This window comes from Vespa mandarinia, chromosome 18 (assembly GCF_050613455.1).
Source record: "Vespa mandarinia isolate Hongniang chromosome 18, ASM5061345v1, whole genome shotgun sequence".
In the NCBI taxonomy this organism is placed as follows: Eukaryota; Metazoa; Arthropoda; class Insecta; order Hymenoptera; family Vespidae; genus Vespa; species Vespa mandarinia.
The window spans coordinates 3,931,889-4,073,625 of NC_140827.1; the positions used below are offsets into that span (position 1 = coordinate 3,931,889).

Sequence of the window (141,737 nt, forward strand, 5' to 3'; positions counted from 1 at the left end):
GAAAAAAGATATATTACTTTCTTTCTTTCTATTCTTTTTCTAATTATTATGATTTGTTTTTTAATTCTATACGATGAAATCCGTAGTTACAGAGAACTGTGGTAAAGCCTGTACAGTTGCAACAATTACAACAATGTTTAGCCACTCAACATAAAGTGGCCGTTGCAGCTGCCAGCTCGCAAAACAGAACGCAAATTGAAAATCAGAGGAATTCTGCATCAACTCCCGGAGACGATGCTGTTTGAAAATGTTGCAAATATTAACATTTTCTCCTGTTACATTTAATAATTGAAGCCCACCTTAGAAGAAACATAATGAGGTGGTTATATGTGGTTAATACCATTTAGTTATAAATATAACTTCCACGTTACGTGTAGAATTACATCGATTAATTTCAATTTCTGTATTATCAGAATTTTATATGGGAAACTGTTCGTGCTTTACAAACAAGAAATTTATCAATCAGGCATCGCATAATATAATATATCTCGCCACAAAGAGTGCAATAATTTTTTTACTGCAAATACATTGATTTTCTCTCAAAATGTTGCTTTAAGGAAGGTTTCAATTATTGTATATATATATAACTTATACATACAATATATGATTCGTTTTATATTAAAAGGAAAAAAAAAGAAAAGAAAAGAAAAAAAAAAAAAAAAAAAAAGAAAAAATGCAATAAATATTTCATTTTTATTGATCTTTACCCTTTTTCATACCATTCTGCATTTACGATAAATAATAATTTTAACTCTAAAGTAAAAGTAACAACAGCAGTATGGTTTTGATTTCAATCGTAACATATGTATGCCTGAAAAAGATATCTAAATGCTATTGTTTATTATAGTACCATAACAAAATTGGTAACTGTTTGCATATATGATGTACGAAAAATCACATGATAAAAATAAGCTTGATCTGTTGTATACTTCGATCTATCATCCCACATGCTGTGCCTACATGTTATATTTTTCACTATAGAACTTTTACCGATTCCTTACAAACTTGTATATATAACAAACATAAAACGTTTTATTTAATTATGTGACGATACATAAAATTATAATGTAAATTAAATTATTTCTATATAAATAAGATATACATGGAAATATTTCAGTAACAACGAAGATTCGCAAAGATCTCTGTTAATTCTATATCTAGGAGGAAGCAGTCATAATTTCTATACATTAATAAAGTTGTAATATAGGATGCACAATATATGTATATATATTGTGTAAAATTCATTTAAGCAATGCAATTCTTATTTAATGAATTACATTAACATGAAATTTTGTATATTAAATATGCGTGCTGAAGAATTGGCAGTAAATCATTTGTAAAGAATCTATGATATATTCGATAAATAATATTAAAATACAGATATATATATGTATATATATATATATATATATATATATATATATATATATATATTCATATACATACATATATATGAATTTAAAGTATAATTCAAGTTTCAATGGATTTAATATTAATAAAAATTTGTGAATTGTACAGTGCAAAAAAAGAAAAAAAAGAAAAAAAAAGAGAAACAACTGATAGTATGAAAGTTTGAATTGTTTTTATGTAATAAACATTTTAATTAATCGTTTCCATGGAAATTATATTTTATTATAATAAGAAATTATTAACAACTAGTTATTTATGACCAAAATATAAAAAAATGTTCATCGAATTTGTAAACAAGGATAATTATGTAACATAATGTACATACTATATATTAAAAATATGTTACATAATAAAACAATCAAGAAAAGGTATTGAAGTCACAGCACTCGTTAGGCAGAATTTCCCCATTGGATTAATTAATGCACAATTGTAAATATATATTAATATAGTATCATTTACAATAAATAGTTATTCTTCATATTTCTAATGTAAGCCATAACCAACCGAAGAAGAAGTACTCCATTTAGTATAAATCTCTATGTAGTAAGAATAAAAACAAAAAAATGATTAATACAGAATGCTTCCTATAAAATAAGTAACGTTATAAATGAATAAAAAGCGTACAAATTTGTACAACTGAATAATAAAATGTTCCAGCAAATACCTTAAATATATATATATTTTTATAGTACCTGCATATTTCTCAATGCATGGCAATAAAAATTGCACGTGGTTTATATAGTTAATTATATATTAAAAAAATATTCTATACTATACGTACATATTCTATACTATATGTACACACATATATATACATATATATATGTATACATATATATATATATATATATATATATATATATATATATATATACACACACATACACACATTATTATACGTATTATCTATCACATGTGTTCTATAATAATATAATTTCTAAATATGCATAGTATATGAAAAATATATACAAAAGTAGAGAAAATAATGTAAAAAGTAAAAAATGATCCTTTCACAATTGCATACCATCATTCCTAAACTATGTCTTCAAGATTTTCTTATATTGAGAGTTTCCATAAAAAGAAATACAATTTAACTTTAATTAATTGTATTATATAGATTTTCTGTAATGAAAATTATTATATTGATACTTATATTAAAAATTTTTGTTTAATTCTACAATTAAATATATTGTTTTGTTATCACATCTAATACTCTTTATACATACTCTCATAAAAAGAAAATCTTTTATATATAAATCATATACGCGCGTGCGTGCATTCGCGCGCGCGTGTGTGTATATACATATATATATATATATATATATATATATATATATATACACATATTATATATATAGTAATTGTGTTCTAAATTCACAAGTATTCATGTGTAAAAGTTAAATTGTACATCTTGAATGTACAATCACATCTTGTGATGAGACTGATATATAACATTTCTTATACATAAATACTGAGAAACGATTTCTTTATAAATTTAAATAAAAAATAAAGTTCTTCGTCCCTACTTATCATGAATACAATACTCTTTGTGCATTATTGTAAATATTATTATATAGTTAGAATTCTAGTATATATCTATATAGTACATATAATTACAAAATATCTTTTTCCTATTGCAAAGAGATATCTAATGTTCAATTTTCCGAATAAATAATGGTAAAATTTGTAAGAACTAGATAGATATTTATGATTATATAATGTGAATAAACAATGCTTTTGAAAATCTTCGGTATCCCTAATTCTATATGCTTTGGAATATAATTTTGATTTGTTCAATACCTAATATAATTAGTAATTATTATAATATTTTTAAATTATTTAAAAAATTAGATATATTTTCTAGAAATATTAGGCAATATATATATATATATATACACACATATATATATATATAGATATTCAAATATTAAACGATATAATTATATTAATGTGTAAATCGATCTTCTTAATTTTATATAATAACAAAATTTAGTAGTTTAATTTATCAATAATTATTATAAAACTTCTGTTTAATAGCACCCAGACCCAGCTGTATGCAATCACAGATATTTCTTTGTAATATCACATAAATAGGCATGTGTGTTTCATTAAATCTTTAAATTAATTTCTATTGTGTGATAATAAAAACAATTAATTTATATCAATATTGAAAATAGAAGCTATAACGTTTAAAAGAAACGACATATGGCAAGCACAGTAATATAACTGTTATAGAAAACATTATCTAATTTTATATAAACATGACTTGAAAATATTTAAATATTAAAAAGATGTTAGATAAATTACAAATAAATCATTTAACTGTTAATATAATAAAATGTTCAACACCAATATTTCAGTCTACTCATGAGATCTGCGGAACACTTACTCAGTAAGTTTATAATAATAATAATAATATATCTCAGTTAGTAAATGATATTAATAACAAAATACTATAGAAATGTGCATTGCTGCAAATTATAATGTAACAAAACAGTTTTTCTTAAGAAAACCAAATAAACCTATATATAAAATATCGTTAAAAGAAAAAGTATACAGAAGTATCCAATATCCGTCTAAAGTATTGCACGTAATATTATATTGTAAATTGAGTTTTATATGATAAAAAAAAATATTTATCTTATATACTTAATGATGGTTGATCTACTTCTGGTCGACTATCAGGAGGATTGCATGGTTGTTGTTGTTGTTGTTGTTGTTGTTGTTGTTGTTCTTCTTCTTCTTCTTGTTTGCTCTTTTCCATTCCCCATTCGCTTTCAGGATCAGAAAAAATATTCGAATTGTCCAATATATCATCGTCTAAAGATATATCGGACAAATTCTCTAAGCTTTGTTGATTTGCTTCAGTGTAAAGAGATTCTGTTGTAACTGCAGTGAATACATCAAGTGTCTTAATGATTGTTAATTATTATAATAAATTTTTTATACATTAAAATATTTTAATTACCATCATTTAATGTATGCTGAGATAGCCAAGTAGGCTCATCCCAACCGTCAAATTGTAATTTTGTATTGGTCTCAATTTCATCAACAGATAATATTCCATGTGAGTCTGCGTCAGTTACATCAAATATTTCTGTTACCTGTACTTTATTATTTTCGTCCATGTAATAATATGCTATTACAGCTTCTTGATCCGTAGTTACCTATAATATTAACTATTTTCTCACATTCACTCAAAATTAATAAATTATTTATGTGAATTTAAATATTTTTAAATTATATACCTGTAATATATTTTCAAAAGTATCATCCACTATTCCAATATCTGACACATTTATAACACAATTTGTTTTATTATTACATTCTTTCCACGATTGTCTGTAAGAAAGTATTACTGAAGTGTAAAATAATATCTTAGAGAAGAAGAATCTAATATATATTTTTATTACGTCTAACTTTTAATTATTAATCAATTTAATAAATTAAAATAATAAAATAAAATAAAAGCCAGCAAATCAATATACAATTTGTAGAGTTAGTATAATGAATACTTACAATTCATTATACTGGAGTGTCAAATTTAAACTTTTTGGATTTTTACACAATGCATCATTGTTTTCTGTTGATTTAATATCATAAATATCTGTAAAATATATTGCATTATAAATATATGCTCTTATATACATTTTACATTTTTTTTTTACTTTGCATGATGCATAATGAAAATATAATAATTAACATTACTTACTAGATCCATATTCTGTAACAGCTAATTGACACTTGATTGTCTGAGGTATTGGTTGGTAATAGACATTGATTTGTGGAAATACATAAGTCAAATGTTCCAAGATATATCTACTCGCTTCAACAAGATTATTCCGTAATTTTGGAACATTTAATATAAATCTATAATTAAAATAATATTATATTATTCATTTCTATAGCTACGATATATACATATACTTGTGTCTGTGTGAATAATATAATAAGATGTAAAAAGGTTTATTCGAAAGTCAAGAATAAAAGTACAATTACTATAATAAAAAATATAGTAAGAATAACAAAGCATTAAACATGAGTATATTAGCATATTAGCTAAGGAGCATAAATATGAGTGTATGAATATATTAGCTGATTTAATAATACTACAAAAAAAATAGAAAAAGTATAAATAAAAGATATAAAAATTAGTACTTTTAATCCTTACCCTGAAGGTTTTAAATGTTTAGCACAATTCAATGCACATAAAGGTGTGCGAAGTACATTTCCAATTATTTTGTATTCCACATTATAAGTTTCTATTTTGTTACCAACCAAACTATTAAATCACATGCATAATGTTAGTAATAAAATCATGCAATATAGAACTCTTACATTCTAATAATTGCAATAATTAATAAAATGTTATTTAAAAAAATAGGAAACATTAGAAATGCAACATTAGAAAAATTAATGAAGCTGTATATACAAAATATAAAATTGATTTGTTAAGTAACATATACTTACTTCGTAAATGTTGCATACACTACATCTGCTGGCAATGTACAAGGTAAGCTAAGCAAGGAGAGTAACTTTATACTTCTATGTTTAAACAACCAATTAATAAGACCTTTATTTGCTGAATCTATGGCATCTTGAAATATAGTCAAAACGGTCTCTGGTAAATTAGCTACCAACGCTTCCTAAAATATATTATAATTTTTACTTGTCACGAATAAAAAAATCAGAGAATGAGTATACCAAAATAGACAATTAATATTTAACCTGTCTATGCATTTTACATTCTAAACATTCAGGATCATATTCGAAACTCTCATCTAGTGTCTCTGATACGACGAATGTAGATTGTACAGCAAGGCACCTAGTACAATTAATTAAGTTGTTGCGATGTAAAAATCTTAAAGCGTCATCAAATCCTTGTTTACACATATTGGATAAAATCTGAGAAAAGTATATACATACATATATACATATACTTAGAAATTTTTCTATACCAATTACAATTAATATTATGATTAAACTTTATCTTCTCACTTTTGGATTTGGTGGAAAAAGTATTCTAGCAAATCTACATATGTTTTGTTTTGAAAGTTCTATACTTGTATTTGCCACATTCACCTGAAAAGCGCAATAAAACGTTAATTTATATTTTTATATATTATATTTATTCTTATAAATGATATATAACTTACATGAAACAATTGAGATGATATATCTCTAGGACAAATATCACTTTCTCCGCAAAAAGGACTAACTGTAACAGTATTTTCATCAAGCGTAGGAAGATTATCACTGAAACCACCATCTATGTATCTGATTCCATGAAATCGTGGTGGCAATATACCAGAGAAAAAAGGAATAAATGAAGAGGCCAATAGAGCCTATATACAACGAGAACTTTCAGAATAAATATATGAGCATGTACCAAAAAACGTAATATTACACACTTTCAAATATTTTCTATTACCCTAAAATGTCTACCTGAAGTAAATCTTGTCTTGAGTTATAGTGCGAAACTATCACATTTTTTCCATCGTATACCCTGGTCAAAGAAATATGTAACTTTCCATTTACACGAATGTGTGCATCCTCTGGTAGAAACTAAAATGACAAAATTTATTTAATAAAATATAATGGTTTTCTTTTATACGTTATATAATATGAACATACTTTTTGTAAACTCTCCAACAATATATCATGTACATTAAATGATGGACTGAAAGCACCTAGTGTATGTTCTCTGGCTTCTCGTGCTACACGCAACACATTACTTGTAATTTCACCTGCAAAAATTGAGTCATAAAAATCCAACTTATAATATAAAAATAAAATTATTAATTCTATAGTAAGAAAGTATTCATATTTCAAACAATTACTCGAAATAATAAATATACCGATTTATGAAAAAAAGAATAAGATATCTATCAACATTCATACGATAATTCAAATTAATATCTTATAATTTCTTGATAAAATGTATTTATTCAGATAATATTAATGTTCTTTAGACTTGATATCAATTGATTTTTTAAAAAATAATTCTAAAAAATAATAATAATCTTTAAAAAATACACATATAAATTAGCAAATAAAATAAAAATGAAAAGAGATTACATACTATAATCTTATCAGATAAATTCTTTTATCCTAATCGTTTGTATCGTTTAATGTCTGAATTATTAACATTTAATAAAGAAGAACAAAGGAACAATTGGGAGAAATTTTATCTCTCTCAAGCACTTGATCTTTGTTCAATTTTATCATTATCTTTTTAATCAAATTTAAAATTAAAAATATAATAGATATATATGTGTACTACCTATGTCTCATTACGTTATATGATATAAAATTTAAAAATTTGAAAACAATTATATATACATGAAAGGATAATATTTATCCTGAATATTTGTGAATACAAATATATAATATTTGCTTTACTCAGTTTCTTTGTTACATGCAACTACGAATTGCGTGAGAGAATGAAAGAGAGAGATACAGAAAGATACGTACGTAGATTAATATAATAAATTATGTTTCACAAACAACCACGGGTTGAATTACATCATTTCAAAGTGATTTCATGGTCAAAGAAGAAAACAACTGTTGTTTACACACGAGATTATTCGAGATATAACAATTCGGCTTGCAATCGAAATGATAGAATTTTTATACATACAAATTTTTCGAAATTATAAATAATTATTTAGATTTTGAATATCATAAAATATGTTTATATGTACAAATACTGACATCGAAAATTAATATTATATAATTTTTTCAAATAAACATTAGCAGAGTCGTGATTTTTTTTTTTCATAGTGAACTAAAGATCAAGAAACTTTTGAGATCCAAAGTAAATATATGTAATCTCTATTATATCATCAGGATTAGATAAAGCAATTGGAAATAAATAGTAAGAGGTGTTGACAGTCTATCTCTAATTTGATCTCACTTGTATTGGAATTTCCTAGAAATTGAAGTCACTTATTAGGTAATTATTCATTGATAAATTCAATCTGTACATCATGTTCTATATGATATATATACACACACACACATACGCACATACATGCGTGTGTCTATATATATATATATATATATATATATGTATATATAGTTCTCATTAAACAATAGTATCAATAGCATTTATTGTAACTTCTTCGTTTACCATTACAAGCACCAATGTTACATCTTTCATAATATCTGGCTACCACCACAACTCTTATTTTGGAAAAATGTAATTGATAAATGGCCTTGCTACTACTTCCGATTATTCTATTCTAGGAATGTGATATAACCTACTTATTAGATACGTATATAGTGGTCAAGTTTATTAGATTTACAGATGAGTAATAAATAATTAAATATTAAAAGAAAGTCATTTAACATTACTGCGTTTTAAAGTTTATCACATTTATTCATACTGATTTGATCAACTACTATCAACTCATTTAATTCTACTCACGTTAATAATAATGATTTTCTTAAAAGAAAAAACAAAGAAGTATTATATTAAAAAGGAACACAATTTATGAAGCATATGTCATCATATCATTATATATATCTATAAATTATACAGTATTTGAATGAAAGCAATATATGAAAATTACTTTCTAAGAAATTAAGAATAACTTCTTGTAATCTCTCAAAGAGACATACAACAAAGGGATTTCTAAATAGACGTATTGCTCAATAGTATAAAGTATTAATGATTTAAGATATTTTATATCTATTAGATATATATACAAAGGAGTTCACTCACCGAGGGGTAAGTCACAAAGAAGACAGCAGGCAGCGATAGCACCAGCCGATGCTCCACTAATCTTATCCAGTAGCAAATGCGGTGCATATTTTTTAAAACATACTGCTACACCAACATGGTAAATACCAAGAAAACCACAGCCAGCGAAAGATAAATTCATGTTGTAAAATCTATTTAAATATTTACCCCCTATACAATTTTCTTTCATTGACTAATTTTATTCTAAACGGAAGACAAGTTGCTAATAAAAGGCACTGTGTTTATAAATATTTTTATTATTAGATTATATATAACACCACCAGCAAATGTAATAACTCGAATAAAATTGTAACAGCAAATGTAATAACTCGAAACGTCCTCACTACTGTGCGAACAACAGCTGTTTTCACGAAACACTGAGAGATAATCTTCAGAATGGATAACAAAAAAAAAAACATTACATACAAGTAAAGAGATATAACTTGTGTGATGACGTGATTCGTAAATGCGTAGGCTTATTCCTTATTGGTTGATGATAAGTGGTGTGGTGATCGCTCCACCCATCAATGCGTATGTGTTTTGTGTTAATGCGATTTTTTAAACGATTTTTTTATCAAAAATACAAGGATACATTTTAAATCTTTCCGCATCTGATTTCTCTATAAAATCTGCATTGCTCTAAATTAATATTATAAATCTGATTGACTTAAAAGGTCAAGAGGTTAAGCACTTAACCTCTATAAGTATGCTAAAATATATACAGAGATTTTATACATTATTGTATAAAAATTGACGTCATACTCTTTCGACACTCGTGAACGCGTAATATTGACAAATATTTTTCTGATTATATAATATTATAAATTATTTCGTTTTATTTTTTTTCTCAGCTAAATATTTGTCGATGTATAGTTTGAATTCTATGAGACGACGTAAAACGTTAATCGCACTGTTTATAAGTATAAACTTATTACGTAATTAGATCTGCGATCTTAATGAAGCTTTGTTTCAATCTATCTACATGTGCGCGCTTATATATGTAGATGTGTACGTGTACAAATACGTACGTATTTAATATAACGCAATAAATAAAAATAAAATATATATACAAAAAATATATATTTGAGAAAAATATTAGAAATTGCGTATATAAACGTTTGAATAAATCATGAATATAATAGATGAGAATAATTTGTTAAATATATTAAATACAAGTTTGGTGACTCGTAATTGGAATGATTTATATGACAGTCTTAATCCAAAGTCTTTCGGCATTATTAAATCCAGGTATATACAAATTTAAAATTATTATGTATATATTTATTTCTAAGTGAACTAATAAAAGATTATGTTTCAGGCAATTATTTAAAGTATTAGCAAAAATTGCTGAGATAATTGTGAACGAGGAAAATGATATACCCGATAAGCTTAAAATTATATTATTGAAATGTTTGGGCAATTCTTGTTTAAATGTCTACACGCATGCAGATTATGAATCGAATAATACAGAATATGGAAAATATTGTAAAAAATTGTATGCTAACTTAGCAGAAGATAGATTAAAATTTCAATATGAACTACAGGAAGAAAATATCTGCTTTCCATATAATGGTATTGCAGAGTGGACTGTAGATTATATTATTTTAAATTGTGATGTTGCATTGTCTGAAGAACAAATACAAGTGTTAAGATTATGTATACAGTTTTTATGTAATCTTTTTACGTTCGCTTGCAACAATAGAAATTTATTGCAATGTAAAAGGATAAAGAATTATTTAAATGGTACAACATTCCAAAATGCTATTATGTAAGTTTTTTTAATGACTTTTTTAAGAATACTAAAAATTTTCTATTTTTCTTCTGTACCAAAATTTAAATTGTTTCTAGAAAATTCATATGTTTTGAGGATATTTCAGTGGCCAGAGCAGCTTGTATGTTCATACATAATGCCTTGAAAAAATTTGGCCAAGATTATTTTACGTGGAATGATAAAATCTATGTATGTTCTCAATTGTTAAAGAAAGTTGAAGATTTACAATGTGCAAAGGATGCGTTGCTATGTCTGTTAAATCAAGAAAATGTATTTAAAAGCGTTTATGAAGATATCTCAATGGAAAATAAGTTACATTTACTTCAAATAATTCACGAAGAGGCTCAGAATGTGATTTATCGACATGAAAAAAGTGACACAGGATTTACTTTCTGTCAGAAGCTTATCGACTTTTTGTCAGATCGCTTTTGCAAAAGAAGTGATCTTATATTAAAAACAAAAGACACGTATTTAAATAATTTTGAGCCTATGGAAATAATTATCCTTCTTGACATATTAGGAGTGCTTACATCAGAGGCCACAGATGAACTTTACATCATACAGAATAATAGAAGTCTTCTTATAAATTGCTGCTGTAAGTATTGATATATTAAACAAATATTATAAGATCAACTTTTGATTCATTATTATTTTTATCTACAGATTTATTGAAATCTTTACATATGTGTGGTAAAGAATCAGAGAATTATTTTACATCTATACAAAGATTGAGTGACGTAGCACCATCTACACAAAAAAGAGAACATGATCTAGAACACCATCCTGCTTTTGGCTTTAAAGCAGGTTTAATAAGAATAATTGGGAACATGTCATACAAGAATAAAAAATGTCAAGATATTGTAAGTAATACTGGAAAAAGATTTTTTTCAATGTATGCATTCATCATCGATAAATATAGAATCTTCTTATCTTAGATTACGATGACGTTTATAAAATATCGAATCTTTTTTATCATATAATTGACAAATGATTTAAATTTCAGATCCGTGAAACAGACACTATTCCTTTACTTTTTGATTGTTGTAATATCGATGCCCGAAATCCATGTATCCTTTCGATAATCATTAATAGATTTTTATTTTTTTCATTCTTATATTCGATCTAATAATTTTATTTTCCTTGAATAATAATCTATTCAACAGTAATAATGCAGTGGATTATCTTAGCGATTCGTAACCTGTGCGAAGAAAATTTGGAAAATCAAGAAATTATTCGTAATTCTACGAAAATCGGTGTTATGGATAACACTATTTTAAAAGAAATGGGATTAACTCTACAGGATAACGAAAATGGAAAATCTATCGGAATCGTACCGTTATTATGAATCAATAAAAACTTATTAATATAATTGTCTCATTTGCATCATTTTATTCTTCATACATATCTCATTTGTTTTTATTAGTCAATTACCGATCGAGCAAGTTTATTATATTGATAAAACTTTTGTTATCGTGTGTTGATAAATAATAGTAGGTTTCTGTTTTACCGACCGAGCTGAATTTAGTACCAATGGTAAAGCTCTGTTTTATTGGCCGGATAGAAAATGTCGATAATAGTACGTTCTATATGTGCGAGATATAAATGAATATATATAATATGTATATGTGTATTTAGTTAAATCATCAGAAACAAACTTTCCCATAAGAATGACGCAAGGTCCTTTCTTGGCTATTAAAGCGTGAGTTAATTATATGACATCGTTCCGATCGTCGTTTAAGGAAAACGTTACAAGTAGAAATGCGAATTAATTGTTGATCAATGTTAAACTTCAAAAAGTAAAAGTATTCAGGAAGAGAGAGAAAAGAAGGACAACATTTTTGCAAGTGGGAAGTTCCAATATATCGTGGGTGATTTCCATTCAAAGTATATCCACATATGCTATTACTCATTACACGTCGATTATAAGCGGAAATTTCGAAAGCCTAGTGTGCAAAGTGATTTTCCTTTCCAATGAAATAGTTTCTGCTACAAGAGAGTTGTACAAAGTCACAACGCGAATTCCAATGTTGTACATGTTCTCTATACGTATGTATGGATCAGATAGTAAAACGTTAAATAAATACTTGGAGATAATTCTCACTGTGAGCGGGATAGGTTAATACTCGATGGCCAACTCCGCGATCGCTTGATTTCACCCAATGTAATAACACACTTCTGTCGTGTTATTCGAACAGAAGCTAACCGAACGTTCTAGATCATTTACGATCTCGAATCTACGAAGAAATATATCTTGGTATAAATTCCAATAAGAGATTTATACTTAAAGAAATAATGAAATATTTTATCAAAGGAATACTTTTAATTGGGGCCCAACATTATTGTTTTCATTAAATAATTCTGCTTGTTTAACATAAAATGAAAATGGATATGATCGTGTACTCGTGTAATAAACCTCTTTTTAAATTACTTTTCATTTTTCAATATGGTCCCCTCTCGAAACGATAAATCTAGAATACGGTGCAATTTGAGAAGTCATTAAGAGAAAATTTATTTGGCAATTATAATCGTTCTTTTAATTGGCCACACATTATTATTATTTGCGCCAAGATAGTGAACAAAAGATCTTAAAGAATAATAAAATCAATTTCTACGATTTTTAAGTACATAATTTTTGAAATATCCAAGTTCATATCTAATACCTAATACATAATGCATAATACATATACGTAGTACATACGTTTGTAGGTAAAACAAGTTCACTTTCGTATTAATAGGGGTTCTCGAATCGAACCTATGTCGGTACCTAATAAGTCTTGGATTCTTTTTTGTTTTTTATTTTTCAAAGAACGATCCAAGGTACGACGAGAGTGCCGACGCCTACGCGAAGCTTCTCTTTTGAGAGCCGACTTGGCAATATATTTCCTGTACTCTCTTTCTCTTTCTTACTTAGCGTATACCTATAGATCAGACCGACACCGATGCTTTATTCGAGCAAGTAAAAACAAATGAAATGAAAACTCTTGTTGTGCTTCTTATGTACTTAATCTTTTATCATACACAAGTACAAGACTATATTGATTCTTATCGTGATAGATAAATTCGCGATATTTTCGATAAAAATATATTACAATACTACTGTGTAATATATCTAGGATTAACTCTACGTTTATATTTACTTTGTGTTGGTGAGAGATCGATGATTTCGAATGATCGATAAATAGGTGGATCGATGATGGATAGTAAAGAGATCGAGAGAAAGAAGACGCATATATTGAGAGAGAAAGAGAGAGAAAGGCAGGGAGGGGGCTTTGTGCCTCTCTCGGTGCTTTTCCTTTTAACGACTGCCGCACACGGTGTAAGAGCCGTAAATGTTACGCCGAGCTCGAGATTTCTGTAATAGCCACTAAAAGCGAGCTTCGTATACCTTTATGGATGATCGTAAAGGTACGAGAGGAGAGATATTTGGAACGGGAAGAGTCGCAAGATGTTTGAAGAGACAGTCGAAGAACGAGAGGGAGAGAGAGAACGAGAGAGAGAGAGAGAGAGAGAGAGAGAGAGAGAGAGAGAAGATACTCTAATTATTTTCTATTTCTAATTCTCATTCCTCTGGAAAAGATCAATAATTCTCTTATAGTAAGAAAAAGATATAATAAAGAAATTTTCGAGTACACTCACATAACAAGGATGATATGATCTTCTAACATTTTTCATCAATTATTAGCTAATCTAAAACGTAAGGTTCTCTCTTACGATAAGGAAGATTACAAAGAAGAACTTGCTAATCAAAAATTCCCTAATCTAAATGATTTCATCCAACCATCCTCAATGATAAGAAAGGAATACAATAGAGGAGCACAATTTTCGAGTATCTACCCACATAATACAAGAATGATATACGATTAATCCTTTAGAACGATCTCCATTCGAAAACGGAAATCTGGATAATTTTACGTAGCGTTGGGCTCCGTTGCAAACTGGCATGCGGGTATTATCTTTACGACCTCTCAAACAGACTGAAAGAGACAGAGAGAGAGAGAGAGAGAGAGAGAGAGAGAGAGAGAGAGAGAGAGAGAGAGAGAGAGAGAGAGAGAGAGAGAGAGAGAGAAATGTCGTTGGAGGAAGGGGCAAACGCATGCGCGATATACCTTGAAGGAGACGGTGTTGCATCGAAAACCGGGGAACCTGTTATCAGAGAAACAGTGGCCGGGTACCCGGGACCAATTATCATGCAGGCCAGAGTTCTAAAGTCTTTTCCTTTCCTTCTTCTTCTTCTTCTTCTTCATTTTCTTCTACATCACGATCTTCACAATCTTCAGAGTTTTCAGAGTCTGAATCTTTCGTCGTTTCATTTCCGGCCAGTAAACGTTTCTCCGATAAAAATTACGAGACTGCTCGATGATTCCAAAGTGTTTTTCCCTGTTATCGTGTCGTTCACATGGCAATTAAAAAACTTTAACCAAGAAGGAAAAAGAAGATAAAACAAGAGATATGTCTTACTCTCTCAACGATCTGATTATTTATACAAGTATTCACTAAGCTTTTTTCTGTAATGTGTTTTGCTTCTACGATATATTATGTATATGCATATATTCACATAGGATCTCTCATTTTCATCTATTCGAATTATTCTAATTTATTGTTAACATTTACATGGGAAATCGATCGAATCTGTCATAGAGAGAAAGAGAGAGACAGAGAGAGAGAGAGAGAGAGAGAGAGAGAGAGAGAGAGAGAGAGAGAGAGATGCAAATGTTTAGTGTGAAGATCAAACTAATTTCTACTAAAGATATTTTCGTTATTTCTTTATCATTTCAAGATCAAGATTTTGAAGTTTAAAGATAGCCGATCGATATGGATCTTAATTATTTGTGAGAGAATTTGTGAATATGTCAAATCAAGTGTGTTATTTTAAACGAATTAGACGTGTAATCGTCTCTTTTAATCGAGATTGAAATATGTCAACGAGTTTTTTTTGGAATTATGAAGGAAATTCGACGATTGTTGTTACGGTAAGTTTACAATTACATACATATTATAAATAATATATGAATATAAGCATACGTATTATACATAGTATAATGTTATAACAGTAATATTATGTATAGTATTCTATGCTATACTAATGCTATAATACTAAGTATTATACTATGCATAATTCTATGCTATACTAAATATTGTACTATCTCTATGATATTACTATATTGATACTACATTTATACTATTACAAATTATATATTCCTAATTAGATATTTCTTTTTTTTACTATTATACATTGTATAATATTATATTGGGACACGTTGAAATATTTTTTTTTTAATATTTTGCAATCATTACAAGAGAAGAGAGAGGATTGATAATAATTTACGAAGATATTACACGGTAAACGATTCCCATTGGGACGGGGATACCTTTTTAATTTCTCGAGGTGACGTTTATCGTCGACTTCGCGTGGCGGCCCCGTTAAATCACGTATTTTTGCGTGCGAGCAAGACGGAGATGCAAGAAGGGAGAGAGTTAGTCTCGTTTCGTCATTTGCAGCCACACACTCGTTACTATACTCTCTCTCTTTCTTTCTCCCTCTCTCTCTCTCTCTCTTTCTCTCGCTTTCTCTCTCGTATGTTTCTTCTTCTCATCTAACTTAAGCTTCCCCCTTTCGAAAGAATCGCTATAACAATGGCTGCCCTTTAATTATCGAAAGGCCGCGGCACTTTAAAGAGAGATCCTTTGAGAGAACCCATCAACGGGACTTTTGCTTTTCGTTTGCCTCCTAAAAATCGCTTTTTCTCTCTCTCTCTCTCTCTCTCTCTCTCTCTCTCTCTCTCATGAAAAGAAAAATAATAACGATCAAAATATTAGATATATTTACAACATGATATGTGATTTAACTGTAACGATTTCATTCTAATGATTATAATAAGAATTGATTTATATATGAAGTATTAAAAAAAACAAAGAAATTTTTGCTAAAAACTGCTCAATTATTTAATTCTAATCAATGAGGATATATTTAGTGATAATAATAGGAATTCATTATAATTTATTTTATTGGATATTTCTGTATACATTAATTTAAAAGAAGAATGAAAATAAATTATGATTGCTTAATTCTAATTTATTGGGGTTTCGTACTAGAAAGAGAGGAAGGAAGGGAGAAGATGAAGGAGCGAAAAGGAGTTGTGAAATGGGCGTAACCGAAAGTGTGCGTAAGAAAGAGAAGAGAGAGGGAAAGATCAGCAGACCTGTTGCTCGTTGCTACCACCACCGAATGCTCTTGTACGACCCACGTTAGAAGGGAGTTGGTTTTAGCGCGACCAATGACTAAGATTCTATACTCTTCTCTTTATTACTCTATCTTACATAAATATAATAAATTTCTATACATTAATGTGCAATTAATGTGTAAATGTCTGTAGGAATAGTTTGAAATATCTACATCTCTAATTTCATCGAAAACTTAGGATAGGAGGAATATCCGTTCTAACATGATATTTGATTTTTCTAAGCATCCCTTGGTGTGTCAAGGTTCGCTCCGCCTCTTTTCGATCTCTCGTAATTCTCTTCCCAATTTCGTTCTCTCTTCACTTTTATTAGCGGTTTCTATTTCGAGCAGATGTTAGCCCGGTACAACGGTCCTTTCGGAGGAGAGCTAGTCAGTTACAGTCTCGTATTGTAGCGGTAAGATATAAAAGATTAGGGTAGGTTTCTTTTCCAGAGACCCTTTACCTTTTCTTCATTCTTTTCTTACGATATCTTTATATCTTATGATATCCACGAGAATTATAATTCTCAAGTACCTATATTTCTTATTTCGTTCTACTCGATGTTAAATATAATAATACATTATTTGGAAGAGGGGAAAAAAAAAGGAAGAAAGGTCTGGTTAGTATAGGAAAAATTCCAATTATATAAGACAGATCCTGTTGTATGTATCCTTCAGAATCAGGGCAACCTGGACTAAGATTATTTAAAAGAGGGTTTCTCTTCAATCCCTTTTTTCTAGTTTACTACACAAGGCTTAGAGAGAGGTGTTCTTTCAAAAGAATAGCAGCAGCATTCAGAATAACAGCAGCGGCAGCAGCAGCTCGTTCTCTCATCCAAGTACATATACATACATGTAAGCGCAATACATATGTATGTACTTTACTGGTGTACTTGACGAGCACACCTGCGCATCGACGAATTTGTCATAGCTATATGGAAAGCCTCGTTCGTCCATTATTACGACACAAAGGAATACCGGCCTTTTGTGCCATCTGGGAATTCGAAAAGCAGCTTTCCATGTTGGAATCGTCATTCGTACGCTTGCATATGCCGAGTATTCTCCCTCTTATTTTTTTTCTGTTTTTTTTTCTTTTTTTTTCTTTTTTTTTCTTTCTTTTTTTTTTTTTTTTAAGGGCAACGAGTTAACTATGAAACGTAGAGAGAAACCTATGTGCACAAACGTGTTTTCTTATCTCTCAATTAGCGTTTGTCTGTATTATGACAACTCACAGTGCGATCGCATGGATCTCGTTCCATCGGAACGAATTCGTTTCCGAGCATCCTTTCTCTCTTTCTCACTTACTCGCTCGCTCACTCACTCATTTTTTCTCCCTTTGTACTCGGAAATAGGAAATTCGTGGCATATATGTGAGTGCACTGAGCTATGATTCCTGTTCATTTTATTCTCTCGTTTCGTTCCTAAAAAGAATATAAAATCTCTCTACTTGTGTATTTTTTTATTCAAAAAATAGACGTTCGTCAGATGATGCAATCGAGATCTTTCTTTATACAATAATTAAATAATAACTTTAAACAACAATAGCTGTAATAAAAATGACCATTGATTAATAAAAAGAATAATAATTAAAACGAAACATATAAAAAATTTATTTGTAATTAGACGATGATCGATTTTTCTTTATACAATAATTAAACAATAATCAAAAATAATAGTAAATAATATCTGAATAATAATTTAAAAAATAATAACACTAAAATTGCTTTTTCATAGAGAGAGAGAGAGAGAAGAAAAACAAAATGATCAGGTTCGAAACCCTCGAAAAACCGAAAACATATGGCGCGTGCAATTATGGTGTAATAATATATAATTAATAAAATACTCTTCTTTGTATGTGTGGAAGGGAAGCCCACGTTCTCCCTTCGTTTTTATATTGCTCAGCAGGCGAAAAAAAAAATGAAAGAAAGGAGAACACCTTTCTCTCTATCTTCCACGGGGATCCATGTCTTTTAGAATAAAATTCTCATAATCGATATATAACACACAGAGTTTCTTGCATGGCCTAAGTTCATAAGGGTCAGAAAATTATCCTGAACTTATTCTCATAATACCACTACGATTCCTCGAAAAAGCTAATTGTGCTTCCACTTATATCGGGAGAAAAACTTTCCTATAATATCGATCTGACATTATTTTATTCTATACTTTTATTCAAATGTGGAATTCAAAAAATGGCATATAGGGGTCGTAATCCTTAATCTCATTGATAAAATTTTTACTTCAAGAAGAGCAGAAACATGGAGTGAAATGTTCATAACGCATTATAAATTTATTTCTCCTAATCATTCTTTACAATGTCATTTACAATCATAGCAAAATTCATTTACATCTAATATTACACAATAAGAAAAATTTTTTTACGGATTATTTTTCATACTCAACTTTTAAAAAGAACAAACATCGATCATACCACCTCGAATCCCTAATCAATTCTTATCTCTTGCTATAAGAAAAAATTCGCAAATATAGACGTAGGACGGGAGCGTTGGAGCATCAGGTAACTCTCAAACTAAAGCAACGAATAAGAGAGAGAGGGGTAGAGGGGGGGGGGAGAATGAAAGAGAGAGGGAAAGAGAACGAGAGAGAAATAGAAAGAGAGAGGGAGAGAGAAAGAAAGAGAAAGGGAGAAAGAGAGAGAGAGAGAGAGAGAGAGAGAGAAAGAAAGAGAGAGGGAGAAAGAGAGAGTAAGGAGGAGGAGGAGGAGGAGGAGGAGGAAGCATGAAGCGATACGACGTGAGATGAGAAGAAGAAGCAGCAGCTAAAGAAGAAGAGAAGAAGAGAAGAAGTATAAGAAGGAAAAAGGACTGACTGAGAAAGATAAAAGGAGATACGAGATGAGAGTATAAAGAGAGAGAGAGAGAGAGAGAGAGAGAGAGGACAAGTTGGAGGGAGAAGGAAAGAAAAGTAGAGGGAGATAGAGAGAGAGAGAGAGAGAGAGAGAGAGAGAGAGACAGATGTAGAGGTAGGATCGTAGAGGTAAGATCGTAGAGGCTGGGACCTGATCCCAAAGGTAGGAGGACTTGGGTTGGCGAGGCCAGTCCATCGCGGGCCCTCCTCTCGTCCGAACGTACTTTACTTTCTGACCGCTCATTCAAATTCCCATGTGACCAAGAGTCTTAATCATTGCTTAGATTTAAGCATTTGTTTTAGTGTTATTATACATCATAACATTTCTTTCAAACTAAAAAGGACGGAATGAAACGATCCTAATCAGGCATAAATATGAGTTTATTAGAGAAATCTGATATCAATAATACTTGAAATATTATACGTAAAGCTCAATTAGAGTTATGCTCGTGATATAGTTTTACAGCTCTCATCTGTTGTCACCGTGTTATATCTGCTGCTACTACTTGCTACTTGCTATTAACAGTAGTAGTAGCAGCGGTGGTGGTGGCATAGCTCGAAAGGTAGTGCCGCTGGCGCCGTTGGTGATGGTTACCTTGAACAACGACGCGGGTCACTTCGAACACCTTGCACAGTTACCCTCTGCTCCAGTTCGAGATCACATCAGAGTACTGACCGTTCTCTCTTTTACTTTTATTACATCAAGAAGAAATTTCTTTTAATGACGAGATTAAGACAGCCTGGCTATCTGTTTCCGTCTTTCTCTTTTTCTCTCCCTCCCTCTCTTTCTTCTCTCTCTCTTTCTCTTTCTCTCTCTGTCTTTTTTTATCTTTGTATTACCGAAATTGAAAGAGAGTGTACAAGTTAAGAGAGTGATCAAGTTTGACAAGTAAGAAAGAAACCTGTCTTGAAAAGAAGAAGAAGAAGAAGAAGAAGAAGAAGAAGAAGAAGAAGAAGAAGAAGAAAAAGTTTCGGTTGCAAAGAGATAAGACATCTGGTCGAACATACTATCAAGTTTTTAACATGAACAGAGACTATGTAATAACTTGGCCATGACATCGGATGATTAACGATGTATCACAAACTTAGCAAGGATATTGACAAGAAGAAGAAGAAGAAGGCTTGACGGATTATGACAGTAACTGAGATTACCGATTTTACGAGCGAATTCAGACGAAAATGAATGATAATCGTACTCGATCGTAAAAGGAAAAGCCGACGGTGGAAATATTTTGGAAGAATTTCTTAGAAATTCTTTTCGCAAAGAGAGGGGGAAGAAGGTGTTAAGGATCTCGAGACAATAGAAACCGGTAGCAAAGGAAGAAAAGAAAAAAGGACGAAGATTTAAGAAGATTCGACGAAACATTCGCGTTGAACTCGAGGGATTCAAGAAGGAAGAAGAACAAGAAAAAGATGTGCGGATCGATAAATCTTGAGTTCGTTTCTCTTAAATGGAGAACGAAAAGGACAATGAGAGAAAATTATTGCACAAGGATAAGTGTGAGAACGATGAGAGAGGACATACGTATCTTTAATCTTCTTCTTTAAGATTTTGATTTATAATAGACTAGACACACGGCTCTCTGATTATCTTTTGTATTAGCATCTATTTGCTAATAAAGATCTAACATATTCATCTTCGAGTAGATTAGAATGATAAAGAACAAAGAAGACATAGATAATCTCGAAATATTTATCGATAGAGTTCTCGAAAGTGTGTTGAAAAAAGAATGTAAAAAAAAAAAAAAAGGAAAGATTATGTTTCTTTTTTCTCCAAGCGATAATTCTTGATCGAAGATCGTTTTTAATTAAGTAACTTGACAGATAAACCAGAGCAATAGTCTTTTGGCACGCGAACGAAAAGAGGCTACCGACCTTGCTACAGCAACAGTTCAAACTGATGATTCTCTTTTCCATTTGGAATCATCCTCTTCTTCTTCCTCTTCTTCCTCTTCTTCTTCCTCTTCTTCCTCTTCTTCTTCTACCTCTTTTTCCTTCTCTTCTTTTATCTTTCCTCTGATCCTGTTCGTTCTTTTTTTTTTCTAAAAGGAGCTTAGTCACGAGAGACTAAACCTTTCTCTCGAGTATTTAACCTGGACAAATAAATACTCGTGAAGATCCTGTTAAGTTAGCAAACACTTGAGAAATGCCAAATGTGTTGCTGTTTAAGAAGTTTCACACTTTCGCCCTCTTTCGTCGAGTGAAATACATCATCGTCTTTGTTTGAAGATCGCCATGATCTTCTTCTTGATGTCCTTCGATCATCGACTTTGAATGGATCTTTGGAAAACGAAAAATCCACGAAGATTTTATGTTCTCTCCCTCCCTCTTTTCTCTCTCTCTCTCTCTCTCTCTTTTATATATATATATATATATTTATTTGAGATATATGTGAAAGATTGGAAAAAAACTTTTCTTGTGTGAAGAAATAATCAATCGTGAGAATATTGAATGTACTTAATTGAGAGAAGAAACATTTTTGGGATCCGTTGGAACATCCGATTTGAGTGATCGAGCAATCGTGAAAATTGATCGTGCTCTTATCCGTTCGACGAATTCTAGATAAAACAAAGTGATTGTGATGTAAGAGATGCGTCGTGGTGACGTCGCGGCAACCGCGATAGCCCTTCTAATTCTTGGGCAAATCCAGGAGCCACGGCAAACAAGGTGAGCCCATTCATTTGTAGATCATTCCAAAGTTCATAAATAAAAAGGGAAGGAGATTCAAAGAAGAATCATTGGAAATCTTTTTAATACCATATCGAAAATATTATCGAGAATAGTCGAATAAAATAATAAAGTAGATAATTTTGGAAGATCACTGAATTGGATATCTCTTGACCGTTTCAAAAATGTCAACGAAAAAACTTTGTCTCAACAGAATAAAAAAGATTGGGACGTATAGAGATTGTGAATGGGGTAGGCGTGATGAATATGGCTTATCGGAAAAATGATCTTCTCTTTGATCGAGAGAAAACGATTATCGATATAGGCGAGTCTCGACGGAGCCCCTCTATCAATGTCTACCTGAGTAGAATCCGCATAATATTCTGCACGTTCGAAGGGCATCGCCTTTTCGATCGAACTCGATTCGAGTCTGGAGATGAGCGATCTAGATTTCGCAAAGATCGCGCGTTTCGATTTTCTTCGGCCATTTATCTTCCGTTGTCTGGACACCGCATTTTTTTTTAACAACGAATGATTTAATAACGTTAAACAAAAATAAAAAAAAGAAAAAAGAAAAGAAAAAAAAAATGAATGAAAGATGAACGATCTAATTTTATGGGATCTCATTTTGATTTTCTTTCTTTTCACTGATTTATATATTTTCTGCATTTTTTAATATTAAAATAATTTAATGTTAAAAGAATAAGCAGGCATCCATATAATAATACATTAGTATATAGTATATTAGAAGGAAGGAATTGAACGAGAAAGATGAATGAAATAAATTCCTAAAGAAAGCAACGATCTCTCTAAGAAATTTATTATCTGTTAGTTAGAATATATTTCGCGATAAAGATCCAAGTTCTAACTTGGTGAAGAGAAGAGTCATCGACGTGTCCACGATCTTGTAGAGGCAAAGAGAGGAACGTGGTATTAAATTAAGATCCGACGGTGTAAAATAAGGTTGGAGCTTCTATAGGTTGAGCCCTCCCGCAGCGAGAAATGGTAATGCTCCGGTTAGGTTCATCGTTACCTTCGGTAGTCCTTTCTTTTTTCAGGTTTCTCCTTACCTGATATCCCCTCACGTGTGCCACCGTGTGTTCCTATACAAAGATATTTTATAGACAAATTTTTCAAAGGTCGTTGTCCAATGATCACACATGTCATTTATCCTGTTAGAAAATTCGACCGATTTCTATGCGAATGAGCAAAGCTTATCACAGTACTTCATGAAGAAAAAGCAGTAAACCTCTATCACAGACATGAGTTTCTCGTCTTGTTCATGAAATTCTCCTAAATACGAGGATACCGAAAGAAAGATGCGAGAAAGAATATACATATGTGCATAAAAGTCCCCGAGTAAAATAACGAGCTATAGCTTATTATTCTTGCTTCTTGAAAAAGAAGAAAGAAAGAAAGAAAGAAAGAAAGAAAGAAAGAAAGAAAAAAAGCATATGTGTCGAATTTACTGCTCGTATCTTATAATCGAACTAACGAGGAAATGTTTTATACATTTATCCGCGAAAACATAGGAATGGTCCAATGATGAAAAGATAAGAATCTATATATCGTTCGGATTACTATAGAAATATTCCAAGGATTTTACTCCTTTTTGTCTTTCTTATATTCTTCAAGATTTCCAAAGATGGGATTGGGTTGAGTACAAAACCGATGGTATGGTATTCAAGAGGAGAGATTCGAATGGAGGTTAAGAAGGAAGGAAAGAAGGAAGAAGGAAGGAAGAGAGAATGAAAGAAAAAAAGAGAAGAAAGGAAAGGAGACGAAACGTAGAAAAAGCATCGGCGAAGATCCAATTAAAATAACCAGTGGTCAAGAAACGTCGACCGAAAGCAGTATAATGAGAGGAGAGAAAGAAAGAGAGAGCGAGAAACAAAGGTCGATGGAAAGAAGCGTTCGAATAAGGGAAGAGAGCCTGCTTGGGAGTGCAGATAGAAGGAGAGAAAGAGAAAGAGAGAATGCAGAGAGAACACAAAGCACCATTAAAATATTTCAGAGTGGCCGAACCTCTCGTCTCTCGGAGAGACGATTGCAAGAGGTTTGAAAACTTGCCAAAATTGGTATAGCATATCGATGAGAGATATGTAAGAAAATAAGAGACGATGATATTTGGTTAACATATGTTCGAAAGGAAGGTAAATAAGGGATTCTAAATCGAATTTCTATAGTCGATCAGATTACATTTTTTTTTTTTTTTATAGTAAATATTTGTGGACCTATCTTATTAAGAAAAAACTCTAAGAAATCAACTCTAATTTTGCTTCGATTATAGATTGCATTTTACTTGATAAAAACATTTCTAAACAGAAATTTTATCCAATTATTAAAGATTTTACTAAATCTATTTATTAACATATTTTGTAAAAAGAAATTCAAAGAAGTCAAATTCTAATTCTAATTTCTGTTCAATTATATTGCATTTTATATAATTAAAAAAAGAAAAAAGAAATATCTAAATAGACATTTTTATATGGAAATTCTAAATAGAGTCGAATGATTAGATGTCTTTCTTCATAGTAACTTAGTGAAGAACTTATTATCGATCTGAAGAACATAATTTTCATCAAAGTACATCGTTCTCGTCTTGGCGCTAATATATACTCGATGAGACAGAGACGACGTAATTCAAATGCCCGTTGGGCCAAGATATCTACGTTCAACATTTACTGTAAAACTCGAATCTCAACGTCGTCGAGAAGGTGTTCTCTTCGTGTGGCATCGTCGATCTTTGATCGTTAAAGCACGAAGAAGAATAATAAGAAGAAACGATTTACGAGCTCGTATCTAGAAATTCATCGTCGCTGTTACTTCGTCGCCTAACGAAAGAATAAGAAAAATTCATTCGTGATCCACGATCCATGTCTTCATTATACGTTCTTAACGATTATTTTGAAGATTAATAAAGATCGACGAGATCCATCGTTGAGAGATACAATTCATTAATTATTATAATTAATTACAATACAAAACAAAAATATCACATTATAATTGTTGATACGAAATCTCAAATTTTAATAAAAAAATCATATGGAAAAAAAAAGAAAAAAGAAAAAAAACTATATCTATTCTATCTTATAATTCTAACTTATAAAGTATATAAAAAAATATTAATCAACAAAAAGAATTATAAGCTAATAAATAATCAATGTATAATGTATTATCAAATACTAGACGAAATATCGAGTTTAAGAATATACGATATTCGTTTGAGTTAGGGATGCAGTATGAAGAATGTCCTACTCGTCTAGGTAATCACTATAATCTTCCCTTCATTATAATTATCATCGTCTTATTACTTCCAAGAGCCGAGAGTGGATAGTTGAGAGCGCGTCAAATCTAATAAACTTTAATCCGTCATAATTACGTCGACAGCCGGTCATTATCGATTTCAGACAGAAATTGTACATTATTTTACGAAAACATAAGTTTATTGAGAGTACATAAAACTGAAAAATAAATAAATAAATATATATATATATATTTATGATTTTTCTTTCAAGAATAATAATTATATAAATATAAATGATAATATATTTACAAGAAAAAATTGGAAACACAATATATCTACAATTTTATCTATTTGAAATTCTAATGATAAATATTTGATCGAGAGAGAGAGAGAGAGAGAGAGAGAGAGAGAGAGAGAGAGAGAGAGAGAGAGAGAGAGAGAGAGATAAGATCTCTTCAAAACTTAAGTTAAACACGAACTAAGCAAAGAAACTATGACGTTAAAAGTGTCTCGTCAAAAGACATAACGGTGAGCGTAGGCTTGAAGTTTTTATCGTAACAATTAGTAACACCTGTGGATATATATATATACACAGAGAATAATAGTGTGTAGCAGTTGATCAGTAGCTTTGGAGAGTCTTAGAAAATGATTAAAATCCGTCTACGATAGTCGTTTAATATAATGATTTTTTTCTTGGAATCACGTTTAGTGAATCCATGAGAGAATTACGATGATGCAGCCAACATCCATGAAGATCGTTTCAAGGAAGAAAGAGAAGAAAGAAAGGAAGAAATAATAAAAGAAAGAGAAATAAATATCGAGATGGTGGCAGGTGTGAATACCTCTCACCGATTTCCAGTTCTTTCGACATCATTCACTGCAACTTTTCCAATAAAATAACGCATCCTCTAGGGACATAAAGTTTATCAATAAAACGGTTGGTATAAGGCCAAGTAAAATCTCGCCGGTTTTTTTTTCTCTCATCTCTTCTCTTCTCTTTTCTTTTCTTTTCTTTTCTTCCTTTTCAAACAGATCTTTTCGATTTTTGTTTTATAACTATGATACACTTCATGGGACTAAATCACATGGAAATGACTTTTTTATTATTCCAATTTTATTATTTTATTATATATAATTAATTAATTATTCGAATTAAAAGATAAAATCTCTAGAATTTTCATTAGAATTATGATATCATACTTGATGATAATGAAATCAGATATGGAAACGATTTCTCTTATTATGTATTCGTATTTCTTTTTTCTTCATATATTTTTTATTCATTCATTTAGAATTTTAAATTATTTATCGTTTAATTAATTATTCATATTAAAAAAAATATGTATCGACTTTGCGTTATATATTCAACTGGAATTATTTATCGTTTAGTTAGTATGCAATTTGCATTGACTTAACCATTCGAGAATATATTGTACAAAGTCGAGAGTCTCGTTTCTGCTACTACATAGTTTATTCGCTGTCCCACATATTATGCCAGCAAGGTATTCGTGTTGGAAGCAATCTTAATAAATAATCGATACCTATCATCGTGCATGCCGTTTGTTTCTCTCATTTCGATATTATATCCCTTCTGGGAAGTTTGCCAAATAAATTTAATCTTTAAGAAAGACGTGTAACGTCTTGGTCAGCTGTTAAAGTCATCTAAACGAGACGAGGATTGATGTCATTTCGATTCAAAACACACGATTTGTTAAAAATCTTCTTCACCAAATTTTTTTAACAATGTTAGTTACAATAATAATCATTAATTTAATGATAATAATAATAATAATAATAATAGTAATAATAATAAATTAATAGATCTTTGTAACAATAAAATAAGCACGTTGGAACACTGTACCAATTTTTTACATAGATACCTATACTAATCAACTTATTTTTCTAACTTTGTATAAATATCAAAAATATACGAGGAACAAAAATTATAATTTATATCAGAAAGATAAAATCAAAAGATAGAAAATTTCGATTTTATGTCATCAAGTTATCATGCTTTCGAGAAACACTTGGCAATTACAGATATTTTAGAGGCTGAGGGGTCTCCTTTACTTTTTCCCCTCGACGGATGATCGAAGATTACATTATGCAAATGGAAATATATCTGCGAGAACGTTGGCACGAGGTTAAAACGATCGTGAAGTTTCTTCGTGGGTGGGCCAACGGTGTAGATTTATTCACACGTGCTACCGTAAGATTTTCTTTTTCTCTCTCTCTCTTTCTCGTATCAACACACATACATTTTCTTTTGAGTGATACGAATTTAAACATGATTAAAATAAACAATCTATGTATGCATTAGGATAAAAATTCATTAAATTATTGCAGTACAAATTCAACCATAAAAATACAAATCGTATAACAAAAAAAGTACAAGCAAAAAAGAAAAAAGAGAGAAAGAGATAGATAAATACAAAGATAGAGAGACAGAGAGAGAGAGGGAGGGAGGGAGAGAGAGAGAGAGGCAGAGAAAAAGGAGAACCGGTACTATAACGTGTTTCTCTATGATATGATAATGTACTGTTCAGAGATTATGCATGTAGGTTCATGTATGATAATTTGGCGAGACAAAGCCACATTGTCGGGACATAAATTGAATCGCTGCCCCCTCTTCTTTCTATCTTTCTTTCTCTCCACCCACCCTCTCCCACTCTCTCTATCGAGAGAAACGCCCATCGGAGGAGAGGTACGTGATCATTGAGCTCTCTCTCTCTTCCGTTTCCTCCTTTCTATCACGTATATGTTACATATGTATATATATGTACTAAACTAGTATTTATATATATATATATCTCGTCTAGGCGACTCGATCTTTTTTTAAAAAAATTCCCTAGCCATAATAGCTCCTTCTTGTAACGGTCAACTACTCTCTTGACGTTCCTTCCTGCTACCATTGAGTCTGTTTATTTTTTTATTTTTTTTTTATTTAACTAATAAAAATGTTTATCAGTGCGAAATATCACTGTATATACATGCTGTAGATATATTTTAGAAATACATTGTAGTTCCCTTTTTTCTTTCCAGACGAGATATATCTTTTTAATAGTATATTTAAAAGATGTTGATTTTATAGTTATTCCTACTGAAATCTTAAAATATAGGTATACTGTTTACAAATGTTAAGATAAATTGTTAAAAAAAAAATATACGTATTTAATTTTTCTCTGGCACTTGAAGGGAGTATGAACTTCGAAAATTTTTTTTACTATAAATCTAGTGTTAAAATACAAGGACCTTGAGAGAAGCACCTTTCTAAGAGTACATTTTATGTGTGAGCTTCGTGTCCTTTTCTTAAAATTGAACGTGGGTCGTGTTTGTGCTTATTATTATCATCATCATTATTATTATTATTATTATTATTATTTGGGTATACAGGTGAGCGCTCCCAGGATATTCTCATATGATACTCTCGACTTAAAAATAATAATTTATAACCAACGCCCGCGCTAATCCACGAAATTATATTTCAACTACTTCGTTCGGGATTTGCTGGAGACTTCCAGAGAGAGAGAGAAAGAGAGAGAGAGAGGGAGAGAGAGAGAGAGAAGACTATCTTTAGGAACACGAAGCTCGTCTCGTATTTTTTGCGATTAGCCCCTCTTTCGCAAGTCACTTGATGCTAAGTTATGAATTTCTTAAGGAGGGGGAGGAACGCGATCGCAAGAGGAAAGCAATGTGTTAAGCGTGGGTGTATACGAATAGACTTCCCTGTTCTACGAGAAAGCTTCCTTCCTTTCATTTTGAATCAGTTCTTATATATTCTCGCGGAAAATTTCAAATAATATATCTACTTTGATATATAATCATACATCATTTATATTATATAGCTATGTACCATTTATATTATTCATATCATATAAAACATTATGGGTTTGTAAGAATTGTTTTTATAAAAGAAAAAAATATATATATATATATATTTTATGTATGTACATGCTAGAAGAAAAGATGCTACAATGTTAGTATAATCGAATAATCATAGGACACAAAAATAATGAACACGTAAAACACTTTCCCAGACATTTATAAGAAGAGATTTGTACGCAGGAACACAATTGGAAAACGGAAAAAAATTACAAGAAACTATGATCATCATAATCGGTGTACCGCAAAAAATAAGTAGAAAACCACAAGCATACGGTCGATGACGAATATCGCGTTTTATCCGAGAGAAAGAGAAAGAGAAAGAGAAAGAGAAAGAGAAAGAGAAAGAGAAAGAGAAAGAGAAAGAGAAAGAGAAAGAGATAGAGAGAGAAACAAAGAGAGGCATCGCAAGATTAACATAATTTCCGTGTTAACATTTAACCCGACCGGACACGAGTTTCGAAATTGACCAGAGACCGGACAGACTTCTTTCTCGCGTGGGAATCGGCCCGTTTTCATCATTCTGCCGAGAGAAAAGAACGTGTTTCGTTGGTCCAAGATACGCTCGTATTTCGCGAGCAGATAATATCGCGGAATTATACAAGAACCGCTTCGTATCTCTTCTTCTTCTTCCTTCGTTCGAAGATTCAGAAAGAGAAAGAGAGAAAGAAAAGCTTGTTTGGCTCGTTACTCATTGTAGATCGCAAGGAAAAGGAGTCTTGATCGAGTGTTCTTTTTTCTTTTAAGATCCTTTGTAGATATGTCAAGTTAATATCATCCAGAAGATAAAAAATAACTGTTTTGATCTTAGAAGGATCAACATTATTTCTGTAATTAAAAAAATGTCCAAATCTTCTTCCTTCCTTCAAAGAAAGATTCAAAAAGAGAGAAAGAGAAAAGCTTATTTGACTCGTCACTCATTATAAATTCCAAACAAAAGATTTGATGAGGAGATTTATTTTTAAAATCAATTGTAAATATCATAATATAATAGTAAGACTGACAAAGAAGATAGAAAAGAATAGATCTTAGCTTTATCTGAAGGATCAACGCTATCCTTATATACGTATAGTTAGAAAAAATTCTAATGTCGGTAAAGAATTCAAGTGAATTTCTAGAAAAAAAGGAAAAAGAAAAGAAAAAAGAGAGAAGAAGAGAGAGGGTATGGCTTTTTGAAAATTTACGAGAAACTCAATGAAATCTCTCACCTGGCGAACACGAAAATAGTCTTGAGGCACGGAACGTTTTCTCGTGTCCAGTGGCGTCGGTGTTGATCTTATCTGCGCAAATACCTCGAGGATCTCTCCCTCGATGGATCCTTTTAATTAGTCTCGGTTTGAGTATAAACGTCGTTTTCTCTAGGATCAGTTAAAGTCTCTCGCCATCTTTTACCCTTCACGATCTTTAGGATCTATCGATCACACAACTCTTTGTATTTTTTTTTCCCTTGCTTTTTTCGTTATCTTCCAAGTGTTAAAAGATTCATCGAAATTCCATTAGGTGTGCATCTAACGATTATTTGATCTTGACTGTAGATTTCGATATCACAGGACTGGTTTATCCTTTTATTTTATATTACTCTGTACATAAGTACTAATTACATCTCGACAAGGTGGTCTTGATCTTAAATCTATGATCTTGTTAATTGGACGTTCACTTACGATATTTATTAATCAACGATTCTTAATTGGTGAATTCTATCAATATCTACGAGAAAACGACTAAGAATTTGATATCAAGTAGATATGTTTCCAATTTTTATTTCATGTCGATATCATATGTTTTGACGATAAATCTATTACTTATAAAGTGGTACAAGATTGACCTATCAGAATAAAAAAAAGAAAAATGAGAACACTATAATTATCTCCAGAGAGAATTCAAAGATCATATATCCTAAGTAAACGTATATTAGAGAGAGAAGGAGAAGGAGAAAAAGGGAGAAATGAATTGAAAAATCGTCACGAATGTTGGTCTTGGTCTTATCGTTAACTCGTAAAATGAATGGGTGAGTATAGTATGATAATCCAATTAATTTGTTATCCACAGAAAGAGAAAGAGAGAGAGAGAGAGAGAGAGAGAGAGAGAGAAAGGGAGAGAGAAACCAAAAAAGAGAGAGAGCATGAATAGCTTATCCCAATAACAACGTTACATTATTAGCATTATCGTAAGAGAAAATAATTTCTCAAACGAACGGATATTTCTCTGTGGTTCACCGTAGCCTGTAGTACGGCGTTGTATATCGGCGATCCAGGAAACTCAAAGGATTCAATAATCGCGCCATAAATATGGGAATTAGATATAAAGCGATACAGTTTGCCTTGTACGCGTGTCCCTGCAAAGAGTAAGTAAGAAAGAGAGAAAGAAAGAAAGAAAGAAAGAAAGAAAGAAAGAAAGAAAGAAAGAAAGAAAGAGAGAGAGAGAGAGAGAGAGAGAGAGAGAGAGAGAGAGAGAAAAGCCGCAGGCCACTCGCTAAATAACGTGCCTAACCGAGAACGAGCCGGCCCACGTATGGAACGACGACGACAAGGTGGTTCGGAAGTGGCAGAGTAAGTGAGAAAGAGAGAAGGAAGAAAAAACGGGAGGGAGAGAGAGGGAGAGAGAGAGAGACCACTTAGTAAGTTCTTAATCCTTATCTATGCGTATCGCGCATATGCAATGCAAAGTGGATGGAGCATATTGGCCAGGGTGAGATCAACTCGGATACACCCGCGTGTGTATTTGCAATACGACTTATCATGAGCATGGATAAAGACGCTTTTTATATGAATAGAGAGAGGGGGAGGAAGGAGAGTAAAAAAGAGAGAAAAAGAGAAAGGTATCTTTTCGAAACGAGAAAATTCTCAATCGAATCGAGATATGGTATTAACCCTCTATATAACCTAATTTTTTAGTCTCTCGTTTCTAAAAAGAAAATTATATAACGTGAAACTTTAAGTATAATATTTATATATATAATCTATTTAAGTATTATTCATATATAAGAAATATTAATTATTAAATAATGTTGGGACAAATAAACGAACACATAGTGTGATGTCAAAGTTATATGAAATTATAAAGGGTTAAGAATTCGTTGTTTTTCTTTTTTCTTTTTTGTTATCGTATTTCTTACGAAAAAAATTACAAGGAAGGGAGTGTTAAAAGCTTTTTCACAGCTAAGGCATATCGAATTCTTTCAGAAGAAAGAAAAGATTTTTCAAACGTAAGAAAGGACGATAGTCATTTTGTAGCGAGGACCTATCCCAATGAATTTGGTCAACGTCTCTCTATGGCATTTTGGATTAGTCATGGTGTGTATCGAAAGTTTGAAACCCATTCGCCACGGGCAGTCCTGTTCTTAAAATCTCTCGTTGAAGAGTCACGCGAGCTGAACACGATGATGTCAGAAAGGTGAGAAGAGAGTATCTCTCTTCCTTTTCGAAAGAGAAATATAGATTAAATAGTTATATGAATTTAGAGAATTATTTAGAATATATACTTCAATTAAAAAAATATATCTATTTTTTCTCTCTAAATTTATGAACATTATAAATAATTCTTTAAGTAAATTCTCTATATATATTAAAATAAATATCTTAAATAGAATATTTTATACATATATATATATATATATATATATATATATATATATGTATATAACAAAAAAAATAAATTTATATGTGGCAAAATTTAAAGTGAAACAGAATACAAAACTAAAAGTGACAAGGGATTACGCAAGTAAGGAAAGAAATTCCAATCTGAAGGAATATCTCTCCGAGGTCTTTCGATTTTCATCCGGAACACGAGTTTGTACTTGGCCGTAATAAAGTATCGTAAGATAAAAACGAACGCGAACGATAAATCGTAGCCGGATACCCCGAATACCTGGATACCTTTCGATCTCGAGCGCACCTGTACGCCGTATATCTCGAACGTAGAGATTATTTTTATGCTTGGCTCGTTAAACAATAAACGCCTATGGTCTAACGTCCTTTTACACTCCCTCACTTACTCTCTCACCTTGTCTGTATATCCTTAAATTAAATGCAATTTGCGTTCCGTTCCTGTCGAATGATTCTTTTGGATATTTTCTTCTCCAACATAACAGATAAATATCTATAACAAGTACAGTAACAGGTGTTGTACCCAGAGAACAAATTATTATTTGATAAATACAAACGAGTTATAAAAAAAAAAATAAAAAAGAAAGAAAATAAGAAAAAACTCACGATTTGTAGAAAATTTAGTTAGAAAAGTTCTGACATTAGAAGTAAACCGAAAAATAAATAAATATACTATTCTAATCATTTTAAAAACCATTTTGATTGAAAATAATAATAAAAATATAAATTATATATAGGACCTGTATATATAGAACTGAATAGTAGATAGGTGAATGTATGGTTGCATAGATGCATATAATATATATATACAGTGCGTTCCAATCGTAGTGTCGAGCACTATCTCTTGGAATAAAATAAATAGCGACTTCTAACGGTAGAGTCTGTCTTACGAAAGGTTCACGATTCAAAGTAGCAATAGTGAAACGAAACGAAACGAAACGAAACGAAACGAAACGAAACGAAGAGACTCAGAATCCTGTAGTTTCCGCACGTGTTCAAGCACGTGCGACTCTCTCGTTTCGAGGAGAGTATGTACATGCATATATACGCGTATCTCTAAGCAAAGATCGCAAGTCGTGAATCTGCAAAGTGGATAAGGAGATGATGCATTGCTTCGCTGTAGTTAGAACATTGTGTGTTGCCTGGATTTGCTCGATATCGATGACGAAAGTTTGCTGCTAAAACATTTTATCTCTTGGTAAAAGCTTGTTAGCTTGTCTCATGAAGAAAATAAAATGAATAAACAGATAAATAGATATCTATAAATTTCTATGAATGATTCTAAATGAAAATGCCATACATTTATATTTTGCAAGTAAAAAAAATATTACTAAATAAATAACATTGAGTTGGAGAGAATAAACTATCAGACTGGTCTTATACTTGAGTAAACTGGATTTGAACTTGACTAATATAAATAGAACTGAATCTATAATGAAACGTTCTGATAAACAAATCGAAGCAAAACAAAATACGGGCATTTTATTGTTAACACACTGTACCTTAAATTCTTTCTATAAGAGAAGATTTTTCTAAATAAAAATGTTAGAAAGAAAAAAGAAAAGATTTGTCTATTGGAAGCTGTTGGTACTGGTCGATTTGATCTCGTGGACGACCATGAAGAGATTTACAGTTATATACATGTAGTTATCTATGTAGCTACATAGAAAGTCATGGGAAATAGAAAGAGGGCGAGAGAAGCGAACCCCCGTAGCGTTCTCGCATCGGGAGAAGTCTGAGAAGATATCATCAAAAGAAGGAGATGCGCCTGCTTCTTGTATGTACGTCTTACAAGCTTATATACCGTAATCGTCCCCGTCGTTCCGCGTCGAACGCCTAGCGCCCATCTTACGCTCGTCTCTCGGTCAAAGTCCTCGTCAAGGGATTTACGTTCTTTTTCTACATCCAACTATGATACATAGTAACGTATTTACCTCGACAATTTCAACGAGAAAAACAAGAAGCTTTAGATGATAAATTGCACATTGGATAGTATACAAAAAAACATATATATATAATAAAAATAAAAGTTAATCTTTTTGAAATAAAAAGAAATATAAAGATGAGGCAGTTTAGGAAATTATAGATAGTGCATGTTTTAATTATCTTACTAACTGAAATTAATAAATACAAGGGATATTTCTACCTGATATCTCTATTATCATATCTTGATATGATCTTGATTATTGAACAGCTGATTTAAGAGATAACCTATATTTATAAACGTTATTCTTTAATAATACAAGTCAAATGAAAAGGTTCTAATTTAAATTTAAAAAAGAAATGAAGTATATCATCAAGAAGAAAATTGTCGATAAAATCCATTATCAGAGAAATGAATTTTGATCAAGTACACACTTTCTCTCGAAAAATATTCAAACCTGATCGTCTATAAATCGCTAAACGATCTGCTTTCGTTGGAAATATAAGCGAGGAGGAGGACGACGAAAAGACGGTGATGGTTGCATCGGATACGTTGCAGACATCGAGAAAGAGTAGGTACGTCATTAGCCTCCGTAAGGAAGAGGACGTAATGTTATACATTAGGCGTTAACGACTACGTAGATAGTCTACATACTGTATAGAGAGGCACTTGCTGAACGAATTTTACGCGGTTAACTTAAATTAGTTTATTATTCGATGAACCTAAGAAAATACTTTTATCACGATTCCAAGTATCTAAACAATTTTTTCACGAGAAATACCAAATATTTTCAATGAAACGAAGGAAACACTATTACTCTTCATTCTAAATATCTAAATGAATGAAATAAAATGTAAGAAAGTAATGTAATATATAAAAAACACCTTGTACATAGATCGTCTTTGTGATGAGGGTATATTTTCAGTTTCGGCCACCGAGCATGATCGCAGCACGCATTCCAATGCAAATAGCTGTTGCCTCGAGGATGACCGTAATCGTCGCAATTTCATGCTTCTCAGAAATTCAAGCTGCCTACCTCCCTCGCTCGGATGATCTGCTACATCTCCCTTTCTCTCTCTCTTTCTTACTCACTCTATACCAGAGCGTAGAGAACCGATAAAACACCCTTGGGCTATTTTCAATTCGCTATTTTATCGACTAAATGGTTCAGAAAGAGAGAGAGAGAGAGAGAGAGAGAGAGAGAGAGAGAGAGAGAAATGGGACGATGAAAAATCGATCATTTACTGGCCACCTTTGTAGAGAGTTTGTTTGTTTCTGGATTATGTATCGGTGACACTTGAAATCGTTTCCTCTATCGATCACTCATAATATCGATCATGAGTCAACACGTCCAAAGATTTGCCTGAGACATCGAGGAAGAAGCTGTCCAACCGGATTAAACGCTTTGCGACGAGATAGAAGGAATCCGGATTTAATGAGAAGGATGTTTGAGAAATCGGAGAACGTACGAAATGTATAAAGAGTGAGTGAGAGAGGGAGAGAAAGAGAATGAGTGACTGAGTGAGTGTGTGAGTGAGAGAGAGAGAGAGAGAGAGAGAGAGAGAGAGAGAGAGAGAGAGAAGTGCTCGTATGAGAGTCGATCTCGTGTTTATTAGAGCGTACGATCAGTCGGATGAACCATGGAAACGTGCCGTGAAACGAATTATGCGCTACTCAGATCCGATTGGATATGCTGTCAAGTCTACGTCCAAAGTAATCTGATAGGAGGATGATGTTCTTAAAAAGAGACAATTCCATGCTACTACGTTAAATTATCATTTTTTTATGCGATAAAAGCAGATTTAAAAGAAAGAAGAGATACATATGTCCAAAGTAATATCTGATAGGATAATATTTTTAAAAAAACCTTGCTACTACAGATTTTTTTTATGATAAAAATGTATTGAAACAAAGAAAAAGAAAACTACGTCGAGTAAAAATTTGTAAAAATTTGTTCAAATAACTCGTTTCAATATATATATTTACAATACTAATTCATTTGAATACATGTACTCATATACTTTGATAGATATATGCGAGTGGAGAAGTGGCATGCATTTTTTGATCAATCCAATATAAGGAGAGAAAGAGGAGTTGAAAAAAAAAAGATAGAGAAGCGAAAGCCAAGACTGAAAATGCTAATGAAACGTGTCGAGCATACTCATCGTCGACAGGGTCGTTCGATACTTTCACAGGTCGAAATTTATCGAAATTTAATTCGCCGTAGGATCAGGTAGGGACACTACTGAACTCTGTTCGATGATGATCGGCCATAAGAAATATTAAATGGAAAGTTCATGCCACTTCTCCGTTCATATATATATATATATATATATATATATATATATATAACGTTTAGTTTAGATTTTAATTATTTTATATTTGTCTAAACAAATTGAATATTGATCATTTGCACATATCTTAAATAAATGAGGCATTAGACCGAGTCTTAATATTTGTTTTCTCCATTTAATTTAAATTTTATTGATTCATGTAAATTTTGTGCGTTAACATTGAAGAAGCTGGAGGACATTTGATACACGTATTTTCCTGACATTCCAATAAAATACATACATACATATATATATATATATAAATACAATCAAGAGAAAGAGAGAAGATATAAAAAGCATATAGATGACAGATTAATTTTTGTTCAGGGTGGTCGGAGCGGTGGTCGTCGGCGCAGCCGTTTGTGGGCGAATTCCGGGATTGGCTAAGAGTCAAAGAGAACAGTGCAGAAAGGCGCCACACGCGATGCCTGCTGTCGGTGAGGGTGCCGAGCTCGGTCTTCGAGAATGCCGACATCAGTTTAGACATCATCGATGGAACTGTTCTCACGTTGCCAACGATCAGATCTTTGGTCATGTCGTCGTAGTAGGTAAGAATTTATAGAGAGACTGACCCTAAAGGGATTTCCTTCTCTATGGTCCTCTATGATTTATTCGACCATAAACGAGAAATCTTTTTTTTTTTGTTTATCATTGAGAGAGTTGTGTCGATCGTATACTAGAAACCATATTAATAAGCCGTTAATGGCCCCAAACCTCTATCTAAACCTATTTCGAAATATTACCTAGAATTTATCCGATTACATATTTCAAATCTTCGAAGAATCTACACTTTTGAATAGAGGAAATGTCAAAGTTTTCTTATTATCGATGATCGAATATACCTACTAGTTCGATGACTGGAATGACTTATTTATTAACCTGGAAAAGTTCTATATATACCTGTAACTAGTCACATATATCATAGAACACTCATTTCAGTTATTCCTTATAATCATATATATCTACATATATCTACCAGTTTATATTTAAATTTCAAAATCTTTGCTCGAATAAATTTATCGAGTGAAAGATGAAAATTAATAACGAGAAAAAAGAATTTGATTTTTTTTTCTGGACGCAAGGGACAAGTAAATAAATAGGTAACAATTTATATAAAAGCTTCTGGTCTTGAAATTTCTTAGAGACGTTGTATGTATGTACAATGGACCGTGGCGAAGTTACGACACGACAAATGATACGAGCGATATCTCTTACGGACAAGATAATCCGTTCGCTTGTGAACGAAATCTGACGTGATCCACTGGTATAAATATCTTTAAGTGTGCATATTTGTCATTCTGACGTTAAAAAGAGAGAGTATGCATTTAGGTAGGTTATCTCTGTCGATGACGTTCTGGGAAATAAGTAGCTTGGATGCAAGGTTAAAGTTCACGCTTGGTAATTTCTCATGATTAAAGTAGACACCTTGCAAGTGGGATTAAGAGAGGATGAAAGAAGAAAAAACGAACGTAGAGTTATATGAAAAGAGAAATGATTTATAGTATGAATCTTTTCGTGTTCAAAAATATCTATTGATATTTCTTTCTTTTTCTTTTTCTGTTTCTGTTTTACAGTACTCTTTGAGAATTTATTTTTATAATAATTTCTTTCTTTTATTATTTCCTTTAAAAATATCATTTTGATATCGACATTGATCGACATACTAAATGTATTTCAAGTTATGAAATCAAAGTGAAAGAAATGCAATGTTCACGTGAGACGAAAATAGCAAGTTTGAGGATGTTGACTAACAGAAATAAGAAAGCGCAAAAAATGGATCTAGAAAAAAAGGAGAAAAGAAAAAATTCTTATGAGCGCGAGGAGCAGTCGGTCGCTAACTTAATTAGTGAAATTAACGAGACCGCTCGACATGTCGAAGTTAAATACAACGATATTTCGTTCGAGTAAAATTTCCTTGAAGTAAAACCATTTGACTTGGCAGATAATATTCCTTCGCGTAGGATTATGTTCTTAAGAAAAAGGAAATGCGTTATAGATATATTGTACATACTTAAAAGATTAAATGAAAGATCGAAAAAAATTGTACGTCAAAAGAAAAACCTCTCTATTGGCTTTTTAATTAATACTAAAAGAACCAATTCACTTTTACTACACATTATTTTTTGTTTTAAAATAATAAATAAATATAAAGCTGTTGTAATAATTATAAAAAACGAATTTAATACTTTTAATCTTACAATAACAGTATCCTCGAGAAGAGAAAAAGACAATAAAAATAAGTAAATCTTCTTTTCGAAATTCGTAAAATTTCTCTTAACACATGAAAGTCATAATCTACGAAAGTCATAATAATTCAATATTATGCACAGAAATTGTGGCATTAATCGATACTGGCCCTAATATGGTCGACTTTAATTAAAGATGATTACGTTCCTTCCCCTCTTTGGATCGATCTTCGAGATGCGAAACGATCGCAAGTTGCCTCACGGAAGCTCGTAATAATGTTTGAAAGTAATTGAAAATATAGCTGGGGCAGTTGGATTCAGTGACTGGATTCGTCGATTCGCAGTGAATAAATTTTCATAAATTAGACGAAATGATTCTCGAATATACGACTGAAGAGGAGGCGTAAGAGGATGAGGAGGAGGAGGAGGAGGAGGAGGAGGAGGAGGAGACTCCTTTTACGATTGGAGATTACGTGGGCGATTTGACTGGAGCTAATCTCGTCAAACGAATCGTAGCGATTAAGAGATCCATTACATGGCTCGGACACACGGTTTCAGTTTCGGTTTATTATCTAAGTATTATTAATTCGTTCCGACTCGATATTAAAATGTTTCAGTAATTTTTTTTCTTCTTTTGAAAAAATAAGTAAAAATCGAATCGAATTTCTAAGAATCTATTTTTTTAATGGAAAAGAAAAAAATCTAAGTATTATTAATTCCTGATACGTTTCAATAATCGTTTGAAGAAAGAAATAAAGAGATCTAGAATTGAATTACTTCAAGATAAATCTTATTGTATTCCCCTAATAGGTCAAATAAATTTATCGTATAAATTTATGGTGATATAAAAGGATCCATTTTATTTAGAGAAGAATCTCCTTAAAATATTATTCGAGCAATCTGGTTTCAGTCAAAGGTGAGAAACGGTCACGTTTTTATCGACTTGATATCCTCAAATAAATCTAGAAAAATGTTCTCTGGATGAACAGAGAGAGAAAGAAAGATAAAAGAAGAAATGTTTCGTTGTTTCTTCGTCGAGTGAATCTTCTCGATTCGGATAACGTTATTGGCACGAAACAGTTTACGTTAATGCGCTGGAGAGTCTTATCAATTTCTGCCGAACCCAAAAAAGCTCTTCTCCTTTTTCTATCCTTTCTTTCTTTATTTATTTATTTTCTTTTTTTTTTTTTTCATTGTTTTTTCTCTTATCTCGGACCTACCCAATCCAATTTATCCTAAAATTTGATGCTAAAATCCTCTACTCTACTTTGAGAGATCGATAATAATATTCTTTATATGTATAAAAAAAAAAAATTATCTTTTCACAAGAAGAAAAAAAGAAGAAAAAATAAATGAATCAACTCTCGAATGTCCTCGTTGATCTTAGTTTTGACTCGGTTACTCCAAAAGGGTGACAACTTGTATCTGAACCGATCAGACAGTACCTTGTCCTCGTCGGGAGATAATATTCGCATGTCGAAAGAGTGACTCGACCGGTTGAACAAATTTCAAAGGATGAGTATCGAACTACATAGCCTATATAATCGAAACTAATTTTTAATTAATTATTTTTTTTTTTTTTTTTCATTCAAATATATTAAAGGAATAGTTCGCAACGTCTTTTCACCAAAGAAAAAATAAAAGTTATCGATGATTAAATATTCACATTTTGCAATACTTGTACAATGCTAAAGAAGAATCAAAGTAAATAAAAGGACGTGCGCGCACGAACGCACGCACGCACACACAAATATGGTACGATCTCAGGTAACATGGAAGAAGTTGTATAAACTATAAAAAGTTCATGAGACTTTAAAAGAGAGAAAGAGAGAGAGAGAGAGAATCGTGGATAATTGTATCGTGCCGGAGCAAGACTCGATCTGTCTCTGTCGACTTTATCTTACCGCTAATTTGTTCGATAGGTCGCCCTCGATACGTGCGACGGCTACAGAAAACGCGAGATTCGATTCTAAGGAAAATAAATTCTCTCTTCTCTTGTGTATATATACATGTACGTATGTACGTAGGTAGGTAGGTAGGTAGGTAGGTAGACAGGTAGGTAGGTAGGTAGGTAGGTAGGTAGGTATAGCAATTAACAAAAGTAACGATATATTGAACGATATCGTACATATATATTTTCATAGCCTAATATGTTACAAGCAAATAAATTCAAGAGATTTAGATTCGAGATATAATCGATTAATCTAAAATGACAAAGGAAATTTTTCTCAAAGAAAATAAATGATTATACTTATTCGATATAAGTATAAACGATATAATAATGACCGATAAGAAATAAAAGATAGACTAAATCGTTTATTAGCATATATCTGATTTATGTTTATCCAAACTATACTCTCGATTTCTTTTTTAATCCCCCATAACATTTGTCTAAAGTAAAACGATGCTCGACGAAAGGAGAGCTCGTGTATATCATAAATTACTTGCGACTTATGGTTGCACATATACATACATGCATCGAACAAGTATGTGAGTAAGGAACCAGTATTCGGTCTGGTCTCTCTTCTTCTTCTTCTTCTGCATATCCAACCGATGATATACACTTGGATACCAAAGAGACAAATTTCCATTTACAACTCGAACGAGTAACATCATTGAATACGATCGAAAATGTCTTGTGACATCGAGTTAACCTCTTTGACTACACGTTAACTAACAAAGTTTCAAGCCCAATGTCGACGCATTAACGAAGCGAAGGATATTTAGATTGCACGAATCGATATATCGAAAAATTGCCCGAGGTTCTACCATTCGAAAAGGGTCCTGCTAAATTATTATAGAGAAATAAAGTATAGCTATATTGTTTCAAGAGCTTCTCTATATTAAAATACCTAATCAAAAATCATATTTTTGTTACCTAAGAATAAAATAAATACTTGGCTTTATTCACAAAATTACTGAAAAAAAAAAATAGATCACGCGATCGTTGACATGGTTAATGAAATTACTATTTTCTTAAAAAGAAAAAAAAAAAAAAAAAAAAAAAAGAAAGAAAAGAGAAAAAAAAAGTAACAATTCGCACAGTAGTCGATCTATTATTTCAGAAAAGATCTATAGATCGTTTATACGAGGACGAAGCTGCCGTGAAAATGTAGAATAGCATCGTTGAGAGACATGTAATAGGCATAAGTTAGACTAACACTTGCACGTCTTGACGTCAAAGGATACCCGAGTAAGCTATAAATCATGTCTTCTAACGTAACGAACGTTGTAAACGAGCTCCAACCATAGATCTTAAAGTTTAACTAATGCCTAGACGACCCCCCGCGGTTCTATTCCACAACCAACTGACTACAGGTTCCTTCTATATAGCGACCTTCTTTGCTCTATTAGGCGACGAACATTATTTCATATCAAGATCGGTGCCACCTGCCACATAAGAACCAGACTGATCAGAAGAAGTCAGGTAAATCGTGAGTATTTTAATAACGGTACTATAATATGTGTACATGTTGATTTTTAATCCTTATCACTCCAAAAATCAACTTTTATAAAATGAGTCAATTATTTTTCCCCAGTGATTAATATTAATAAACGAAAATTAACGAGAACGATTTTAATCGAAAAAATATTTTAGACATATCGTCTTTCTCATTGATGAATCGATTCGAAAAAATATTCATTAAAGATTCTTTGAAATCAAGAAAACAAATTTCTCTCTGTGAATTCGATCGTATCTTTGATGGTGGTCCATGGAAGAGAAAGACGAAGTAACGTATAACATTACCATCGATGTTTCTCGTGTCTCCTTTCCACCCCCTCGTCTTTCTTTCCCGATTTCTCCTTTTCCTTGTTCCTTTATCTCTTTTATTTTTTTTAAAGCTGATAAAATGACTCTCAAGCTTTTTTCGAGGTATGTAAATACACGCATACAAAATTTAGCAGTCCCTTTGAAAAAATAAAAATAAAAATAAAAAAGAATGAAAAGAAATAAAATAATAATGTAAAAATAAATTAAACTTCTGTTCTCTACTATTTGTAAAACATTTCGATTGAAAACAATAAATAAAAATAAAATCTTTTTTAAGCGTTAATTAGTGGAGACTTTATTCTCTCGATCTTCCTACCAGCACCGAAGTATCTTTCGTAAGCAGACTACGATCTCTCCAACCTAGTTTAAACGAATAAACCAACTCGTTACGTATCTTTCTTCGACTCACGAACTATCGCCGACCACCGCCAGCCGTCGTTTAATTTGATTTACGCGAGTAAGCACGTTATTAATCATATCGCGGCATGCTTATAACTCACGAGACGTCTTACGCGAGAGAAAACATAGGGAGTAGGACGTACTTGCAGGAAAGAGAAGAACTATTATTTCTCCTATTATAAAAAAAAAATATACATATCAATAAATCCAAGCGCACGATTTGAATTTCGATTTGAAAATATTCAGTAGGTTTTTTTTTTAATCATTTCAACTAATCCATCCATTTGTTTAAATATTATTAACAACCTGTAATTTAAATATATTACTCAAATACGATTAGAATAAAAAAGTATTTTCAAAACATACTGAAATATGCAGCCATTTGCCCGGTAGTACTTGCGTTACATGATTTAGATTAATATAAATCGCAAGTAATACCGACCCAGATCTCACCGCGTGGAGGTTGCTGCGTATGGAGATCCACGGACTATAACATACTAATTAGTCGCAATTAATGGACCTTCTTTTGAATCGGTCGAAATCAATCGAGGGTGCATCAAATTGCGACTTTGCCCTGACCTACCCGAAAGAAAAAGTATGGATTCCTTACATTGGATATCTATTTCAAGAGTACCAAACAATTCATTTTGACATTATCCATTGATATTATTTTTACATATAATTTGTACATCCCGGACATGTACAAAGTATATGCATTTTTATAATCACTACTACGTTACATGTTACTATTTACATATATATTTTAATGGAAAACATTTCCTACACAATAATAATTGTGCATACTTAACATTAAATTTCATATTTCCAACCATTTTTACTACAATGCAATATTAATAAATCTAAACAAATCTAAAATTGGAGATTTGAAAGTTAAATAAGGTGATTGGAGATATGAGAAAAATCAATCCACACTTTTTAAACTACCTTAATGTCTAATCAATAGACAATCGACCGAATTGTCCTTTTTTTATCTTACATTATATAACCTTAAAAATAATATAACCTTAAAACTAGAATTCTTAATAGTACTATTAAGAGAAACATGCCTTAAGCGTAAACAAATAAAGCATAAGAATCCCAACATGCATCATGCCTTATAATTATATTCTTATAGACTAGCATGCAATAGAAATAAAAAATATAGAAAACCAAAACACTTACTAATATACTTCACCAATGTATAATATAATGTATAATATGAAATTTTTTTGCATTAATTACATATAGGTTTCAATTCTAATTTATATATAATAACGTACTCATTATAATCATCAAATACCTGAAAACATAAAGAAAAACAGAATAAAAAATATCATAGTAATAAATAGAATAAAACTGCATTGACATGCAATTTTATTCTATGCCTGTTGATACTATTAATATAAAAAGCAAACCGAATCCATACAATAATTAAGGTCGTATACCTGAAACATACATTTCCAATAATTAAACAATTTATGGATAAACATATTACTATAGTGATAAACGTTAAATTTATTACTACAGTAATACTGAATGCAATTATAACTGAAATGAATTAACAATTAATTATACTTATACTAAATTTAATTAACCATGAATAATGATATGATTTCAAATAACATATCAAATTTAACAAATCTAAACAATTTTAAGAATGCAACAACTCAAAAAAAAAAATCTTTAATATATCTCAAAACTGCATGAAATTATATTATTTATATAAAAAGAAATTTTAAATAATAATAGCTAATAAATAGCCTCCAGTAATGCATATATACATATAATATTTCAAATAGCAGCCATTTTAGGCGCTCTGATAAACAAAACAGAAAATAATTGGCGTTAGCAAATCCAACGATGGTCACCTGTAACAAAAAGAAAAATATATTAGTCATACGATATTATAATTCAATAGCATGACACGTCAACATGTAGATGCACTTTTCAATTCCCTATCAATTACTATCAGTTCCTGTAAGATAAAATGAAAACAAGTGAATCTACGTTATAACATATGGTCCATCATTTCCATATGCAATTACTATTAATGACGAGCAAAATGACATGTTTAAAATAATAAGACAACAAACCATTATCAGAGGAGCATGTGATCCTCTGAAAAAATGATTTATTGTCGATAGTTGCCCTCTTGAGCCACAGTTTGTGGGGGCCTCTTCGGCATATAGCCTCTTCTTTGCTTCGTGCCCTAACCACTGCATTGGAGCATTCCCTAAGTGCAATGTATGGAAAAAAGAAAAAAGAAAATAAAAAATAAAAGATTGTAAAATAAAGATTTTAACTATCCTAACCTGTGGACGATCAATGGACCAAAATAATCCAACAATCGTGCGCATCAACACAGGTACATTTACTCGAATGCTCCTGCAGATAATCAATCTAATCGATGAACCTAGTGCTAACACTTTGCATTTAAATAATTAGAAAGTATCAAACAAAACTAAAAAATGGTACATCTAAGATACATCTTATGGGCTTACTATTTTACTTGAGTAAATAATACATTTACTTTGTATCCTTCTTATTGTTTCTATACTACACATATTTAACAAATATATATTCCAGAAATTACACGGAAATGCAAAGTGTTAATATACTTAAGACTAAGTATCTAACATGTTCAAAAATCTTTGCTAATTCGAAAGAAATGAATTTTTTAACAATTGCAAGGATCTTTAAACTGTTTTTGATACTGATGTATCTTGCAATGCAAAGTGTCAGGAAAATGTAGAGAGAGAGAATAAATAGAGATGCAGAATGATTCTAAAATTTACTGAAACTTTGCATAATATCCGGGGACAAAAGTTTTTATTTCTAAATAGAAATTATCGCATATGTCTAACCCGGTCCTACCTGCTTAAAATTAAAGACACATTCAAACAGAAAAGTATGCTACCTACCTACCTATACCTATATTTAAAAATAGCAAAACATTCGTTCCAACACACACACTCCACGATTCTCTCACATACCGCCAGGGTGCAAAAGCCTACACTAGAGAGTATGCCCCGGGGCACCTCCGACACCCTAGCTCAGCCACGTTTTTTCTAAGTCTTAACTAATTAGGGGTACGTACCAATTTGCTGAAATCGACTGACAAGGTTAGTGACCATTGCGTAAAACTCTACTTTCAATATAAATACTAGTACGTACTAGTATATGTATAAGCATACTAGTAACATACGAGTACTATTTCATTCATGAAAATACGATGCATTTAATATTCAAAACGATAGAACGTCTTTTTGTATGACGCACTTTCAATATAAATATTAGTAGTACATTAACGTATTAATAACATACGAATTTTATCCATTATATGGTCAAGTGAAAACAATTAAATATTTTTTATGTGAATGATTAAAAATTTCGCGAAACGATGCACAATCCACCGCCTAAGACGCACACACACAGGTGCAAGGTACATCGTGCACGATCACTAACGCAATGACAGTCGCCAAAGAGGGAGAACTTAAAACTAAACCCATACTAACTGTTTCTCACCCATACGAGTACACCTGGGCACACGGACAGATGAGAACGCAGAAAATATGGGCGGGAGAAACGGGAATTAGTACATTAATTGCTGAAAATCCTGAGCTAAAAATGATTAACTTATCAACTAGGCCTACGGGCTATGATTCTACAAGTCTCTTTGTTTCTTTTGCAATTACTTTACTCGACTTTTTTCTTACAAAAGCGATGACTCTACTGAGACTTTTATTTTATCAACAAAATTGATTGAATATTTCATTTATTTTTCATGCAGCAATAAAAAACCTCGGACGACTCCTTCGAACAAGCGGCTATATACTAATGAAAGAACAAAATCATGATGCGCCACTTGTATTTCAGAATCTATCCGTCGCGCTTGTCTTCTTGCTCATTTTTTATAGAAAAAATCCAAATGGACCGCGATCAAATTTACCATGTACGAAGAAATGCATGTAACATAGACGACATAACATGCTTTTTCTATTGACGAAATCGGATAAATCAATATCCGATTTCAGCACTAACAACGCGAACAAAAAAGTGCGAATTAATTGCACTGTTAATTAAAAACGACTCTATCTGACGAAACAAGAAGACCCTATCCTGAGCTAATAAAAATAAGCATGCACAATAAACAAACAATGAAATATATATCAGTCGTGAGTAAATCCAAAAGAAGAGTTACTCACGTGCTCGTCGATAATTTATTGGAAAAAATTACAACCAGTAACTCGTGCCGATTCGGACCTTTCGTCCTCGACATGATTGAGCACTGGAGGGACTTAAATTTTATTCACTCACTACTTAAGAAGTTCTCTGATGGCTCCAAAACACTCGTCCGCGTTGCTGCTCGAAATTAAAAGAAGTAGATCCACCATAGGTTGAAAATTAGATAAGGTAGACATCGACGAATTGTTCTAGGTTGAGACTTTTGTGAATTATTATAACGATGATCATCTGCAAAAAGATGTAAAACAGATTTCGAATAAATTTACTGTCACAAGATAGTAAAATTATTGTTTATAAAATTTATAATGTTACTTACCAATATTCTGTTATAGAAGACGTACTATCTTAATCATCTTCCAAGATGCACTGATTCTAATACGCGACAACTATTTATTTATTACGAAACGACACGTAATTTAATTCGCGCATCTCTATTGTTTAAATAAAATAGAAAAATAAAACTTTGTACGAACGAGCACTGATTCTATAACTGATTGCTTTGCGCGCAATCGATTCGATACACTTATTTAGAACACCTCACAGTTGATTTAATTCGCGAACCGCGTAAGAATTTTTATTAACGTACAAACACTGCTTCTACTTCGCGAGTTTTATGTTTTCACTTTAGCGATACAACACTCGATTAACACATTGCTCGCGCACGATTGCAATGATAATCTGAAAAGAATAAAAATAGAATTATTAATATTCTTGTTATAATAAAGAAATCCTAGAAAATTAGTAAAAATTGTGATCAAATAAAATATATGTCGAAATTAAAATACGAAAAATAATTAATCGATGCTTTTCTAAGTGCGTACACGCCGAAGTATTCTATAGAAATAAAGGCCGAATGCTGGATTGTTTTTGTCTCGGTCTCGGCCGGAGAATTTCTTGGAAATTCGCAGGAGTGTATACATGCCAAATACGACCTATCTCTCTCTATCAAGCCCTATTATATGTCCTCAAAAAGAGAAAAACATACCTGTATGACGTAGATCGTGTACATCGGCGCGACCTCTCCTCTCCCCGCCTTGCTTGTTATGTCCTGTGCTTTTCCAATTCATAGAATTCTTGGAAATCTGAAAAATGGAAATCTGATATTAATAGTGACAATTAATTGTGTGTGTATATGATGTAGGCTGTGTAGAGGCTATATCCATAGCGCGCGCGTGTATGTGTGTGTGTGTGTGTGTACACGTATGAAAATCGAATATAATACGAAATACGACAAATAAAGATTAATTAATGATAAATTATTAATTAAAACATCGTTAAAAAGAAAAATAAATATTGATACCACGAAAATAACAGAAGAAAATTCGAAAAAAAAGTATGACGCAATAGTAATCCGGGGTACTCCAAGTGCCGATTTTATTTTCGTGAATATTTCTTAAACGCGACGATGTCCCAACTAGCAAACATTCACGCGTGGAAATCGAATTTTAAGGAATCGATTGGTATATAGGAGGAAGGTGTATGTTAGAAAAAATATGCGAATTACCTGAAATTATTGAGAACGATGAATTCCTTGTTGAATTGGTCACCACCGAAAACAAAATGGCTGTCCTCTTGACCGGCTAGCACCTTGCTAAGGCGCATGCGCACTGCGTGATCTTAAGTATACAGCGCATTAATATATATATTAATTTTTCCATTTATTATTAACAAACAGCATATAATATAAAATAAGAAAGTAAAAAATTCACAAAGAATTTTAGTAATCAGTATTATAACGATAGATTATTATTTTTGAACTTATATGAATTAAAATATATTCCCGCCACTCAACAATCTTCAAGTCGTCACACGTACATAACTTTTCTTCTTACCACCTCACGAATCAAAACAAATACAATTAATAAATCGAATAATAAAAAAATGTATCCGTATTTATCAAAATGTTGTAATAAAAATCTTATTAATATTTTGAACAGTAATAATAACTCGTATGATTTTTATCTACATGTATAAGTATACTTAATAATATATAATTAATAAGTTATACTTATTATTAAGAACATTATGACTCGGTAGTAGGGAATCATCGAGAAGGTTTCAACGGTTTCTCGAAGAAGAATACGAAAAAGAAGACAATAGTGACAATAGAAGACAAAATAACTGTGGTGAAGAATAATAGCTTGGAAATTGAAATATAACGAAGGAAAAAAGGTCATAATTTACATATTTACGTATTACTCAGATCTATATAATATCATAGAAAATACTTGTTCCAATGTCAAGATAGACGATAAAATATTCTCTCTCTTTCTCTTTCTCTCTCTCTACATATATGAATAACAATTTCACAACGAAAGTTTTTAGAAATTTTTCTCTCTATTTTAGATTTTTTTATCATATAAATACACGCATACATATATATTTATATATACATATTCATATACAGGATTCTCTGGATGATAATACCTACAAAAATGGACATCGTGTGCCATCTCGAAATACTATCAGATTTATCGTATAAATTTTAAAGCACATCAATTTGATTTCAAGTCGATAATGTAGATCTCATTTACATGAAGAAAACAATGTCATTTCGATGATATAAATCCCCACAACGATCTCATATCTCAGATTTATCAAGTTCTCATTTCGTTTATTAATACTTAACATAAATGAGACAAGAAAGAGGATTCCGCATATAGACCAAAAAAAACATCGAAAGTGTAAGATTTTTTAAAAATATTATTTCAATTTGTTCTTTGATATATTATTGTAGCATAATGAAATTAACATCACATTCGAGGTTATAATATTATAATACTTTCTAATATCGCAAGAGATATTCTTCTACATGGGAATATTAGAAAATATGAAAGAACATTAAAAAGTTCAATTCCTTGATGCTTTATACTTTCCCATGGATTTAATTTTCAACAATCATTCAATGTAGCCTTTACATCTATTCTAACCATTCCAAGGTAAAATTCATAGACTTGATTAATGATGTTACTTATGCTAGAAATTATTTTTTCCATTCGAGTATCTTTAAAAAAAAAATAAAAAAAAAACAACACGTACACAATTTTCAATGTACATTATAAATTTTCTGTTCTCTAGTTTCTGAAACGTATATACATATTATGAGATTTACGGGGAAGCTCTTAATGAATCCAAATAGTAAATTAAAAAGGTTAGCTAAAGAGAGAGAGAGAGAGAGACAGAGAGAAGAGATTACGATGAGAAGAAGAACGTGTTCGCCTCTTGATGAAACCAGTTCTAGAAGGTGTGCTTGGATTTAGAATCGATTTCTTAGCACGATCTTGGCGATTTACGTCTCTTGCCTATCCGTATAAAATCTCGAGCTTTTATCATAGCAACATATAATAATTGTAACGATCGCTAATCCGAGGAAGGTTCTGTCGACGATCTCGCTAACGAAGAGAATAAAGAAAACAAAAGAATAAGGAAGAAAAGTCGAATGGAAAAATATCCGTATTAATATGGTTAGTAAAAATTTGTTATATGATAATTCAGATTAATATAATAATAATAATAGTAATGATATTGAGATATATCATAATAATGAATTTAAATAACTATCCATGTATTCTATGTTAATTGTAATAATAAGAAATTATATATAATAGTAATTATTATTGTTATGTAATATAATATTTCTTATTATTGATATTGACATACATATAGTATGGATAGTAGAGATTGATATTTTTCGTATTAGAAACATGAATAGATAGACATTGTCCTAATCATTGATCAGGTTCAAAGAAAGAAATATACGATTTTATTCGTATGACAAAATGTATCTAAACTATAAGTTTGCCTCCTCCCTCCTCTCTTTCTCTTTTACAGGTATATGTAACCAAACGAAAAGACAAAGAGAGAGGATGAAAGAAAAGAAAGAGAAAGAGAAGAGAAGGCACAGATAAATTTTTCTCACGGCGAAATAAAGATCTTGTCGGACACGAGGGGGTACAAGAAGAAACAGCCGTACGTGGTGGCAAGACACGCGTGTTTACTAAGATAACCTCGGCTTTCAACGACCGCTTCTCTTCTTCTTCTTCTTCTTCTTCCTCTTTTTCCTCTTCTTCTTCTTCCTCCTCCTTCATCTCCTCCTTTTCTCTGCGCACCCACACATTGTGGATTCGGTGTTTTAGTTCGAGTCTCTTCAAACTCCAAGTTAAGAATTATTAAGAGATCTCACTAGTATAGTTTTCATTTAACGCATAATTTCAACAAAAAAATGTTCAATTTTTTGAAAGCTGATTAGATGACTATCGCTATTAAAAAATAATTCCATTTTTTGTCATTAAATTATCAATTATTCTTGAGAAACTATCAAATATAGAATGGTATTGATGAGAAGTATTGTGCGATTGTATGCTATAAAAAAAAAAATGCAAAAGATATAGGTATCTTCCCTTCTTTTCATCCTTCTCAGCTAACTTTAGTCTCGATGGTTATTCGAGAATGAAAGTAACTCGAGTAGGATGAGAGAAGAAAAAAAGGGAGGAAGAAGAGACGCTATAACCTTCTGGTTTCGACTCGAAAGCGTTGAAAATGTACCTTAGAAAGATCGAACTACATATCTCGTGAAGCAAAGGAATATTTTCGAAGCTGCAAAATGAACGAAAATTTGAGTTAACATCGAAAATGAGAAAGAAAGAGAAAGCAAGCGCGCAAGAGAGAGAAAGAGAGAGAGAGAGAAAGAGAGAGAAAAAGAGAAGCTGACTCTCCTGCCAGATTGAATCATCTTTCGGACGTCTTTGCGATCTCTCGACCGTGATAAACTCGAAATAGAATTTTTCTCTTTGTCAAGAAAGGAACGATAATATTACAACACGTACGAAAAAGAGGAACCTGAGAGGAATATTTGATTACAATGGTACGATACAATTCTTTCCTCGTTACCTTCAATAAAATAATAAATTCCAAAATAGAACGATATATGTAATAAAGATACAAAAGCATTAATATGATAAAACTTTCGGAAAATATCAAGGAGGATTATCTTTTAATTGTTAATTGTATAGAAAAACTTTATGACATAGAGATGGTAACAAATTTATTATAGCTCGAAGCACATCGAGTAATTCACATTCGTAAATGAAAAACAGAAGAATAGAAAGCAAAGAGACGAGTCTCGAAACGAGCTCTACGTCCCCTTTCGAAGCATACTAACGTGTCAGGATCGTTTCGTTCCAGTATTTTACTACCTTTACCTGCCTGCCATTCGATCCCTTCTATACTTCTTGCTTCTCTAATTAACGATGGATCAATTAACGTCTTCTCACTTTCGTAGACCTTAAGATACCTTCCGATGAGTGATATATGTATACATATATATATATATATAAATGTATGTATATATGTGTGTATATCTACAACCGTGATTTTATTTTCTCTTTTATTATCAAGAATTATTTTACCATTGATTACTTGAGAATATATTTTTTCCTAATAATTTATACGTAATAATATTATAAATGAATCTTTGATCTTTACATTACACGACTAAATTTTCGTTTTTCTCTTCTTTCAGATAACCTGACACTAAATCATTTTTTATCTTAGCATTACCATTGGACAATATGCTAAAAGATCGCCTAACAGCTTTATTTGCAACCCCTTTTTCTCTCGAGTACATACATACATACATACTCGTTCACTCGAAAGTACGCAGTTAGGATGTTAAGGACGTGTCGTAAACGGACCTCTTTGTCTTTAGAAAAACGAAAGCGAAAAGAGAGAATTGGAGAGAAAGACACGTGCATATATTTATTTGTACCGTATCCACTTCGTGTTCTACGCTCGAGCATGCCGTGAATTATGACTTTTCGCGACTAACAAACGCTTCTCCTCTCGTTCGAGCATGCGTAGGAAGATTTCTCTCTCTCTCTCTCTCTCTCTCTCTCTCTCTCTTTCATATACATTTGTAATTATCGTTAACCGGATCTCCATCTCTTTCTCTCCTTCCTTTATTTTACAGGACAACATTTGATATAACTCGATTCGTTTCGTCGTCGTCGTCGTCGTCGTCGTCATCATCGAATCACATTAAAATCTTCTAATTTGCTTTTATTAAAGCTCGATAAACGTCGAAGTGATATTTCAGCTTCGAATTCGAAAGTGGTTGATGTCTGTCACGGGAGCAAACCGTAAATGTGAATCGAGTCTGACATATACGAGAAAGAGAGAAAGAAATAGAGAAAGAGATAAGTTGCGTAGGTGTCGGTTATGATGATGAAAAGAGAAGGAAAAAGGGAAAGAAGAAAAGATTGAAAGCGACGGAACGAAGGCACGGTATAACTCTCATTCAACGTGGCAAACGAGTTGAAGGTGCTCTCTCAGAGAGTAATTAATCGCACACAAGTGCGAAATATCTTATGTGGAAATTAAAATGTGCTAACTCTCTTTAACGTGGGCGTTTATAACGATCGTGTTTTCTCACTATTACTGTTATATATTCTTCAATTTTCATTTAAATTATTTTCTAAGCAAGAGAGAAAAAAAAAATATATATATAATATGAGACTTGTAATATATAGGAAATCATGTCATAATGGGAACATAATGAACTATCAAAATGAAAAAAAATAAATATATATATATATATATATATGCAGTTTTAAATTACTCTTTGGACTTTTATTTTGAGTCTCATTCATAGAGGTATTCCTATGTCTATGAGTGCGACTCGACATTTTTTTTTTGTATTTTAAAAATGCTTAAACGTACAAGCCTTTAATGAAGAAATGAAAAAAAGGAAAAACATAATAAAAGAAATATAAATGAATGTAAAAATTGAAGAAAATGTATAACATGTATTAGAAATTATTTTCATATATCGTCATTGTGTGTGTTCCAGGAAGCAGAGAAGCAGCTTTCACGTACGCGATAAGCTCGGCTGGAGTTACATACGCGGTAACCGCAGCTTGCAGTCGCGGCAATATCACGGCTTGCGGTTGCGAACCGGCTATAAGGTAAACCGACGACTTGGCAGGCTCTTGCTGTCGTCCCTTGCGAACATATTAACGAGATTACCTGTGTTACTTCTTTTCTTCTCCTTCTACCTAGTTTCATTATATACATACCCTTTGACAGAAAAGGAAAATAGACGAATACATAATTAGTATCTTTCGTTTAGCAGGACGAGAAAGGAATTACCTCCGAATGGTTGGGAATGGGGAGGTTGCAGTGCAGATGTCACTTATGGAATGAGGTAGGCGGATTAATTAATAAAATCATTTTACGTTTCATTATGATCTCTACCTATGCATATCTTATGTACGTTTATATATATATATATATATATATATATATATATATGTACGTATGTACGTACGTATTAGATCTACTAAAAGAATTTCTCTTCATTTATTAATATTTAATTTCTTTGTAATTCTCTTTCTATTCCTGTCTCTATGAAAAACTAACATAAGTATATAATATTAAATATGAGCTATAATCTTAAAAACCATTTCTATGAAAAACTTTAAATCAACAATGATAATTTTTTCTTTTGATAGATCTAATCTAATTTTAATAATAGAATTTTAACATTGCAATTTAATGACAGGTTCGCACGTAGGTTCCTAGATGCAAGAGAGATCGAAGGCGATGCCAGAAGCCTGATGAATCTTCATAACAATAAAGCTGGAAGAAAAGTGAGTGCATTCTATCAGATGCTATTTTGCAGTAGACGAAATATATTTATATGCATTTTAATCAATGACAAAAATCTGTAAAAAAACGTAAAATTTTATAATGAACTTGTTTGTTCGAAAGGATTAACGATAATGATGGATCTCGATCGATGAAAGATTTACAATGGCTTGACAAGATAATAATCTTAGTAATGAGGCGTATGTTTATTTGCGTTCTTATTTAACACGATCTACAGACACTTATAGATCTTGATTTATTGAGCAATAACTTATACGAACGGTCAATCGTCGAGAAAATTTCACATTTTATTATTTCTTTTTACTTCGAAAGCATTTAAAACTTATATTCTTTTAAACAGACCTAATGCAATACAATAGGTATATACCCGTGTACAAAATAATTACACAGTAAGAAAAATAAAGAAAACATAAAAGTATTGTATCAGGTGAATTAACAACGGTGCAGATTTAAAGACGGTCGAATAATTCAATCTTATTGAAATAAAGTCCATTGGTTGTTCTATCTGCCTCTTTTAAGTTTACTAAAGCTTACTAAAAACTTACCTTACTAAAACCTTTACAATAGCTACATACTTACTAAAACTTTTACAATAAATATGTATATTTATTACGGTAGATAAATTATGGTACATCTTGGCTTAGGATGTTTTTATTATGAAAACAAACAGGTCATAGCAAAGTTGGTTCCTACAATTGCAAAGTTATAAGACCCTTTTTTACTTTCACTTTAATTACAATACGATATTAGAAATACTTAGTAATTTTCTAAGTAACGGAAAAATAATTAATTGTAAGAAAAGAAAATATAAGAAAAAAAGCTAACGCAAAATTATCCAACAAAAAAGTTGAAAAAGAAATTTGCCAACAAAAATCACTAATAGTAATATTTTTTGTAATCTTTTAGATCGTGAAAGCTCTTCTTCAAACTGAATGTAAATGTCACGGTGTATCTGGTTCCTGTACCGTGAAAACTTGTTGGAGAACATTGCCCAGTTTTCGTCAGATCGGTGACGCTCTTATGAAAAAGTATTATCGAGCTAAGGCGGTCGTTGCTATCACGCCTCCACCACCGCCCACAATCCAAGTAATGATCGAAGACATTCTTCATCGTAATTTCAATGAAAATTTATCACATCTCTTCTACCTAAGATCGATTAAATTCTATTTCAATATGCATATTCGAAGATTCTTTTCTTTCAATATTATATTTATCAAGAATATTAAAGAAAATAATTTAAGGATATAACAATATATACCAATGGTAAAGCCCATATAATATATCAAAATGATGACTTCGTTTTTTTTTTTTTTTTTTTTTTTAGAGTTCTGAGAGCATATCACACTCAACTACAGCAGAAATAACGCCTATTCTCGGTAACGATGCAAAAACTCAAGGGAAACCAAATGATTTTATAAAATCTCATCGTGATCGACAAGCCTCAAAAAAGATGAACAACGGTGTTAAACCGAGGAGATCACATTTGGTATTAAAAAGAAGTAAAGTTAGTACCGGCGGAAGTATGATGGGATCGAAAAGAATTCCTAAAAGAAGCGAACTGGTCTTTCTTCAATCCTCGCCGAATTATTGCGAGCCGGATTTGGCTTTGGGTAGTTTGGGTACACAAGGCAGATATTGTAATCGAACGAGTAAAGGTAGATTAAAAAGAGAGGACTCTCTCAATGTTTTCATTCAATATTTGATGACTTTGGTACACATTATATAATCAGAAATTTCTATTTCTTTTTTTTTTTTTTTTCTTTTTTTTTTCTTTTTTTTTTTTTTTTTTGTAGGTACCGATGGATGTGATTTGATGTGTTGTGGTCGTGGTTATAACACACATCAATTTACTAGAACTTGGCAGTGTAGATGTAAATTTCATTGGTGCTGTCATGTGCATTGTGACACGTGTACCGAACGTACGGAAGAATACACTTGCAAATGATGTAAATATTTACTTTTCGAGAGAACATTTTCTTTGTGTAAGTGTGTTACAGAAAAATATTGAACGAATATCGACTGATCGATGATATTTTTTATTATCGTTCAGCTAATCTCTCTGATACATAATATAGCCTAATCATTGAAATCCTCGCAAAAAAAAAAGTATACAAGTGAGATTTACATGTATAGGTACATTAACTAAATATTAGTTTAAGAAAATTTACAAAAAGATTTACTGATGAAATAGAACTTAGTTCTCTAGCATTATGTGGTTGTACCTTTTCAAACTCAATCTTAGAACAATATCACATCAATTTGTTGCACTATAATTGAGCTCAGAAATGTTGCATTTCAAAATGTTATTATATTAGGAATGAAAATTAGACATCTCTCTCTTTCTCTCTTTTTTTCTCTTACTCTTAGATATGTTGCATAAATTATTATTTATTTTTTATTATAAATAGACTATACTCGTGTGTTGTGTGTTGCTGCGTGTGTATGAGTGTAAAACTATATGTGTACATACATTTATAGTTGATGTATTTACCAATTACTAAATTTCTCTGCGTATTTCTGACACACAGACATTGTTATATGATTTTATTGAAGCTTTCACCGTGATTGTAAAACGTCAAGAAATTCAATAAACTAATAAATCTAAGTAGAAACATCAGGTACATACCATACGTAAATACGTATACCTGCAGCAAATACCTATACCTGAAGAGGCGAAATAAAGAAAAAAGAATCATTTATGAATTGCAGTGGTGGGGAAAAACTACTATATAAATGGGTAAATTTTCTTCAATTTATCAGTTATTTTCAAATTTTCAACTGAGACGCATCGTGTCAGATTCAAACTTTGGTTTCTTCTGTCAAATACCATACTCCAGTCTAAGACACTACGATACTAGTACACTATATAGTTTCTGTGAAAAAAGAAAAAATGTAAGTACGATTGAATTCTTTTTAATAGTGAAATATACCAATTTTTTCCATAATAATAAATAAGCAAATCTTGTGTGATTGTAATTAATAAGTAATTGAAAATTGTGAGTGATATATGTGAATTTATTTAATGTAATGAATTAACGATCGACACATTTTTTTTTTTTTTTTTTTTTTATAAATATAACAAATTAATATCCAAAAAGAAATTTTTAGATTATACTTTGATTCTAATTGCAAAAATAAATATTAGTAGGATAGTTCCAGGTCTTTAAAACTTTAACGAGTATTTAATCTCTACATTAAAAACAACTTATCTAATTTCTTAATTAAAAACAAACAAACAGTATTGTTTATTAGTTCTTTTTTTTGTCTTTTAATAATTGTCAGTTCTACTATTAAAAATATTTGAAAATCTGACTATATTTACAACATATAAGAATGAGTCATCTCCTCATCCAGAATTATTCTATTATTATTATTAATATTATTATTAAATTTATCTCTTGGCCAATATAAAATAAATAATTAAATATAAAAATAACTTTTTTCTGTACAGATACATCAATTATCAAAAATGAACGGAATGATGGCAGCAAACTATTTTCTTCTACCAAACAACGACGATGAATATCCAGAAGAAATTTTACAATTAACACTACCACAACTACCGTCAAATTATATTTGGATGGCAATTTCTTGCACTTGCAACAGACATCATGTGCACTTCCCAGTACCGATTGAACATCCGATTCATCACGTTGGCCCTAGTTATGTTGAAATTGATGATGAAATACCTATCGAAAATGATCTACCAATCGGACTAGAAGAAAGGGAACCGGATGCCATAAGACGAGAGTATCGACGAAGACGATACTTTCAACATATGGAATTCCAACAAAAAGAACAAGAACGTATAGAACGAAGAAGACGAGAAATGAGATATTTACAACTTGCAGCACAACAAGTTGTAAATCGATATGAACAAAGAAATGAAGAAGAAGATGAAGGGCAAATAAATCCACCACCATTGGAAGCAATTCCACTAGAAGATCAGCCGGAACCAATCTTCTTGGAAGAAAATCTCATGGAAGAAAGAATAGAGCCATCAGTGAACGAACCACCTGATGTTCACAATAATTTAGAAGAAAATTTAGATCGTTAAAATAAAATCTATAATTAAATTATTTTAATTGAAAATAGTTAATAGACACAATAGTTATAATAAATTATATAATAAATTAAAAAAGTAAAAGAGAGAAAGCATGAGAAAATGAAAGAGAGAGAGAGAATATGTGTGCATGTGTGTGTGAGAGAAAGAGATACATAACGATGTAAATTCATGTATAAAATTCTTTTTTTTCAACATTTCTAATGATTTACTCTTTCAGTATTAAAATTAAAAAAGTTATTAAAAATGTAATAACTTCCTGTACTATTTTTTATACATGACTTTACAAAAAATATTTTAATAAATGCATATCAAAAATCTAACTTATATAATATATATAGCAACATATCAATATTGTAAACCAACATTGTAATAAATCCAATCTATGTGTTTCTTTTATATGAATGTGTAAATGTTTCTTTTTCGTATTTTATACTTTAAATATAATAAAATATTAAATATGAACTATGAAGAAATATTTTTGATATTGTGCATAGAAATTTTTATACAACCTTCATCTTTGTAATTCCAATCTGAACAGGAAGGCATACTTGTGCACTTGAATATTAAGAAAAATATTTGACGAAGCTTTAAAAAGCATTCAACATTTCTTGTGCTTCTTTCTTAGCTTGAACATCTTCGTGGGTTGTAGTCGGATATTCTGTGGTTAATTTTAAATATCTGAGAGCATCTTCTTTCCTACCTAATTTTAAATAAGTTTTTGCAAGCATAAGTAAATTATAACTATAAAAATTAGGACTTGTTTCTTCTGCCTTTTCAAAATATATTAATGCCTCTTCAAAGGATGAATTCGGAGGTTCTTCAAATACTAATGATGCAATTTTTCTTTGATACCATGCTAAATCAGATACTTGATAACACCAACTGCCAAGCATGTACAAAGTAGTAGGGTCCTTTGGATTTAATTCTATTGCCCTCTATGATAAAAAAATAAGAAATAAAAACAAAAAAAGGAATTCTGGATAATGCATTATTAAGGTAGATAAAACATAAATAGCATACAAGCATATGCTTCTTAATGCTGTATAACTGTTGTATCCTAGACTTCATGCCTTCCATAGCACTTTTACTATCAAGTAATATTGACATCCATTTTTGTACAGCATAATGATCCTCTTTGATATTAATTGCAGTTTGTATCAAATTATAAGCTTCTAGAATCATTTCTTTTGCTTCTGATTCATTAGCTGTCTTTGACAAATTATATAAAACCCTACTCAAACGCCATAGAATCTCTACGTCCTCATTATGCTAGATATACAAAAAATAAATAATATTTCATAAAAAATAAAACAAAGAGCACTCGATACCTTGTAGTATAACTCTATACCTTGTAATTTGATAAATGTTTATATAATTGCTTGTATAAGCCTTGGTCAAACAAAACATCTGCCGTTATAATATAACTTTCTTTCGTAGCAATTTTTTTTACTTCGTTATTATTCTCTTTCTCTTTCTCTTTGTCTTTTGTGGATTGAAAAGTCCAAAGAGCCATCATAGTGGGTACTACATAAGTCAGTTTATTACTGAAGTTACACTTCTGATTCTGTTAATAACAAAAAGTCATTAATTATTAAAAATCATTGCCATTTCATTTCTAAAGAAAAAAAAAATTGTTCGATTACCGTTTGTACTACTAAAGCAACTTTGCACATATCGAACCTTTGACATATTTTGATCGAGGTCATGAAACGAAACACTTTCGACAACATTGTCAAATATAAACAAATAAAATTCATATAAAAATTATCAAATACACATAATTTATTCTTTACTTATATATATATATATATATATATATACATATACATTATATTTTAAAAGCTAGGCGAGAGAAAGAGAAATGGATCACGAATGAACAACCGTGCAAGAAGAAAGCATATATCACTACTATTTGTTCCTACTTGGAGATTAGAATGATCGAGCGTAAACAGAGTTATGGAAATAACCGACAATTTTTTTTAACGAAAATGAAAGATAAATGTCAGTATAGGTACGTATGTATAAACATTAAATACAAGAGAATAACGCCCCCTGGTATTCAGTATATCAACTCTACTTGACATTTATTTAAAGAATATATAATGCATATCTAATACTGTAATATGATTTTTTTTATTTATTATTTAAACAATAACAATTCTTTTGCGTGAATTGCAAAGTGATAAAACTCCCAGGTCGATAATATAGATATTTAATATCGATACAGAGAGATATTTAATATCGCAACGACACTATTATAACCAACTTCAATATGTTAAGTATCGATCTATTCAGTGATATCTCTTCTTCAGTGTGTACATAGTTGAAATTGATGATAAAGAAAGAAAAGTTATATTAAAGAAATAATTATTATAATACATATATATATATATATATATATACATAATCGATTAGTGCAGTCGTTGCTACTTTTTAAAGTATACAATGGAAACGATATTAGAGCAACAACGACGTTATCATGAAGAAAGAGAACGTTTGATGGATGCTATGGTGAAAGAAATGCTTTATAAAAAGCCAGGACATCGTGAAAATATAAATTCTGAGCATAGATTAAAGATGTTGTTAGATCAGTATATGGATAGTACTGCAAATTTACAAGATTTGTACGAAGATAAAGATGGTCAAAGAAAAGAGGAGGTAAGAGGTTATGTTTTTGCATCTCTATGAGCTAATAATTTTCTCTTTTTAATAATTTTTATACAATTTCCAGGTACAAGCACTTTCAGGCCCCAACGAATTCTCAGAATTTTATTCTCGCTTAAAATCAATTAAAGAATTCTATCGTAGACATCCAAATGAAATTAGTGTACCCATGTCCGTTGAATTTGAAGAATTAGCCAAAATGAGAGAAAATCCTACGGAGGAATTATCTAATCTTGTAGAATTCACCGACGAAGAAGGTTATGGGAAATATTTAGATCTCCATGAATGTTATGAAAAGTATATTAATCTTAAAGGAATCGAAAAGGTTGATTACATCACTTATTTGTCTACCTTCGATCACTTGTTTGATATTCCAAGAGAAAGAAAAAATGCTGAATACACGAGATATGTCGAAGCCCTTTTATCCTATTTAGTTGATTATTTAAGTAGAGTTAGACCTTTGCTGGATATAAATGCAGAAATTGAGGAAGCCAATAAGGATTATGAGACGCAGTGGGAAAATAATACTTTTCCAGGATGGCCGAAGGAAACTGGAAGTGCATTGACACACGTTGGAGCACATTTGGAACTATCCGCTTTTTCATCTTGGGAAGAGCTTGCATCCCTTGGATTAGATAGATTGAAATCTGCATTAATGGCTTTAGGTTTAAAATGTGGCGGTACTTTGGAAGAAAGAGCCCAGAGACTTTTTAGCACAAAGGGTGAAGCTTCTCTTGATCCTAATTTATTAGCCAAAAATAAAAACAGAAAGTCTGGTAAAGGGAAAGATACTGAGAAACAGAAGGAGATTGCAAGGTTAGAGTCTCATGTTTATAGACTCGCAGAATTGGTATCTAGTCAAAGAGTAGCTACAAAAGAAAATGTACAAAGGAAACAAGCTAGAACGGAAGGTGAACGGGGTGATTCCGATGCAGAAGCAAGTGCAAGCGAATCCGAAGAAGAAGATGATAATGAAGTACCTTATAATCCTAAAAATTTACCTCTCGGATGGGATGGCAAACCTATACCATATTGGTTATATAAATTGCATGGCCTTAATATTAGTTACAATTGTGAAATCTGTGGAAATTTTACATATAAGGGACCAAAAGCTTTTCAAAGACATTTTGCAGAATGGAGACATGCTCATGGTATGCGTTGTCTCGGCATTCCAAATACCGCACATTTTGCTAATGTAACTCAGATAGAAGATGCTCTTGCCTTGTGGGAAAAACTTAAGACGCAGAAGCAAGCCGAACGGTGGCAACCAGAACAAGAAGAAGAATTTGAAGATTCTCTTGGCAATGTGGTCAATCGTAAAACATATGAAGATCTTAAAAGACAAGGCTTGCTATAAAATAAGATATCAAAGTAGAAGTTTATACAATTAATATTATCTATATAGAAGGAAGCTTTGCTTATTGCGTAATCGATAAAATAAGGTTTAATAAAAAATATGATGTAAAAATTAAATTGTTTAATATAATATGGCTTATCGTTTGTAATCCATTATTCTATGTTCATCTATGATTTATTATTTAAATTGCCTTCTCATTTCAATTCCTCGATAGTTCTCTTATATTCCTTTGATTGATTTAAAGTCAGTTTCAAGCTACTAGGGGGGGCTTTGCCCGAAACATTGAAAGGGCCAGATTCTCAACAACCAATGATTACACAATTTTAAAATTCTAACCAGCCAAAAATTTCGAAAGCGCCATCTGATAGGAGAAGAAATATTTCTGGCTAGCAACGCCGATTGTACGATGGTGTTAATTTCTACGGTGTTCCGAAGAAGGTCTATATCGGTTTGTACATCGATTGGTGATCGTTTTTATATGCTTACTATTAATAACCGTATATATTTATTTGAATTAGACGAATATTGATTAATCGTTAATAAAAATGTTAGACATATATTTTTCATATATAATATCGTTTTAACAAAATTAATGTTTTGAATTTCTTCCTGCCGTTTTATAACCACGTGTTTTGAATTTTATCGTTCTAGCCGAAATCAAAGCTTAATGTAAATGACTTTACGAGCCATTGAAATAAAATTTGCAGAAGACGTTAAGAAATGCCATATTAAAATGAAAAACCGTTACGACGACATACTATGTATATTTAAATTTTGGTAAATATTACGACTGTACAGATTAAGCTCGTCACCCCGTTATAGAGGCATGCTGAAGCAAAATGACGGAATTTGTGGAAGGTTGGATTTTAGGACACACATTAGGAGAAGGTGCTTATGGCGAGTGAGTATATTATTTTCTATATTAAACGATAGAAACATTTTCAATTAGATTTACAAATTTTATATTTAAAATTTAATTGTATGTATTTTCTTTTTTCTTTTCTTTTTCTTTTCTCTAATTTGCGTACGTATTCTATCCTTTCAAATATTGCATCTTCGTCTCATAGTTCTTAAGAAAAAAAATAATAAAAAGTGTTAAAATAATTTAATGTTTTATTTATCTACCTAACATTTATTTCGTAAGATATTAATTGAACATTGAGAAGCTTTTTCTAATGGGCAATTTTTTCTGTCATAGATATATTATTGGCTTTTATCAATACTACATTAAAAATATAAGGATTTTCACCTTTGTAAATTATGTTTCTTAAGTTCACTTTAGAATGCTCCTCCATAACACCAAACAAATTTTTATTTTTAATACGATTCTTTTTCTTTTTATATATGTATATATATATATGTATATATATATATATATGTATATATATATATATACATATACATATATATATACATACATACATACATACATACATACATACATACATACATACATATATATATATATTTTTTTTTTTCAGAGTTAAGTTAGTTATAAATAAGACTACGGGCGAAGCTGTTGCTATGAAAATGATAGATGTACAAAGACATCCAGATGCTCGACAATGTGTGAGAAAAGAAACTACTATTCATAGAATGTTGTCAAATCCTAATATTATACAGTTTTTTGGAAAGCGCAGCGAACCAACCATGGAATATATATTTTTAGAGTATGCTTCTGGCGGAGAACTTTATGATAGAATTGGTTGGAAACATTAACATAATTTTATTTATACTATGTCTGTAATGTAATTGTAAAAAAAGAAAATAATTTTTCTATCCTTCTCAACAGAACCTGACATTGGTATGCCAACCTATGAAGCTCAGAGATATTTTAAACAATTAATTAATGCAGTTGAATATCTACATAGTCGAGGAGTTGCGCATAGAGATCTCAAACCAGAAAATTTATTATTAGATGATAATGATAATTTAAAAATTACTGATTTTGGATTAGCAACCATTTATCGTGTACAAGGAAAAGAACGTACTTTAGAAAAAAAATGTGGAACATTACCGTATGTGGCACCAGAAGTTCTTGTGCAAGCTTATTATGCTGAACCTGCTGATATTTGGTCTTGTGGTATAATTCTGGTGTCCTTACTTTGTGGAGGTAAGTATTACATTTTATTTCACTTATGTTGTTTTTATATATTATTATTATATTCGATTTCTATATGTTTGGCGTTATAAATTATAAATAAATGAGAAAGATCGTTAATATTTATCGCTCATAGATCAATGTGCCTTGTAGTTTGAATTAAATAAAACTTCTAATGCGTAGCTTACATTCCTTAGTTTTTAACTGGTCCATCTCTGAAATATAGAACTGCCTTGGGATCAATCCTTGGCAGAATGCCCAGAGTATATGGCATGGAGGAATGGAAAATACATGTCACTTACACCATGGAAAAAATTGGATAACTTAGAATTATCTTTAATCAAAAAAATCCTTGCACACGTACCATCTACTAGATATACAATAAAAGAGATTAAAAATCATCGATGGTTTCTTTTGCAATTGGAAAAAGGTATTCATGATAATTAGATTTTATATTAGTAATAAATTATTTTTCAAATTTTTATGGTCACTTGAACTACATTACAAAATGTATCAGTGTTTACTTAGTCAGGTACTGAGTGACTTTGAGCATATACAAAATTACCCAAAGCTGCTTGGTACCTAACTGTGTGGACATCTGTTTCTACGGATTTTCTCTTTTTGTTTATTAATGTAAGTATTCGAAATTTGAAAGAGACATTCTCTCATGTTTCTATATACTATTCCATATCACTATCACTGATATTATTCTTTTTTCAGCAATATAATTACAAATGTGTTGTTCACCGTTTCATTATGACGGCAATATTATAAATAGCTATTGCCTTTTCTTTGGTAATACAGCTCTATGATTTTAATTAATGGTCATAAAGCTAGATTACCAAAGCAAAGAGCATCGGCATATACATCCAAGTGAAGTGAAGAGTAAAATTAAAAAAAATAACCGTGGTATTAAGTAATAATATATTACTCTATAATATGATAATTCATATAATAAAAATAAAAGTGATATTTCACTTTTTTTTTGCTGCAGATGATTTAAGTAGTAGATATAGTGTGCCTGCTAGGAACTGTACTCAAACAGATGGAGAAAATCCATCAAGATCTTGTTTATCACAACCTGACTTAGTTGGGGAGGAAAATGTTAATATTGGGAATATGAGATTAGATGAAAGATCAGGTTTCTCATTTTCTCAACCTGCTCACATTGAAGATTTGCTACTTTGTACTCAACCAATGCAATGTACTGCGCATGCAAGTCAAGTAAGTTTATATGTTAAATCGTTTGTGTGCATTTATTTATATATACACACATTGTGTATATTGATTCACATAAATATGAATAATGCAATCTATATTATGTATATTTTAGCAAACACCTTTCCAACAACTTGTAAGACGTATGACTAGATTTTTTGTGACAACAGACTTCGAAATGACAGTAAAAAGATTATTGAATTGTTTACAATATGAGAGTTATACTTATCGTATTAACGATTTTCGCATTGTAAGTAGTTTAATTAATATTATTTTGTGATATTATTTTCCACACAACGTGCAACTTTGTGCATAATATTCTTTCAGATTACTATATCAACCGTAGACAAAAGAAATATGCCTTTAGTGTTCAAAGCGAACGTTGTTGAAATGGATAATAAATTATTGGTAGATTTCAGATTGTCAAAAGGTTGTGGTATTGAGTTTAAAAAAAAGTTTGTTAAATTTAAATCTCTCCTCACTGATATTATTTTAAAAGTTCCTGTTACATGACATGTGTTACCTATGTATATGGAAATCATGACTAGATAAGATTTTTTGTGTCTATTAACAATGGAATTTAATGATTATGTTCTTATATATATTTTTTTTATAAAATACTTATATGAAGTTATGCTATATTGTCTTATCTTTCAGAATTACCTCCTTATTCCCTTTTCTAATCTTTCAAGTGAATCTTTGTTTCTGCAATGAAAAATGAAATTAAAACTAAACATGAATATTTGAAGATTTACAAATTTCTGTTCACATTGATCTGACGGAGTCAATATTGAAAATATTACATTATTTGCTTAGTAAGTTTTAGACAAAAGATTTTATTTATATTTTTTAGGAATGTAATTAAAAATATTTTATTTCCTAGTTTGAATATATTCCCTAGAATTAGGTAAATATCTTGCTTACGTGTCTGTAACCTATTATATAGGTTAGAATTATATAGACCGTCTTTAAAGAAATCAATGCAGTGATCCAAACGTTTTATTAAAGACACAAAAATTGTATATTTATAATGAATATATAAATAATTTTTAAGTACAATTAGAGAAAGAAAATGTTATTTCTAAAATATTTAATATTTATAACAAGTGGTACATTAGTATTTTTATTTACATGTTATATTAACTTAGCCTATTTGTTGGATGTATTTGGACAATTGTTTTCATTTAATGCCTTTAAACTAAACTATGATTATATAGTTGGTACGTTTTATCTATAGTTAACACACAAATAGTTACAATAAGCTAATATTTTCCATTGTTCATCTTCTAATTGTTTCTTTTGCAGTTGGAGCTGGAACTTCTGGTGCAATTATTGCTGCAAGATTAGCAGAGAATGGACAAAGTGTGTTATTAGTAGAAGCTGGTGGTACAGCACCACCATTTTTAGATATACCCTTATTGTCACCATTATTACAAAACAGTATATATGATTGGCAATATATAACTGTACCCCAGCATAATGCTTGTAAAGCTTTAAAAAACAATGTATGTAAATAACACAAATTACAATATTTTGTATTAATATCTAATAATGTGTTCGTTTATAGCAAAGTAAATGGCCAATGGGAAAAATTCTTGGAGGAACGAGCAGATTGAATTATATGACATATGTACGTGGACATCCTCAAGATTATGCCAACTGGTTTCCTGATTTTAATGGTATTTATATAATATAACTTTATGTATTTTTGTATCACGTTCTACATCTGCTGCACTATTAATATTTTTATACCATATAGATATAATTATATCATTATAGATTATATAATTGGGAAAAATGATTCAGTGAAAATACAAAAATCAAGATGGCATACTGATCTTGTTAATGCGATATTAAAGGGTATAGTGGAAATTGATGGAAAAGTTAGTAATATAAATGAAGCTTTAGATACAGGTGCTAATATATTTTATTAAACTGTTAATAATGTATAAAATCTATAAGAATATCTAGAAGTTTATTAATTTAGGTTTCATGAAGGTTCAATTATTTGCTGATAATGGAAGAAGATGGAGTACGGATGATATGTTATATAGAAAATATCAACATACTTTGGACATTATTACTCATGCACGAGTTGATAAAGTATGTTTATCATATTTATTACATGTAAACTATATATTTCTATTTAATATATACATACATATATATATATATATGTATATTATATATTTTAATAGGTTTTACTAAATTCAAAAAAGGCTACAGGAATACAGTTTACAAAATTTGGTAAAACTTCCAAAATCACAGCTAACGATGGTGTCATCGTTAGTGCTGGTGTAATTGGTAGTCCAAAATTACTGATGCTCTCTGGAATAGGCCCAGAAAAATATTTAAAAGATGTGAATGTAAATTCTTTTTACATTTACTTTAGAAGTAATGTTTTCCATAATTATTTAAAATTAATATTCTAATGTAAAAACTGTATAATTTATTAGATCAAAGTGATCAATGACTTGCCAGTGGGTCAAAATTTAATGGATCATGTTCTCACTGGTATTGATTTAGTAAGACTGAAGACAAGTTTATCTATCAGTATGACTAATGTTCTTAATCCTATGGCACTATTAAATTATTTCTTTTTTGGCAAAGGTAAATAATTATAATATAATGAAGGAGGAAGAAATACATCTAATATTATCATTTTAGGACCATGGACATCCTCGGGTATTGAAGTTTTAGGAACATTTCACAGTACTTTACAAGAAAATAAATTTTCAAAACCAGATTTACAATTAATGATATTACCTCTTGGTATATCAACGGATTATGGCATAGTTCTCAAAGAAGCAATGGGAATATCTGATGAGGTAATAATATAATTTAAAGTTTGAGCTTAATTAGGAAGATATCAATTGAAACTAATACATGTAAATAATGTACATTTATTATATTTTTTTTTTTTTTTTTTTAATAGGTGTATGGTAAATACTTCTCACCTTTAGAGAATGATAATGTTGTAACAATTGCACCAGTTTTGTTACATCCAAAAAGTTTAGGAGAAATGAAACTTCGTAGCAAGGATCCTTCTGATGAACCTTTAATTGATCCAAAATATCTGTCTAATAAATACGATATTGATGCTCTTATAGATGGTAACAACAATGTTTGATAATTGATTAATTAATGAATTTATTATTTATCATATAATAAATACATTATGCGTTTTACAGGTATACAATATTTAAAGAAGCTCATTAACACAAATGCCATGAAAAAGTTAGGTGCATCTCTTTACAAAAAATCTTTTCCAGGCTGTGAGGCTAATGAATTTGATTCTTTAGAATATTGGGAATGCTATGTACGGCATTTATCATTAACTGCTTATCACCCTGCAGGTACATGTCGTATGGGAGATGTTGTTGATACATCGTTCAGGTAAATAAGAGATTAGTTACTTTTTAATATATATTTTCAAAAGTAATCATTCATTACTAATTCGCACTATAAAAAAAATCCACTTTATATTAATTTAGTTTTGATGCTTTTATTGAGAAATAAAAATTTATTGTAGGGTATATAATATAAAAAATTTATATGTTGTGGATGCATCAGTATTACCATCTCTACCTAGCGGCAATATAAATGCTGCTCTCATAATGATGGCAAAAAAAGCTGTTGATATTTTAAAACAAATAAAAAATAAACAATTGCACAGTTTTAGGAACTATAATAATACATCTCTGTTATGTTATACATTTAATATTTGCAATAGATTTTGTTATCCATAATTAACTTGAATTTCTTAAATTAATATTATTATTTTTATCTGCAATATATTACTTGTATTTAAAAATAAGAAAATATTTCGTTATTCTAAATAACAAGAACGATGTTTAAGATATATTCAATAGGGAAGTCTTCCTATATATTATATTACATTTTAGTTTTATAGAAATAATTATTTAGTTATTTAATTAATTATTATTCTCTATAATAAGATTGTACATATATGCTCATACAAATAATAATATTATGATTATTAATCATTTTTAATACTACGATTATAAAACTAAATATTTTTTATAATACAATTAAAAAAGAAAAAAATAACTGAAAAGATGTATTTATTGAAATTAAAAGAATTTTCTTTTTTCAAAATTTCACCCATCAAGAATACAAACAATAATCCATAATTTAAAGCAACTTTTACTTCAAAACAAAGTTATTATATCAGAAGTTTAGTTATTATAATATTCAGAAAAGTATTAGCTCTTTTTTAAATAAATGTATCCCATTGAAGAAAAAATATATACCTTCTCTTCATTTTATCAGATTTATATTTTTAAATATTAATAATGTCTTCTACTATTTTTATAATTACTATGTTTTGAATAATCACTTGAATGACTACTATTACTTCTACTTTCATAGGATCTATGTTCTTTATGGTGATCATATTTGTTATTTTCATGATCACGATGATAAGGATGATAACTTCTAGAATGTCTATCATCACGATGAGTATCAATTTTGCCAGTATACGAAACTGTATTTTGTACTATATTCGTAGGAAGCATACCTGAACCTACATTTGGCATAAAGTTTCCTATAAACGTTTGCTGACCCAAATGAAGTAGATGATTTAAATTATAAATGTGTTCCTGTCTTTGTTTTTCTACTTGCGGTAATTCTATGTTATTTCTTGTTTTCATATTAATAGTCCGGTCAAATAATCTTGTCCCATCAAAAAGGTCTAAAGCATATGGTACAGAACTTACATGTTTATATGTTATAAATCCATAAGTTCTGTGCTTCCCATCACGATCTTTAGGAATAGCAACCCTTTGTACTGGACCACCCTATGGCAATGAACAAATTATAGATTTATGTTAGGTATACAGATATTACATAAATAACCCTATACTATATCTTTCCCGGTATTCTTGTTATTTATACGAATAAAACAAGAATCAACCTGTAAAAATAATTCGTAAAGAATATTCTCTGTAACTTTGTCACTTAAATTTCCACACCACAATGTACGTATATCGTCATCCATTTTGCTATATTTTCATCGTTTCATTCGCTTAATCATTGAGACTTTATTCTGTATATTTAGAGAAGCTTCCTAAAATCCGTGGTAAATGTTTATTCTTGAAAATGTTATTGCACGTTCCGTAACATAATTAATTTTAACAAGGAAAAATAGAAAATTAATATAATTTTTCGTTAAATCACAATATTCCACAAAAAAAATTATTATTTACAAATAATATTTATACTTATAGAATTTTCTATAGATGGTACATACATAAAACGATTGTATGCATATCGATACATTATAACGCTCGCGATTGGACAGCTAAACTCAGTACAACCAATCAAGAGTCTCGTTATCAATCCAATCGCTAACTCTGATTGATTGTATAACGCAGTCAGTATGTAAAGGTATATACAACATAATTTAATTTCTTTTTTAAATATACGAATATTTACACGGATTTATTATTTTTTAGCTTTTACGAAATAAGACAACAAATGATAAAAAGAAATTTTAGAAATTCTCTTCAAAAGAAAGAAAGAGAGATATGTTTACTCGTCGCTCATTGGTTGATAGAAAGTTGTAATTGATCGTATCGTTCAATCACACACGACGTCATCGTTCGCATGATAGTGGCAGTAGTGTTTTCCACCATCTTTAACTTTCTTGTTTGAGTAGCTGAAGAAGACTGCTGGACTTTCATTTCGTGCCGCAAAGAAGATAAATTTGCTTCATTTCGAATCAATGAAGGTGAAATAAATTGATCAAACGATCAAATCCAAAAAACTGGATTGCAATATAGATCAATCTTCGATTTGTTGGTCTTTTTAAAGGTAATATATTTTATTTAATCGTTATACCTGCGACAATGCAAATGCGTATTTCCATATTGGCGTCTATGCGATAAAAATGAATATTATCATAAAATTTAAATTGCGCTTATTTTTACATGCGATGTAACATTTTTCTTTTCATTCAGTAATCTACAAATATATGACGTTCGATTTTAATATTATTAAATGAAGCTGTCGAATGTAAGAAACATTATCATTACATCAATTCGAAGCATTTTATAGCTATTATGAATTTGAATAATCGAATAATGCTGTACAATTAATATAAATATAATTGATAAATTTAAATTTGGTAGTTCTTTTGTTTCGTTGTCTAATTAGGATTGCGTTTTAATTATACGTAATATACTGTGAATGATTGCTTTTTATTTAATAATCGATATAGTATTGAGTATTTCTATAAAAATAATGTGGATATAATAAAACAACCAAAATGTTTTATTTAATATGGATATAGTTCCAAGTATTGCTTTTTATTTAATGTGGATGTAGTGTTGAGTATTGCCTATATAATATTGAGTATTGTAATGCAAATAATATGGATATAGTCCCAAGTGTATTGCATATTATTTCATGTGGATGTAGTTCTAAATATTGCTTTTTGTTTAATGTGGATATGGTATTGAATATTGTAGTACAAATAATATGGATATAGTCCTAAGTATCGCATATTATTTCATGTGGATATAATTCTAAGTGTTGCTTTTTTTTTTTTAATGTGGATATGGTATTGAGTATTGTAATACAAATAATATGGATATAGTCCTAAGTATCGCATATTATTTCATGTGGATGAATAATGTTTCTAAGTATTGCTTTTTATTTAATGTGGTGGATATAGTATTGAGATATTGCCTATATAATGTTAAATATTGTAATACAAATAATATGGATGTAGTTCTAAGTATTGCCGAGATAATAATATAATACGAAAGATTCAGTTTTATTTAATATGAGTATTGTATTAAGTATTGCAGAAGAAAATAATATGGATTCTGTACTGAGTACTATTAGGTTAGAAAGAATGATACTGAATATTGCGATTCAAGTAATATATTTTAGACAGTCTTGGCATTGTTTTTTATTAATCAGTTATATAGACTCATGATCATTAATATAATTGAATAAAGATTTAGTTGAGAGTATTACCTGATCGATATTAGTATAATATTTAGAATTGATAGTTAATTATTATGAAAATAAAACTGAATTCTATTCATTGGTTAATTAAATCTTGGATTTATCTTTACTACAGATAAAATTTTTATATGAGATTAATGACAAAACTTTAGTAATAGATTTAACAGTGATAAGCCTATGTTACATATATTTTTTTTATAGAAGATGAAGAGGAGTAGTTCTAGTCTTGGAAGTAATGATGAGAGGCGAAAAGAATTGCGCAAAGATGATCATAACAGTCAACCACATTCAAGATTGGAGGAAGGAAGACAGAGACGAAGACAACAATGGTTAATTCAGCAAGAACTAGAAAGAGAACATGAAAGATTAAAACAAAAAATGATATTAGAATATGAATTAAAACGAGTTCGTGAACAAGGCGCAAGTCACAGCAGAGGAAGATTAACGGATGAAAGTAATAGTAAAAGTAGAACTAGAGATAGATCTTTAGAAAATGTATGTATAAAAAATGCTACAGCTACAAGTTCTAAATCACCAGCTATACCAGGGAAGTAAGTAAAGTTATTACATATATGAATACAACTCGATTTAAACAATATTTATATTCCGAGAGGGTTCAATTAATACTCGATTTAGTTTAAATAGATACATACGAATTTTGAATATTTAGATCAAATACTTCATGTGGTACAACATCCCTATTCAAAGGTCCAGAAGGAATTCAAATAAGCGAAAAAGAACTTCATTGTATAAAAGTAGATATTCATAGAAATATACCTGTGAAAGGACAAATAAGTGAATTGCAACGGGACATTATTAATCCTGAGGATGTAATCATAATAAGAAGAAGCGGTAAACTATTATATTACTTTATGTTTATTCAGAGACCAAATATCAATGAAAAGAGAAATAGTATAGGATGTTTGACTGCAATGAAAATATATTAAAATATATAGAAACACATATGCTGTTCTACTGTTTTATAGATACAATAATAGACCTTTTAAGGCATAATATAAATAATGAGTATATTTTCAATCGTGAATATACTTGTATTTCTGTTCTTTCTTATTTAAAATCTGCATTATATTCGTTATTAACATATAAATGGTCCTTCACAAGTTTTGTCTTTAAAAAAAAAAAAAAAAAAAAAAAAAAAAAAGAAAGAATTTTTCTAGATATTTTAGGGTAATATTTATTATTCTTTCCGCGTGCGTCACTTGAAGATACTTATTATAGTAATATTCCACTATGAAGATAGCAGAAGATAAGACATCGTCTATTATAATCACAATTTTTACTTATATATAAATTTTCATATTTAATAATTAATTTCTGTTTATCCATTCAGGATATAGTTCACTTCAAATGCAACGCTGGATTATGAATTATTCATACAGTTAAGTGTAAGCACGACTTTATAGATATTACAATTGCTAATATTGATTTGCTTAATATTTCCTTTGCTTTCTACTCTTCTTCTTCTTTTATTATTGAGCAATATATTGCATATAATTGAGATTATTCTTTTTTTTTTTTCATACATTTTAAATTCATAAGTATTCATAAATATATACTTTTTTAATACATGATGATCAAAGGATTATGATTGCAAATATTATAACATTCAAGTTAAGGATATATCCTTGTAATATGTGTGTGTATATATATATATATATATTTGTAAAGAGAAATATTCTATATTTATACGTTTTTATTGCATATCTTTTATTTATATAGATTTTATTACATATTTGAATTGATAACTTTCTTGCATGATTAATAATTCTTTATGAAATACTAATATGGTCCATCAGTTGAAAAATCATTTGTGGCATGACAATATTTTTTTAAAAGGATATTAAAAATATTGAGAATTCTTCAAAATCAAGCCTTTATTCAACTTGAAGATTATTTATTTAAAAAAATTTATGTGTTATTATAACTACATCATGTATATAATTTGCTTCGTAAAATTAAAAAAAAAATATTGATTACTAAAGTTCTGTCGTACAGTGAACAGTGCTATCTTTGTGGAAATATCTTGTGTACTAAACTGTCTATGTTTTAGTGTATATAGACAAAGATAGAAATATTTCTGTATGATAGTGTGGTTGTAATTACATTTATTTGTGATAGTGAATTAATTTAATTAGAATTACATTGTCATAAGCTGAGAAATGTTATAGAAAATGAACGTCTCGGAAGATATGTAAAACAGTGATATTAACAGTGCAGTGAATTTCATTAATTAAATTATTTTTTCATTGCTATATTGTTAATTTATTCATATCTGTGTTTTTAGTAGTGTCCAAGTGCTATTTTTACTAATTGGAAATATTTCATCAGGAAGACCAACCCAGTGAAGATATTGAGGAGTTTTATTTCAGCAATCAAAATTTTTGATCTTAATCAATATATGAAATTAAAGTTGATAAATATATTAAATTAAAATTGATTGATATAATATATAACACATAGAAGATTAATATAAAAAATAGGGTAAAGTGAATGAAAGAATCTTAGAAAGTTTCATATGTAGCATTTAACTTAATTATTTTTATTGAGCTTTGATACAGAATATTTCATAATATTTTTATAAAGAAACTATAAATGGTATAAGAACATGTAACAGATATGGTAAATGTTTAATATTTATATAAAATATTAATAATGCATAAAAATTTAAATGACACGATTTACAATTATTTAAAAGCACTCAGATTATCACAATAACAGAGTTAGTGCAAAAAATGCAGAATGCTTATGTTATTTGCTATTGCTTTCTCGCTTTATATATTAAATATTTTATAGTTGTACACATGTATAATTAATTCTTTCATTTTATGTGTGTCGAGTAGGAGAAGGATCGAAGCCTATATTTGAGCGAGAAGAAATAGAGAGTACTTCCAAGAAAGTTGAAGAAATTAAAGAACGTCGTACGGTGACAGCTGTAGAAAGTGGAGATTCAGGTGGTTTATATAATTAGTAAATATGAAAATTATATGTGTTTCCAGGATTGAGTTTTTTTTACTCTTCAACATTTGATATCAGTTAACAGGTCAAAATCCTTTAGAAGACGCTCTCCATCCTCTAATTCATTACGACACCGTAGTCAACGTTCTTCATCTTATCGATCCAAGTATGTAGTTGGGTTAATAGAAAGGATTTATATGGATATGTATATGTGTGTATATATATATATATACATATATATATATATATATATATATTAGTATATAACATAATTACTATATATATATTAGTATATAACATATTTACTAATACATATATATTAATACGTATTAATACATAATACATTAATATGGATATAACAAAAATAATAATTAATTTTGGAATAAATGGAATAAGAAGTGGATTCTATACAAAGTATTGTAAAGTTCGTTAATTAGATAGTATTGCTCAAGATCATGTCGAGTATTGCAATATATGGACATATATTTTTGTGTCCTTCAATCAAATGTTACAGGTATATACAGGGTATTTTTGAAAAAGAATCTTAAGAAATCGCCATAGAAAATTTTATAAAATGATCCTATATATAAAGGATTAAACATATTACTGGACATTCTTTTCTTAAAAAAATAGAAGAAGGTTACAGTGTAATATCAATATTCTTTGCACTCATACTTATTTTATTTTATTTTATTATGCTTGTTCAATTTTCATTTTTCATTTTTCATTTTTCATGAATGCTACCTTTCATTTATAAGGATTAATAATTTAGCTATCCTTTCAAACACATTCCCAGAGTACAGTATATATTTAGCCTTTAGCTTTAATTAATATTATAATCGATATACACCATATATATTTCTCTTAAATAGAAATGTGATTACACGTTTTACAAATGTCTTTATACATAATATACACTTATGGATGCAAGATGTAAAAAAAGTAATGTACAGTGATGTCTACATTCTCAATGTAAGAAAACATTGAGGCATGTATTTCTGTTTTGTAGAATAATTATCATATTTATTGCAGATAATTATAGATTTACTTTAAAATTCAAAATCCATTTGAATTTTACTTTATGCATGTTTGCTTTTTGTTACTATAATTTGTTTTGTTCTAGCTTTACTAATGCTTCACAAGGATTGGCAGAAGAGACACGAACAACGATATGGATGAAACTCTATTGTGTAGTGTATTAGTTTACACATGCTTCTTTTCATTAATCATGCTATTTATTCTTGTTCATACAATTTTTTTCTTGCGACATACTTATAGTACAAGGGCTTTTGTTAGGGCTTTTATTGTAACCTTCTGATCATCACATTGCTTATCACAGTACTTATTAAATATCTCTGCTTATTCGATAGACATTTGTCTCCTTGTTGACATATGTACTTTGATATAATTCAATATACATAATTATTTTAGAGTTATGTTACGAGGTGAGTCGTATACACTGTAAATATATTACATTATTTTTTCATTATATATACAAATAATTATTTTTTATTCTATTTTCTTTTATGAAATATGTTATTTTTCTTCTTATTTAAATAAGGTATATTAAATATGTCCAAATAGATCCATACTTTGAGAATATATATATATATATGCATGATCTGTTATTATCCTGGCATATAGATGTTTTGTATAATAAATTCAAGTGTGAATTGTTTAATACTTTTACAGATATAGGCAATATTTATTGTAAAGATTTTATTTAATCCATAACACTAAAAGAAGATTACATTTAACTGATATATTTAATTTTACACTGAAATTCTAGTCGTAATAATAATCATTAACAATAAGAACGATGTGGATATAAAAATAAAATATGGATTTTTTAAATAGAGTATTGCTATAATTTATAGATTACATTCGTGTGATATACCGAGGAGTCTTTAGTGACATTTTTCTTATATATTAATAAAAAATTATAAAATTATACGTTTTGAACAAATTATCATTTATTGAAGAAAATATTAAGATCGGTACATGACACATATGTTGGAAATATATTTCTATTCGATTATTTATTGGAATGTTTTATTATAGATCCAAAGATTCAAAAGATTCAAGTTATAAATTTGATCGTTATACTAGCAGAACAAGTGATGGGTAATTTATCTATTTTATCTTAAAATACATGTCTTGACGATTGGTTACAAGAGCTTAATATTAAAATATTTAAAAATATTATATGTTTTGCAGAGGTCAAAGAAGAGAAAGAAGAAGAGAAAGAAGTAGAGAAAGAAGTAAAGAAAGAAGAAACAAATACAAGGGAGACGATCGTTCAAGCGGCAGATACAGATCATCTCGAAATAGAGAGAGCCCATTTCAAGAATATAGAGATCATCGACGTGATTCTTATTCCAAGCAAGATTTTCGTCATAGGTGAGCATAATGAAAGAAAGAAAATAGAAGAGCATAGTATTGTTTTTTTTATGTCGATATAATCAAGTTTATACATTTACTATAATTAAAATAGAAATGAATCGCGTAAGGAAGAGGGAAGCAATAGCAGCAATAAATCCAGAAATCGTCCAGTAGGTAACAGAGAAAGGGAAAGAAGGTCTAGATCTCGTTCTAGTAGATCTCGTTCTAGATCTCATTCTAGATCCAGAGATAATAGGTACAGGGAGCGACAAATGGTACCATGCCATCCATTCAACCAGGTGCCTTATCCTGTTTATTATGGGGTACATATTATGATACATTGATTATTCTCCTAATTATTGTAATTAATAAACAAAAAACGATATAATCAATATGTAAACTTTTTTCAGCCACGACCTATGATGGTAGAACCAATAATGTCGATTAGGGGCCGAATTCCTATGGCTACAGGCAGATTACCTCATCCGCTAATAAGACAAATAAGACCATTTCCACCTCGTATTATACCACCCAACGTATATAGATTAGGTCCCCCACCTAATTACAGTAAGTTCTTCTCTAGGATAAGCTGTATGATAACAACAGTATTCAAAAGAAAACTTTTCTTCTCAGGATTTGGACCAATGTTTTAATGTGAAAAATTACAAGAGGAACGATATTTTAACCTTTACTTTTATACAATACATATATTTTATCTTACGTTTATTATTTATATGTGCCTTAGCAGTACATTTTTAATGTTAATTTTAAACAATTCTCTTTTAAATTTTTATTATTTTGTTTAAATGCGATAATCTAGAGAGTTAGATTTTTATCATCTTTTTGTGGATAAAATAAGTGTATCGTGATATATAAATGTGTTTATTTAAAAACAATAAATGACGATCGATAATTTGATTAAATTTAAGAAGTGTTACATCGATTGATGTTAGAAGGATTCATGGTAAATGATATGTATTTACCACGATATTTAAAATGCAAAGAACTAATTCAAAATAAAGCGCCTCTTAAGGGAACCAATGAGATACCAGTATTATTTTTTTATGTTTGCACTAGTCAATCACGGCTCGACTTTCGCTTTCTACTGTTACAGCCAATGGCTAGACTTTATTTCCCACAGTTACAGCCAATTATGGCTCGACTTGGATTGCTGCTTTAACAGCCAATCAGCGAACAATTTTCTGGCGCCAAATACTTGGAGACAATGGCGTCATTGCTTCTGAACTCTCGTCGTACTTTCTTTTAATTAAGCGTTACAACAAATATTAGGTAAGCTTATGTATCATTATTCGTATAATAAACATTTGAATATGTACATTTTGTAAAATTTAAGCGATTAATATCATAAATTGTTTTTATTCCTTTCTATTTATGTATTATAACGGTTTTGGCGGTTGCTAGGTAACGAAAAGGACGAAAAGTTGAGAAACGGTAATGCGCAAGAGAGTATACGCATATATAGATACATATATAGTCGAATCAAATCGAATAAATATACGCAGCGGCTCTCGGTATCCAAGAATATCTTACCGGCATGCTGGTTTCGTTGGCTCGAGAGCAATCAAGAGAGAGAGAGAGAGAGAGAGAGAGAGAGAGAGAGAGAGTGTGAGTGAGTGAGTGAGTGAGTGAGTGAGAGAGAGGATAGGAGAGAGAATAAGAAAAGGAGCGGCAGTAGGGCGAACGAAGGCTCGAGCGACCGATCGACCGTAGCGTGTGCTCCCTCCAGTTCCTCTCTCTCTCTCTCTCTCACTCTCTCAACACACGTAGGTACACACACTCCCGACGGAGTAGAGACGACAACGAATCGTCGAAGCAAGTGGCACGAGTTAGTTTCTCAGCATCGTTGAAACGATTAAGGTAGCAGCATTCTCTTCGTACGAGCGAAAGAGAGAGAGGGAAAGAGAGAGAGAGAGAGAGAGAGAGAGAGAGAGAGAGAGACCTTAGTTTGGTTTCATCTTTCGAAAGGCAAAGCGAACGTAGTCTCTCGTACCTTTCTCTTTGCGAAAGGAAACAGACGCTGATCGAGCAAGCGTCGCGTAGTATATACGTTCATATATATATATATATATATATATGTTATTAAATGGAGGAGGGAGGGAAAAACGAATTGGTCTCTTAGTGTGATATATATATATACGTTCGAAATTTCAATAGGATATAAAAGATTATGTATTATATAATTTGATAGCGGTGAAAAAAACGTTATTGTCTTGCGCGCGCCTTAAACGCTTCGAAAAGTGTTCTCGCAAACGAACGAACGAACCGTGTGCCGAGAACGAGTGCGAGTGATAGTGCGCGCGTGCGCCCAACCGCGCGCAGGTACGCACGCGGAGGTGCACAATATTACTACTACTATACTCCCCTTTCACCTCTCAACCCTCTCTCTCTCTTTCTCTCTCTCGTCAACCTCTTCTGATCCTCTTGCCCTTAGCCTTGATCGAGAAACTCTGAGGACGAGGCGACGCGACGCCAGCCGACGCGCCGCGACGCCGACCACGACGACGACGACGACGACGTCGTTCACTACGAGAAGTAACACAAAGCTGCTGTCGAAAACGTGGGGTTCGCTTTACGATAATGGACGAGGAAGAAATCGACGGTGTCAAATCGCCCATCAAAAGACTTGGATCAACTAGGAAATTACTCGTTTTTAACAGTAAGTTTTTCTTATATCTTTTTTTTTTATTTTTCTTACGTTTTTATTCTCTATTTTTATTTTAACAAGCGTGAGATTCGTTCGCCTTTCTTTTTTTTTTTTTGTTTTTTTAAGGGGGGAAAATAAGAAGAAACAAATCAACGGCGTCCTTTTCTCTATTGGCGGTATACACAATCTTCTTATATACTCTTGTCGTACCTTCCATCCTTATTCTTTTATTCTTTGTCCTTCTCGTCCTTACCATCTTTTAATCTTTTTTTTTCTTTCTTTCTTTCTTTCTTTTTTTTTTCATTTCTCTTTTGCATTCTCCCCTTCCGCCATTTTTTTTTCTTTCGTAATTATTATTCCTCTCGACGTACGTCGGTCGTCTGTATATTCACCTCGAACGAAAAGAAACACGAGGCATTTTTGTTGGTTTGTCTTCACATCGACGAAGATACATATTTTATCGTTTATTTCGAAACATGAATTCGTTTACTTGAACCGCGCGAAACATTGCGTGCGCACTCTTCCACGCGCACGATGCACATCTCACATACACGCACGCATACATACGCGTATGTATTTTAGAGGCTTACGAAAGATAGACGGTCACAGAGAGAGAGAGAGAGAGAGAAAGAGAGAAAGACCTTGGAAAATGTTCCCTGGAATGTAACCTCACGGTAATATCGTTATTTAGAAATAACAATTTCTCACGATTATTAAGTTACATCAATATATTAATTAATGTTAATAGGTCCTAAAAATCATAACCAAATTTCTGCGTTGTATATTAGAGCTAGGCGTGCGTGCGTGCGTGCGTGCGCGTGTGTGTGTGTGTGTGTGTCAATATAATGCGTTTTATTTTAGAACGATTGTTAGAAAATCTCCTATATTTTCTATTTCGTCGTATACAAACACGCACACGTCATAAGAAAATTTATGTAGCATTTGTGTATCTGTCCACCACGTGCGTGTGGTATGTGTGTGTATGGAATTTTCTTATCGAAAGAATCGTAAGAAAATTTTGATATCTTTTACTCGACACACATATATATATACATTAATAACGATAATAACAACAACAACAACAATAATAATAATAATAATATTAATAATAATAATAACTTTCGAACTGACACTCGAATCTTTTTTTCAATATCAAATTGGCAAAGAAAAAGAACGTGGGCTGGCTTGTGGTTATCTCAGTAATAGTAATGTAAGTAGTAATATACTAGTCAATGGTGAGAGAGGAGGCAATCGACAGTTATAACCGTTCTCGAGGAATGTCGGTGGTGCATACGAGAAACGAAGGCTGCTGCTGCTGCTGCTGCTGCTGTTACTGCTGTTGCAGCAGCAGCAGCAGGATAGAGCCCTGCCAACCTAGCCGCCTCGCCTTCTTTTCAACTTCGATATATGTACATATATATACACCTCTCTCTTTCTTTCTTACCTATATACTTGTCATATATTTATCTTTATTCCCGGAAGCAAAAAATACATTTCCGGTTTCTATCGTTTCTAAAACAGCGATTCTCGATCTTTTGTGTTTTACGTACCCCTATGGAAAAGTGTATACCCTAAGGGTTACGTGTACATATCACGTTGAGAATTCTCCTAGTCTAACAGATCTACTAAAAGGATTATTATTATTATTATTATTATTATTATTATTATTATTATTATTATTATTATTATTATTATTATATTTTATATTATTATTAATATCATTTGTGCAACATATTATTTTTTCTGTTCTCTTTTCTTCTTTTTTTATATCGTCTTTTCTCGAAGCTACCTTTACTCTTTCACGCTTGAATGAAATTAGTCGATAAAACGATTAAAAGCCTTCTCTCTCTCTTTCTATCTCTCTCTCTCTCTCTCTCTCTCTCTCTCTCTCTTTCTTTCTAAGCTTCTTTTATTCTCTTTTGCTATTTATTCGCACACAAGAGAGAAACGATTATCTCGGAAAATAACTCGTCGTCGGCTTGTGCGTTTTACCTTTTCTTAGGAGCAGCTTGCTTCTCTCTCACGTGAAAGAAAAAGAGAGAAAGAGATAGATTGAGAGAGAGAGAGAGAGAGAGAGAGAGAGAGAGAGAGAGAGAGGGAGAGGGAGAGTATGCGTGAGAATACACGTGCGTGTGTGCATGCGTGCGCGTCTCTCCCTGTCCAATATCGATCTTTCTCTCTCTAACGGCTAGTTCTCGCAAGTACGCGGTTATGCACCTCGCACAAACAGGTAGTACCGTCGCCAGAATCAACGGTACCCTCTGCCAAATTGTTTTTCTTTTTCTTCTTTTTTTTTTTTTAGTATTCATTCTATCAAAAATGTTAAAATGTTTTCTTTTCATGCATAAATATATGTATGTATGTATATATGCATTGCACACACGACGAGAGTTTTGAAAAGGGGAGAGAAAATAAAAGATGCTTCCTGTCCCTCTCAGAAAAGATATTTTTACACATACAGGATAAGCACTTCTCGAAAAAAGAAACGACGGAAAGTCTCTCTCTATTTTTTTTTCTTCTCTTCTAACATACACGATTCCTTACTCCGGAGAATTCAAAAAGACTACTATCGACCATCTTTTTTGGCATGCTTCTTTGCTTTCCCGACCATCGCAATATTTTTCCTCGCTCCGCATTTTCTCAAAGTTCGTCGACCTTCGTTAAATTTCATCGACTTTTATCAAATTTTAATGGATTTTAATGGATGGAAAAGAATTTCGATCATAAATCTTAATCTCTGTCATTTTTAATACTCGTCTCCAACAAAAGCAATAACAATTAGTCATTGGTTCAACAAAATTCTACATATGCTCTCGATGTATTAAATACATGAAGTGTAACAAGAGATAAAGAAGTAGTCGTCGTAACATCGGCTATGCCGGCGAATGAACGCCACGCCCTCGATGAGAAGAAAAAGATGGAAAATCTTATTACGTTTGCGTCTAGAGAAGAGAAGAGGATTTCTCATCCGATCATTATACCGTTATCCATATGAAAACGATCTCTCAGAGTACTGGGTAATAATGATATTCATTAGATAATCGTTTTCAAGTTTATTATCATTATATATCATTGTTTACTGTTATTCAACTTGCAACATTTTTATTCCTAACTTTTAATTAAATCTAATTGTTTTTTAGAGAGAGAAAGAGCCAGAGACAGACAGAGAGATTCACGTGATAACGAGAAAATGACATTTATTATTATGATTTTTAATTTTTTTTTCTCTCCTCTCTTTTTCCAACTTTAACAGAGAAATATTAATAATAATATATAATAATCTTTCTTCAGTATATTATAAAAGCATCGATAGTGGTTTTACTCATCGGAATTAGGTACATAGTAAATGGTGAAAAATACGATACCAATGAAACGTAAAATATCTTATAGGGTAGGAAGAAAGAAAGGCTCGAAGGATATATATACATATATACGTAACCCCAATACCGGGTGGTCGGTGAATAAAGGGAAGAAAGAAGAAGAAGAAGCAGAACACGGTATATAAAGCACACGTTGCTTCCGTTTCTGGTACACGCGATTTCTTCAATGTGGGTGTATATACATAAAATGAAAAAATCAAAAAAGAGTTCCTCCGGAAATCCCACGTCGGAAATAACTGCTGGCTTCTACCACTATGTTTCTGGCTAACGTTCTTTCTAACGAAACTCTCATCCTGATTAAGCTTCCCAAACGGATCAATGGATTTCATTTACATGTAATATCTTTATATCAAACGTATGCCGACACAAATTTTATCAAAAGTTTATGAGAAAGAGGAGAGAGAGAGAGAGAGAGAGAGAGAGAGAGAGAGAGAGAGAGAGAGAGAGAGAGAGAGAGAGAGAGATAGGGATAACATTAATGAGATGATTAACTTTTATCAGTTACTTCAAAAATATTGTAATATATTTGGCAAACCAACTTTGAAGAAATTAAGTAAATTTTAACGTGCCATATAGCATTTATTATAACAAATATGCTTGTATAAATATTTTTTTTATTTTTATTTTACTGGCAATACTTAATACATAATTTTAGTTTTGTATTTGTTATACATAATTCTATGAATTTTAACATGTCACATTATTTTTATATAAAGTACTTGTTTATTATAATAAAATTGTTTATATAAATGTTATCAATATTAAAATGCAATATTGAAAATAAAATAAAAATTCGGTTGGCAGTATTACTGTATAATATTGGAGTGTGATGAGAGTTAATTCATACGTTATGGAATTATTGATAGAGAGATAGGAAGTTATAGTTTATCAAGAAGATTACATACGATGAATTTGATCGATCAATGAAAATCGCTATTAAATCCTATATTATGTTATCATTATGAGAAAGAGGGAAAGATAGAAATATCGATTAATAAAGTTATTATTAATAATATAAATATTACAAGACTGTAATTTTCGTTCGTACATCATTGATAGAGACAGAGAGAGACGGAGACAGAGAGAGAGAGAGAGAGAGAGAGAGAGAGAGAGAGAGAGAGAGAGAGAGAGAGAAAAATAGAGATAACATTAATGAAACAATAACACAAAGTGGGGGTTTATCAAATGTATCACTCTTAAGAGATAGAGATAGATAGAGATGATATTTTTGGTGAAATTAATAAAACAAGCCTAAAATTAATATATATATATATATATATATATATATGATTGTTGAGAACAGAAATAACACTAATGAAGAAATAGCAACACAAAACTAAATACAAAGTGGATGTTTACTAAATGTATCAGGCGAGAGAGAGAGAGAGAGAGAGAGAGAGAGAGAGAGAGAGAGAGAGAGAGAGAGAGAAAGAGAGAGAGAGACAGGTTGACTTGCACACTAGTCGGTCAGAGTCACAGTCATGGTCACGCTTCGAGGGTTGAACACTCTGCATATATAGAACACAGTACGGTGGGAGAAGAGTTCACCGGCGCGTAGAGAGGACAACCAGCAGAGAGTGCTTCGAGTACGAGTTGTGCGTCCATTGATTCCCCTACTCTCTTTCATACCTCCATCTCTCTTTCTCTTTCTCTCCCTCACTCACTCTTCATCTCTCTAGTGAATTATTTTTCTCTGTACGCGGGCGACACGCTCGCTAACTCTACTCGTGTCAGTCAGTGTAACACCATCTCTTCGAACTGCTGCACGTCTCCTAAGAGAAGTCTACTCTTCAGCATCTTTCTTGGTTCCAGAAAAAATATACTGGATATACACAAATTCCTCCAATCGATCCAATCTGTGTATGTACATATATACACATACACACACAAACACACATGTAAATATATCTGGATATATAAGAAGATAAGAGTATGTAAGTGGTGAAAGTCAAGTTTATCAAGATAATTGATCAGTTTCGAATTGAGAAGGAATACAAGGGATATCCAATATGGTTCAAATTTCATATAAATATCTATATACTTATATATATACACCAGAAGAGAAATAAATATAACAATGCTGGAATCAGGTTTATCAAGAAACTAATAATTATATATTATCGAAGTATTTCGAATTAAGAAGGAATATACGCAGAAGAAAGAGAAGAATCATCCAACATGGTTGAAGTTTGAACGAGAAAGAGAGAGAAAGAATCCTTTCATATCCAAGAGGAAGCTGTACGAGAGAGGGTGTTCTCTCTGGAGAGTATAGGAACCGGTGCGCAGAGAGTAGTACTGCCATTTGGAGGGGAGAAAGAAACCTACGAGAGAGTCGACAGGGAGTCGACAGAGAAAGAGACAGAGAGAGAGAGAGAGAAAGAGAAAGAGAGAGAGAGAGAGAGAGAGAGAGAGAGAGAGAGAGAGAGAGAGAGAGAGAGAGAGAGAGAGAGATAAAGAGGGACCTAACGGTGGAGGGGCATCAGAGAGAAAGAGAGAAAGAGAAAGAGAAGCCGGTTGCCTGGCGACGAGCCATCTAGTTCGATCCCAGCAGCCCGTCCAACCACCCTCTCTCCTCTCTTCTCCGCCTCCGCCTTCGCTTCTGCCTCTGCCTCTGCCTCTCTCTCTGCCTCCAATTTTGATTCCAACTCTGACTCTCTTGCTGTTCCCAGGATCCCAAGGAGTATCGGCAATCTCGTCTCGTCGTTGCTTTATTATTATTATTATCAACGATATTATCACAATATTATTATTATTATTATTATTATTATTATTATTATTATTATCATTATTATCATTATTATTATTACAATTACTTTATTATCCTATTCGCCAGTTGAACTCCCTCGAAGATTAGTGTTTTGAAAAATATATCGGTATATGTTTTTATATACCGTGTCTGTGTCATCACACATTACATCACATAGTTATATCTCTATCATATAAGGATCAAGAAGGATTTTCTTCTTCTTGATCGTCATGGATCTACGATGGAGGATATTATCTCAAGAGGAAGCTTAAAAGAAGACGACGATACCACCACCTTGTCAAGGATCATTTCCTATATGTTTAATATGAACATTATATGTTAGAAGAAGATATAATTATATTTTAAACATTACCACGATTATTATATCGTTAACAACGATGTCGAATTGTCAAGCATCTTTCGAAGATCATCGTTTTCGTTTTATCGTACAACGAGCAAGATTCGACAACAAAATGTGAAAGTTACGTGTGCTTCTTCTAATTATTGATAGCTTTCCGAGCTATCAATCTTCTTTCTCTTCTTTTTCTTCTTCTTCTTCTTCTTTTTCATTCTCATTCTCTCTCTTTCTTTCTTTATATGTGAGATAATTATTCGGGATCAAGAAGATCTAATGGTGGTGAAGTGCAAGTATTCCTAACGATAATTCAACAAACGCAAAGGAACCTAAAACGTTTATCGCTCTCTATCTCACTCTAATATCTATATCTCCCTCTCTTTCTCTTCAATATACCATCAACCAACATGTTCCAGTGCATCATACAACAAAGAAACGGATGGATTCATCCTTACAGTCCAGACACCAAGGATGTTTTCCCAGGTATATTATATATATACTATGTGAAGGAAAAAAAAATATATATATATGTATGTATATGTATATATTTATATATTTGCATTTAATGTTAAGTTTCTTTTTAATCTTGAAATCTCTTTTAGATCTTTCCTTTGATATCTGAAATCTTAAGGAAGAAAATAACAGGGCGGTGTACAAAAGTTGTTAGATGATTTTAAAAAGATCAATTACTTTTTGCTTTTTTTTTTTTTTTTTTTATACTTTTTAAACTATTTCTTTTTTCAGATTGTAAAATTACAAGCCTAGCTTGTACAATAACAAGGCCAATTAAGAATCTGAAAAGTCTTGAAAAAAGAGTAATTAATTTTTGAAGTCACTTAAAGACTTTTGGCCACACCTAAGAACTTTTGCACACCGTCCTGTATAAGAGAGTTTATTTATATCAAAGAGTACACATTTTTCACGTACAAATTATAAAGTTTGCCAACGAAATTATGAAAGAAATGATTTTGTTCCGTTTTCTTCTCTTCTTTTTTTCTCTCTCTCTCTTTCTCTCTTTTCTATCCGGCTGCTCCGTTTTACCGACCGACAGAAACCTGCTTAGCTCATACACAATGTACGCGAATGTGCAATTCAAACGCACAGGAAGTCTTTCAATTTTGTCCCGAGGTCTTTTTGCGTGGGTGAGGTTAATAACGCGAAATGATAGGCGTTAGCCTCTTGTGTCGAGGTCGAGAGAGGGAGGGAGAGAAAGAGAGAGAGGAAGAATCGAAAGATCGACTTGTGTACGAATGTACCCGCGTTATTACTATCACTCTTTTCGTTTCTACGATTAAATCTAAGACTACTAAAAAGACTACTTTGGCAAAAGCATCACGTATATATGTCTATATACACACGTGGTATATACTATGTATGTACTATTAATAGTTTTCACGAATGTCACGTCTCTCTGACGTAACAATGTTGAAGAATCAACGATCGACCCAATCTAAATTCATTCTTATCGGTCCAATTGGTAGATGAGATGGAATTTATTGCCATTTAAATGTTCATTAAATAATCTATTTTTTTTTCTTTTCTTTTTTCCCATAATGGGCTAATAAAGTTCCTAAAGCTAGGTGAAAAAGAGTAATCGATTTTGAAAATTACCTAACAACTTTCGATTCATCTAGGAACTTTTTTTGGTCCACTCTGTGGATTTGAAAATTCATGTGTATAATTGATGTGTATATAACAATACCGAGATTGTGAACATTCGTTTGTATAATCTTTTACATCTCTTTGATATTTTAAGGATTTTTAAGAAGACGAAGGAATTTAATGAAAGAAATCTCACTTGGGAGACTCGAGCCACTTAGAAATCTGATCTAACGCGTTTAACCCTGAAAATGGTATCTCTTTTTCTCGGAGACTCTTTACGTATTTAATATACATAAGGAGATATTCTTAGAGAGAAATGACAATCAGTAAAACAATTATAATTAAAATTCGAACTAAATTCGTAGAAAAATTAGAGTAATATTAGAATCCCAATTGGTAGAAAAATACATGATCGATAGATCTCAGCTTAAGAAAAGATCAGAGACCACAATAATAATAGCGACAATAATAATATTAATAATAATAATAATAATAATAATAATAATAATAATAATAAATCGTATATGAAGATTTCTGTCTCATTCTTGGTCTGACATGATTATCATTATTTGCAAGAGAAGAAAAAGGAAAAAAGAAAAAAGAAAATGTAAGTGATCCATCGGATGACTTGGACGTTAAACGAACGAATACTCGAGATCATGACACAGTTAGTTATTCGAGAGATAACGAAAAATGAGTCGACGTAATATCTACTCGTCGCGCTTCCCTTCGATTCGCGCAGGAAGGAAGTCGATAGAGAAACGGTGTGTCGCATATCAATTGACTGCCGTCAAGGTACGCTTAACATTCACAAAATAGAAAATCCTTATTACTCTGAAATATAAAGATCTGTGGAAAAGGATAAATTGATTTTAAAAAACATCTGATATATTTGAAACTGCCATCATTCTTCTTCTTTATCATAATAAAAGAGAGAAATTTGTTATATATCTGGAAAAGAAAGAGAAGTGCATAACTTCGAGTATTAGAAAAGCTCTCATTAGATAATTTTTACACGTTCCTACAGTTATCGTTAGAAGAAGGATTATTGTTTATTAACACGTAGAAAACTAATTAATTAACGAGCCTATATAACATAAGAGAAAAAAGGAATACATGTAATATCTTACAAGTTAGAAGCTCTCTCAGATAGGGACGGACGTCGATGGAATCGCTATCGGTCTTTCGCATAAGCAGAGGCGGTGTGCGTTGATGATGATGATGATGATGATGGTGATGGTGATGGTGATGGTGATGGTGATGGTGATGGTGATGGCGATGGCGATGGCGATGGCGAATGGTGGTGGTGGTGGTGGTGGTGGTGGCGGCGCGGCTAGCTAGCGTACGACGCGCCAGTAATTGTGGTTAATTTAACGATGGTCAAAGCAAAGCAACGCAACGCAACGCAACGCAACGCAACGGAGAGCAAACGCAGCGACGCACAACTCGTAGTGCTCTCTTCGTCAGTTTGTCGAGAACCAGAGCCCCCTCTTGTCGTTATCGAACGTGTTTCTCTCAATCGCGAAGTTTACTATTTCTTTTCATTTTTTTTTTTTTTTTTATTTTATTTATTATCATTATTTTATCAGTTTTTAACATTTCTAACAAAATCCAGCTCTAACTTATTTCTCCTCTAAACGCATTACGTAAACTCATTAGAAACAGTGTGTTGTGTTCTTTTAAGTTTGGATCTATATTTATACCGCTTTTTCCCCCCTTTGTTTTGTCTTAAACAATTGTTCTAATCGATTCTAATCTAATCATTGTTCTAAACGTTAGGTATATAATCAGTTCGAAACAGTGTTGTTGTGCGCGTCGTTTAGTTTAATTTATTTATACTGTTCTTTTTTTGTTTCTTTTTAAACTTTTTCTAATCGATTCTAATCTAACATTACTCTTTATAATTGGTTCGAAATAGTGTTGCTTAATTTTATAATTTCTCCTTTGTCGTTTTTTGCGTCTACTTCTTTACACGTACTTATTTTTTTCTTTTTTTTTTTTTTTTTTTTTTTCGCCGATCGTTCTAATTAATTCTTATCTCACGTTGATTATATAGATTCTATATCGTTCGCTCATTGACTCTGCATTGACTTTTCCATTCTTGCACACGCACACGATACGACACGACAAGCATGCGTCGCGTATATACACATACATACGTACACAAAGTGAGTCACCGTCGTGTATTTACTTGCAAAAATAGTGATTTAGATTTAATTAGGTGAATTATATATTAAGCGTTGTCTATTCGAAAAGAAAAAAACAAGAAAAGGAAAAGAGATTATTTTTTTGCCAATTTATTGATATAGTTTCATAGCTTTTTTGATGTACGTATGTACATATTGTATATACATAATACAAGTATGACTTCCTTTTCCGGTAAAGCTACTATGTATATCTGCGGTCGTATGCCTGCAGTATAGTTAATCGCTAACGTTTACATAATACCGAGTGTCCCGTAAACGCGATCAGGCTTACTTTGAAAAGACGATACGATTAGTGTGTGACACACAGAGAGATCAAAGTTTCTCATATACAAAGAGGATTATATATATATATATATATATAAAACTTTATTTATTATCGTCGAATGTTTTTTTAACGTGTTTGATAAATAATGATTTCTTTTTTCTTTTTTTATTTATAAACACCGATAAAAATTGATATCTTCATTGATATGAGTTCATAATATGAGTTTGCCAATATTCTTATTGATTATTATTGGTAAACACACATATGCGAGATAATGTAATTGAAAAAAGAAAAGATATGTCTAGAGATTAGGCAAAGTCTGTGCATATTGGCGAACTATAATTAAAATAAGAGAAAGATAAATTTGTGGAGTGTGCCAATGTTAGTTATAATAAAAGAAGGCTTAGAAAATGTTCAAACTCAGTGGACGACAGGAATGGGAAGTCTGGACGAAAGGTAAATCGTATTTACCTGCAATTTTTTTTTCCTATCTTTATATTTTTCTATTGTTTAGAAATCTGATGATTCGATTTGACGAATTACGACCGTGTTAGATTATTTAGAATGATACAGGATAGGTGAAAAGTTTCTAAGTAATTTTTTTTAAATCCATTATTTTCCTTCATTGAAACTTTCTAGGCTGATATTGTTTTCAGATTGTAAAATTACGAGCCTGGCTTATTAAATTATGAACCTAATTACGAAACTAAAAAGTCTCGTAAAGAATTAATTAATTTTTTAATGTCACCTAAAAACTTTTTGGTTTCTCGTTCCTCCTTTATGTTGTGTATGTAGATGCATGCATATAGACCAGCTTATTGATCGATTTGTCTAAATGGATATATCCAAACAAAAAGTACAAGATTTAGCCTGTTAATAAATTTCAATCTCATTAATCTCCAAACATTCGGATGATAAAAGAAGAAACTGATTATTTTAGAAAGAGGATGGGTTAATGATTAGAAAGTAAAAGTCTTAAGGGGATATAGTGGGAAATCGTCGAAGTAAGAAAAGGATGCAAGATGGGTTAATTGAGTATAAAAGGAGAGCAATCGGGGATGAGGGAATGGTGGGAGGGAGTGGTAGGTGATGGGTTGAAAGCACATTAATGACCATCATCATCACATCACCATGAACCGCTTTTTTTTTCTCTTTCACTCTCATCATTTTCTTTTCTTTTTTCTTTCTTTTCTTCTTGCTTCGATAAAAGATTTAACGTTCGTTGCCACGAGAAAATCGTTCAAAGCTAGAGCCTAGCCGCGGCCTCCTTTCGGATCAACGTGCATCATCGGATGCTGTGCTCCGTGAAACTGGAAACTTCCCTCCCTCCCTCCATTTCTCCTCACACTCCTCCCTCTCTTTCTCTCTTTCTCTCTTTCTCTCTTTCTCTCTCCTGTATAACAAAGCGAGACTTCCTCAGCCATGAATAATCATCTACGATAGAGGGTTTCGAAGAATCAATGATAATGTGTTGTTTAAATTTATCCTCCTCGGTTAACGACACGTAGAAATCTATGCAATCGATCTTTCCTAAAGATTTTTCTTTTTTTCTGGAAATTTGACAAAAATGTAACAACATTGATCTTTATCGCATAAATGATTGCGGAATTAGAATCTTTTTGTCTCTCTTTCTCTCTCTCTGTTTGTTTATTTCGTTTTACTCGTTTTATAACAAAATTATTTTTAATTGTATATATAAAGAAGAAGATATTAAAAAATTTTAAAGAAAAAAAAAATATATATATACAATGAAGTTGTAAAAGAAAAAAAAGATGAAATGATATCGAGTAGGCCAATGTAAAAAAAAGGATATTCATTTACGTGGACCAGGATCTCCTTTTTTTTTCTCTCTCTCCCTCCTTCTCTCTTTCTCTATGTATGTATGAAATATATACAGATCTTTTAAGACATAAAATATAATTATAAATAGAGTATGTTTGAAAGAAGGAATGTATATTGTGTATGCGTGTGTGTTTAGGCTCGTAATGATTCTTTTCACGTGTTACTAATTATCGTTTTCGTTCGAAAGAACGAACTCTTTTTCTTCTTCTTACATACATATGTAAATTTATGTATGCGCGTATATACATGTATTTGTAAAAAGAGCAATTGATTTTTAAATTCACCTAACAACTTATGGCTCATCTAAGAACTTTTAGCCCAGTCTGCATGTATATATATATATATATATATATATATATGATTAATAAATAAATGATTAATAAAAATAAAATTAAAAGATAATTAAAAACTGAAAACCATTTGAGATCTACGATATTTGTTTGGATCTATACTATAACAGATATGTTAGTATTCTTCTGCCCTTAGAAAATAATCGAGAAAGATGAGCATAAAAACGCAAAGGGGCGGTGTTTTTTTTTTTTTTTTTCTTCTTCCAATGTAAGTAGAGAGAGAGTAGCCGCACATCGATCGGCTTATATTTCCGGGCGTGATTCATTCGAAGGGGCACAGACTGTGGCGAGATCTTTGACCTCTGTCCTCCCTCGCCAGGCCAAAAACACGACAGTATAGACAGTATTCGTAGGCGACGACCGGATAGGTGCCGGGGAGACACACGAAATAAGGGTAAATGAATTGTATATGTGTGTGTAACTCGACACGGTACCCCTATCGGGTTGGTTAGTCATCCGCTTATGTTATTTGATTTGAAATGATGAGAGTTTTATATGGATGCAACTTGCAATATATTACACACACAAACACACATTCTGTCATTTATTTATTTATTTATTTATTTATATATACATACATTATATTATTATTTTATTATTGTAATTTTACTTAATTTATAATATTATAATATTATTGTGTAATGTAATTGTAATAATTAATTTAAATTTGATTTTAGACTTAAATTCTATTTTATTAAATTATCATGTGTATATGTGTGTATAAACAACACACTACAAACACATAGACACACGTACATATAGTGTGTTGTTTATCATTTTTCAATCGAGTATAAATTTAGTTTTTTTTTCTTTTTTTTTGTTTTTTTTTTAATATTAAATATTAAATATTAAAATACTGCAAAATTACTATATGTATTTGCTGCGATGATTTGATAAGCAAGATAAATCATTTATATCTGTCGTTTGTTTTGAAAGGAAAAGAGAAATGGAAAGACAGAGAGATGTTTTAATTGTTTGTGAAAATGTAGGAAAAGGAAAGAATGGAGTTGGTATTTCTAGACTTAGATATTTCTAGGATTAGAATATAAAGGAAGAGAAACGAAGGGTAAAGGGGAGAAAAAGAATAATGAATCTCGGGGTGGTAGGAGGTGTGTAGCCATCTTGGAAAGGACATTTGTTCCTCTTCGTTCATGGCCATTATTATTCTGTCCCGCCTCTCTTCGACTTTTCTCTCTTTCCTGTCCTTCGTTCATTCTCGTCAGTCCTCCCTTCTCTCAGCCAAGCAAGCGTCATTGTCCCAGGCGACGTGTCGCCGATAAAACTCGAACAATGTTTCTCTCTACGTTTTCTAAACCGTCTGGATTTAAAGAGAAATTGTAAATATGTCGAATTCTTTGTTTCGATGGAAATGAATTTTCAGGTCTATCTAAAAGTTTTATACAAATTTTGAATTTACTTATCAATTATTTTTAATTATATAAAACATTGTTATAGAGTCGAAGTAATCGTTGTAAAAAAAAAAAGAACAACTAAATAAAAGAGAGAAGAGAGAATTTTTTAAAATATAAATAAGTCGATATTCGAAATACATTCAACACAGATATAGACACACACACACCGCAACCTGCGGTAGACCGAAACGATTAACGTACTACTATATACTTTTTCCCCTACCTCATATCTTCTTTCTTTTTTTCTTTCTTGCAGATATAAGGCTGCAACTGAACGAACAGTTGAGATGTCTCGACGTAAGGATGGAGGCACAAGTTGCCCTTGTAGCCGAACTGCAAGATTTCTTTCGCAGAAGGGCAGAGTTGGAGTTGGATTACAGCAAGTCTCTTGACAAAATGGCTAGGAGTATACAATTAAGACACAAGGAGCAAAAGCAAAAGTAAGCTTTTGTAGATGAAGCAATAAGTAGATCAATATTTGTCCCCTGAAGAGGACGAAAACATTTTTACTTATTTTAACATAGACTTCACAATGTGTCTTCATACTTTTCTGGTGCTTGCTTTTCTTTTTAGACGTGAACAGTGGCCCCTCTTCTCCAGTTATGCCTGCTGGCAACAGCTTGTAAATGAGACGAAATCTTTAAGTAGAGATCATGCTGCCCTTTCAGAAGTCTACAGCACACATCTTGTCGGTAGGCTTAATCAAGTAATGGAAGATGTTCAAAGGATATACAAACGAGTAAGCATTTATTTATTTATTTATTTATTTATTTAACCAATTAATTGATTCATTCATAATTCACTCATTTATATATATATATATATATATATATATATATATACACGTTATATAAATATTTAAGTGTCGTGAGATTGGCTACGAAACACACGAAGAAATACTCAGAGTTCTTCACGAATTACATACAACGATGAAGACTTATCAGGCTTATCAAGCAGAGTCAAGACAAGCCGAAACTAAGTTACGTGTAGCTGAGCAACAGCGTAGTAAGCTAGAGGTTGCTAATGCGCCACCAGAAAAATTAGCTAGGAGCAAAAAGTACAAGCTCATCGAGAAAGAGGTGAACAAGGTAACTACAAGTTTCAGACCCCACTCTACTTAGTCTACATTTTCAACGAGCTTGAAAATGATTCGAGTGTACTTGAAAACCAATTCCACTCCTAGGAATCTTGTTATCGATGAAAATATTCTTCCATTGTCATGAGTTTTTTAATCTTTATGGGGATCCATCGAAAAACTTTTTTACCTTCGAGATTTTCTTTCCCTCATTATTAAATTATAAATCGTGAATTTGTTATGACATATGGATCATGAATAAAATGTATTATTAAATGCAATGCTTCAAAATGTATTGTTTATTGTTATGAATTTTTAATCTTTATGAGGATCCATCAGAAAAGTTCTTTGTCTTTAAGATCTTTCTCTCCTCACGGAATTATAAATCATGAATTTGTTATGGTATAGAGATCATGAAAGAAAGAGATTAAAAATGTAGAGGTTGAAGAGCAGCCTCACGTTTCTCTCTCTCTCTCTCTCTCTCTCGCGCGCGCGCGCCCTTTCTTTCTTTGTTGATCTGTGTTAGCAGATGCTCGAAGATTTAAAACGAGCGACTTGTGTCTACCGTTTTCTTGCAACAGCCAAGCAAGCTGCTGCTGGTTAGAAAAATAAATGAGAGAATTCTCCCTCTTTTTCTTTCTTAATGTGACTATAGCGATAAGACAGATGGTTCTAACGGTTTGGAAAGAGCAGGATAGAGAAAGGAAGAGAGAAGAAAAACAAGGATTAACAGCATGTGTGCTGACTCTCCCCACCTTTTCTCTATCTCCCTTCTATTCATCTATGTCTATACCATATGTAATTCTATCGTTGTAGAAACGATAGTCTAATCAAAAAAGAAGAAAGAAAGGGGAGAGAGAGAGAGAGAAATAGAAATAGAAATTATTCAGCCTATACAAATTGTTATCACATCTTAATACATTTACAAGCTTTTTAAATTTAAGATTTCTAACATTGGTTTGATGTTTCAGAGAAAGAACAAGTATCAAGAAGCCAAATTAAAAGCTTTGAAAGCAAGAAACGAATATATATTATGCTTGGAAGCTTCCAATACGACAATTACAAAGTATTTCGTTGATGATCTTTCAGATCTCATAGATGTAAGTTTAATGAATGATGAATTATTAAAAAAAAATTTGTTTATTACATAAATATGCCATAAATATGTAATTTACATTTTTTATAAAGATAAAAAATATATATACATATAGTGCGTTGATTGATTGAAATCCTTGATACTAAAATTGTGCAATCTTTTGTATAGTGTATGGATTTTGGCTTCCACAATTGCATCGCTAGAGCATTGTTAATGCATTGTAGTGCGGAAGAGGGTAGGCAGCGTTCGTTACAAACTGGTGCAGAGCAATTGGCTGCATGCGTGGGTGCATTGGATTCGAGAGCGGACAAGCAAAGGTTCTTGGAATCTCATCATGCTGCTTTTATGATTCCTAAAAAGTTTGAATTTCAAGGACAACGTGGAGACGAGGTATAAAAATTCTTTTATTATGTCACGATTATTTCCTCTCAACCCCGTCGAAGATTTTCACGTTTTATTCTCAATTTATTACATAGACTCCCGAGCCTGAATTACAAAAGGTGCTACACTTGGAAATGGAACAGCGATTAACTCAATTGCAACAGAGGGTTACGTCTCTTAGAACAGAGTCGGAGGAAGTATGGAAGACTTTAGAAACGGCGGAGGCGAGTCTCCTTGAAATGTTAACCGCCAAAGATTACGACTGCTCGAGATATTTCGGCGAAAATGCTGTACCAACGTCTAGACCACCGGAAACTTTACAGATCAAATTGAGAGCTGATAGACAAGAGACAGAAGAATTTTATCTTACCGTAAGTTTGAGTATATTACTTTCAAATCTTTTTATCCGGGCTTATATAAGATAACAAAGTCTCGTTAGAAAAAGAAGAATCGTTTGTGATCATATTTGATTTGCATGTTGTGGTGTATGCAACGTGTTGTACTTGCAGAAATTCAGAGAGTACCTTCTTGGAACTTCAAGAATAGCCAGATTGGATGCAAAGCAGGAATATATACGTCAAAGTCTATTGGATGGTTCTACGGCCAGTCCAAATCCATCCATTTCTACTACCAAGCAAAAACAAGCACGTAGAAAACGAATCGGACGTTTACAGATGAACGGCCAACCAAAATTATTCGGTGGTTCTTTAGAGGAATATTTAGAAAGCACGAATCAAGAAATACCTTTGATCATGAAGAGTTGTATAAGGGTTATCAACCTTTACGGTTTACATCATCAAGGAATATTTCGAGTATCTGGTTCACAGGTGGAAATCAATAACTTCAGGGAATGGTTCGAAAGAGGTGAAGATCCTTTGGCAGATGTAACAGATGCTTCCGATATTAATAGCGTCGCTGGTGTCTTGAAGCTTTATTTGAGGGAATTGAGAGAACCATTGTTCCCTATCATTTATTTCGAGCATCTTATGGAATTGGCACAATTAGAATCGAAGCAAGAATTTGTTAACAAGATGAAGGAATTAATAGCGAGTCTTCCAAGACCAGTGGTGATAGTAATGCGTTATCTTTTTGCTTTCCTCAATCAGTAAGTATGAGAAAATTAAAATGTCTCAGTTTTGTTTGAATCGCATGTATGAGATTTACGAACATTTTGTGTTCTCCAGTCTTTCAGAATTCTCAGATGAAAATATGATGGATCCTTACAACTTGGCCATTTGCTTTGGTCCAACTTTAGTACCTGTCCCAGAGGACAAGGATCAAGTTCAGTATCAAAATCAGGTGAACGAACTGATCAAGAATATTATTACCTTCTGCGAGGAAATATTTCCTGAAGATATAGGTGGTACGCAATATGAGAAATATATCAGCAGAGAACCAGACGACGTGTTAGTATTATGTATATCATGTAAATTTCATATATTATATATTGGACAAAATGTTGCTTTATAGTTTTCTTTTTCTATTTTTTTTTTGTTTTTTTTTTTTTGTTTTTTTTTCTCATTTTTATTATACCAGAGACGTCGGTGATTCGCCAACAGATCAGGTTCAAGAGGACATGGATTCTGAAGTTTATCCATCGGAGGATGGTCGGTATTAAATTAATGTAAAGATCATATATAAGGATCACAATGCAAATTTGATAAGAAAACATTCAAATGCAGAATCAGAAAATTTGGAAGCAACAGCACAGTTCGATTTCAACGCTAGATCGGAGAGAGAACTCAGCTTTAAAAAGGGTGATACTTTAACTTTATTTACGCAAGTTAGCAACGACTGGTGGCGAGGCTCATTGGCTGGCAGAGAAGGATTAATACCTGATAAATATATCATGTTGAAAATAAAGTAAGGCTTCTGCCTTGTTAATTATTTATCTCAAACAATAGGATTAGAAATTAATATTTCGTACGTTTGACAGAGATGAAGAACGAGAAAAAGAATTATTGAAATCATCCAGTGAAGAATCCATGAGACGAAGAGCTTCCAGTTCAGCAGACAGTGTTCTACCTAACAACAATTCACCATTGATGATGAGTTCAACTGGTACGTCGAACGCATGGTCTTCGACTCCTGTATCAGATATATCTATTACAACGAACACGATGTCAGGAGAAAATAATAGTACTAGCAGTGGTATCGTACCGGCAACTGTTGTTACACATGTGCCCTGCATTTCTTCGGCTCAACCTATCATCAGTCGAGAGGTATTAGAAACAACCGTTTAGCTACGCAATAGCTCTAATTAGTTTCCTTGTTCGTTATCGGTTTCTCTGCTTTTGTCGTAACTGTATATGTCTCTTTTTATTACGTGTACGTGCGTACGTGTTTTGCACAAAACGCATACACGTAAAAGACACAAATGGATCGTAAGCTCTAGGCACAAGTGCATGGCTATCGTGCTAGAAATATTTATTCTAATATTTTTTTGTGTATTTCTTTTTTTCTATTTTATATATATATATATACACACACACATATATATATATATATATACTTTTCCCTTTTTTTTTCCTTTTTTTTTTTTGTTTTTTTGTTTTTGTTTTCCTTGAATTCTTTTTCTCTTTCTCTCCTTCGAGTGCATTTTTCGTCGATGATATCTCTGCGATTCTGTTATTTCTTGAATGCACATACATCGTATGATTCGTAAAACACGAGCCTATCGCAGCCTATGCACAGCATCCATGAAAACACGCATTGCTTCGTTTCTTATCGAGAAGATCGAGACGAAAGAGACCAAAGTTTTTCTTCACTCACTCTCACATCGAATTGAGATTAGAAGATTGTTGATTTCGAAAGGAAAATCATTGAAAAGCAGTGGGAAAGGCAGAAAAAAACTTGATAAAGTTATTATCGATAGATATAAGATATAATTTATCAGAAATATATAATGGATAGATATGATCTATACATCATTTGTACGATACATACATGCATACATGCATACATACATACATATATATATATGTATGTATATATATATATTTTGTAAATATATAAAATAGAAATATATACACTGTTCGTTGCTGCATGTGCCTTCGTCTCTGTCTCTTTTGTGCCGCCTGTGCCCTTTGTTTTTTGTGCATCGTATACATACACTACATACATACATAGAGAGAGAGAGAGGGAGAGGGAGAGAGAGAGAGAGAGAGAGAGAGAGAGAGAGAGAGAGAGAGAGAGAGAGAGAGAGAGAGAACGTGCATCGTGCATACAAAAGTGCATCGTGCAACGTTATTATGTCATTTTTATTTGTTTCTTTTGTTATTCCCGTTGGACAACATTTGGAATGTATTTAATAGTTGGGTTGGTTCCTGTTTTTCCAGATATACGTTTAACGTCAGCCTTTTAATCGTTGACGACAAAGTAAATCGTGTGCAAATACATAGAGTGTGTGAGAGAAAAATGCAAAACAGATATTATGTATACATATATGTATATATATATATATATATATATATATATATATATATATATATATAATATGTATGTATGTATGTATGTATGTATGCACATATATATATATATATATATTATGTATATATATCTGTATATATACATATAAACTGTTCGATAAAACTGCTGACGAAAAGAGTGTGTTTTGTTGTGTGGTTTAGTAGTTTTGTGTTTCTTCTTTCTGTTTATTCGTTTGGTTTTGAAGGAGTTTGATGATTCAATTGCGCTTCGACTGAGAGGATCTACTTTTCCAATGGGATATTCTTTACAATTAGGTGAGTAAAAACAACAACAACAAAAAAAAAACAAGCAAGTGTCTCTCCCTTTCAGCTAACATCCTACCACCACCAACATCCATCATGGTGAAAGATAGGGAGAGCCCTAGGTATCTATTCTCATATTCGATGCGCTTAGAATAGATGCTTGTAGTTTTGTGTCGTTTTAGCATCTCTCTCATTTAGCCAACAGTTTTACGAGCAGTTTTTTGATCCTGCTTAAAAAAAGAAAAAAAGAAAAAAAAACAAAAAAAAAAAATACATATATATCATTGCACTACATTCATTCATCCATCATTCATCATTCATAGCAGCATATACGCTTTCTCTGGATTTCCTTTCTTTACACGTGCATGTAGATCATTCCTTCAATTTCGTTAAACACCATATCGACTATTTAAATTATGAAAAATGAAATTATCCATTGGAATTAAACGTTATCGAACATCGAAGCTAATCATTATTGCATCCCCTTTTCTTCTGCTTCGTTAAACATCGTTCGCTATCTTGTCAATATTTTATACAACAATTTAACTGGCGAATAATATTGAATTATTATGTGAAGTCGATGGGGATTAATTGCTGTTAGGAAAAGAAAGGAAGATAAAGATAAATTTTAAGAGAGAAAGAGAGGAAGAAGAGAGTAAAAAAGAACATTGAATTAATTCGATTAAAATTATTTTCAGGAATCCACAACGTCCGGGAAGTTTACCAAAGTATCGACTCCTGAAAATGAGAACATTTCAGAAAATCTTTTGGTATCGAACTCAATTGATTTGTCAATGATTGCACAAGAACGGATGGATGAAAACGAAGAAGCTGGAGGAGTAGGAGGAGGAATTGGAGGTGGTGGTGGGCAAGGTAACGAAAGCGGGATAAAAAGTCGAGGAGCTGGTAGAAAACAACATCATTGGAAATCGCAAAGCGTAGGGGAGTCTACGGTAACGGTGACAGTGACAACAGGTTCGGACGGTCATAATCAATGTATTTCTCAGAATTCCTCGAGCAATGGTTGTAACTTTCCTGGTGGTGATGGTGGACAATCCACCGAGGAGGATATACAACACGAACAAACAACTTTCTCAGCTAATCGAGAGCTCTGGCAAAGAAGAGCGACCTCTCAAACCCAATTAAATCCCCCAATACCACCAGGCGGCAACGCAACTACAACTTCTTCCAAATCTTATCGTAGCTCGCAGGAATTTCGAGAAATGCGACAAAAACAGACACCTGATCTCGTTATGGATTTACCATTGTCGGCACAGGACGCTAGTAAAAAGTCTGCTTCGTCTAGTAGCTTAAGTAGTTCCGACGACGAGACTAGTGTTGTTTTACCTAACAGAACCACCGAAGCAGCAACCTCACCAACAGGTGGTCCTGAATCACCGGACATGAGCACCGCTGCCGAACGTTTTGCTAAACAGAATCAGTGTACATTGAAAAAGAATACTAAGACTAATCCAGAAGGTTCGAAATTGAAACGTCTTGAAACAGCGGATCATTTGGAATCTACCGATATAGAAGGAACGGAAGAGATCGTAAGATCGGCCAGTACCAATCAAATATCAGATTCTCTGGCGCTTCGTTCACCATTGCCACCTAGATCAACGCCAAAAATCGTCGCTAAATTCGCGGATATGCATTTGACAGGTGGTAGCCAAGTATCCTCGTTCAAGCCTCAGGTCAAAGTCAAGCCAACAATTCTTCGAAAACCAGTTTTACCTTTCCCACATCCTCACATGAGCCCAGAACTCGCGAGGAAGATCGAAAAGCAGGCTCAGAGTGCCGAACAAGCTAATTGAAGATATACGCAAGTAATAATAATAATAATAATAATAATAACAACAATAATAATATAATATAATAATATATATAATAAAAAAAATAATAATATCGATTAACTTGTTCGATTTAGATATAAATCCGATCTACGATCATCATCATCATCATCATCATCATCATCATCATCATCATCATCATCATCATCCTTATCATCATCATTATCATCATTATCTTCTCCCACATCGACCAGTCACTCCGCCCATTACACTTCGCAAGGACTTATGTGTTACTCCGTGAGTTTCTCTAGAGAAAAGAAAAAAAAACAAAAAAAAAAAAAAAGAAAGAAAACAAAAAAAAAGAAAAGAAACACGAAAAGAAGAAGAAGAAGAAGAAGGAAAAAAACGAGAACACGACGAAGAAAAAGAAAAGAAGAAAAATCGTCTGTGGCCGATAGCATGGTCCGTTTTATCTCAAGGCATACGAGATCTATAATACATTGATTCTTACATTGTTTTATCATTTATATTTAAAGGATCTTTTGAAGGAAAGACAGAGGAAACGGAAATGCGGGAAGAAAGATTCTCGCATTGAAAGCTTTTTGCTTAGGTAGAACGGGCCGCTACCGTCCTATGGGCGTGAGTTTATTTTTTCTACTGAATCTTTTCCATTTTCGCATATAATTTTTTTACCAAATGAACGAGAAATAAAATAAAATACAAATACAATACGATACAATAAAAAAATAAAATAAAGTAAAATAAAATAAAGTAAAATAAAATAAAATAAAATAAAATAAAATGAACCAGCGAAGGGAGACGTTTCTAGTCATCAAACGAAAGAAAGAGAGAAGAAGAGAAGAAACCGTGAATGAAAAAGAAAAGAAGATAAATAGGACGATGCATCGAATATAAATAATTTCATGTAGAAGAAGATGAAGAAGAAGATGAAGAAGAAGAAGAAGAAGAAGAAGATAAAAAAGATTACTTAGTCGACATGAGAATAATCTATGATTATATTATGTATGTAATTTATTTTTAAATCGCGAAATATCAGCATATCCAAGAACCTCCTCTTAACGATTTAATGATCATATTTGTGATTATTATAAACACGTTCGATGTTCCTTTAATGCGCAAACGAATATATGAGTTTTATCCGAAGAAGCTATATTTAACGTTGCGAGCTTCTTGTTCACAATATATGCATAATTAGTAGAGAAAGAGAGAGAGAGAGAGAGAGAGAGAGAGAGAGAGAGAGAGAGAGAGAGAGAGAGAGAGAGAGAGAGAATAAGAATAAGAGGAAAAGTGAGTGAGATAAATGATACTGGAGTGATATCGATATGGTGATCTTATACGTGCCAGTATCTAATAGTTATAAACATATATCATATATGTAAAAGTATACGTGTATGTATGAGTGTGTAGTTACGTACGCGTATACATGTGTACGAGTGTGCATGTATATATATATGTATTATATATATACAGAGTGTATGAAATGGAACGCCCTAATTTCTTTTGTTTTTATAACAAAACCTGGATGTTTCATTGCAGATCCTCTATATTTATATATATATATATATATATACGCTCACACACACACACAAACATATATATTTAACATATATATTGCGTACGCCTTAATTGTAGGTACTAATGCCGCAGCAATGTTCGATATATTCAAGAAGGAAGCAAGAAAGAAAGAAAAGAAAAGAAAAAAATATCAATAAGTATAATAATAATAATAATAATAATAATAATAATAATAATAATAATAATAATAATAATAATAAGTGTACAATAATAACGTATTTAACAATGAGAGAGAGAGAGACAAACGCGTATCTCAGCATCTGAAATATTTATATTGAATTTTCAACATTGAGAGAGAGATAGAGAGAGAATTATAAACGAAAATATAAGAAAGGACACACGCATACATACACATACGTACATACATACATCATACATACATACAACATACATAAGAGACTAATAATGTGTTGTTAACGCCTTTTCATCATAATCACGTCGCATTTTTCAGCTATTCGTACACATATTATTGGGGAAAAATGTATTATTCGCGAATAAAATAGCATCTATACATTATACGTACATACGTACATAACACACTCGTACACTTAACTAAATCGATATTAATGTAACGACATTGCATATAACACACATATATATATATATATATATATATATATATATTCGGTTATACAGTTCTCTTCACATAATCATCTTAATATTCTCTTGAAGAATCGAACTACACAACGGTGGATTTCATTACATCCTAATCTCCTCACCGAGAATAAATTATAAAAGGTAATGATCAAATAACTTGTATAACTCGTTTATTTTATTATCTCATTCATCAACATTATCATTATTATTATTATTAATAATAATAATAATATTAGTATTATCATTATCATTATTATTATTATGATCCAACGATCTGTATGATATTGAGATAACGAAGGAAAAATTGCAATTATTATTATTATACCCACCGCAATAAGATAATGCCAAAGTTTGTGAATACACAATCTCCTCTCCCTTATCCCTTTGTGAATTATTCAGAGTTGTGTACAATAATTGTCCGGTTTTATAGCGTCGTCGTTGACTATACTTTTAATCTCTTTACCCAATGGGGACACTAAAGTATAATAAGTAATTTTAATTCTCCTTCCTCCGTTCTCTGTGTTCCTCTTTGTGATCTCTTTCTCTTTCTCTCGATTAATTGTAATTGAATATGTAATTTTTAACAAAACAAAACAAAACAAAAAAAAAAGAAAAGAAAAAAAAAAGTTACATCTTTATATCGGTGATTTTAAGAAAGTATAAATGCCTAATATCTCGATGATTCTCTGTTATAAGGCTAATGATATCACTAATATAACATGAATAAAGGAAACTTATAGGCTCTGTAACATTCGATCGAGTAAAACATCCATTGAGCTCGTTTATTCCTTAAAATCCTTATTTTGAGAAATGAAATGAATGTTTTGTCCTTCGAAGGTATTTGTTATATTAATTATCCGATAAAGTTTCAGAGAAGGAAAAGGATGAGAAAGAATATAGAATAAATGGAGTCTCACGATATTCGTAATGTGTTGCCATCTGTCAAAGAATAAGATTGAAAATTCGCGCGCATTTACAGTCGATAACAAGCGCGCTCCGTCGATAAGTCAGCTGACATATCAGCTGATCGGCATGCCGTTTTGTATCAAGAATGTCAGAAATGTGCTCATGCGCATATATGTTAACCGTCGATTTTTTAGTTCTTTTACAGTTTATCGAACATTGTGCTTTTATTCGCTTATTCTTGTCTGGTATCTATAATAAAAAATATTACATTTATATGAGAAGAGAGAGAGAGAGAGAGAGAGAGACAGGGAGAAAAAGGACAGCCGTTTGATATATCGAAATTGAGAAGAAAATTTCAGTATAATAACCATCGGCAATGTCACAAGAAGAGAGTAATAATGGCACGATTATTTTGTAAACGAATCAATTGATTTAAATAGATATTTACTTTGACATATATCACGAAGAAATTGTCAAGAGAAATTGTGTCAGCGCGATGTGTATCTTTATTGTCTGGTTTAACTTTGGCCGAAAATCATTTTGTTCTCGTATCTAAAAAGATATCTTCTATTCTTAGAAAAATCATTATTCGTCATATATTTGTCATTCAATGCTAATTTTGACACTTGACAATTGTCTAGAATATGGAGGCAGAGGAAGTTATACAAAATATTTTTGGAATTAATGATGCCATAATAATGTCAAAAACTAAATCCAAAACGTCCAACGTAAAGTTTTTGAGGTAACCTATAACATTGGTTATATTGAAATAATCCTAATTCTAATTGATATCCTTCTACCTTTTCTACCTTTTAATTTAACCAAGTTATATATTTGTAATGTTTTTTTTCTTTTTTTTTTTTTTTTTTTTTCTTTTGCAGTACTTCAGAAAGTTTAGATGTGGTTAAGATTTTCATTAACGAGACACTGGCCAAGTATGCTTGTGCAGAAAAATTGACAGACGATAGGGAGGGTCGTATAGGGCCTAAAACTGTCAAGTTTGATGTTAACACGCATACTGGCCTGTTCATTGTTTCGCCAGATAGATCGAGTATTATCGCTCAAGGGAATTTTTGTACAATGAAGGCTAATACAGCACTTTACAAAGGAAAATGGATGTACGAGCTTCAGCTTGGTTCTAAAGGTGTAATGCAAGTAGGCTGGGGAACTTCACGATGTAAATACGATATGGAGAGTGGAGTTGGTACGTATTATAAATTAATATAACGTCCGACAAATTGGATTAAGATATTTTTAAGGAAAACGATTAATCCCAAATGAATTATCCCAAGGAATAAAGTTTGTAATTTTTTAATAGGTGACACCGTTAACTCTTATGCTTATGACGGTCACCGTGTTAGAAAATGGAACGTGATACCAACTAAATACGGAGAGTCATGGCTTACAGGAGATATTATAGGATGTACATTAAATATGGATGATGGAACGATAGATTTTTATAGAAATGGAAGACATCTTGGGAGAGCATTTGATAATATATCCATGGGTCCTGGTATTGCTTACTTTCCAACTGTAAGCCTGACATTTACCGAAAATGTCACGGCTTTTTTTGGAGGCACTCCTTTAAGATATCCCTTAGAAGGTTATCAAGCTATTCAAGCTCCGCCAGAATCGCAAGTTATACAAGCTACATTTTTATTTCAATGGTTTACCCGTGTCATAGATTACGTAGTTAGTATAAAACAAACAAACGTTTCGTTGACTGATAGATCAATGACAGTACATGCATTTCTCATGTGCATTGCACAAAGCATCTTAATGCATATCGGTCCTTTGCTTACCATTCCATATATCGTCGAAGGTGTGTTCATTCCTTTTTTACACGAAATTTCTGGAATACAAAAATACGGAGCAAGGGACTCGTTGAAATTTCGTGAAAGTAAAGTAAGATTAATGACTTGCTTAGATCTTCTATGGACTTTTCTAGAGGAACGAGAGATGAGGTCTTGTTTAGACAGTACGCTCATCTATCTCTATTCGACGTTCAGGCACGTTTCCTTTTTCCTTGAATATTCGAATCAGTATAATAGTTTAATACTATTGATACAATTTTGTCTACATACCACGACTCGGCAACACTTTCTAAAGTACCTGCTTTTCGATCGTGTGAGATTTGCTAATTTTATTCACATTAAACCGATGGACGATGTTGGTCTAGCAAATGTAGTTCGGCAACCTTGGTGGGAAACCAATCCAATAGATCCATCTATTGCTATAAGGAAAGATGCATATATAGAAGCGTGCGAAAGTATTAAAGACTCAGTAGAGGGTACGTATGTCTAAATGATTTCTTTTTCGATCCATTTCCCATTATCTTCATTTTATTATTACAGAATTAGAAAATATACAACTTTGGTTATTAATGACTCTGCTTGATAATTCCGATGGTACTCCGAATAGACCTACATCGAGGACTATTTTTCTAAGAAAATTCAAACGTTTCGTTCATGAAAATCTAACAACGACTCGTGTAAGTATAAGGCGTTTGTTACGCTAATTCTAAATCTACGGATTACATTTAATTCCGAATATTCAGTCACAGTATTCCCCCAGACAACGCCGCATCTTCAGACTCCTTTGGTTCTTAGTCTCTGTTGCTTTCATCGGCTTTTGTCTGTATTCAAATATTTATGGAACGATGAAATTGGGGTCAGTCCCGTTTTCGTACCGTGCAAGTAAGCCGACACAAATTTCTTTTTCTTTTCTCCCCCCTCTTTAATTTTAATATTTAATTTTACGTAATTGGTAGAAAATTACTTAATTTATCTGTAGAAAACTAAAATATCAATGTGTCATAGATTATTCTACGATGGATCAATCAATTACTCCGGAATTGACAGATTGGGAGGAGTGTTATCTCACTTGAACAAGACCTTCAGAACAGAATTGGTTCAAATTTTGGGTCCAAATCACGAAGTGATCCTTTCTATGGAACAATCGCAAGATCAACCATTCCTCGCAAGACTGTCGGATTTACCAGTCGTCATACCTGCATTCGCTCACATGATTAATGTTAATGCATCAGCTCAAGGAAGTACCATGTTAGTGGAAAGAATGGGATATTTTAGCAGAGAGGACAGAACGCCACTGCGTTTAGGTCCATTAGACGCCGCCGTGTCTCTGTTAGAATTATTAGATGGGATTATATTGTTTTATCACGCGGCAGCGAGAAAACAAGTGGCAAAACTTGCTGTTCTTAAGGACAACATATCTGAATTTGAAGCCGCTCTTTCCGAGGCTAAAAAAAGATTGGATTATATTATCAATTATGAGGATGAGACGTCTCATTTAATTCAGGAAGAATTATTACGTTCGATAGAGGTGTTCACTAACAAATTGTCCGAACAGGCGAGGCAAATGGCTTGGATTCGTGCCGCAGTATTTTCAGAGGAAAAGCTAGTAGAGCTGGCATGGTTTTTAGAAATGTTAACGTTAACATTGCAAAAAGCAAGCGGAGAAGGAAACATGTTCAGTTTTGTACCTGATTTTTATCTCGAAACCCTTTCCGATTTATGCGTTAGTATACGTAATCATATTCATCCTACTATGCCGATCGAGACGATACCAGATTATCAGAAGATGTTATTGGATATTGCTGAGTTCCTTTGCTCCCATTATCTTGATCCACGTATCGTTAATACAAATTCGAAAGAGATATTAATGATAACATTTGCTGGATTCATGTCGAATCCCATTACACTCGAGGCATTAGAAAATGTATCTTTAGAAAATAGATTGAAGGTAGTCGGAAATCTATTGAAACCCTTTGAAGCTAAAACATGGGCTCAGTCGAACTGGATACTCATGAGATTCTGGCAAGGTCATGGATTTGCATTTCGTTATGAAAAAAGTCCACATTTATGTAGGAAAGTCGGACCGAAATTATTGCAACAAGAACCTATGCATCAGTTGCTAAGTGCGTCCTTTCTTGATTCTTACTTATTAGTAATCATGATCTATAATTTATTCCATCAGCCGTTAAGTGCGTCCTTTTTTTATTCTTCACTCATTCTTCAATCACGATCTCCATTTTATTGTGTCCTCATCTGTTATTAATATTTCAGAACCTTATCCTTCTCTAATATATCAATTACATGTAAGAGATGGATTATTAGGGAAATCACAAAATACTGTACAATTTTTAAATTCTTTGTTGAATCAATTAAATTGGGCTTTCTCAGAGTTTATCGGTATGATACAAGAGATTCATAATATTTCGTCAAGACCCGAAAGGGTATTCATTGAGTCGAGACAACTCAAAATCTGTGCTACTTGCTTCGACTTGAGCGTTGCATTATTAAGAGTTTTAGAAATGTTTTGCACAGTTGCACCGGACATATTCATTGATCTTCGTCAGTCTTCTAGAGAAAATTTATTATCCAGATTATGTCAAGTAGGTGTTATATCTTTTCACATTCATTTCTTCGACGATGGTTTTACTCGTTAACAAAGAAACAAGATATAATGAAACATAATCTTCATTATTATTTTAGTTACTATGTCAAATATTAAACAGGATGAGCTCTCAAACCAGTTGTTTTCAACAAGTTGTACTATTGGAAATTCCAGATTTAGAATTGATAGATCATTTTCCAATACTTACGGCAGTTGTTGGAATATTGTTGGCATTACTTAAAGAAGACATGGCAGCATTTACGCGTAAGCATGAGAGAACAATGTAATGCAATAAATTCTAGATTATTTATTTCACAATTATTATCCAGCAAGACCATCGGCCGAAGTCCCTAAGGTTACGCGCACGTTATTAATAGAACCGAGTTTTCAAATCAGTTCTTTGTACTTCGTATTAGGGGAAAGTAATATAAAAATTCCAAAGGACAAAAGAAAAAGAATAAAACAATTTTCATTTTTAAATTGTAAGTATTATTCAGCCACGAATGATTTTTAAATGATTTTTAATCTAATTGTTCTTTTCTAATTTTAGATGAAGATTATGTAACGGACGAAGAGATCAGTCAAGTCAGAGCAATGATAAATTATTTGGATTACTGTCGTGATATCTTACCAGATTCAAAAGTATTAATGGACGATGAAAATATTTGTACCATTTGTTATGCCTTTCCAATAAGCGCAAAGTTTAAACCTTGTAATCATGAAACTTGTCGCTTTTGCATCGATCGTCACCTTCTCAATACAAGAGAATGCTTTTTTTGCAAAGCGACGATAAGTAAAGTTATCGATCTTTACGGTAATACTTTACACGACTTTTCTATGGAATCGACAAGTACCAAAGAATCCTTGATCCATTGATGGAAACGTCATTAAAATCATGTACACTCTGTTACAAGAAGTATATTAAAAAAATTTGAAATTATACAAGTACAATTGAAATTAAATTCTAACAAAAGCTAATATGTAAAAGGTAAATGTTATAAAATATTATAATAAAATAGGAGTTTATTTATCCGATACATCTTTCATTGCAATACATGCGCAATAACACAAATGCAGAATTAAGATGTTGCTACATAGAAAAGAGGTGAGTCTCTTGATAATAAAATAAAATAAAATAAAATAAAAAAAAAAAAAAAAAAAAAGAAAAAAGAAAAAGAAAAAAAAACCACCATTTCTTACAATTATTTGGCATGTGACAATATAAAAATAAACAAATATCTACATCATCAGTCTTTCTCTGACGTCTTAATATTTTCAATAGATTTGATAAAATTAGTTTTACATTTAAAAATAATTAAGAGCATAAATTTTCTCCAAGTCGTATCCTGAAACCTGTTACCAATGGTTGTTCTGCCAATGGTTTCTTTAAATCTTTAAGTGCTTGAATGGATACTATACCGCAGACAAAAGCACCTATCGCAGTAATCGTAATTGCTAAGAGAATAAGCAAACGATCCTTATTCAAATACAATTCAGGATCTTTGATGAGAGTACTTTGAAGAAGGCATATTCCTGGCAATATGAAAATAAACGTAGCCGATAATGCGCCTAATAAGTTAATAACCGGAGATATGTCTGGTACCAATATGGCTATAACTAATGACGCTATAAACCAAACGAACGTAATGAAGTTTCTCATTTTAACGTTCTCGTCGACGAACGTGCCAAACAGTGAGAGAATAGCATCCCGACCACAATATAAAACGATTGGATATACCGTAAAGTTTTTTATGGCGATAGAAATGACGGCTATAGTAACTATTATACTTTTATCCGAATATCCTTGAAGTATGTCGCTAGGTACCTTGCCCGTTCCAAATGTTGCATATCCAAGAATGCCAACTATCGTATAAACCGTAAAACAAATGATCATACTAATTACAGCAGTTATCGTGAATTTTCCAAGCTGTCGTTCTTTCATACAGGCATACATTGGTATCGCAGTCATGTGGCTCTATTGGGGGAAAAAAAAAAAAAGGAAAAAAATGAAACATATTATTCTTATTTTCTTTTATTATTCTTATATTAAATAATAATAATAATAATAATGAGGATCGATACCATCCTCTTGAGGTAAAAACAGTGATGTAACAAACCTGATATGCAAAACATATGATGGGAACTATATGTAATGCTTCGTATGCATTGTCAGGCCATATTTTCACAATCGTAGCAGTGGTCCTTGTAAAATTTTTGTAACTTATCAAACAGACCATGTACAGAACGGTTATACAACCGACAGAACTGGCACAACTTAAAGCATCCAATCGCTTAAAAAAACACAATGGAAATATGAAGACGAAACTAATTGCAGCAGTAACAAATTGTCTAGACAAATACCTGAAACAAGGACCGTGGTATGAATTCTACTTGGTTGCGTAAAACTTCATTTTAATAGACAATTGAATTATATATTTACCAAGTGTGACAATAATCCATTCCATAATACGTAGCTAAAACTCTATCCAATTGATCGCCGATTATGATTAAAAATGTTAGACAACATCCAAAACTATATACAGCAACGCACAGTGCACAGAGAAAAAGTGCACTTGGTCCGCACAAAGTTGCCAACGTATTCTGTATAGTCGTGGAGTTTGTAATATCGCTACAATTTGCTAAGACGATAAGAGCAGCCGTAATAAATATTAGAAATCCTAATTGAATGGTTATGGAAGTGACGATACCACCAGCTTTATCGAAGGCCTGTGGAAAATTTAAGAGTCCTGCTCCCAGAGTGGCATTTACGATCAAAAATATGGTACCCATAATGCTAGATCCTATAATCGATAATGTACATATAAATATTGTATTCTTTTAGAGTATAATTTTTGTTGAAATGACAGAAGAAGGAACCATAACTAACCAGTTCTAGTTTCACGAGTACGTATCTCCGAAGGACTAGGAGCAGTTGACAAAAAGACATCATTATTAATTAAACGATCGGTTTCACCGGTCAAACAATTCATGTTCGGCGCACGTTTTCAACAAGACTTAATAACTCAAACTACCAATTAATTCACATCATTCGTATCATTAACGATTGTCTGACAAACAAAAAAGAAAGAGGAGGTTTATCTATGAGCTCAGCCCGACACAAAGGGCAGAGGTCAAAATACCAGAAAACATTAATCGGACTTGATATAAAAAGAAATAAGGTGCAATGTATTCCAAAAGCAATATTTATAACGCACTTATCGCTAACTTGAAATAATACATTCTCTTTTTGAACCTAACATTCATTCGCCATTACTTTATTCGCTAATACATTTATAAAAGTTATTTAGTATCATGTCGATAATATAGATAGAGATTTGCCGATCGTCGATAACATAGTGCAATTTTATCGACTGTTGATAACAACTGTATAATATGAGCGTTAAGTGCGTATAACAAATTCAATTTCAAATTCATTCGAGAGAAACATTAATCGCGAACTGAGGAGAGTATAATTAATAAATGAAATTATTTTATATAATATTTAAACGCAAATATGTCGTTTCTCTTTGGGACTTTGTTGTCGTCGCCGCGGCATAATGAATTTAAGTAGAAGTATTATTCTAAAAGAACTACTACTTGGCTACGGTAAAGTGTTAGTAATATAATGTTTAAGCAGAATTAGATCGAAGAGATTTATAAAATGCATTGAAATATGCAGCCATTCGCTCGATAGTACTTGCGTTGCGTTGATTTATCATTGGATTTCAACAGGTCGCAAGTACTATCGACCCAGGTCTCACTACGTGGAAGTTGCTGCATGTGGAGACCCACGGACTGACGGTGACTCTACTCTAAAATCCGCGTTCCGCGATACCGATCCGCGATACCTTTCCGCTTCAATGCACAGGCTTCTTAACTAACAGGGTATGCGTAGCTTTAGCTACTGCACACCTCTTACAGATAGCTCCACCCTTTGCACCGTCCGCTTCAGACATAACGGATTATTAAGCACATCTGGATTTGTGCTTTCCGAATTTCGAACAAACAAAGCGCACTCCTTAGAAATACTAATCGCGTCGCGACACTCACGTGTGTGTTATAATTACGTAGATTCTACTGTTAAGCCGAAATTCGCGAAGTACCCCCAACGAAATTTTGAAGAAATCAAACGAAGCCCACGGTAGGACTTTTAATCGCGCCCGAACACCCACGCGAATGTTAGAAAAACGATGACTCTACTCTACAATTCGCGTATTCGATTCGAACAATCAAACGTAATATAATCGCGCCCGAGAACACCCACGCCTGTGCCCGCCGACACGCGCGCCAGTGTTCTTCCTATCCTTCCCGTATTCGCGCGTAAAAATCGAGGATGAATCCAGCCAGGCGACGATGCATCCGTCCACAGATGAACCTATCCCTCGATGACCTATCCTGTAAAAGAAAAAAATAAAGAGGAAATAAAAGAACAAAAGAATATATAAAACAGAAAACAATATATATATATATATATAATATAAACAGAAAATAAACATAATTAAAAACATAATTAAAAACATAAACACATAATTAAACACATAATTAAATACAGAATTAGAAAGAAACAACATAAATAAATATTAAAAATACATATTAAAAAGGAAATAACATAATAATAACATAATTGAAAACATAATTCAAAAAGAAAAATTTGAGATAGAAACGAGAGCCGAAGAAAGAAAAGAGAGCCCCAGAAAGAGAGGAATAGAGAGCCCCAAAAAGATAAAACAAGAGAAACAGTTCTATATGATGCTGAGACAGCAGCCCGCACAGAAGCCCTCGCCCACAGGCCCCGCCAGTGGGTCCCACCCGAGATATATAAAGAATAATTAATGAGATTAAATAAGAATTAATAAAAATGACAGTGGACATAAAAGAGAGATAGAAAAATTTCCTTCTTGTTCCTCTGAGAAATTATTGCAGAATAGATTTCTGCTATATTTCTTCTTCGGAAGTATTATTAGCGATATAAAGTGGAAAAATATTAATGTTCAGTTGGAATTAGATTAAAAAGATATTGGAAAAGTAAAAAAATATGCAGCCATTCGCTCAGTAATACTTGCGTTAAAGAATTTATAACTAGAGTATGCAAGTAATACCGACCCAGGTCTCACTACGTGGAAGTTGCTGCATGTGGAGACCCACGGACTGACGGTGACTCTACTCTAAAATCCGCGTTCCGCGTTACCGATCCGCGATACCTTTCCGCTTCAATGCACTGGCTTCTTAACTAACAGGGTATGCGTAGCTTTAGCTACTGCACACCTCTTACAGATAGCTCCACCATTTGCACCGTCTGCTTCAGACATAACGGATTATTAAGCACATTTGAATTCGTGCTTTCCGAATTACGAACAATCAAAGCGCACTCCTTAGAAATACTAATCGCGTCGCGACACTCACGTGTGTGTTATAATTACGTAGATTCTACTGTTAAGCCGAAATTCGCGAAGTACCCCCAACGAAATTTTGAAGAAATCAAACGAAGCCCACGGTAGGACTTTTAATCGCGCCCGAACACCCACGCGAATGTTAGAAAAACGATGACTCTACTCTACAATCCGCGTATTCGATTCGAACAATCAAACGTAATATAATCGCGCCCGAGAACACCCACGCCTGTGCCCGCCGACACGCGCGCCAGTGTTCTTCCTATCCTTCCCGTATTCGCGCGTAAAAATCGAGGATGAATCCAGCCAGGCGACGACGCATCCGTCCGCAGATGAAGCTATCCCTCGATGACCTATCCTGTAAAAGAAAAAGATAAAGAGGAAAAAAAGAGAACAAAAAAATATATATAACAAAAAATAATATATATACACATATAGAAAATACAAATAGAAAATATACATAAGTAGATAAGAGACCTAGAAAAGGAAACGAAAAGAGAAGCAGCATGCATCATCCCATAAGTCCTACCTACAGCAACTAAATGATAATTAATAGAAATATATTAAAAATACAATTAAACACATAATTAAAAACATAATTAAAAGGAAATAACATATTAATAACCCAATTGAAAAACATAATTGAAAAAGAAAAATATGATATAGAAACGAGAGCCGGAAAAAAAAAGAGAGCCCAAGAAAGAGAAGAATAGAGAGCCCCAAAAAGAGAAGACAAGAGAAACAGTTCTATATGATGCTGAGACAGCAGCCCGCACAGAAGCCCTCGCCCACAGGCCCCGCCAGTGGGTCCCACCCGAGTCTTATAAAGGATAATTAATGAGATTAAATAAGAATTAATAAAAATGACAGTGGACATAAAGGAAAGATAGAAAAATTTCCTTTCCGTTTCTCTGAGAAATTATTGTAGAATAGATTTCTGCTATACTTCTTCCTTTGAAGTATTATTAGCTATATAAAATGAAAATATGTTAATGATTAGTTGGAATTAGTTTGACAAGATATTGGAAAAGTAGAAAAATATGCAGCCATTCGCTCAGTAATACTTGCGTTAAAGAATTTATGATTAGAGTATGCAAGTAATACTGACCCAGGTCTCACTACGTGGAAGTTGCTGCATGTGGAGACCCACGAGCTAACGGTGACTCTACTTTACTCTAAAATTCGCGTTCCGCGATACCGACCCTTATGCCTTCCGCTTCGAATATCTTGGGCATGGGACAAAGCTAACAGGAAGTATCTAGCCTTAGCTACAGGGACTCCACTTACAGAAAGCTTAACCGTTCGACACCCTCCGCCTCAGGCATAACGGATTATTAAGCACATCTGAATTCGTGCATCCGAATTTCGAACAATCAAATCGCATTAATCGCGTTCGCGGCACTCACGTGTGTTATAATTACGTAGATTCTACTGTTCTATCCAAATTCGCGAAGTAATCTAATCGATATGTCGAAGAAATAAAACGAAGTCCACGTTAGGACCTTTAAACGCGCAAGCGAACACTTACGAGAGTGTTAGAATAACGGTGACTCTAAGTTGAAATCCAAAGCGAACTTCGAATTTCAACATTAAAACGAAGTCCATGATAGGACTTTTAATCGCGCCCGGACACCCACGCAAGTGTTCGAAAATCGGTGACTCTACTCTAAATAAACTAATCGAATATTCGAGCAAACAAAACGAAGTCCCCGGTAGGACTTTTAATCGCGCACGCGAACACCCACGCGGGTGTTAGAATAACGATGACTCTAAGTTGAAATCCAAAGTGACATATGCTAACCGGTATTTAGACTTTCCATGATATTTGTCGGGATTTCCGCCCCGCTACCAAACATTAGGATTGTCATAACATCAGCCAGCTATGTACAGCACTACAAGGTAAACCGTTCGCGCACCCCGAATTTCAACACCAAAACGAAGTCCATGGTAGGACTTTTAATCGCGCCCGGACACCCACGCAAGTGTTCGGAAAACGGTGACTCTACTCTAAAAAAACGCGTTCGCGTGGTAATCTAATCGAATATTCGAGCAAATTTAAACGAAATCCCCGGTAGGATTTTTATGTCGCGCTCGCGTTCATTCACGTGAGTGTTAGAAAAACGGTGACTCTATTCTAAATTCGCGTTTTCGATTCGAACTATCAAACGAGGTTTAATCGCGCCCGAGAACACCCACGCTTGTGCACGCCGACACGCACGCGAGTGTTCTTTCTATCCTTCCCGAAACCGCGTAAAAATCGATGATGAATCGTGCCAGGCAATGACGCATTCGACCAGAGATGAACCTATACCTTGATGATCTATCCTGAAAAAGAAAAAAAAAAATGAATAAAAGAAAAACAATAAAATAGAAGTAGCTCTGCACGCTGCTAAAACAACAGTCCGCTTCATCTCATGGGTCCTACCTAATGCTTAAAAATTAAAATTAATTAGAATATATTAATAACAAACCTAAAAACATAAAAACATAATTAAAAAAAATAGTATAAATAAATATTAAAAAGACATAATTAAAATAAATAACATAATAAAAATCTGAAAAGACATAATGAAAGGAAATAGCATATTAATGACATAATTAAAAACATAATTGAAGAAAAAAAATATGAATAATAAAAGAGAGTTGCAGAAAGATAAGAAAATAGAAGTAGCTCTAAATGCTGCTGAAACAACAATCCGCTTCATCTAAAACCTGTAAATCATTATTAATAAGAATATATTAAAAACATAATTAAAACCATAAAAACATAATTAAGAAGAAATAACATAACAATAATCTAAAAAGACATAATGAAAAGAAATAACATATTAATAACATAATTAGATACATAATTAAATAGAAAAATTTTAGATAGAAAAGAAAGCTGCAGAAAGATAAGAAAATAGAAGCAGCTCTACACGATGTTAAGACAGCAACCCGCACAGAGGCCCACACCCATGTCCCCATCCCATGGGTCCCACCCGAGACTAATAAATCATTATTAATAATAGTAAATAAGAATGAAAAATATGAAATAGAAAAGAGAGCCTCAAAAAGAAAAGACAAGCGGAACAGTTCTATATGATGCTGAGACAGCAGCCCGCACAGAAGCTCTCGCCCACAGGCCCCGCCAGTGGGTCCCACCCGAGTCTTATAAAGGATAATTAATTATAATAAATAAAAAAAATAAAAATGACAGTGAACATAAAAGAGAGATAGAAAAATTTCCTTTTTGTTCCTCTGAGAAATTATTGCAGAATGATTTCTGCTATATTTCTTCTTTGGAAGTATTATTAGCGATATAAAGTGGAAAAATATTAATGTTCAGTTGGAATTAGATTAAAAAGATATTGGAAAAGTAAAAAAATATGCAGCCATTCGCTCAGTAATACTTGCGTTAAAGAATTTATAACTAGAGTATGCAAGTAATACCGACCCAGGTCTCACTACGTGGAAGTTGCTGCATGTGGAGACCCACGGACTGACGGTGACTCTACTCTAAAATCCGCGTTCCGCGATACCGATCCGCGATACCTTTCCGCTTCAATGCACTGGCTTCTTAACTAACAGGGTATGCGTAGCTTTAGCTACTGCACACCTCTTACAGATAGCTCCACCATTTGCACCGTCTGCTTCAGACATAACGGATTATTAAGCACATCTGAATTCGTGCTTTCCGAATTACGAACAATCAAAGCGCACTCCTTAGAAATACTAATCGCGTCGCGACACTCACGTGTGTGTTATAATTACGTAGATTCTACTGTTAAGCCGAAATTCGCGAAGTACCCCCAACGAAATTTTGAAGAAATCAAACGAAGCCCACGGTAGGACTTTTAATCGCGCCCGAACACCCACGCGAATGTTAGAAAAACGATGACTCTACTCTACAATCCGCGTATTCGATTCGAACAATCAAACGTAATATAATCGCGCCCGAGAACACCCACGCCTGTGCCCGCCGACACGCGCGCCAGTGTTCTTCCTATCCTTCCCGTATTCGCGCGTAAAAATCGAGGATGAATCCAGCCAGGCGACGACGCATCCGTCCGCAGATGAAGCTATCCCTCGATGACCTATCCTGTAAAAGAAAAAGATAAAGAGGAAAAAAAGAGAACAAAAAAATATATAAAACAAAAAATAATATATATACACATATAGAAAATACAAATAGAAAATATACATAAATAGATAAGAGACCTAGAAAAGGAAACGAAAAGAGAAGCAGCATGCATCATCCCATAAGTCCTACCTACAGCAACTAAATGATAATTAATAGAAATATATTAAAAACACAATTAAACACATAATTAAAAACATAATTAAAAGGAAATAACATATTAATAACCCAATTGAAAAACATAATTGAAAAAGAAAAATATGATATAGAAACGAGAGCCGGAAAAAAAAAGAGAGCCCAAGAAAGAGAAGAATAGAGAGCCCCAAAAAGAGAAGACAAGAGAAACAGTTCTATATGATGCTGAGACAGCAGCCCGCACAGAAGCCCTCGCCCACAGGCCCCGCCAGTGGGTCCCACCCGAGTCTTATAAAGGATAATTAATGAGATTAAATAAGAATTAATAAAAATGACAGTGGACATAAAGGAAAGATAGAAAAATTTCCTTTTCGTTTCTCTGAGAAATTATTGTAGAATAGATTTCTGCTATATTTCTTCTTTCGAAGTATTATTAGCGATATAAAGTGGAAAAATATTAATGTTCAGTTGGAATTAGATTGAAAAGATATTGGAAAAGTAAAAAAATATGCAGCCATTCGCTCAGTAATACTTGCATTAAAGAATTTATGATTAGAGTATGCAAGTAATACTGACCCAGGTCTCACTACGTGGAAGTTGCTGCATGTGGAGACCCACGAGCTAACGGTGACTCTACTTTACTCTAAAATTCGCGTTCCGCGATACCGACCCTTATGCCTTCCGCTTCGGATATCTTGGGCATGGGACAAAGCTAACAGGAAGTATCTAGCCTTAGCTACAGGGACTCCACTTACAGAAAGCTTAACCGTTCGACACCCTCCGCCTCAGGCATAACGGATTATTAAGCACATCTGAATTCGTGCATCCGAATTTCGAACAATCAAATCGCATTAATCGCGTTCGCGGCACTCACGTGTGTTATAATTACGTAGATTCTACTGTTCTATCCAAATTCGCGAAGTAATCTAATCGATATGTCGAAGAAATAAAACGAAGTCCACGTTAGGACCTTTAAACGCGCAAGCGAACACTTACGAGAGTGTTAGAATAACGGTGACTCTAAGTTGAAATCCAAAGCGAACTTCGAATTTCAACATTAAAACGAAGTCCATGATAGGACTTTTAATCGCGCCCGGACACCCACGCAAGTGTTCGAAAATCGGTGACTCTACTCTAAATAAACTAATCGAATATTCGAGCAAACAAAACGAAGTCCCCGGTAGGACTTTTAATCGCGCACGCGAACACCCACGCGGGTGTTAGAATAACGATGACTCTAAGTTGAAATCCAAAGTGACATATGCTAACCGGTATTTAGACTTTCCATGATATTTGTCGGGATTTCCGCCCCGCTACCAAACATTAGGATTGTCATAACATCAGCCAGCTATGTACAACACTACAAGGTAAACCGTTCGCGCACCCCGAATTTCAACACTAAAACGAAGTCCATGGTAGGACTTTTAATCGCGCCCGGACACCCACGCAAGTGTTCGGAAAACGGTGACTCTACTCTAAAAAAACGCGTTCGCGTGGTAATCTAATCGAATATTCGAGCAAATTTAAACGAAATCCCCGGTAGGATTTTTATGTCGCGCTCGCGTTCATTCACGTGAGTGTTAGAAAAACGGTGACTCTATTCTAAATTCGCGTTTTCGATTCGAACTATCAAACGAGGTTTAATCGCGCCCGAGAACACCCACGCTTGTGCACGCCGACACGCACGCGAGTGTTCTTTCTATCCTTCCCGAAACCGCGTAAAAATCGATGATGAATCGTGCCAGGCAATGACGCATTCGACCAGAGATGAACCTATACCTTGATGATCTATCCTGAAAAAGAACAAAAGAAAATGAATAAAAGAAAATATAATAAAATAGAAGTAGCTCTGCACGCTGCTAAATCAAAAGTCCGCTTCATCTCATGGGTCCTACCTAATGCTTAAAAATTAAAATTAATTAGAATATGTTAATAACAAACCTAAAAACATAAAAACATAATTAAAAATAAATAACATAATTATATTCTGAAAAGCAATGATTAAAAAGAAATAACATAATAAAAAACATAATTAAAGAAAAAAAATATGAATAATAAAAGAGAGTTGCTGAAAGATAAGATAATAGAAGTAGCTCTGCATGCTGCTGAAACAACAATCCGCTTCATCTAAAACCTGTAAATCATTATTAATAAGAATATATTAAAAACATAATTAAAACCATAAAAACATAATTAAGAAGAAATAACATAACAATAATCTAAAAAGACATAATGAAAAGAAATAACATATTAATAACATAATTAGATACATAATTAAATAAGAAAAATATTAGATAGAAAAGAAAGCTGCAGAAAGATAAGAAAATAGAAGCAGCTCTACACGATGTTAAGACAGCAACCCGCACAGAGGCCCACTCCCATGTCCCCATCCCATGGGTCCCACCCGAGACTAATAAATCATAATTTATAATAGTAAATAAGAGTGCAAAATATGAAATAGAAAAGATAGCCCCAAAAAGAGATGACAAGAGAAACAGTTCTATATGATGCTGAGACAGCAGCCCGCACAGAAGCCCTCGCCCACAGGCCCCGCCAGTGGGTCCCACCCGAGTCTTATAAAGGATAATTAATTATAATAAATAAAAAAAATAGAAGCGACAGTGGACATAAAAGAGAGATAGAAAAATTTCCTTTTCGTTTCTCTGAGAAATTATTGTAGAATAGATTTCTGCTATATTTCTTCTTTGGAAGTATTATTAGCGATATAAAGTGGAAAAATATAAATGATTAGTTGGAATTAGATTAAAAAGATATTGGAAAAGTAAAAAAATATGCAGCCATTCGCTCAGTAATACTTGCGTTAAAGAATTTATAATTAGAGTATGCAAGTAACACTGACCCAGGTCTCACTACGTGGAAGTTGCTGCATGTGGAGACCCACGAGCTAACGGTGACTCTACTCTAAAATCCGCGTTCCGCGATACCGATCCGCGATACCTTTCCGCTTCAATGCACAGGCTTCTTAACTAACAGGGTATGCGTAGCTTTAGCTACTGCACACCTCTTACAGATAGCTCCACCCTTTGCACCGTCTGCTTCAGACATAACGGATTATTAAGCACATCTGAATTTGTGCTTTCCGAATTTCGAACAAACAAAGCGCACTCCTTAGAAATACTAATCGCGTCGCGACACTCACGTGTGTGTTATAATTACGTAGATTCTACTGTTAAGCCGAAATTCGCGAAGTACCCCCAACGAAATTTTGAAGAAATCAAACGAAGCCCACGGTAGGACTTTTAATCGCGCCCGAACACCCACGCGAATGTTAGAAAAACGATGACTCTACTCTACAATCCGCGTATTCGATTCGAACAATCAAACGTAATATAATCGCGCCCGAGAACACCCACGCCTGTGCCCGCCGACACGCGCGCCAGTGTTCTTCCTATCCTTCCCGTATTCGCGTGTAAAAATCGAGAATGAATCCAGCCAGGCGACGACGCATCCGTCCGCAGATGAAGCTATCCCTCGATGTTCTATCCTGTAAAAGAAAAAGATAAAGAGGAAAAAAAAGAGAACAAAAAAATATATAAAACAAAAAATAATATATATACACATATAGAAAATACAAATAGAAAATATACATAAATAGATAAGAGACCTAGAAAAGGAAACGAAAAGAGAAGCAGCATGCATCATCCCATAAGTCCTACCTACAGCAACTAAATGATAATTAATAGAAATATATTAAAAATACAATTAAACACATAATTAAAAACATAATTAAAAGGAAATAACATATTAATAACCCAATTGAAAAACATAATTGAAAAAGAAAAATATGATATAGAAACGAGAGCCGGAAAAAAAAAGAGAGCCCAAGAAAGAGAAGAATAGAGAGCCCCAAAAAGAGAAGACAAGAGAAACAGTTCTATATGATGCTGAGACAGCAGCCCGCACAGAAGCCCTCGCCCACAGGCCCCGCCAGTGGGTCCCACCCGAGTCTTATAAAGGATAATTAATGAGATTAAATAAGAATTAATAAAAATGACAGTGGACATAAAGGAAAGATAGAAAAATTTCCTTTCCGTTTCTCTGAGAAATTATTGTAGAATAGATTTCTGCTATACTTCTTCCTTTGAAGTATTATTAGCTATATAAAATGAAAATATGTTAATGATTAGTTGGAATTAGTTTGACAAGATATTGGAAAAGTAGAAAAATATGCAGCCATTCGCTCAGTAATACTTGCGTTAAAGAATTTATGATTAGAGTATGCAAGTAATACTGACCCAGGTCTCACTACGTGGAAGTTGCTGCATGTGGAGACCCACGAGCTAACGGTGACTCTACTTTACTCTAAAATTCGCGTTCCGCGATACCGACCCTTATGCCTTCCGCTTCGAATATCTTGGGCATGGGACAAAGCTAACAGGAAGTATCTAGCCTTAGCTACAGGGACTCCACTTACAGAAAGCTTAACCGTTCGACACCCTCCGCCTCAGGCATAACGGATTATTAAGCACATCTGAATTCGTGCATCCGAATTTCGAACAATCAAATCGCATTAATCGCGTTCGCGGCACTCACGTGTGTTATAATTACGTAGATTCTACTGTTCTATCCAAATTCGCGAAGTAATCTAATCGATATGTCGAAGAAATAAAACGAAGTCCCCGGTAGGACTTTCAATCGCGCAAGCGAACTCTTACGTGAGTGTTAGAATAACGGTGACTCTAAGTTGAAATCCTAAGCGCATGCCGAATTTCAACACTAAAACGAAGTCCATGATAGGACTTTAAATCGCGCCCGGACACCCACGCAAGTGTTCGAAAATCGGTGACTCTACTCTAAATAAACTAATCGAATATTCGAGCAAACAAAACGAAGTCCCCGGTAGGACTTTTAATCGCGCACGCGAACACCCACGCGGGTGTTAGAATAACGATGACTCTAAGTTGAAATCCAAAGTGACATATGCTAACCGGTATTTAGACTTTCCATGATATTTGTCGGGATTTCCGCCCCGCTACCAAACATTAGGATTGTCATAACATCAGCCAGCTATGTACAGCACTACAAGGTAAACCGTTCGCGCACCCCGAATTTCAACACTAAACGAAGTCCATGGTAGGACTTTTAATCGCGCCCGGACACCCACGCAAGTGTTCGGAAAACGGTGACTCTACTCTAAAAAAACGCGTTCGCGTGGTAATCTAATCGAATATTCGAGCAAATTTAAACGAAATCCCCGGTAGGATTTTTATGTCGCGCTCGCGTTCATTCACGTGAGTGTTAGAAAAACGGTGACTCTATTCTAAATTCGCGTTTTCGATTCGAACTATCAAACGAGGTTTAATCGCGCCCAAGAACACCCACGCTTGTGCACGCCGACACGCACGCGAGTGTTCTTCCTATCCTTCCCGTAACCGCGTAAAAATCGATGATGAATCGTGCCAGGCGATGACGCATTCGACCAGAGATGAACAATATACCTTGATGATCTATCCTGAAAAAGAAAAAAAGGAAATGAATAAAAGAAAGATAATAAAATAGAAGTAGCTCTGCACGCTGCTAAACCAACAGTCCGCTTCATCTCATGGGTTCTACCTAATGCTTAAAAATTAAAATTAATTAGAATATATTAATAACATACCTAAAAACATAAAAACATAATTAAAAAAAATAATATAAATAAAAATCTGAAAAGACATAATGAAAAGAAATAACATATTAATGACATAATTACAAACATAATTAAAGAAGAAAAATATGAATAATAAAAGAGAGCTGCTGAAAGATAAGAAAACAGAAGTAGCTCTGCACGCTGCTAAACCAACAGTCCGCTTCATCTCATAGGTCCTACCTAATGCTTAAAAATTAATATTAATTAGAATATATTAATAACATACCTAAAAACATAAAAACATAATTAAAAAAAATAATATGAATAAATATCTGAAAAGACATAATGAAAAGAAATAACATATTAATATAATAATTAAAAACATAATTACAGAAAAAAATATAAGTAATAAAAGAGAGCTGCTGAAAGATAAGAAAATAGAAGTAGCTCTGCATGCTGCTGAAACAACAATCCGCTTCATCTAAAACCTGTAAATCATTATTAATAAGAATATATTAAAAGCATAATTAAAACCATAAAAACATAATTAAAAGGAAATAACATAATAATAATCTGAAAGGACATAATGGAAAGAAATAACATATTAATAACATAATTAGATACATAATTAAATAAGAAAAATATTAGATAGAAAAGAAAGCTGCAGAAAGATAAGAAAATAGAAGCAGCTCTACACGATGCTAAGACAGCAACCCGCACAGAGGCCCACACCCATGTCCCCATCCCATGGGTCCCACCCGAGACTAATAAATCATAATTTATAATAGTAAATAAGAGTGCAAAATATGAAATAGAAAAGATAGCCCCAAAAAGAGAAGAAAAGAGAAGCAGCTCTATAAGATGCTGAGAAAGCAACCCGCACAGAGGCCCACACCCATGTCCCCATCCCATGGGTCCCACCCGAGACTTATAAATCATAATTAATAGGAGCAAATAACAATGGAAAATATGAAATAGAAAAGAGAGCTCCAGAAAGAGAAGAAAAGAGAAGCAGCTCTATAAGATGCTGAGACAGCAACCCGCATAGAGGTACACACCCATGGGCCTCTCCCATGGGTTCCACCCGAGATATATATAGAGGATAATTAATGATAGTAAATAAGAAAAAATAGAAATGACATTAATTATACGAACGATAAAATGCTGAATTTAATTTGATTAAACTTAAGAAAAATAAAAGTTTAATTAAAAAGAAATGAAATATTCTGAACACAGATATAAATAAATATTATTCTCTCTGAAAGAAATATTATATTTATTAATCGATAATATATGATAATATATGTACATGTTGTCTATAACTTTGCTAAGAATATCCTATTGTTTAAATATTAATTAATTATTCCTTCACGTGTTCGGGATCCCACGACTTAGACCTAGCTGAAAAGAAATAAGGAAAGAAAAAAGAATTAGTATATATGTATATTAATTATACGAACGATAAAATGCTAAATTTAATTTGATTAAACTTAAGAAAAATAAACGATTAATATAAATAAATTTTATTCTCTCTGAAAGAAATATTATTATATTTATTAATCGATAGTAAATAACAATACATGTATATGATTTTTATAACGTTGTTAAGAATATCTTATTGTTTAATCGTTAAGATAATCCTATTTATTAATTATTCCTTCCCGTGTTCGCGATCTCATGACTTAGACCTAGCTGAAAAGAAATAAAGAAAAAGAAAGAATATATATATATGTATATTAATTATACGAACGGTAAAATTCGGAATTTAATTTAATTAAACTTAAAAGCTAAGAAAAAAAAATATTAATTAAAAAAGAATGAAAAATTCTGAATACTGATCTAAAGAAATATTATATTACTTTTACATTTCATAGATATGCGATTTTAATATAGAACTCGATTTTATTAAAATTAAATTATGAATTGAATTGAACTTTAGAAAAGAAAAAATGTGCTAAATCTATCAATTGACTTTAACGTAAAATTTGATTTTATTAAACTCGAATCATAAATTCAATTAAGTTTTAAAAAAAAGTTTAATATTAAAAAGGCATAAAATATGAAATAATCCTATTCGCGTACGCGTGGCAATGTGGGAATATTATTTACGGAAAGTTACTTCGTCTCAGTTTTTTTAATTTACACCCCTACACCCATCACCATAAGAGCATTTTGAGTGACAATATGGTAAAATTAAAATATTAATATAGTAAAACTAAGAGCCATTCTCGAAAGTTCTTAGTGAACCTTCGAAAATAACTCAATAGCCTAATAGTTGTCCTCTGGAGCCACATGTTGTCTTCGGCATATAGCTTCTTCTTTGCTTCGTGCCTCAACCTAATCGATTATCACTCTAAAACTGTAACGACAAAATTTGATTCCAAATTCTGAGATATGAAAGAAAACCCTAATACAACCCTAACGAATCTGAAAACTTATTATTATCCTTTCGAAAGATACTTTTTCGCTGCGTGGGAGAAATTAGTTATTAATTATAAAAAAATTAGAAATTAGATAATAGTATATTAATTGCTGAAAATCCTGAGCTAAAAAATAATTAATTTATCATCTAGGCTTACGGACTACGTCTCTTTATTTTTTAGCAATCATTCTACTCGATTTTTCTCTATCAAAACCAATAATTCTATCGAGACTTTTTTTGTATCAATTTAATTTGATTAAATATTTAATTAATAATTATTTAAAAATATAAAGCAAACCCTTGGACGTTCCTTCTTACAAACGAATATTTTAATTATTGTAATAAAATTATCCACAGTTTCGTTTGTAATCCAGAGACTATCCATCGCGAGTGTCTTCTTACTCGTTCCTTATTAGAACTTATAAATATCGATTCTTTACTTATTTCCACGCGAGTAAAATATTTAAAAATGTATTAAAATATTCAAAATCTCAAATAATTCTAAACGCGTTTGAGCAAGAAGACTCTATCCTGATCTAATAAATAAATGAAAAAATAAGAAACCATTCACGAGTAAATCTCCAAAGAAATTTACTCGTGGTCACTCAATGCTCTTCTACTAATTAATTACAACCAATCACCCGTGCCGATTCGGACATTTCGTCCTCGACATGATTGAGTGATTGGAGGGACTTAAAAATTCACTCACTACTTAAGAAGTTCTGCGATGGCTCCAAAACACTCGTTCAGATCGAAATTAAGAGGGACGATTCGTATGTGGTTGAAAATTAGGTAGGTCGACATCGAAGTTGATCAAGAATCTCTTCAATGATGCACTGACTCTATATCGCGATAGTTATTTTTTAACGAACGGTCACTGAATTTACTTCGCGAAACTCTACTGTCTTTTATAAATACAGCCTATGCGACTGTTAAAAAATTAATAAATTTATCGAACAAACACTGACTCTAACGACTGCATTGCACGCAGACGTTGTAAAAACTTTTGCTTTTTAAATCGCGAAACGCGAACGAACGAACACTGCTTCTACTTCGCGATATTCATATTTAAGAGACACAAATATTCGATTACAACATTGGTTCTCGAGCGATTGCAATGACGTTCTGAAACAACAAAATGAAAACAAAATTATTAATATCACCGTTATAATAAGAAACTGTATAAATTATTGAAGAAACGTAAGATGTAAAAATATATTTACCTTAATATTCGTTGATACTTGCAGCGAAGACATCTTGAGACTCTTGAGATGTTCACTCCACCAAATAAAAAGGAGAAATGATTCCGTAATCGCGATTCACAATTTTTAATGTTTAAATAAATATACTATTGTTTAAATATTACTCTATTCACTTCGCGTACTTGAAAAATTGTTTAAATAACTGTAAAATTATCGGTAATAATAATTTATAAGTTTTACCGTTTAGAAAATTGAATCGCGATGTGCACAGGGCGAAGTGCAAGAAAACACTAACTCGGAAACTGTCAAAGTTAAATGAAAGCGCGTTTATGTTTATATTACACAAGGCCAACTACCCCGAAATTAAAATTTTAAAGTACTAGAAGTTTATATTAAAATTATTTTAAGTCCCCCGCACGTTTCAGTATTTTTAATGTTTAAATAAATGTACTATTGTTTAAATATTACTTTACTCTGCTCCGCGTACTTGAAATATTGTTTAAATAATTATAAAATTATCGATAATATTAATTTATAAGCTTTAGCGTTTAGAAAATTGAGTCGCGATGTGCACAGATCGGAGAGCAAGAGAAAACTAAGTCGCGAACTGTCAAAGTCGTGAAAAACTGCGTTTATGTTTATACTACACAAGGCCAACTACTCCGAAATTAAAATTTTAAAGTGACAGAATTTAATATTAAAATTATTTTAAGTCCCCCGCGCGTTTCAGTATTTTTAATGTTTAAATAAATGTACTATTGTTTAAATATTACTTTACTCTGCACCGCGTACTTGAAATATTGTTTAAATAATTGTAAAATTAGCGAAAGTATTAATTTATAAGCTTTAGCGTTTAGAAAATTGAGTCGCGATGTGCACAGGTCGGAGAGCAAGAGAAAACTAAGTCGCGAACTGTCAAAGTCTTGAAAAACTGCGTTTATGTTTATACTATACAAGGCCAACTACTCCGAAATTAAAATTTTAAAGTGACAAAATTTAATATTAAAATTATTTTAAGTCCCCCGCGCGTTTCAGTATTTTTAATGTTTAAATAAATGTACTATTGTTTAAATATTACTTTACTCTGCTCCGCGTACTTGAAATATTATTTAAATAATTGTAAAGTTAGCGAAAGTATTAATTTATAAGCTTTAGCGTTTAGAAAAGTCAGTCGCGATGTGCACAGGTCGAAGTGCAAGAAAATACTAACTCGGAAACTGTCAAAGTTAAATGAAAGCGCGTTTATGTTTATATTATACAAGGCCAACTACTCCGAAATTAAAATTTTAAAGTACTAGAAGTTTATATTAAAATTATTTTAAGTCCCCCGCGCGTTTCAGTATTTTTAATGTTTAAATAAATGTACTATTGTTTAGATATTACTTTACTCTGCTCCGCGTACTTGAAATATTATTTAAATAATTGTAAAGTTAGCGAAAGTATTAATTTATAAGCTTTAGCGTTTAGAAAAGTCAGTCGCGATGTGCACAGGTCGAAGTGCAAGAAAATACTAACTCGGAAACTGTCAAAGTTAAATGAAAGCGCGTTCATGTTTATATTACACAAGGCCAACTATTCCGAAATTAAAATTTTAAAGTACTAGAAGTTTATATTAAAATTATTTTAAGTCCCCCGCACGTTACAGTATTTTTAATGTTTAAATAAATGTACTATTGTTTAAATATTACTTTACTCTGCTCCGCGTACTTGAAATATTGTTTAAATAATTATAAAATTATCGATAATATTAATTTATAAGCTTTAGCGTTTAGAAAATTGAGTCGCGATGTGCACAGGTCGGAGAGCAAGAGAAAACTAAGTCGCGAACTGTCAAAGTCTTGAAAAACTGCGTTTATGTTTATACTACACAAGGCCAACTACTCCGAAATTAAAATTTTAAAGTGACAGAATTTAATATTAAAATTATTTTAAGTCCCCCGCGCGTTTCAGTATTTTTAATGTTTAAATAAATGTACTATTGTTTAAATATTACTTTACTCTGCTCCGCGTACTTGAAATATTATTTAAATAATTGTAAAGTTAGCGAAAGTATTAATTTATAAGCTTTAGCGTTTAGAAAAGTCAGTCGCGATGTGCACAGGTCGAAGTGCAAGAAAATACTAACTCGGAAACTGTCAAAGTTAAATGAAAGCGCGTTTATGTTTATATTATACAAGGCCAACTACTCCGAAATTAAAATTTTAAAGTACTAGAAGTTTATATTAAAATTATTTTAAGTCCCCCGCACGTTACAGTATTTTTAATGTTTAAATAAATGTACTATTGTTTAAATATTACTTTACTCTGCTCCGCGTACTTGAAATATTGTTTAAATAATTATAAAATTATCGATAATATTAATTTATAAGCTTTAGCGTTTAGAAAATTGAGTCGCGATGTGCACAGGTCGGAGAGCAAGAGAAAACTAAGTCGCGAACTGTCAAAGTCGTGAAAAACTGCGTTTATGTTTATACTACACAAGGCCAACTACTCCGAAATTAAAATTTTAAAGTGACAGAATTTAATATTAAAATTATTTTAAGTCCCCCGCGCGTTTCAGTATTTTTAATGTTTAAATAAATGTACTATTGTTTAAATATTACTTTACTCTGCACCGCGTACTTGAAATATTGTTTAAATAATTGTAAAATTAGCGAAAGTATTAATTTATAAGCTTTAGCTTTTAGAAAATTGAGTCGCGATGGGCACAGGTCGGAGAGCAAGAGAAAACTAAGTCGCGAACTGTCAAAGTCGTGAAAAACTGCGTTTATGTTTATACTACACAAGGCCAACTACTCCGAAATTAAAATTTTAAAGTGACAGAATTTAATATTAAAATTATTTTAAGTCCCCCGCGCGTTTCAGTATTTTTAATGTTTAAATAAATGTACTATTGTTTAAATATTACTTTACTCTGCTCCGCGTACTTGAAATATTGTTTAAATAATTGTAAAATTAGCGAAAGTATTAATTTATAAGCTTTAGCGTTTAGAAAATTGAGTCGCGATGTGCACAGGTCGGAGAGCAAGAGAAAACTAAGTCGCGAACTGTCAAAGTCTTGAAAAACTGCGTTTATGTTTATACTATACAAGGCCAACTACTCCGAAATTAAAATTTTAAAGTGACAAAATTTAATATTAAAATTATTTTAAGTCCCCCGCGCGTTTCAGTATTTTTAATGTTTAAATAAATGTACTATTGTTTAAATATTACTTTACTCTGCTCCGCGTACTTGAAATATTATTTAAATAATTGTAAAATTATCGATAATATTAATTTATAAGCTTTAGCGTTTAGAAAAGTCAGTCGCGAAGTGCACAGGTCGAAGTGCAAGAAAATACTAACTCGGAAACTGTCAAAGTTAAATGAAAGCGCGTTCATGTTTATATTACACAAGGCCAACTATTCCGAAATTAAAATTTTAAAGTACTAGAAGTTTATATTAAAATTATTTTAAGTCCCCCGCGCGTTTCAGTATTTTTAATATTTAAATAAATGTATTATTGTTTTAATATTACTTGACTCTGCTCCGCGTACTTGAAATATTATTTAAATAATTGTAAAGTTAGCGAAAGTATTAATTTATAAGCTTTAGCGTTTAGAAAAGTCTGTCGCGAAGTGCACAGGTCGAAGTACAAGAAAATACTAACTCGGAAACTGTCAAAGTTAAATGAAAGCGCGTTCATGTTTATATTACACAAGGCCAACTATTCCGAAATTAAAATTTTAAAGTACTAGAAGTTTATATTAAAATTATTTTAAGTCCCCCGCGCGTTTCAGTATTTTTAATGTTTAAATAAATGTACTATTGTTTAGATATTACTTTACTCTGCTCCGCGTACTTGAAATATTATTTAAATAATTGTAAAGTTAGCGAAAGTATTAATTTATAAGCTTTAGCGTTTGGAAAAGTGAGTCGCGATGTGCACAGGTCGAAGTGCAAGAAAATACTAACTCGGAAACTGTCAAAGTTAAATGAAAGCGCGTTATGTTTATATTACACAAGGCCAACTATTCCGAAATTAAAATTTTAAAGTACTAGAAGTTTTTATTAAAATTATTTTAAGTCCCCCGCGCGTTTCCGTATTTTTAATGTTTAAATAAATGTACTATTGTTTAAATATTACTTTACTCTACTCCGCGTACTTGAAATATTGTTTCAATAATTATAAAATTATCGAAAATGTTAATTTATAAGATTTTACGTTTGGAAAGAGAAAATTTCGATCTTTACTCATCGAAATGCTATAGGAAACTAATTCGATACTCGTCAAAGTTAATTGAAAGACCTTATATATTTATTTTATGTGAGGCCAAGAATTCAGAAGTGACTTCGTATACTTCGAGTATTGAAATGTGAAATTGAAATCTTTTGAAGTTCCAGACGTTCACAATAACCTTTCCGGTATTGGAGACGAATTTTATTTTTTTTTCCATAGGAATCATCTGTCGGAAGAGTGACCGATTGAATTACTGTAGATTTTCCGTGTGATCATTATGAAATGTATTTTTTTGCGTTTTGAAATTTTTGGGAAATCTGTGTACCAGCTGTTTCCACACACAGGCATCAGTTATTTACTCACACAATTATTTTTATTTATTATTGAGAAATGACATTCTTTTGTCTTTCTTTTTAATAGTGTTTCAAACTTTGGCGGGTGATGGCGTTGTTGTCCCGCTATTGGACATCAGCTGATTCATTCCATGTGATTTTATCATATATAACCTATATATCGGTGAAATAATCGAACGAGAGCGTATCTTTATTCAGATATTTTTGTTGTTGTTATTTTTAAATAAAAGTTAAGAAAGATTGTAACAAAAGATAAATGTATTTTAGATAAAAAGAAAAGAAACAACAAGTATATCTCAGCTATGTTCGGTCGTATATTTACATCAAATTTTCGCAATATTTCGGTAGGTAACAAAACATTATTAATCACATATTACACATTATATTTGTATGTACAACGATTTGAAATATAATGTTATATTTTCTCACTATTATCCTTAATTGAGGATCGATTTACGTTACTTATATTTTAAACTTATACGACCCAAACAACTTTTCCTATAGTAACCGTTTCAAACGAAAATGAGGAAGACGACTAAAACGAAAGTGTTTCAGTTACTGTCACGAGTGTGGAATGGACCAAATGGTGCGCTTGCAGGGAAGCAGGCAGAACAAAAAATGATTTCTTTATTACGGAACAAGTTTCCTAAAGCACGACTTATAGAAGTAACAGACGTTTCTGGTAAATAATATATAAGGCATATGTTCTCTCTCGCTCTCATCTGTTGCACACAAATAAGTGAAATTGGATTAATAACGTTTCTTTTTTCCTTAGGTGGCTGCGGTGCTATGTTTGAAATAAACGTTATTGCGCCGGAATTCAAGGGTTTAAGCACAGTTAAACAGCATCGAATTATAAACGAGGTAAGAATGGAGATTACGACGGTTAGATATTTAAATATAATGATTTATTATATGTATCATATTTATTTGCAGGTACTTAAAGAAGAAATCAAAGATATGCATGGTATACGAATATACACGAGTATACCGGATACATAAATGGAAGTTATTCAAGTAGACTTTATTAATCTTAACCGGAAGATATTTATCGCCCTTATAGTTTCTCTCTTTCTAAATTATATAATATTTTTTAAACTTTACATGAACATGTATAATCGGTATAAATTAATATAATTTCTTTTTCAGAAAAGAAAAAAGAAAAAAAAATGCCAACATAATAATTTCTAACATATATTTGTATCATTTTCTTTCTTTTGGAATAGAATATGCGATCGTATTAATTTAAATGTAATTTCTTTTTAAATTTCCCTCCTCCGCCAGATGGAGCAGTCAAACTCAAATAGGCATTAGGCGCGCTTATTTTATGGTAGTGTTAGCCATAACAGTTAACCTTCATGATTCGTCTATATGTTGTATATAAAACTCATTCGATATGAGCGTGTCCGGCAAAATTCTTCATAAAAAGATCGAATATTTAAGACCAGATCTGTCAACTAGCATAACACCTGACATTTTCGATAAAATATGCGATATTTCGACGGCGCAACCTTTTCTAGAATGGTTTTGCGATAATGTCAGTCGTGCTAATGTATTGTCCAAAGAAGAATTATATCTGTAAGATATCTTTTATTCGTCCATGTTTATGAATTATCTCATTACAATTTGTATTTGAATTATTTTATAGAAAAAACAAATTACAACGTACGGAGGAATGGTTAAGTGGAAAAGAATTAGATGGAGCACTCGAAGAATTTACTCGTGATAATCCGGAATTGTTGAAATTGATTGATTTCGAAAATGAGGACATCGATGAAACGTTTTCTATATTTGAATCGTTAAAAGATCTTTATAAAATGGACGAAGACTATATAGAATTATTAAAAAATAATATATTGAATTTAAAGTAGGTATTTGTGTTTGTCTACCTAACCATAACCTATAAAACGTAATTTAACATAGTCCAATAACAGAAAGTTATTTGTAGGGAATTGGAATTTACATTGGAAGATGAGATAGAACAGGAAGAGAATCATTTTGAAAAGGAACAAATTGAACTGCTTAAAGCATTTAACGATTGTAATATTATTTTGGAAAAATTTGATGAACAAAATCGTAACTTCTTCAGAGAAACGGAACAGCTTCTTAATGTATATACAGATGCGATTGAAAATGTAAGTGATTTAATGTCATTTTATTTGATAAATCGTATAAAAAGCACATTTATTTATTCTCATAGAAAGGAATACCGATATTGTGGATACAAATGTCCATAGATTTATTTATCAAACAGATCAAGCTTTACAATGATTATTTAGATATTTTGATTAAGCGGCAATTCAGTTTGGATAATCGGGAGATCGAACAGCAACATGATTCGGATTTTGAGACATTTATGAATGACAGCAAAGAAAAGCAAATCTATAAACAGACGCAGGAATTGGCATCATGCAAGTTAAAGTATTTTCCTTTTACCAGTACATGATTAATAATAAAATTGAAATCAATTTAAATGTAATCCATATATACACATTATTATAGGCTTACTAATTCGACGTTAAGAGAAGTCTATGCTAAAATGCACGAAGCCTCTTGCAGAGCTATGTTGGAATATGCCCAGTTCATATGGAACGATGGAAATCTAAAAATACCTGAGCAAACGCATTTACTGTGAGTGAATAAAATAAATTACATCACTAGTGTATTCTATTCAATATTATTCACTACTAGAGACGAGATTTTGGACCTGACGAGAAGAAGAAATTTTTTGGAAGAGAACATTACTCTTTTAAGAGAACGACAACTTACCGAAGCTATCGAACAATACGTAGAAACTGAAATAATCCAAATTTTGCGACAAGCTACACGTGCAAGATTGAAGCGAAGAAAAATTCGATTCGGAAAGCTAAAATCTCTTTTATCTTTTACACGTGAACACGGTCATGCACATTCAGATCTATTATGTATATTAATGGATATGCAATTTCATTCGCTTAAAGAAATATCCGAGTTTATCGGTGACGCTCGTCATTACCTTGCTACAGAATATTCACTTTCTTCGACGCGCTGCGTAAGTAACATTTCTTTTAATTTAGATCGACAATAAGACAACTGAATAGAATTTTCTCATCTAATGCTTTACTAATATATTCAGGAAACTATGCAACAACAGCAGGAAGAATATGATGCACTTCAATCATCTGTTATCAATCAAAATATCTTCAATGAGTTATTTATATCAATGGTGTCGATTGACGACGTTTCGCCAGATGCATTAAATCATGCACTGGTCAAATATAATGATCTAATAGCAAATAATAAAGAGAAGAAGCAAGCTATACTCGATACTTATATGAACGACCAAATCAATAGAATATTGTTATTGTAAGTATTAAAAATATGAGGGTTTGTGTGTGTTTGTATAATCCTACGGAATGTCGTTTTTATATCTTTAATGATTTATTAATAGTTTTTAATATCCTTTCGTTTAGGGAAAAGGAAATATCGAGTAGTTATGATAAAGAAATAAATAATGGAATTACAAGAAGCTTCATACCACTTTCGTACGATTTGAATGTGCAATATGAGAATACATCCAATCAATTAGAAAACATTAAAACAAATTTAACGACAGTAAGAAATGTATTGAAAGAAAAAATGGTAATTATTATAATTATGTTAAGAAGATTTTTATACGTAACATACATAGTTACACAGTTTCTATTAAATTTTCAGAGAAATAATAATCCTTTGAAAAGAGAAAAAGAAATTTTATGGCAAAGATTTTTGGCTGATCCAGATACATTAAAGAAACATTACGAAGAAACGAAGCGAATGGCAGATCGATCCCATTTTGGAAGGGATAGTTGAATAAAAGACAATAGGTATAATAAGTTGAGAAGATTCTCTTAACATTATAATTTTTATTACAATAAATAAATATATATATATATATATATATACATATATATACATATACACATTTGTTTAACAAACAATGAAAGGATCAACATAAAGAAAAGCAATATAATAAGAATAGGAAACGTATAATGGATATTATAAAATATACCATTGATTCACATTTATATTTGCTTTCTTCTTTTCTTTAAAAAAAAAAAAAAGAAAAAGAAAAAAAAAACAAATAAATAAAAAACCAATGAAATCCTTTAGCAGGAAACGTTGAAAGGTCTAAAATGTTATCCCTTCTACTTTATCTCTCTTTCTCTCTTACATATACATCCATACATATACAGACACAACATATATAAATATGCAGATAAAAGACATCACCCATAGCTAGATGAAATTGTCTCTTTCATGTGTGAGATCGGTTAACGGTGACGCCAGAAGGCTCAACGTTTTTTCAGCATGAGTGGGGATGTTGAGAAAGCATGGTGGGAGATGTTGAAACAGACTGGTGGGGATGTAAATAGAATGATGAAAGAGAGAGAGAGAGAGAGAGAAAGTAAAGTTACGTGGAACTGGGACGTGGCGAGAGAAGAGGGTATTATCGATTCGCCGGGGCTCGCGAGTTAACGGTTTGTTTACAAGACAGTGGAGGGGAATATATGCGCGCATGCGCTACGTGGCCAAAACAATAATAACATAGTAGTAAAGAAGGTTCATGGCTGATGGACGAACGTGTGTGATCATCGTCCCGTTCCACAAGTATATAACAAACGACAGAGTTTGATCTTCTTCTTTGTGTGTTTTCCTGTGTTTCTCTTTCTCTCTCTCTCTTTCTCTCTCTCTCCCTCTCTCTCTCTCAGTATATTACATTAACATTGTGTGTTGTTAAGATAAAAAAAGAGAAGCTTTGTGTTATCATTTCTTTACTGTGTGTATATATATTCCAAAATATGATTTAATATGTAGAAAGAGTATACATCAATAAGAGAATAGTTAGCGTTGAATCGATCCAAATAGTAGAGTAAACGTGACGGTAATAATAATAATAATAATAATAATAATAGAGAGAGTAATATTGATGATGATGACGGCGATGATGAAGCTGCAATGTTAGAAATAAAGGACAAGGCAGGGTTCAAACACTGCTACTTTTTCCAAACAAAATGTTTGAATGTATTTGAGAGAAAATGAAATATTATATAAAAGTAAACTGATATATGACGTATACAGAAGGACAATATATACATGAAGCGTTACTCCTTTCGTATTAAGCTTTGTATTTCATTGATAATAACAACATTTTTACGGTGAATGTACGAAGGAAAGAAATCAAGAAAGGAAAATTCATTAATTTTGAAAACAAGGAAAGATAGAAAAGAAGAAAAAAAAGCGAAAGAGGATAGAATAAATATCGAGCGTGTTTATCGAATGAATCACACTTTGCGGTGTCCAAACGTGCTTGAAGAAGGATAGTCCTCATCGTGATTAATGGTAGAGTGGTAATAGTGGTGGTGCTACTGCTGGTTCCTCTCTGCTGGTACTCTTCTGGTGGTGATGGTAATTGCGCGCGAGCGTTCGAGCGCATGGCAATCGAATCATTGACGTGTACTTCAAGCTCCGGCATAACAGAGCAACGTGATCTCTCTGTCGCGTGAACTCCTACTTGTGTTTCTTCTACGTTATATATATATATATATATATACACATACATATATATATATATGTATATGTATAAAAAATACATATAATAAGTGTGGGTACGTACGTATGTAAAGAGCGATAGAGGCCTTGTCACTTTTACGGTATATGGGCTAAAAAGTAAAGAGTACATTGATCGATCCAAGCCACGCAACAAGAGGAACGTTGTGTGTGTGTGTGTATGTGTGTGTGCGCCCGTGTGCTATATATATATATCTTTGTGTGCAAATAGTCAAGGAGGCGGCCGGTCTCTGTTGTAAACAAAGAATCGATCCGATCGTTGAGAGAAGGCATATATATATATATATATACATATATACATATATATATGTATATAAGTATCAGTATCGACTAGTTTCTATCAAAGTCAATCTCTTTAAAGGATTGAAAGGGATTAGAAAAAATATTAGAAAAAGATTAATTACAAAGAGGATTTCGAAATCATCTTCCAGAATGCCAACTGCTCAAGATACGACGTACCTGATCGAAGTAATGCCAGGAGAAACAACTCAGGATTTTCTTTCTCGCGACGTTGATCTTCTCGTATCACAAATCAAGGAGAACTTACGACTAAGCGGATTGAAAGCTAAATCGAACGTAGTTCATAGAAATCGAGCTACTCCTTAT

The 141,737-nt window shown here is 32.0% G+C and overlaps 17 protein-coding genes across 38 annotated transcripts in view; 13 read left to right on the forward strand and 4 right to left on the reverse strand.

Moving 5' to 3' along the window:
• Positions 1–631, forward strand: part of LOC118445364 (uncharacterized) — a 7,219-nt gene extending 6,588 nt beyond the window's left edge. For 2 of the 3 annotated variants that reach the window (XM_085662498.1, XM_035874734.2), the window contains one exon: positions 87–629. In XM_085662498.1, the coding sequence (XP_085518624.1) occupies positions 87–245 (159 nt within the window). In that variant the 3' untranslated portion in view covers positions 246–629. Of the gene's footprint in view, positions 1–86 lie in introns of all 3 variants that reach the window. The other variant, XM_035874735.2, reaches the window with a different exon arrangement.
• A 1,653-nt stretch (positions 632–2,284) lies between these two features.
• Positions 2,285–9,535, reverse strand: bmm (brummer). 3 transcript variants are annotated; one of them, XM_035874737.2, is made up of 13 exons: positions 9,137–9,535; positions 7,045–7,157; positions 6,842–6,975; positions 6,567–6,687; positions 6,409–6,492; positions 6,139–6,315; positions 5,881–6,056; positions 5,582–5,692; positions 5,123–5,280; positions 4,930–5,017; positions 4,659–4,752; positions 4,379–4,577; positions 2,285–4,299 (listed from the first exon to the last, which is right to left on the reverse strand). In XM_035874737.2, the coding sequence occupies exons 1-13, from the start codon at positions 9,342–9,344 to the stop codon at positions 4,052–4,054; spliced, it is 1,911 nt and encodes a 636-aa protein (XP_035730630.2). In that variant the 5' UTR covers positions 9,345–9,535; the 3' UTR covers positions 2,285–4,051. The 3 variants fall into 3 exon arrangements, with proteins under 3 accessions (XP_035730630.2, XP_035730629.2, XP_035730631.2); XM_035874736.2 differs by having other exon boundaries at positions 2,286–4,299; positions 6,567–6,755; positions 6,856–6,975; positions 9,137–9,534; XM_035874738.2 differs by lacking the exon at positions 5,582–5,692 and having other exon boundaries at positions 2,287–4,299; positions 6,567–6,755; positions 6,856–6,975; positions 9,137–9,532.
• Positions 9,536–10,011: 476 nt separating this feature from the next.
• On the forward strand, positions 10,012–12,294 carry LOC118445367 (ataxin-10). Its single transcript, XM_035874744.2, has 6 exons — positions 10,012–10,402; positions 10,473–10,922; positions 11,003–11,520; positions 11,589–11,785; positions 11,929–11,992; positions 12,089–12,294. Exons 1-6 carry the CDS (start codon positions 10,284–10,286, stop codon positions 12,268–12,270), a joined length of 1,530 nt encoding a protein of 509 aa, XP_035730637.2. The 5' UTR covers positions 10,012–10,283; the 3' UTR covers positions 12,271–12,294.
• A 2,782-nt stretch (positions 12,295–15,076) lies between these two features.
• On the forward strand, positions 15,077–57,889 carry LOC118445372 (protein Wnt-7b). 4 transcript variants are annotated; one of them, XM_035874755.2, is made up of 8 exons: positions 15,077–15,895; positions 37,999–38,219; positions 55,121–55,235; positions 55,400–55,474; positions 55,832–55,919; positions 56,845–57,024; positions 57,263–57,593; positions 57,732–57,889. In XM_035874755.2, the coding sequence occupies exons 1-8, from the start codon at positions 15,867–15,869 to the stop codon at positions 57,881–57,883; spliced, it is 1,191 nt and encodes a 396-aa protein (XP_035730648.1). In that variant the 5' UTR covers positions 15,077–15,866; the 3' UTR covers positions 57,884–57,889. The 4 variants fall into 4 exon arrangements, with proteins under 4 accessions (XP_035730648.1, XP_035730646.1, XP_035730647.1 ...); XM_035874753.2 differs by lacking the exon at positions 15,077–15,895 and adding an exon at positions 22,453–22,680; XM_035874754.2 differs by lacking the exon at positions 15,077–15,895 and adding an exon at positions 22,455–22,680 and having other exon boundaries at positions 55,403–55,474.
• A 782-nt stretch (positions 57,890–58,671) lies between these two features.
• On the forward strand, positions 58,672–59,995 carry LOC146872438 (uncharacterized). The gene is made up of 2 exons (XM_085662525.1): positions 58,672–58,830; positions 59,390–59,995. The coding sequence occupies exons 1-2, from the start codon at positions 58,672–58,674 to the stop codon at positions 59,993–59,995; spliced, it is 765 nt and encodes a 254-aa protein (XP_085518651.1).
• A 365-nt stretch (positions 59,996–60,360) lies between these two features.
• LOC118445373 (regulator of microtubule dynamics protein 1) lies at positions 60,361–61,982 on the reverse strand. The gene is made up of 4 exons (XM_035874756.2): positions 61,648–61,982; positions 61,353–61,568; positions 61,025–61,273; positions 60,361–60,939 (listed from the first exon to the last, which is right to left on the reverse strand). Exons 1-4 carry the CDS (start codon positions 61,759–61,761, stop codon positions 60,592–60,594), a joined length of 927 nt encoding a protein of 308 aa, XP_035730649.2. The 5' UTR covers positions 61,762–61,982; the 3' UTR covers positions 60,361–60,591.
• A 318-nt stretch (positions 61,983–62,300) lies between these two features.
• noi (splicing factor 3a subunit 3 noi) lies at positions 62,301–64,154 on the forward strand. Its single transcript, XM_035874746.2, has 2 exons — positions 62,301–62,662; positions 62,736–64,154. Exons 1-2 carry the CDS (start codon positions 62,450–62,452, stop codon positions 64,023–64,025), a joined length of 1,503 nt encoding a protein of 500 aa, XP_035730639.1. The 5' UTR covers positions 62,301–62,449; the 3' UTR covers positions 64,026–64,154.
• Positions 64,155–64,287: 133 nt separating this feature from the next.
• grp (serine/threonine-protein kinase grp) lies at positions 64,288–68,157 on the forward strand. Of its 2 annotated transcripts, none has more exons than XM_035874750.2 (8): positions 64,288–64,473; positions 64,824–64,926; positions 65,507–65,730; positions 65,818–66,138; positions 66,353–66,556; positions 67,121–67,350; positions 67,460–67,594; positions 67,672–68,157. In XM_035874750.2, the coding sequence occupies exons 2-8, from the start codon at positions 64,865–64,867 to the stop codon at positions 67,855–67,857; spliced, it is 1,362 nt and encodes a 453-aa protein (XP_035730643.1). In that variant the 5' UTR covers positions 64,288–64,473; positions 64,824–64,864; the 3' UTR covers positions 67,858–68,157. The 2 variants fall into 2 exon arrangements, with proteins under 2 accessions (XP_035730643.1, XP_085518649.1); XM_085662523.1 differs by having other exon boundaries at positions 64,430–64,572; positions 64,677–64,926.
• A 66-nt stretch (positions 68,158–68,223) lies between these two features.
• Positions 68,224–72,954, forward strand: LOC118445366 (glucose dehydrogenase [FAD, quinone]). 4 transcript variants are annotated; one of them, XM_035874741.2, is made up of 12 exons: positions 68,226–68,564; positions 68,650–68,849; positions 68,912–69,023; positions 69,124–69,258; positions 69,332–69,447; positions 69,543–69,710; positions 69,801–69,954; positions 70,012–70,172; positions 70,280–70,457; positions 70,536–70,740; positions 72,594–72,753; positions 72,822–72,954. In XM_035874741.2, the coding sequence occupies exons 1-11, from the start codon at positions 68,417–68,419 to the stop codon at positions 72,715–72,717; spliced, it is 1,701 nt and encodes a 566-aa protein (XP_035730634.1). In that variant the 5' UTR covers positions 68,226–68,416; the 3' UTR covers positions 72,718–72,753; positions 72,822–72,954. The 4 variants fall into 4 exon arrangements, with proteins under 4 accessions (XP_085518647.1, XP_035730634.1, XP_035730635.1 ...); XM_085662521.1 differs by lacking the exons at positions 72,594–72,753; positions 72,822–72,954 and adding an exon at positions 70,877–71,188 and having other exon boundaries at positions 68,224–68,564; positions 69,543–69,704; XM_035874739.2 differs by lacking the exons at positions 72,594–72,753; positions 72,822–72,954 and adding an exon at positions 70,877–71,187 and having other exon boundaries at positions 68,228–68,564.
• On the reverse strand, positions 71,427–72,609 carry LOC118445374 (splicing factor 3B subunit 4). The gene is made up of 2 exons (XM_035874757.2): positions 72,281–72,609; positions 71,427–72,164 (listed from the first exon to the last, which is right to left on the reverse strand). Exons 1-2 carry the CDS (start codon positions 72,362–72,364, stop codon positions 71,655–71,657), a joined length of 594 nt encoding a protein of 197 aa, XP_035730650.1. The 5' UTR covers positions 72,365–72,609; the 3' UTR covers positions 71,427–71,654.
• A 57-nt stretch (positions 72,955–73,011) lies between the features above and the next one.
• Positions 73,012–80,736, forward strand: LOC118445369 (uncharacterized). 2 transcript variants are annotated; one of them, XM_035874747.2, is made up of 11 exons: positions 73,012–73,179; positions 74,542–74,891; positions 75,011–75,192; positions 75,692–75,739; positions 77,202–77,312; positions 77,395–77,482; positions 79,378–79,440; positions 79,534–79,716; positions 79,811–80,021; positions 80,109–80,265; positions 80,332–80,736. In XM_035874747.2, exons 2-11 carry the CDS (start codon positions 74,545–74,547, stop codon positions 80,349–80,351), a joined length of 1,410 nt encoding a protein of 469 aa, XP_035730640.1. In that variant the 5' UTR covers positions 73,012–73,179; positions 74,542–74,544; the 3' UTR covers positions 80,352–80,736. The 2 variants fall into 2 exon arrangements, with proteins under 2 accessions (XP_035730640.1, XP_035730641.1); XM_035874748.2 differs by lacking the exon at positions 75,692–75,739 and having other exon boundaries at positions 73,013–73,179; positions 80,332–80,734.
• A 637-nt stretch (positions 80,737–81,373) lies between these two features.
• On the forward strand, positions 81,374–105,881 carry LOC118445362 (rho GTPase-activating protein 4). 6 transcript variants are annotated; one of them, XM_085662515.1, is made up of 17 exons: positions 81,374–81,576; positions 81,908–82,375; positions 82,490–82,539; positions 89,261–89,327; positions 96,779–96,962; positions 97,096–97,261; positions 97,386–97,610; positions 98,569–98,697; positions 98,862–99,083; positions 99,170–99,445; positions 99,584–100,179; positions 100,259–100,480; positions 100,611–100,681; positions 100,757–100,937; positions 101,011–101,296; positions 103,504–104,631; positions 104,733–105,881. In XM_085662515.1, exons 2-16 carry the CDS (start codon positions 82,297–82,299, stop codon positions 104,617–104,619), a joined length of 3,870 nt encoding a protein of 1,289 aa, XP_085518641.1. In that variant the 5' UTR covers positions 81,374–81,576; positions 81,908–82,296; the 3' UTR covers positions 104,620–104,631; positions 104,733–105,881. The 6 variants fall into 6 exon arrangements, with proteins under 6 accessions (XP_085518641.1, XP_085518643.1, XP_085518640.1 ...); XM_085662517.1 differs by having other exon boundaries at positions 82,151–82,375; XM_085662514.1 differs by lacking the exon at positions 81,374–81,576 and having other exon boundaries at positions 81,653–82,052; positions 82,151–82,375.
• A 147-nt stretch (positions 105,882–106,028) lies between these two features.
• On the forward strand, positions 106,029–113,126 carry LOC118445363 (E3 ubiquitin-protein ligase RNF123). 3 transcript variants are annotated; one of them, XM_035874731.2, is made up of 11 exons: positions 106,029–106,929; positions 108,336–108,436; positions 108,576–108,898; positions 109,013–109,984; positions 110,049–110,185; positions 110,269–110,390; positions 110,514–111,697; positions 111,780–112,108; positions 112,209–112,374; positions 112,440–112,592; positions 112,661–113,126. In XM_035874731.2, the coding sequence occupies exons 2-11, from the start codon at positions 108,339–108,341 to the stop codon at positions 112,984–112,986; spliced, it is 3,810 nt and encodes a 1,269-aa protein (XP_035730624.1). In that variant the 5' UTR covers positions 106,029–106,929; positions 108,336–108,338; the 3' UTR covers positions 112,987–113,126. The 3 variants fall into 3 exon arrangements, with proteins under 3 accessions (XP_035730624.1, XP_035730623.1, XP_035730625.1); XM_035874730.2 differs by lacking the exon at positions 106,029–106,929 and having other exon boundaries at positions 106,936–108,436; XM_035874732.2 differs by lacking the exon at positions 106,029–106,929 and having other exon boundaries at positions 106,936–108,436; positions 110,514–111,631.
• A 129-nt stretch (positions 113,127–113,255) lies between these two features.
• On the reverse strand, positions 113,256–115,409 carry LOC118445370 (sodium-coupled neutral amino acid transporter 7). Of its 2 annotated transcripts, XM_085662522.1 has the most exons (5): positions 114,998–115,409; positions 114,819–114,911; positions 114,551–114,749; positions 114,228–114,471; positions 113,256–114,085 (listed from the first exon to the last, which is right to left on the reverse strand). In XM_085662522.1, the coding sequence occupies exons 1-5, from the start codon at positions 115,098–115,100 to the stop codon at positions 113,426–113,428; spliced, it is 1,299 nt and encodes a 432-aa protein (XP_085518648.1). In that variant the 5' UTR covers positions 115,101–115,409; the 3' UTR covers positions 113,256–113,425. The 2 variants fall into 2 exon arrangements, with proteins under 2 accessions (XP_085518648.1, XP_035730642.2); XM_035874749.2 differs by having other exon boundaries at positions 114,551–114,911; positions 114,998–115,408.
• A 20,240-nt stretch (positions 115,410–135,649) lies between these two features.
• On the forward strand, positions 135,650–136,697 carry LOC118445318 (bolA-like protein 3). 2 transcript variants are annotated; one of them, XM_035874636.2, is made up of 4 exons: positions 135,650–135,886; positions 136,047–136,224; positions 136,318–136,406; positions 136,479–136,697. In XM_035874636.2, exons 2-4 carry the CDS (start codon positions 136,065–136,067, stop codon positions 136,542–136,544), a joined length of 315 nt encoding a protein of 104 aa, XP_035730529.1. In that variant the 5' UTR covers positions 135,650–135,886; positions 136,047–136,064; the 3' UTR covers positions 136,545–136,697. The 2 variants fall into 2 exon arrangements, with proteins under 2 accessions (XP_035730529.1, XP_035730528.1); XM_035874635.2 differs by having other exon boundaries at positions 135,655–135,886; positions 136,098–136,224.
• A 101-nt stretch (positions 136,698–136,798) lies between these two features.
• On the forward strand, positions 136,799–141,138 carry LOC118445311 (HAUS augmin-like complex subunit 3). The gene is made up of 9 exons (XM_035874621.2): positions 136,799–137,120; positions 137,191–137,409; positions 137,491–137,677; positions 137,743–137,963; positions 138,045–138,173; positions 138,234–138,573; positions 138,658–138,887; positions 138,995–139,163; positions 139,239–141,138. The coding sequence occupies exons 1-9, from the start codon at positions 136,939–136,941 to the stop codon at positions 139,371–139,373; spliced, it is 1,812 nt and encodes a 603-aa protein (XP_035730514.1). The 5' UTR covers positions 136,799–136,938; the 3' UTR covers positions 139,374–141,138.
• A 140-nt stretch (positions 141,139–141,278) lies between these two features.
• LOC118445316 (uncharacterized) overlaps positions 141,279–141,737 on the forward strand; it is a 3,888-nt gene continuing 3,429 nt past the window's right edge. Inside the window, exon 1 of the mRNA XM_035874632.2 lies at positions 141,279–141,737. This exon is cut by the window's right edge and continues 3,429 nt beyond it. Within this exon, the coding sequence (XP_035730525.1) occupies positions 141,564–141,737 (174 nt within the window). The 5' untranslated portion in view covers positions 141,279–141,563.

Bases quoted from the DNA above. Each gene is read 5' to 3' on its own strand.
- bmm (XM_035874736.2), bottom strand. From the start codon at position 9,344: ATGAAAGAAAATTGTATAGGGGGTAAATATTTAAATAGATTTTACAAC. The intron at 4,753-4,929 runs GTAAGTATTCAT...ACTTTCTTACAG, and splicing joins ACACTCCAGTATAATGAATT to ACAATCGTGGAAAGAATGTA. The intron at 4,578-4,658 runs GTATATAATTTA...TTAATATTATAG, and splicing joins CTTTTGAAAATATATTACAG to GTAACTACGGATCAAGAAGC.
- LOC118445367 (XM_035874744.2), top strand. From the start codon at position 10,284: ATGAATATAATAGATGAGAATAATTTGTTAAATATATTAAATACAAGT. The intron at 11,786-11,928 runs GTAAGTAATACT...TTTAAATTTCAG, and splicing joins ATAAAAAATGTCAAGATATT to ATCCGTGAAACAGACACTAT. The intron at 11,993-12,088 runs GTATCCTTTCGA...TCTATTCAACAG, and splicing joins TATCGATGCCCGAAATCCAT to TAATAATGCAGTGGATTATC.
- LOC118445372 (XM_035874753.2), top strand. From the start codon at position 22,604: ATGCGTCGTGGTGACGTCGCGGCAACCGCGATAGCCCTTCTAATTCTT. The intron at 38,220-55,120 runs GTAAGAATTTAT...TGTGTGTTCCAG, and splicing joins TGGTCATGTCGTCGTAGTAG to GAAGCAGAGAAGCAGCTTTC. The intron at 55,920-56,844 runs GTGAGTGCATTC...GTAATCTTTTAG, and splicing joins ACAATAAAGCTGGAAGAAAA to ATCGTGAAAGCTCTTCTTCA.
- LOC146872438 (XM_085662525.1), top strand. From the start codon at position 58,672: ATGGGTAAATTTTCTTCAATTTATCAGTTATTTTCAAATTTTCAACTG. The intron at 58,831-59,389 runs GTAAGTACGATT...TTTTCTGTACAG, and splicing joins TCTGTGAAAAAAGAAAAAAT to ATACATCAATTATCAAAAAT.
- LOC118445373 (XM_035874756.2), bottom strand. From the start codon at position 61,761: ATGAATTTTATTTGTTTATATTTGACAATGTTGTCGAAAGTGTTTCGT. The intron at 61,569-61,647 runs GTAATCGAACAA...TGTTATTAACAG, and splicing joins TTGCTTTAGTAGTACAAACG to AATCAGAAGTGTAACTTCAG. The intron at 61,274-61,352 runs GTATAGAGTTAT...TTGTATATCTAG, and splicing joins AACATTTATCAAATTACAAG to CATAATGAGGACGTAGAGAT.
- noi (XM_035874746.2), top strand. From the start codon at position 62,450: ATGGAAACGATATTAGAGCAACAACGACGTTATCATGAAGAAAGAGAA. The intron at 62,663-62,735 runs GTAAGAGGTTAT...TACAATTTCCAG, and splicing joins ATGGTCAAAGAAAAGAGGAG to GTACAAGCACTTTCAGGCCC.
- grp (XM_035874750.2), top strand. From the start codon at position 64,865: ATGACGGAATTTGTGGAAGGTTGGATTTTAGGACACACATTAGGAGAA. The intron at 66,557-67,120 runs GTATTCATGATA...TTTTTGCTGCAG, and splicing joins TCTTTTGCAATTGGAAAAAG to ATGATTTAAGTAGTAGATAT. The intron at 67,595-67,671 runs GTAAGTAGTTTA...ATATTCTTTCAG, and splicing joins GTATTAACGATTTTCGCATT to ATTACTATATCAACCGTAGA.
- LOC118445366 (XM_035874739.2), top strand. From the start codon at position 68,417: ATGTTATTTCTAAAATATTTAATATTTATAACAAGTGGTACATTAGTA. The intron at 69,024-69,123 runs GTATTTATATAA...ATATCATTATAG, and splicing joins CTGGTTTCCTGATTTTAATG to ATTATATAATTGGGAAAAAT. The intron at 69,259-69,331 runs GTGCTAATATAT...TTATTAATTTAG, and splicing joins AAATGAAGCTTTAGATACAG to GTTTCATGAAGGTTCAATTA.
- LOC118445374 (XM_035874757.2), bottom strand. From the start codon at position 72,364: ATGGATGACGATATACGTACATTGTGGTGTGGAAATTTAAGTGACAAA. The intron at 72,165-72,280 runs GTTGATTCTTGT...TCATTGCCATAG, and splicing joins TTTACGAATTATTTTTACAG to GGTGGTCCAGTACAAAGGGT.
- LOC118445369 (XM_035874747.2), top strand. From the start codon at position 74,545: ATGAAGAGGAGTAGTTCTAGTCTTGGAAGTAATGATGAGAGGCGAAAA. The intron at 77,313-77,394 runs GTGGTTTATATA...ATTTGATATCAG, and splicing joins TGTAGAAAGTGGAGATTCAG to TTAACAGGTCAAAATCCTTT. The intron at 79,441-79,533 runs GTAATTTATCTA...TATGTTTTGCAG, and splicing joins ACTAGCAGAACAAGTGATGG to AGGTCAAAGAAGAGAAAGAA.
- LOC118445362 (XM_085662515.1), top strand. From the start codon at position 82,297: ATGGACGAGGAAGAAATCGACGGTGTCAAATCGCCCATCAAAAGACTT. The intron at 97,611-98,568 runs GTAACTACAAGT...TTGATGTTTCAG, and splicing joins TCGAGAAAGAGGTGAACAAG to AGAAAGAACAAGTATCAAGA. The intron at 100,682-100,756 runs GTCGGTATTAAA...ATTCAAATGCAG, and splicing joins AGTTTATCCATCGGAGGATG to AATCAGAAAATTTGGAAGCA.
- LOC118445363 (XM_035874731.2), top strand. From the start codon at position 108,339: ATGGAGGCAGAGGAAGTTATACAAAATATTTTTGGAATTAATGATGCC. The intron at 110,391-110,513 runs GTAAGCCGACAC...AATGTGTCATAG, and splicing joins CCCGTTTTCGTACCGTGCAA to ATTATTCTACGATGGATCAA. The intron at 112,593-112,660 runs GTAAGTATTATT...TTCTAATTTTAG, and splicing joins ACAATTTTCATTTTTAAATT to ATGAAGATTATGTAACGGAC.
- LOC118445370 (XM_035874749.2), bottom strand. From the start codon at position 115,100: ATGAATTGTTTGACCGGTGAAACCGATCGTTTAATTAATAATGATGTC. The intron at 114,472-114,550 runs GTAAATATATAA...TCCTTGTTTCAG, and splicing joins ATGGATTATTGTCACACTTG to GTATTTGTCTAGACAATTTG. The intron at 114,086-114,227 runs GTTTGTTACATC...TTCCCCCAATAG, and splicing joins TCATATGTTTTGCATATCAG to AGCCACATGACTGCGATACC.
- LOC118445318 (XM_035874635.2), top strand. From the start codon at position 135,845: ATGTTCGGTCGTATATTTACATCAAATTTTCGCAATATTTCG. The intron at 135,887-136,097 runs GTAGGTAACAAA...AAAGTGTTTCAG, and splicing joins CAAATTTTCGCAATATTTCG to TTACTGTCACGAGTGTGGAA. The intron at 136,407-136,478 runs GTAAGAATGGAG...ATTTATTTGCAG, and splicing joins AGCATCGAATTATAAACGAG to GTACTTAAAGAAGAAATCAA.
- LOC118445311 (XM_035874621.2), top strand. From the start codon at position 136,939: ATGAGCGTGTCCGGCAAAATTCTTCATAAAAAGATCGAATATTTAAGA. The intron at 137,410-137,490 runs GTAGGTATTTGT...AGTTATTTGTAG, and splicing joins AATAATATATTGAATTTAAA to GGAATTGGAATTTACATTGG. The intron at 138,574-138,657 runs GTAAGTAACATT...TAATATATTCAG, and splicing joins CACTTTCTTCGACGCGCTGC to GAAACTATGCAACAACAGCA.